The sequence below is a fragment of the Juglans microcarpa x Juglans regia genome, chromosome 1D, assembly GCF_004785595.1.
Source record: "Juglans microcarpa x Juglans regia isolate MS1-56 chromosome 1D, Jm3101_v1.0, whole genome shotgun sequence".
NCBI classification, from domain to species: domain Eukaryota; kingdom Viridiplantae; phylum Streptophyta; class Magnoliopsida; order Fagales; family Juglandaceae; genus Juglans; species Juglans microcarpa x Juglans regia.
Window position 1 is genome coordinate 49595343 of NC_054594.1, and position 113323 is coordinate 49708665.

The window sequence follows — 113323 nt, forward strand, 5'->3', positions numbered from 1 at the left end:
ATTGAGCTGGAGCATATACATAAGTGGCTAACCAAGGGTGATTAGGAGGATCAGAATAAACCAAAATAGATATTGTATTCATATTCACATGCACCGATTCGATGTCAACCCCCGGTCGCCATAATAACAAAAGACCTCTATTTTTTCCCGAGGCAGGGAAGTTTACAAAATGGTGGAAACATAGACTATTTACAATAGAAGCAGTGCATTCTACTTGCACCATGGTTTTTGACAAAAAAATAATATCCGGATTATGAGATCTAATATAAGCCTTTAGACTTCTAATTGCTTTGGGGCGGGCTAGTCCCCCGCAATTCCATACTAGTGTCTTCATGGAGTAGGGGGAGGCATGGTTGAGCCCGCTTCATCAGCTTTCCTTGATTTTCCTATCGGTGCCTCCTCTGTAATTGGTCGACTATATGGTTTTGGTTTTGCATGTGCTCTAGCTTTCTTTACTTTCCCAGAGGACTTTGACTGCATTGAGAGTAGCATAAGAGCTAAGTCTTGATCTTCATCAGAGATGTTGTGCAGCTTCTCAGGAGAAAGGACCATTTCATTTGATTCCTTTTGTACTTTCAGCTTCAATTGTTGACTTTCTCCAACATTACATGGTACGGTTCTTTTTGCTGGGAACTCAATTAAACTTGTTTCTTGCATTGTCATAGCATCAGCCCTTGATGAAATCTACATTCTATCCATGCATGAGACTTTCTTTTTTCCTTTTCTATCAGATATCGAAGGGTTTAAGCTAACTGGGAGGGAGGAAAAAGTGGGGTTAGGCTGATTAAAAGATGGGTTAAGTGGGGGGGTCGGACTCGGGCTTGGTGGTGGAAATGAGCTTAGTGGTGGAAATGAGCTTAGTGGAAGATATGGGGTAGATATTGGGTTTTGGTACGAAAGGGCCTGCTTTATAGGGCTTCGAGATGATGAGTTAAAATGGGTGGGTCCGGCTTTTTTCATGGGTGGGTTGTCTTTTGGAACAAATATTGGGCTGGGTTTAAAGGGGTTTTTTGTGCTTTGCTCAAAGGACTGGCCATTAGCTTGTCACTGAAAGAACCGGTCTGTTGACTTTGTTGAGCTTTAAAGCTCATCACTGCAGCTTGGATCTTCATCCATTGATTGCTCCAGGCATCTGTATTTAAAACAGAGGGGTAAGTGAAGCTTTGCAGTGCTGATTCCATCAGGTTGCTGTAGAGAAGCTGAGTTGCAATCAATTGTGGGATCTGATGGCTTTGAGTGATTGATGGGAAGAGGTTTGGCGGAAATGTGTTTACTCCATAAGTAAATGGTTTTCGGCTGGATGGTTGAGAGCCTTTAATATCCGCAGTGCTTTGATAGTAACAGTGATCTGATGGGATGTTGAACAGTAATCTGGTGAGAGAGGTACTCGCAAGCTTCGGATCCCCCTGAGTGAACGTGCCACCTGATTCAGCTGAGCATCTCGACTGATCGGTTGGGCATTTCGACAGCAAATCAGCAATTGTTTCGAACGATCTTGTGCTTTCCTCAATGGCGACTTTGGATTTTCCTTTCTGTTCTTGTTTGTTCCCCAACAAAGCTACACCTGTGAGCAGATCTTTCGGTGAGGTCACACGGATCGGTCCCAAAGATGGTCAAAAAACTATTTGGTTGGTTTGCTTTCCTTCTTTTTGAACTTGCAGGTGCTCTCCTAGTCTATACCAGCAAGGGGATTTTTGAAAAATGGGGTTTCATCAACCATTTTTCCTTTTCCTTTATCAAGCCCAATTTCAATTTGCATTCCTGCATTTCTATTTCTTGTTTCCAGATTTAACTCCACATGTTTGTTGCATTCTGCATAGCTTGTGCTGTCCAGCGCCTTTTGTGTTGGTATTTTGGGAATCAATTCTTGTCTATTGCTGCACTTGTCAACACTAGTCACTGGTTTTGCATTTCCACTAATTGTTTCATTTTCTGAAATTTTCCCCAATTGCATTTGTCTTGGAACAATGGCTTTACCTTGCTGGGGAGGTAGAATAACAGCCGAGTTATATGTTTCGGCTCTAAGCCAAGGACCAAAGGGTAGTTCTTTAGGGATAGTTTTCAGTAATGTGCAAAAAATTTGAGAGTGCCCAATTCTACCACATGCATAACAGAAATCCAAAAGACGTTCATACTTAAAAGAGACCCAAGTGTCAATATTATAGTATCTAGGTAACCAGAATCCCTACTTCTATGGGTGTGTTATATCTATATCCACTTTGATCCAGATGAACTTATTGCAAGCAATACCAAATTGTGGATCTACTTCCACTTTCAAAATATTTCCTAAAGCTTTTCCAATTTTAATGGCATTTTCCTCTGTTATGTGGTCCAAAGTTAAACCATGAATTTGTACATAAAAAACAGAGGAGTTTAGACTTATCTCACGCCAAGCAAAACCTGTTGGCCAGAGCTTCAAAATGAGGAGATGCCCTCTGAAATTCCATGGGGCTTGATGCAATATTCTGTGTTTGTTACGAGCTGTTTGAAAAGTGAAGAGGAATAAATTGACATCTAGATCTTCAATGTGAAACTTCTTGATGAAAATCCAGGCTGCCTTAATTGCTGCATGTAGAGATATCTTGTTTATAGGGCATGTAGCCACTATCCTTCCTATCAGTGCCAACTCTGTGGATTCTTTTGCAGCTTCTGTTTTTGGAGTAAGGTCAAGATCCTCCCATGAGAGGGCTTCGATTTGCTGAATCAGATTTTCCATATCCATACTGAATTGCAAATATGAGATTTTTGTAACATCTGGCGATTTACCAAGAGTGTAGAGGACTTATAGTGCAGAAAACAAGACTTGTATACAGAAATCACTAAGAGTGCAGAGGACTCTAGCGCAGAGAGGGAGAAGAGGTGTAGTTTCAAACTTGCGTCATGTGTAAGTTGCCTGGTAATGGTATCACTGATTTTTTAGAGTTAGAGAATCCTCCTTTCCAGCAGGTTAAGCATTATATAGATAAACTAAACCGTTACAAGGATACAAGATTCAGTGAGGTAGGAGTCTCCAACAATCATCCCAAACACAACAAAAGCAGCACCGAAAATAAAAATAAAAAAGCGGGTTATTAAGCTAAAAACTTGACTTCAACCCAATCCCATAGGGGATGCCGCTTTAAAACGTTTTTAATATAGTCTGATAGACAGACTATAAACCTACGACTAAAAGCCGTAGTCGAGAGGGGTGCATTGCATTTTGTTGATCCGATCCAATTGTAAGAGACTATCACGATCACATCATCTTGATCGTTGGTTAGGAAAAACATGAACATAGGAGAATAGAAGCCTAAAAATAATCTGATACACCAGTAAAGGACCACCACCAACGGTGGTGGCATGTGCAGAACACGCATCGCACTGAGAATAAAATGAGCACGCGGATCTGAAAGATCTGAAGTCACCGGCACCGGTGATGCCGCGCGTGGCGGCATGAATCTCCTTTTGATTCGTAAACCGTTCGTGAGCCACACTCGCCACTTGGCTGGACAGACTTCTTCTACCATCTGACAGATCGGCGGTTGGGGATTCCTTTGGAGGGGCACGTGGTGGTTGGATATGGCTGGCGAGCAGTAGATCAGTATCTCTTGGCACTATCATCGAAAAAAGGAAAGGAAAAGTGGAGATACTAGGATGACGGACATACTATTTCAGTTTGTTTGAAAAGCATGCCGATTTCAATAAATAAATTAAAAAAAAAAAAGAAAAAAAAAACATGCCAATGGTTATTATAAGATCGACTTGCTTATTTGGAGATTGATTGGAATCAGATGGCTCCGATCATAAATTTTTATATGTTATTTGATTTTATTTTTGAACGAAGATTTGCCCCAACCCAAAGGAAGGACTGGACTCAGTTTTAGTTGTAGAAAATCTAAAATGAAAGAAAGTTTTGTTTGGGCTTGTAGGTGTTCAGTTTGTAAGTATGCTGCGGCCCAAACAAAACCCCAACCAACTAAAAAAGAGACAATGTTGCGGCCCGAAGCATAACCCCAACCCAACTCAAAAGGGAACCTCTCGAGTTTCTCTTTATTTTCATTCTTTTATTTTATTCTTATTGCTCTTATTATTAGGAAAACTACTATCATTATAGGACGGACACGGGACCGACACGGACACGGACAGGAACACAAATACGATCTAAAAAGAAGAAAAAAATAGAGAGAGAGTGAGAGAGAGAGAGAGAGGAAAATGATTGGAATGAGTAGGGTAAGAAATTAATAGATTAAAAATTAAACATACATAGTATAATTAGATCAGATGAGTAGGTGAAGTTGAAGTTAATTTGCATTTCAACTCTTAACAAAAATCAAATATATATTGCTCTCAGATCTCGAATCGCCAATGCGCATAAAAAAAAAAAAAAAAGTCTTAGAGAGGTATCATAAAAGCAACCACCCAACACATAAACAATCTGCTGTCCACTGCATAATTCCCATCACTTTCCCTTTTGTCTCCCATCCTTGCTTTCTTTTTATTACTTTTTCTCTCTTATGATAATCTCAATGAACCCACACACCCTTCAATACCTTTTTTCTAAATTAGTTAAAATGCAAAGCACATATTTTGCTTTCAAAGCTCGAGTCTTCAACCCAATACGCCCCTTTTTTTTCTTTCTTTTTAATAACAGCATCATGGCATTTTATGCAGTAGCTGAGTAGTCCAAATTAATAATAATAAACTGGCTAAGTTTGTTGGGCTGGGTGCTACACCACGCCTCTTCTACTTCTAGGCATTGTGATCGACATAATAAGATTAGTATATTGGACGCAACAGATACCATAAAATCAAGCACTTGACAAACAATACAAAAGAGTAGGTATTTCTTTGTGTATTAATTTCCAAAGATGGAAGGACATATTCCATTCGTAAAAGAAAATTAAGAATATCAAGGAACCATGTGCTGGTTGATGATGATGCCAATTCCAATCTATTAGGTTCCAATGGGGCCAACACCATTTATGTGACTAAATAGCTAACTGCCCTACGGACAACTCATTGCTTATAATAATCTTATGCACATGCCTACCCCCCCCCCCACATCACCTTGTCATAAAAGGGTATTTTTAATGCATAGACAAGTTTTGATTTCTTTCTAGGTGCACCATAAGCAGGACAAAATGAGACTACTCCAATGTATAAAAAATAAAAATTTTATATGCAATCATTTTTACGTATTTTTTATACACTTTTATTGTGATTGACTGCATCATATTTTTTAATATAAAATAATTATTTTAGTCAATCACATCAGTTAAGTGCGCAATGAGTATACAAAAATAAAAATTTTATATGCAATCATTTTTACGTATTTTTTGTACACTCTTTTATTATGATTGACTGCATCACTTTTTTTAATATAAAATAATTATTTTAATCAATCACATTAGTTGAGTACGCAATGAGTATACAAAAATAAAAATTTTATATGTAATCATTTTTACGTATTTTTTGTATACTCTTTTATTGTGATTGAGTGCATCACTTTTTTTAATATAAAATAATTATTTTAGTCAATCGTATTAGTTGAATACGCAATGAGTATACAAAAATGACTATATATAACAGCAGAACTATAAAAAATGACAAAATGAGAGTACTCGAATACAATAAAAAAAAAAATGACAACATAAAATGAGACCATTGGTGTCAAAAACAGGACAAGGAAATAAACAAAGAACGCACTTAAAAAGAAAGTTTGAGATTTAGAACAAGTGAGGACGCGGCTCACCAAATATATAAACAAAAGGAAGACGGAGGCTGCTTCTATTCCGACAGCATCATGGCATGTCATATATTCTTTCTCCATGACTTCACCATCGCTATTTGGGGCATTGGCTCTTTATTTGCCTTTCTCTTTTCCCATCGTGCCCTTCTTCATTATTCTATTCGGTACTTTATAGATCATTTGCTTCAAAGTGGGTGCCATGAATCTTCAAGTCCTCATAAGTCACTTTTTGACTAGTTTTAAAACATCATCATTTGCTATATAACATTGGAAATACTATAACATAGGTAGTGTGTCGGACCATTCTTCATTTTGGACGTGGAAAGTCTTATTTGACCCTCTATCATGAAGCCCTTTACCAGTGAAACTGCGCTCAGCACCTTTCTCGATTTAATCCAACAAACCATAACCGCAGCACAAGGGTTGTAACTTGTATTGTTCCTGAACCAAATGTTCAATTTCCACGTAAAAAATTGTCACATCAGTCCGGGCACCACTCGCAGCCCCAACGATCGACATATCCGCCAACAATATATGGTTTGGCTACAACAATACAGTGACAGTGAGTGCAACTGACGATATCATGAATTATGAGTTCCATTCTTTCTCTGCCTAATAAACTGAATTGAAAGACTAATGCCCTGCTGCTAAAATCAGTGCTCATAACTAATCGACAGCATTCAATATGACAAAGATTAATAACGGGGCAACAACATTCATTAGGAAACCAAATCGGGGCCCGGTGAAAAGGAATCCGGTAACCTGGCTATTACATTGACGATAAACTACCAAACATTAACAGGAGACAAACATGAAATCCAAATAAAAAAAAAAAAAAAGAAGGGTGGGGGAGAAAGAAATCTACACTACTCAAATATTTCTTCTCTGTTGAATGAACAAAACCGGATTCTTCTTCGCCAGATAACCCATTTTTTAATCTCTTCTTCCAATCATCTCTCCCAAGATCAGCCAAACTCATTCCAACTCCTCTTGACCTTCTGAAGGGCATATGATCAACTCCAATATATTAACTACCTCGGCCATGTCTGGCCGGTTTGATGGCACTTGCGATGTGCATATCAATGCTAGCTTCATTACAGGAATTGCCTCCTCAGCTGGGAAGTTACCCCGGAGCCTCTCATCAACACATTCCTCCACCCTGCCTTCTTCCAATGCTCCTCTGACCATGTCACAGAGCACCACAACATCATCTTCCATGTACTCCACAGGCCTCTTGCCAGTTACCACCTCTAGAACTAAAACTCCAAACCCATACACATCGCACTTTTCAGTTATCTTTACGGTTCTACAGGCAAATTCTGGTGCCATGTACCCTAGAGCACTCTGAATCTTGCTGCTCAAAACATAACGGTCAAGCATTGGCAACAATCTTGCCAGGCCAAAATCACCGACTTTAGGTTCACCTGTGCTGTCAATAAGGACATTGCTTGATTTTATGTTGTAATGAATTATGTTCAATTGGTGCAAGTGAGCCAAGCTTTTCGCTGTCCCAAGTATAATGTTGAACCTCTCATTCCATGAGAGGAAGTTTCCACCTACTCCTTCATGGAGATGTTTATATAAATTACCACCAGAGATGAATTCATATATGAGGAGCTGTAATGATGGAGTCCAGTAATAACCTTCAAGCGCAACAAGATTAGGGTGCTGCACTTTCCCCAGTTTCTTAACCTCTCGTTCAAAGTCGTCTTGAGACTTGACAAGACTTGAGACAGTGAGCTTCTTGATTGCAACTGCATGCCCATCTCGAATAACAGTCCGGTAGACTGCTCCAAACCCGCCACGACCAAGCTCACAGTCCTTGTTGAGCAAAGCATGTGCTCCAGTGCTGAAGTCCGGGTCACCAGAAAACATGACAAGCTTGCCAGAATTGGCATCTGTAGTGGGAGAATGGCTGAAATCATCACCAGCAGATAATGTGAGGGCTGCTGCAGATCTAGGTGTGGATGACCTAACATGAAGATTAAGTACAGTGATTGAAATAACGCCAATGATGATGACTGCAGCAGCTCCAATGGCTATGAGTGCAGAAACACTGAGGATAATTCTTTTGTGACGAAGATTTGGAGGCAATGAACCAGAAGAAGAATCAGAAGAAGAGTTAGGATTGAGGACAATGGGTTTTGGAAGGACTGTAGGGCAAGAATTATTCGCCACAGATCCACAAAGAGATGGATTTCCAGTGACAGAGAAAGGGGAGATGGTGTTGAAAAAGCCACCAGCAGGTAGTTCACCTTGGAGATTATTATGAGAAATATTGAAGGATAGAAGGTGAGGAAGATTGGCCAACTGCCTGGGCAGGCCTCCAGAAAGGTTGTTAAAAGACAAGTCCACGTTTCTCAGGTTGGTAAGTTGGGCTATCGCTGCAGGTATAAGGCCGCTGAGTCTGTTATAAGATACAATGCTGCATGATTCAACCAAAATGGAAGAACATAAACAAGAAATTAGAAATAGAATGATATAAAAAATCATTACGAAATAAGCATTATCTATATCAGCCCACGGACATTCTTTTCGGATTTAAAGGCGGAGGACCCTCCAAATAGAGGATTGCCTTAAAAATTATGGCGTATGCCACTATCTGTGGAACTCTAAAAAAATAAAAAACTTTCATAATCTTCGCTCTGATGTTTCAGAAAACAGCATCAAAATCTGACTACGCCATAGGGGTTCTAAGTGTATCACAAATACTCTCAAAACATTAGAATAAACTGAACAGGAGTGGGAGGACACCATTGAAGGTTTAAAAGCAGAACAGAAAGCTAGTTCAGCTATCACTGAGGACACCATTTTCCATTGCAAAAGGGTTACTGAATCTAAAGTATGGCACTTGCAATTACAACTTCTTTCTAAGAGTAATCGGATATATATCTAAACTCTTATACAAGCAGGGTCCATGTCATAACCACACCCGCTAAAAGAACAAGGAGAAATCATAAATGAAACGCAGAAAACCGCAAAGACAACTTACAAGGTTGTAAGAGAAGAACAGTTCTCGATTGAAGCTGGAATTTTCCCCGATATAAAGTTCTTGTCCAGTCTTAGTTCATACAAAGAAACAACTCCTCCAATTTCCAGAGGAATGCTTCCATTCAGCCGATTATTGCTCAAATCGAGAACATCCAAGGTCTTCAACTCCCCAATCGTCGCTGGAATAGGACCAACAAGAAAGTTCTTAGATAGGTTCAGGAACTGCAAGCGGCTCAAAACGCCTAATGAAGATGCTATTCCCCCAGAAAAAGCATTGTGGGACAAATCCAAGATTTCAAGCCGTCCAGGTGAGCTCCCCAATGAAGAAGATAAATGACTACTCATGCTCCCACCTAATTCATTCTTTGAAATCGAAACTTGTTGTAACTCCGATTTGAAGATCCACGAGGGAAGATCACCCGTCAACGAATTACGGCTGAGATCTAATGCCACAAGGTTTGCACAATCAGCCATTGACCCTGGCAAGCTTCCGGTAAATCGATTAGCCGACAAGTTCAAGACTTTCAATGACAGGAGGTTTCCTATTGAACTTGGAAGTTGGCCAGAAAATCCATTGGCCGAAAGGTCCAAAATTTCAAGGCTTTTCATTTCACCAATACTGTCCGGAACCTCACCAGCAAATGAGTTCTTGCACAGATTAAGATAGTTACACAAAGAAAGCTTCCGCAATGTATCTGGAAGGCCCCCAGAAAGCAAATTTTCGCTAAGATCAATGGACCTCAGCAGCAAACAACTTCCTATGCCATTTGGAAGCATCCCAGAAAACCGATTCTTGCTCAAGTTAATGGCTCTCAAGTTATTCAAGCCTTGGATCACCTCTGGGATCTCACCCACAAGAGAATTATCCGACAAATCGAGGGATCGAAGCCCATTTAAAGACCAAATCCCCGGCGGTAACGACCCCGAAAACTGATTAGACGACAAATTAACCGACGCAAGAGTGGAACATGAGCTCAAACTATCCGATATCTTCCCTGAAAACTTGTTCTTGGCCAAAGAGATTACTCTCAGAGACCCACATTGCGAAATAAATCCTCTGGTATAGCTCCTGAGAGACTGTTGTCACTTAAGTCGAGCACTCGAAGGTTGTCAACCCGTGCAATACTGGAGCTTATGCTCCCGGTTAGATTGTTCCCGCCAACGATAGCTTGCGGAGAAATTGCAGCTGGAGAAGACCTCGGCCCATCCGACCCGAAAGGGAGAAGCGATCGAGGTTGAGCTCGGAGACCCTGTTGGATCTGGGGTTGCATTTGATGCCAAACCAGTTACAAGGGTTATCGTCATCTTCGTTCCAAGATACAAGCTTTCCCTTTGGATCTAGGATATCAGCCTTGAACACAATCAGCCCCAGCACATCGTCGTTCAGAGACGGATTCAGAGATCTCACGCGAACTGGTCCGATAGTCACCAGCACCAACACAAACATTACGATTAGCTGGCTTTTCATTTTCAATAAAGTTCGCATTGTGCCCGCTACTTTAGCGGAGACCCAAGAAAGCCATGTGAAACTGGTGCCGACGCCACAGAACACTGACGCGGAAGAGCCAGAAATCGTTGACAGCGAGCTTTAAACCCTCATATATACTTGGAACAAACAGAAAAAGAATAAGACAGAAAGATCAACACTTTCCAACGGCTAGATTTAGCGCTCAGCAAAAACAAGAAGGATCAAGAATAAACAAAGAGATACCAGAAACCAGCGGCATTGGCAAAATGGGAAATACCTATGACGCAAAAGTAACCGAAACAATAGGCAAGATAGCTGAGAAGGTAAAGAGTGCAAAACCCTAGAAATTTGTTCTCAAAGCAAGAATTCTTGAGCTTTGAAAAAACAGAGATTTAATCAAACAGAGACGCCGGGAGGTTTCAATATGAGAACCCACTGCAAAGTTAGGCCGGAGAATGGAGAGGTTGGGCGAAAACTCGGACAGGGACTTGACTAAAGATGGAGTGAAGAGTCTATGGTAAATCCGTCGGGAAATGGTGTACCGACGAACACTTACCTGGGGGCGAAACAAGTACCTGGGTGTCGACTGTTCAAGAAGAAGGGAGAGTTGGTCTTTCGTGCAGCGTATTGAGTGCGAGCCGGGACAGGAGAGAGAATTAATAGTTGGCCTTCGATTAAAGGCGAAAGCGCAGCGAGGGAGCCTGGAGGTCCGGAGGTAGCTGAGTGGCTCTCCCTGTGTTTTTTTTTTTTTTTTTTGAATGAAGCTGAGCCCGAGTGGCTGTAATAAGCTGTTTATGATACAGTAAGGTAATGTATTTTTCTCTCGAATCATTTATATTTGTTCGTTTAAATAAAAAAATCATTAGTATAATTAACAGTGTTAGCTCATAGAGCAACTTTAGATACAAGCTTTCATCCCATTTTTATTATTTTATATTAATTTAATAATATTCATTAGTTATTAATTTTTTTAAAAAATAAATAAATTTACAAATTAATGTAAAATATCACTTTAAAACGATACAACACAATAATGAAACTCGTGGCATGTAATGAAGTTATTAAGGATTCGTTTGGTTACTGAACTCAACAGTCGAGTTCACTCTAATTTTAAACTGAATTTAACATCTAAACATTTAACTTTTAAATTATTAAACTCATTCTAACTCAAAATCTTCTTATGCATGGAACCCATAACTTTTTTCAACTTAAAACATCTTAATACGTAGGACCTACAATCTTTTTAATTTTCTATAAAAAGTATTAAACTCATCTTAACATCTAAATACACTTTAAACTCATTTTAGATGGGTCTCACATAATTCTCTTTACTATTCAACTCACTACTATTCATAAAGAATTCAACTCAATTAAGTTTAGTTCAATATTCAAATGTAGCCTAAGTCGTGGCTTGTGGTTGTTACTGGTGAAAGCTCTTTGTAAAAATATATGGACGGTGCTACTTTGCTACCACCGCTTGTTTATACTGCTAGTTGTTTTTCATTTTTTTATTCACATGTTTTTAATATATTTAAATATTTAAAAAAAATAAAAAAATACATCAATACACTTAAAATCACTTACTTTTCATTATTAAGTATAAAACAAAAAACAAAATTACTAAGCGGTCAAACAGAACGGTATATTTTAGCCGGCATAGTAGTTTTTTTCCAAATTATATATATTTATATAAGTAATTTATGACTTTTTTATAATTAATTTATAATTTATAACTTTATTTTTAAAAAAATAGTATAATTATAAATGTATAATTACTTTTAAGAAGTAATTTCTTTAGTTTGGGTGGATGGCATGGTGTAGGCCTAGCTATTGCTGGTGCCCTGCTTTTTGGTAATCCACGTGACAGTGTAGCGAACTTTGATATAGCTGGAAATTGCGATTATGACCTTTGCTACAGTAACAAAGATATAAAAGAAGGAAAAAGGTTAATCGAGATTTGTTCCGAGGCAGGGCCAGGAAATAGGAATGTTTTGAAAAAAGTATCCCAAGCAGCGAATTAAAGCGTAAATAGCTCAATGAAGTTGTAATAAATCAAAAAGAAAACCGGTTGCTGGTTGAATAAGTGGGAATTAGGAAGGGCAAGCAGTCTGAAGGTGGTTGGGATGGATACTCTCTATATATTTAGTGTTGATAAAGGAAGAGATCTAAAAGCAAAAGTAATAAAGGATGGAAAGTAGGTGGGCAGGCTAGCTGCAGGGTAGGTAAGTGTAATAAAAATAAAGGTCAAGAGGGCACAGGGGATGGATGGATGGATGAACGCCATATATGATCGACGGTGCAGAATGCCAGAGGGTGTGGGCACTACTTGGCATAACTCGACCTTTTGCCCTTATTAATTAGCTACCTTTTCTTAAATTCCTTTGGAGGATCTGAATTCTCGCCCATTCACTCAATGCTTTCTTTCTTAAATGCATGCTGCTCATATAATTAAATCTCCCTTTCTCTCTCTCAATTTTGCCAAATATATATATATATATATATACACACACAGAGACACTCAACACAGCAGGAGCTGTGGAATGTGAATATATAGAGTCCAGCTTCCATTTCTCAAAAACACTACCTTCAAATTCTTGCCTGTTAAACAGCGTTACTGGGCAGCCGGTACACAAACATAACAACGTGTTCCTATCTTCTTGTTTCATAATGAATCAAGTTTTGTTAAAAGTTAAATTTTGCGAGTGCGAGTGCGAGTGCGAGTGCGAGTGCATGCCCCTTCCCTGACTACCCTTCCATAGTTCATATATATAGAACGAGTAAGACAACGAATATTATTTATTATAAGCCAACTGGTTTTGGTTTTCTGATCGACAGACCACAAGAATTTGGCAAATCCTGCATCTTTATAGATACCCAGTTATTAATATTATGGCTGCAGCTTATATATGCATGCGGGACTGGCCGGAGCCCCTAAATAAAATATTCTTTTTTGTCTTAATGAATGGTGCTTCATGGTTTGACATTTTATGGCAAATTTGGGACTTACTGCACAACCAGAGGAATCTTTCTTAATTACAGCATTTTGGACGTACGATCATGTTTGTATCATATGTATAGCAGCTGCCACCTGAAGGCAACTCACCTCACGCTAGCTAATTAATACAAATATTTGACTTTATATTTTATTAAACGGGTTGTAAAATCAATCAAACTCGAATTTTACAGCCAACAAACAGTGGCAAATTAAGGCTAACGGCAGAGTACCGAAACTGCCCTGCTGGAAGTCAATTTAGCACTGTACGTACCTTCTGAAGCGGAGGAGCTCAAAGTCGTCAAAATTATAGGTAGGGGCACATAGTAATGCTATATTTTATATTCTCATTTTATTTTTATTTTATTATATAAATGTGTCATATTTATTATTATTTATTATATAAATGTGTCATGACTCATAATAATAATAATAAGAGAAATGATAAACTATCAACTAATTTACTACTCTTAAACTATTATTGAATAAAATAATATTTTTTTTAAATTTGATTTTGCTTTTTGATTTTGATTTGATGTATCTAAAATTTAAAAAAATTATATTTTATAAGGAAGTAATAGATAAATTATAAATGGATTGTTAGTGTATCATTATTTAATAAATATATTACATCTTATTTAATAAGATAAAAATAAGATTATATATATAAATATTTGATACGCACAGTTGCGAATTCCAAAGAAAGAAAGGGAAAGGGAATCCCTGACAGACAGACAGGTGCGACTATTGGCTCCCAAATTCTAATATTCACTCATTTAAAAATAAAAGATAAAAAATAAAAAATAAAAAACAATTGTTTGGTTTACTTTTGTTCTCTACTCCGAAGGTAGAATAAATACAGACAATAAAACGACGCGGCCTTCCATGCGTGCTTTGTTTTTAGCTGTGTTGCGCCCGAGATCGAGCATTTGCACAGTTTCGCCCAAATTCTCTTCTTTACACTACCGGATGAGAGGGGACTGACTGGGACGGATAGATCATGGTTCTTTAATAAATAATAATACTTTTCGAAATAACTGCATATATTTCTGTAAGAATTTTATTATTCATCATTTCTACATATTATATCTCATATTTTTTTTATTTTTTATTTCTAGATTTTTTAAGATTTTTTTATTATTCAATAATTCTTAAACTTATTAAATTATTCTACTCATCATATAATATATATACTATTATTTAGTAAGAGAAATAAATTAAAAAAATTAAAAAAATACGTGGTATATGGAAATGATTAATAGAATTTTTATTTCCATAATCACATCTCTAGTTCATGTTTTGGACCATTTCATTGATGTTGGACTTGCCTTGCTCAGCGAAGCCCCAACGCCCAATGGTGCAAATTTCTGATGGATATCCTTCGTTCGGGACTCCTTTTAAGGCCTGCTACACACGGGTAATGACCAATGGCCTATACGCAAAACTTATGATGTTTTTGTTTTGGGCTTGAATTGGTCGTCTTATTTCAAACACACGGCGTTCGAATATGAGTTCTGAAGTTTCTATCTTAAATTAAATTTCATGAATTGGATCATTTGGGTTTGAGTGGACCATTTAGGAATTACCTGACAAGTTTGAGGAGTGATATGAGATATAAATTTTATGAATAATAATAAGATAATTTGTGAATAATAATTAGATAGTTTGAACTTATCCCGTTTGGATATAGAAACGATTTCATCTCATCTCATCTCATCTTATCTCATCATTATAATTTTCACAAATTCTACAGAAAATAAAATAAACAATTTAACTTTTTCAAATTTTAAAACAATAATAATATTAAAAAATAATATTCTATAAATATTTTATTCAACTTTTAACTTTTATCTAAAATCATCATATCTTATCTCATTATCCAAACATATATTTTATAGAATTTTGAAAAATAAGAGAGAAAAATTCGAATAAAAAATATTATTATAAAATATTTTTTTAATATTATTTTTGTTTGGTAATTTGAAAAAGTTTATGTTTATTTTTTTGAAAGTTCGGAAAAGTTGTAATAGTTGGTTTGAAAAAGTTGTAATGATTAGTTTGGGAACGAAATAGGATGAGATAAGAATTTTGGGATGAAAACGTATTCCAAACAAGCCTAATTCTTAAGTGCTTTTGTTGGTCTGGTCACTGGTGGTCTTATTCAAATGAAGAAACTGCGGGGGATAAAATATACAGCCCATGACTAGACCCAGCCCACCAGGTCAAACTAGAGGACAAAATAGGGAAAATGAGAGTGAGAGACAAGAGAGGACCATGGGTCAGGAGTGTAAAATAAGGGTGTAAGAAAAAAAATGGGAAAAATGAGGCTTGCTCAGACACGCAAAGGGACCAATTACCTGTTGGTAGGCAGGCACACACAATGGAGGGTCAAAAAAAAGTAATGGACCAGAGGACCAACGAACTCTCTCTTCTTCTTCTTATTCAACCACTGGAGGAAGAGCTCCAGCTTTCTTTGTCCAGTGAGAAATGAGAGGCAATGAGAGACTGTAAGCAAGTATATTATAGTAGATTTTCTCTCCCTAAACACCCGTGGATGTAGACAATATGCCGAACCACGTAAATCTGTGTGTTTATTTCTCTTATTTTCTCTGCACTTGTTTTCCATTCACCGTAATGGGTGTGCGCATTGACACTGTATAAATACTGTCAGGGGTTCCAAACAACATCAATCAAGGCCCAAGTTGACCAGTGGGCTGGGAATGACTCTCTATTTCCTTTCGGTCTGTTGTGCATTTTTTCTCGCATTAACAGTGGCGCCGTCTGTGGGATTCGCTTCAGTTTTTAAATCGGAAGTGGGAGAAGGAAGATTTCCCGGTATGCTAAGTAATTACCAAGTGAACATATGGAATTCTCCCAGATAAGTGTTCTTGAACTTTCATCTTTTATTTTTATTAAAAATATTACCATCAGTGTGAAGGCCTGGAAATCCAAACTCCTGAGACACTCGAGCTATACGTGCACACTGGCACATGCATTTCAAGTACACGGGCCCAAATAAGAAGGCGAGTACTATGCACTACTTAAGTGCACAATGCCCATGCACAACAAAATACACAGTGCGCAGGCACAAATAAGAAGGCGAACATTGTGTACTTAAGTACACAGTATCCATACACTTACAAGCATAGTACAAGACACGTGCACAGTGCCATCTGCCCATGCACGTCTTGACTGTGCATGGAGTACATAGTGCCATGAACAGAACTTGACGTCCTGTGGTGAAGACGGAAGGCTTGTGGCACGTCACCTAGAGCCCGAGAACCTACCGCGGCCACCATTTGGGTCGTTGGGTCATTCTACCTCCGATTGGGTCACCCTGAAAATCAAGCGCAATGCGCCTAAACGGGTGCACGCCATATGCACTTGAGAGGCTCATGGCAGCCTGCTGTGAGCCCGTCTGACCTTTCGGCAGCCACCACTTGTGCCGCCAAAGGTTTCTGTTCCCAACGAGGCATCCTCCATGAAGGAGGAGCACTCCAAGCACGATATTACGTCATACTCAACTTAGCTGGAAACGAGAAGGTCTCTACTAGCTACCATTAACCCGGAGTCCCTGCCAGAGGCCACCACTTGGGCCACCGGCATTCTCTGCCACAACCGCAGTGGTCATCGACAATGAAGTCCGTGCACATCATGCACGATGGGTAGTGGCTGGACGTTGCCCAACCGACCACAATGGAAGGCACTCGACTGACCATCCAACAATGGGCATAGACCCTTCTCTGCTTTGGCTCTCCTCCTGCACAAGACTCAACCGCTCGAGGCACATTTGCATTGGCTCTCCTCCTGCACGGGACTCAATCGACCATCATGGAAGGCACTCAACTCACCTCCTTTGCTCGGGACTAAACTGCATGGGCTCTCCTCTGCTCGAGGCTCATCTACACGAGATCCCCTCTTCTTGGGACCCATCTGATCAGGTGCAGTACCTTGGTTGCACGGGACTCATTGGGCCGCACATTACGTAGTCACCCACGCGGCCAAAGTTATACCGTGTTGCACGGTTTAAAGAAAAATAAAGAAAGAGAGAAGAAGAAGAAGAAGAAGAAGAAGAAGAAGAAGAAGAAGAAGAAGAAGAAGAAGAAGAAGAAGGCGAAGAAATTGCAACTAGCTGCGAGCAATTTTCGGTCAAGCAAAAATTGACTACAGCGAAGAAAAACTCTCTGGTTTGTCTCTCTCAAAATTTGTATGAATTTATTTTTACTGACAAAACTGCTTCCTATGATGTGAAACACCAACCACGTAGCTCGGCACAAGCGCATCCTAGACGTCCCGTTATAACTCCATTGGGACAAATTATTTGGCACTAACGCACATGCGGGCATACTCACCTCACTCGACAGGCAACTTCTCGACAATTAACAACCAGTGTTTTAAGCGTGCGCCATGCATGAGCCATGCACGGTACATGTAGTGGAGAATAGGGAACAACCATGCCCCTAGTGCACGTTGCATGGCTCATGCAACGTGCTCCACAGTCCACCAACTTGCTCGCCCAAGTCTGCTCCACCAATTTTAGTCAAGTAATAATTGACTATAGCAACCTTACTCTCCGAACAAGTTGCCTAGCATCACAATCACCCGCATATTCTTTATCATCGAAACATGCAACTCGTAGGCCTCAACAGTGGCACATCTCCAACCTTCGCCTCGCTCCGGTAGAACAATTCAGCACGAACAAGTGCCACACGCTAGCAAGGCCAAGTCCCTAGACTCTATGTGATACAAAGGTTGAACAAAAATCCTTAGATCTGTCAACCCTCATGCCAATAAAGCCGAGTCCCTAGACTCACTGCAAACACAACGGTCGAGCACAAGTCCCTCGACTTGTCAACCCTCGCGTTACAAGGCGAGGCTCTGGATTCGCCACAATGCACTGGCTAGAGCTAGGGTCTTTCGAGCTCTGCCCATCGATAGCCAGTCGGACACAAGTCCTTTGATTTACCGACTTTCGTGCTACAAGCCGAGTCTCTGAATTCACCACGATGCATTGGTTAGAGCCAGGGCCTTCCAAGCTCTGCCCAATTGATAGCCAGTCGGACATAAGTCCCTTAACTTGCCAACCTTCGTGTTACAAGCCGAGTCTCTAGACTCGCCACGATGCATTGGCTAGGGCCAAGGCCTTCCGAGCTCTACCCCATCAACAGTCAATCAGACATAAGTCCCTTAACTTGCCGACCTTCGTGCTACAAGTTGAGTCTCTAGATTCGTCATGATGCATTGGCTAGGGCTAGGGTCTTCGGAGCTCTGCCCCATCGACAGCCAGTCGGACACAAGTCCCTTGATTTGTCGACTTTCGTGCTACATGCCGAGTCTCTAGACTCTCCACAATGCATAATTTGCTACCAGCAAGTTACCTCCGGGAACAAGCCTTTGGAGTTAATCGGCTTCTCAGCTCCAAAACTGCCTTGCGCTGGTTATCTTTGGGAACGAGTTGACTGGCTTGACAACCACGGAAGGTGGACCCAGGGGTTGACGGGCCTTCTGATCGCTTTGTGTAGGTTACTCCACACAAACTCCAACACTATAGTAAATCGAAAGCAAAAATATCGAACGAATATACAGTTTTAATGACGAGCCTTGCTCGGTAAGAGGGGACTGATTGAGACAGATAGATCATGGTTATGGGTGTAAATTGGTCGGTCCGATTCAGAGGGGTGATGGACCATAATCGCCTAATTATTTTTTATCTTTTATCTCTCTCTCTCTGTCTCTCCTTTTTTTTTTAGATAAATTAATAAAAAAAAATTTATTTAATTTAGTAAATTAAAATTAAGTGAATTATTAATGTGAATTAGTTAATTACATTAATATTAATTTGTAATTAAAATTTACATATTTAAAATTTTATATTGTAAATAGTGATAGGTTAGATAAAAATTACATAATTAATTATACAATTATTTTATAAATAATATATATAAAATATATATTTTTTATTTTACTATTCGATCGGTTTGGGATGAAAAGCCCCACCCCGAGACCGGACCGAAAGCATTCGGTCTTCTATTTCATAGACTGAGACCAACCGGTCTCAATCTCGATTCGGTCCAGTGGATTTTTCCGGTACGGATCTACTAACTTTCAGCCCTAATCATGATTACTTAATAAATAATAAATATTTTTCGAAACAACTGGTATTTCCGTAATCGCATCTCTAGTTCATGTTTTGGACCCTTTCATTGATATTGGACTTGCCTTGCTCAGTAAAGCCCCAACGCCCAATGGTGCAAATTTCTGATGGATATCCTTCGTTCGGGACCCCTTTTAAGGCCTGCTACACACGGGTAGTGACCAATGGCCTATACGCAAAATTTATGATGATTTTGTTTTGGGCTTGAATTGGTCGTCTTATTTCAAACACATGGCGTTCGAATATGAGTTTTGAAGCTTCTATCTTAAATTAAATTTCATGAATTGGATCATTTGGGTTTGAGTGGACCATTTAGGAATTACCCAACAAGCCTGAAGAGTGATATGAGATAAGAATTTTGTGAGATGAATGTGAGGAAGTGAGTTAAGTGACTGAGAGTGCGGCAGGAGTGTTTAGTGTTAAGTTTTTTTTTGTAGTTTTTAGGTATAAGCGTATTAATGTAATTTTAGATTTCTTAACGGGTCGACCCATTATTGACCCATTATGCAATCGTGTTTCAACGGGTCAACCCATTTGACCCGAACTCGTTAAGGCTATACCCAAATCCGCTATTATTGTGTCGTGTTCGTATTGAATTAACGGGTCGTATCACATATTGTCACTCCTATAGTTCCTATTGGCCTAAGCATGAGCTCCATAGCCCAAACCTCCTTGAAAATCTGTCAAAAAATCATAACAATCCTTGTTGGGTCAGGTCATCAAATCAGGTCGACACACCAATAAACCAACTGGCTCTACAAATCCAACACGATAAGCCATTGATTGTATGGAAAAACTAAGATTGTAATAAAGAAAAATTAAGGAAAACATGCAGTGTTATTAATTTTCTACAACAAAAAAATTCATGACCAAGCTGTTTGATATCTTCAAAGAGTAATGCTATTCATCATCTCAACTTTCATCATTATCCCATTATCCTGTGATGTGACATTAGGTGATTGGAAATTATTTATTACATTTCACTTGTAAACCTATCATCTAGTGCCACATCATGGGATGATGGGAGTTGGGATAATGAATAGATTTTTTCATCTTCAAATATAATTAACTTCATAAAAATGCATGGTTAATTACATTGATCTGTTTATATTTTTTATATATAAAGATCACGCGCGCTCTGTAGAAATTCTTGGTAAGACATGCAAGACAAAGTTGGCAAAATTGGTATCTCTAGTAAAATTAAACCGATCATAGCGATCATACAACTAGTCCTACAAATTAAGTGCAAGACGTACTGTTTACGTGCCCCGGGCGTGGGATCCTTTGAACCATGACCATAGCCGGTATAATCTTTCTTGTGTCCAAATGCCTGGTCATGACCCATGACGTAGGGTAAAGGGTTGATTAACATGTTTGCTGTGGTAATATACATGGAAATAATCTGACTTATAATCCTTCAATGGAACGTACGTGCGCGCGTACAAGTTGTCATCAATGATCATCTAGTAATTAATTTAATTATTCAACCTCGGAAAATTCTTCAAGGATTGAGCTGCTAGGAAAGTAATTTGGATTCAATGGGGGCGGGGTCTTCCTTTGGACTAGAGGGGAATAGTTTGAAATTCTGTGCATGCTGACCATGACTAGGTCATCGATCTTTACCAAACCTTCCTTTCTACCGTGTAGAAGAACCCGCTTATAACTAGCTAGCATAGAAGCCGGCCCACCAAAAGGCTACATCAAGTACTCCATGCATGCTTTTAATTAATTAAATTTCCAAAGACCATATATATATATATATATGTATGTATGTGCGTCTGTGTGTCCAAACATCCTATTTAGAGGCAATATTTAGCTAAATAAAATTAGCTGCAAATCGAGAAACGTCCATCATGGAAGAGATAGTATCTCTAATCCTTATTGGGTGTAAGCTGGCTAGAGAAATTGAATCAAACCTACCAAACTTGGTCGACCAGCCCAACCTGCTCTCAAAGTCCTGTGATGAGGTCATAAAGGTTTTCCGAACCGCAAAGGAGCGCCTATACAAGACACAAGGCAGTACTAGTACTTCTGCACATCCCGGGCACATGACGTTATTCCATGAGCCACAGGATTCACTAGTACAGCAGCCGAGGATCGAATTTGCAAGTTTGCAGCAATTGCTAAGGTCTAGTTGCACCCAAGCAATGGACAATATTATTCAGATGCAACTACTTCAAGCTGATCATCAAAGGATAAGCCCCAGCGTCGATATGCAGGACTCCGGTTCCAAAGTCATTAATGTTGCTGGTTTGGGTACTGGAGGCCGATCAGATCGGGTCGAAGGCTCTGCACCATCTAGGAGCATAGGAGGGGAGCTTCACCCCCTTCACGCTTCAGAGTCTGGCATCGCTTCATCCTCGCAAAGACAGCGGAGGAGGTACTGAGAAATTTAAATTCGGTAGAGTTTACCGCGTATTTGACGAATTATTTTATTTCACTCATATACAATATTGAAACGTAGCTAGCTAGATCAGTAATGTTACATTTCCTTTTGAACTTAATTTGTGGGTGACTTGTGTTTAATTCACTCGGAATCATCATTCTCCTAGCCCGGCCTGAACCGCCGGATCATGTCCAGTACCAGTGCGTACTGTTAATTATGTTTTGTTGATCTCGTCCATTGAAGCTATATATATTTGTTTGTTAATAACCAGGAAGGATGATGGGGAGAGACGGACGGTGATCAAGGTGGCTGCACCTCGGGTTGGAAATACCGAGATTCCACCTGAGGATGACTTCACTTGGAGAAAATACGGTCAGAAAGAGATACTTGGGTCAAGATTCCCAAGGTATGTCTGAAATCATGACTTCTCCCACTCTAAGCAAGTGACAGGAAAATCAGGTTAATTAACTAGCCAGATTCAAGAATATATAATACATATCTATATATATTATATAGTCTTATTTGACAGTTTTTCATCAGTACGTACGTAGTTAATTATACACCCTTAATTGGTTCGTTGCCTAGCTAATCAGTCGATTTGATCAAGATTACTACGTGTCAATTCTTTTCTTGGTAGCTTTTAATTATTTCTCTCTCTTTGATTATAAGACTTCTCGGTCTTCATACTAGCTTTTATAAATCTCTCTCTCTCTCTCTCTCTCTGTCTGGGACTTTGACCAGATCAACGCATAGTACTCTAGAATGCGTATGATCAGTAATATAAGTTATTTGAGACTTTCAATTCAAAGCAAGCACACGATCGGTCTGCAATTTCATAGAAATCAAAGGTCTTCTGAAAATCGGTAACCGTCCCTAAAATTATTCAAACTTTTACTTGTATTACTAGTCTTTTAGACTTTAATCGAACGTATGATTAATACGATTGCAAAAAAACATTGACAAGGTCTGTGTAGTGAAAACGATATATTTTGATTCAATAGTGGCAAACGTACCGTACGATCTATGAAATGATCCGCAAATTAATATCAAAGTCGCGTCATTAATTTCCTTGAAAAATACCTACTATATTATATATTTTGTTAGTTATATAATTAAGGTACTACTCTTGCATATTGTTAAATATACGATTTAATTCCTATATAAATTTTTGTTAAATAAAGAGTTTTTCTTTTTCTTTTTTCCTCTGATCACATGATCATGCATGCCACCTTTTAATTATAATTAGCGACATACTTATAATATGTTGATATTATGTCGACACCTCAAGTTTTTTTTTTTTTTTTAACAGGAAATTTTAAAGTTAAAAAACCTAGTTTTTTGTTTAAGGATTTGATCGACTACTTGATATTTGAGTAAAATCTTATATATTTTCCATATATATATATATATATTAATGGTATAACCGATGCGATCGTTAATTATATATATCTTATCTCTAACAAAGACAATCTTCATCAGGAGTTACTATAGGTGCACCCACCAAAAGCTATACCAGTGTCCAGCAAAGAAGCAAGTCCAGAGGTTCGATGATGATCCCTACACGTACGAAGTTATATACCGAGGTGATCACACTTGCCACATGTCGTCCACCGCGCCATCACTTCCACCACCACCACCGGTTGACATTACTGATCATAATGATCATGAGATGGCCCAAATTATAAATATCCAACCTCCTCAAGATTCCAGTTCAGTTCCTTCAAGCAGATCATGGCTCTCAACGGAGTACTTCAGCCTAAGAGCCGGAGGAGGGACGGTTGTCGGTGGTGGTGCGGGTCCATCTACCACGCGAAGTCGTAAAGAATTAGTTGCCGTTGAATACCCGGTTACAGATCTGGCCGATGCAATGTTTAATTCTGGCAGTAGTAGCAGCAACAGCATCGATTTTCTCTTCCATTCCAACGAATTAAACAAAGGGCAGCAAGGGGACAAAGGAAATAACACAGTCGACTGACGGGACGTTTTTTTTTTTTTTCCTGAAATTAACTGCACCTCAACTAAAAAAAAGAAGAGAGAGACAGATATAATAATTTTGAAACTTCATCGGCCATTATTTGTCAATTTCATTAATTTATGCATGTGCCGATCAAATTTTGTAAGTTGTAAGTGTATTTGTTAAATATCGTACGTAGTGAGGTGATTCGCACCTAATTAATAGCTATTGATAGGTATGCAACACCTGCCAGACGGGTCGCGGCAACTTCTTCTTGATAATGTAATTATCATGTACTGCTAAGTTTAAGGGTGTGTTTAGTTAATAAGGTTATCTCATCGTAAAGAAGAACTTTGAGTCTATCCGTTTTGTTTCTGCTGCGGTTGTGAAAATGTATGGCTGTTGTGGAGAAATTGATAGTGCAAAGTTGGCTTTCAATACAATCCCCGTTAAGGGTTCGATGATATGGACTGCAATTATAGAGGCACATGCACATAATGATCGGTTTCAAGATGCAATGGATCTTTTTTATGAGATGAGATCGGGCGATTCTACTACAAACGATTTCACTTTCAGAGTGGTTCTGTCTATTTGTGATCAAGCTGGACTCGTTGACGAGGCTTTCCAGTTATTTAATTTAATGCATCATAGGTATAAAATTAAGGCATTGGAAGAACATTATTCTATTCTGTAATCGGAAGACGAAGTAAAACAACTCCAAACGATATGGATGATAAGCTGTTCAGAACGGGGAGACGAAGGAGAGTGTTTATTCTTCTCTTCCTATTTTTCTTTCTTCTTCTTTTTTTGTTAAAAAGAAAAAAAAAAACATGTCCAAACTAACACGGCAGCACGCCATGTCATAAAAAACGCTTGTACGTGAAAGCACTGTTCTTTCATTCTTTCACCAATCTACAACTTTCCACCCTGTATCCAATTCCCCCTAATTTAATACGCATCGTCCTCGAACTGCACTTCGACATCACGGTCCCACTCGCTTGGTCACCTTTCGTCTTATTTTTTAGAATTTAATTTAGAGATCAAACGTGTGAATGCAGCGTATGTTTCAGGCCATTTCTAGAGAATATATCAGGATCAAACATACCAAGCTTTTCCACTCGATCGATTCAGCCCTTAGCTACCTGTAATGTGACCCCACAATTTTAACCGTTTCTGCAGATTTTCCATGCATCTTTGGAAATTCGATCATCTTCCGGGGCCCGGCCTCTGCCGCGTCAAAAGCATCCACGTACACACACACACATGCATGATATAAAACATCGCATTATTAATTTCTTTGCGCAAGTGGGAATCTCTTACGTCACGTGGTACACGGAAAAATGGTCTTCAAACTTTTGCAATTGACGCGTTTTAGCTATAGCTATAGGAACTCACTACCATCAAAATCGAAACCACCCTCAAAATCCATGTCCAAACTAAGAGAACAGGTCTCCGTACAGGAGTACATGGTAGATCCCACATCTCCGTTATCGGACCCCATCTTCGGAGACATGATCGCAGGCTCCAAAAATTCGAAAGCCTTCAATTCCGACCACAAATTAGTACCGAACGAGGAAATGCTATCAGTCAGGTCACTCGGTGACTCTAAAGATTCCTGTTTTATAGTTGTGGTCGAGGAGCTGAGGGCACGATCTTGTTTACCTGCAGGGATATTCATCATCATCGTGTCGGAATTGACCAAGAAAGTTTCCCAAGGGTCAGAGTCTGTGATGATTTGCGGTGCCTTTAGTATATCTCTGCATGTGTGATGGCCAATGTATGTTGTCTGGAACATTTGTGGATCGTCCTCCATTCTCTGGACTTGCTTGGTTGCTCCGCAACCCTGGTCGTACTTGCGTGTACATCTGAAGTAGCTCCTGTTCATCACAATTCACCATTAATCCAATCAGCTCTCTTCAAACTAATACGATGATCACTTAATTGATCGTTCTGTTACAATTAATATATATATATATATATATATACTATTCTAAACAAAATTAAAATAATTAACTACGAGCTAACTAGCAAAAGATCATAACTAAAGACCTTGGGTATTTAGCGTTGAGGATCTCCTTTTGGCCATACTTCCTCCATGCGTGATCATCATCTGTTGTGTGAGAGACTATTGCCCATGTGTGAGAAGTCTTCCTGCTGACAAGAAAATGCCACTTTCAGAGTGAAGTTTCTCAATCTTATCAACTATTTATAATTTTATATGCCTCGCAATACATGAAGGACATATCAATTGAACTATTTATATATTTATATGCGACTGAATCCAAATCCTTGAAATTGATCAATATAAGGCACCATATTCAGCTAAAGTGAGGGACATACAAGTCAATTAAAGGATGAATATGCTCTATTACCTTAAACTTTATATATGTGACCTACAGACCAATAATTGACAGGATAAGCATTTATATTCTCACTCAAAGTACTTGAAAGAGTTATGTCATCGTAGAAGACAATTTTTTTTTCCCCCTAAATTTCTAGCAGATCGTAGATGATTTTACCTTCTCTTGTAACAACCTCTCCGATCTTTGGCAGCGAGCCTCTTTCTACTCTCGCCAGAATCTTCAGACCTTCGGACATCGCAATGTGAATCAGCATGGGAAACCGCCTGACTCTGACTAACCTCGCCCTGTTCACAAGAACTCAGTACCGAAAGAGTCTCGGAGAAAGATCTTAAAATTTTCGAGACAAGCTCCTCAGCCGAGAGAGACTCATGATCTTCAGTGGGTCTGTGGAGGAGGCTCTTAAGCTGGGTTGCATAATCCTGCCCATCAACCAGCTCTTTGATCACCTTTTTCCGGGTGGTTGACAGTTTCTCCGGCCAATTAGGAGTTCCCATTATGTTTATCTACTGGGTTTTGTTTTTGCAAATAATTTTTGTTTTATTTTTCGAGAGCTACCTATCAGATTGGCTAGGGAGATGAAAGAAGGGTTCAGACTTTATGCTAACTTTAAGAAGGAGACGAGGAAAGGGTGGAGTAATTTAATGGAAGATGAGAGGAAAGACGCTTGATGTGAATGCAGGGAAGAAAATTCCACCCAAAATGCTTACAAAGCTATGCTGACGTTTCTCTTATGACATAGGTCTGACGGCACCTTTCCCTTTCCACTTATCTGCCATAGTAACCTCTTTTGTACCGAATTTCAAACGAGAAATTATTTTTAGAAGATCTAATTACAAGAGTTATATATAAATCCTCGTAAAAAAGTATATTTCATTTTTTAAAAAAATATAAAAATAATTAATTTTTTATTAGTGAGACCTACTTCTTTACAAGTGATTTGTATAAAAATTATCTATTTAAGACTTGTACTTAATATTACTTATTTCAAATTACAACAAAATAAATACCACATCAAGATATAATATCAACTACTTAGTTCCATGAGTTTGTCCCTCAAACCGTAAACTTATCATTAGTGTAATTATATTTACTTTTTCTTTTTCTTTCAATCATTTTTTAAAAATAAAAATAAATCACTTTATTAATAATCACTTATTTAACCATTAAATAAAATAAAATATCTGAGTGGCAACTTTGAGGGGACAAATTCATAGAGGCAAGTATCAATTTTCATAATATTATTGAGTAGTGGTGCATGCATTGGCCAGTTCAACAACAAAATTATTTTCAGATAATATTTTCTTTTCAAATATTACTCAACTACATGACACTTTTAAATTTTAAATTTTGAACTCTTTCATCTCATCATTAACTAACTCAATCTCATTGGATATATCTGATAAAAAGTAATAATATTGGCACAACTTTTATACAACTATTGCACAATCCGGTTGGGTTAAGTTATCCTACCACTTGTTAGTTAAGATAATAATTTAATATTACTTTTTATCTTAAATGTGTTAATTTCTAATCATATTTATTGATATGAGAAAATTTAATAATTTCATATGTCTACATTTAAGATAAAAATTGTGACTTTTTAGTAACATTGTGTCACCCAGAAAACAAATGTTAATTATGAAAAATAGCTATCTATTATGGTTGTTCTTAATTTCAGACGTAACACGGGTTGGAAAAGAACAATATCATCGGTCTATTTTCTATTATTGTGATGACAATGTATGCAAGCAAACCCATCTATATGAAGCATTTGGATTGAAAAATACATTCTTAATTTTATCATTTGAACTTAAGGACTTCAAAGCGGAGAGAGATCATAATAAAGTGAATTTTATAATATTTATTATTGTTCGTATAAATATTTCAAACAATAAATAAGCAAAAATTTATTTAGGAACTCGTTTGGATAGTGAGATGAGATGAGATAGTTTTAAATGAGTTTAATAAAATATTATTATAATATTATTATTTAATATTATTATTATTTGAGATTTGAAAAAGTTAAATTATTTATTATATTTTGTGTGAAAATTTAAGAAAATTGTAATGATGAGATAGGATAAGATGACATGACATGAGATAGATCATTTCTCTATCCAAACAAGCCCTTAATATGTCTATTTTTTTTTTTTCCACTTAAAAAACCTCAAATTCTGACTAAGATTTAACTTAACCTTAATCTTTTGTAGTTGGCAAGGGATTTGAATTCTAGACCTCAAATAAGGGCCAACTAGGTATAATATAAAGAAAAATTCTATTTATCATCTTCACATACTATACGTCATATTTTTTATTTTATTTTTTCTCTTATTAAATATGTGGTATATAAATGATGAGTTGAATAATTTAATAAATTTAAAAAGAATAAAAAAATTAAAAATTAAAAAAAAATATGATATGTGATGTACATGGTTGATAATAACAAAACTCTTATATAAATACGTGAGAGTTGGATGCTTATTAGTTATTGCTTTCACCTTAACCAATGACGTATTTTTTATACTGATATTTGAGTCCGAAGCGGCGTGCCCGGGTCGTTACATTGAAAAAGTGTTCTATCACCACTCGACCAATCTTTTATTTATAGATTATAAGGTATGTTTGTATTCGAAAATGAGTTGAGATGAGTTGAAATAGATTATGAATAATAGTGAGATGAGTTATGAATAGTAGTGAGATTTGTGAGTTAAAATTGATGAATAATAATGAATAGTAGTGAAATAAGTTGAGATGAGTTAAAATAAATTGAGATGATTTACGAATACAAACCAGACCTATATTATTGTAATACTCCTTTTGGATTGTTGTTTTACTGTAAACTAAGGGCATCCAATTGATTATCGGTGTTATACATTAACAATCATTATTATTTTTATTACTGTTATTTTAAATGTTATCTTTCAACAACCGAAGATTGAGACGCGAGTTTGTCTCTACTTGCAATATTATTTTTATTTTTATTTTCTTTTAGCCTTGCGCTCTTATTTAGAAGATGCACTTAATTCCTTTTTTTAAAAAAATAAAATAAAAAGTATTTGCTCCTTCGTTAATTATTATCTTCAAAATCAATAATAGGAAACACATGATAGTCAGTTATACTTACGCGTTGAATATTATTTTCTCTATTTTTAAAGTGTTCAAATTAAAATGATTGATATCAAATAAATTTACTGAGGGCTCGTTTGAACATTCGGAATATCTTAAAATTTTGTAAATAATAATAAAATAATTTAAGTTAAAATATTTTATTAAATTTTAAAAAATAAAAGAGAAAATATTAACTAAATATATTATAAAGTTATCTGTTCATGGATTGGCATTTGCGTTTAGGGAAAGCAATGAATGGAGAAACTAAAATATTAAAGATATAACCTCACATTGAATTAGTCAAAATAATAATATAAGATTATTTTTTTAATAATAATTTTTTTTTTTCATATTTTGCAAGTACACTAACTACATGTTAATTAATAATTTAATTTTTACTTAAATTATTTTTTTATCAATTATTATTTTTCCTCAACCTATTATTTTTCATCTACAAAAAATGTACAAGAACCTTAACTCCTACTTGTGCAAACTAATATACAAAAATGTATATGTACATGAAAAATGTGCATTGCACAAAAATATACATGTTCCTCTTGCTGCTAGGGGTGTTCATCCGGGTTCCGACCCAAGAATCCGGGTATACCCGGACCGGAACCAGGATTTCGAATCCGGGTCAAAACCTGGACCGGGTTATTCCGGGTCATAATCGGGCTGAAACCTGGATGGATCCGGATTTTTAAAATCCGGAAATCCAAGTTCTGGGTTTCTGGGTCATAATCGGGCTGAAACCTGGATGGATCCGGATTTTTAAAATCCGGAAATCCAGGTTCTGGGTTGTACCTGAGAAAATTTTTTTTTCATGCCCTAATTATTCATGCAAACAAGGCCTTTTAAACTCAAAAACCATCGACTTGACCATCAAGAATTCTAGATGCATTGGACTCAAACTGTAGTGTTTGGAAATTTCTCTTAGACTCAATCAGAGCATGGATGAGTACATACATAGAGTGAAAATGACGAAGTTAAAAATTTGGGATTTTTTCCTTCAACTTTCCCAACAACCAAACAGTACATACAAAGAGCTTCAACTTTCTCAACAACCAAACAATACATACAGAGAGTGAAAAGGACGAAGTAAACAAATTTGGGCATTTTTCCTTCAACTTTCCTGACAACTAAACAGATTCATTAAAATAGAGAATCAACGAATTCATAAACAAGTCGATACCCAATACAGATTTAAAAAAAAAAAACAAGTTTCCAAACATTCCAAAAACCACACGACCACCAGCAAACAGATGGTCAAAGCATCCATCCACCACTGCACGACCCATCTCAACGGCAAACAGATGCGGCGACGGCGAAGGAGATGCGGCAACGGGGTCACGATGGCGGCAGCTAGGGACGTAGGGTTTCTGCTTTTGCCGCAATGCAACGAGAGAGAGAGCGAGAGACTAGAGACACAAAAAGAGAGGTGAGTCGAAGTAGTCGCGCCGGGGGGGGGGGGGTTGGGTTTACCTGAATAATGACCTAGAGCAAAGGTCGACGGCGATAGAGATGCGGCGACGGTGAAGGAGATGCGGCGATTCGATGGCGGTGGCTAGGGTTTCTGCATCTACCACAGCGAAACAAGAGAGCGAGAGAGTAGAGAGAGAGAGAGGGATAAGTGGGTCGAAATAATCGGGAGGGGCCGCGAGGGGTTTATCAAAAGACCCAGGTACCGGGTACAATCCGAGTTTCGGATCCATTTTGATCCGGGCTGGAACCCGGAACCGGAATCCGATTTTCCGGGTTCCGGACCAGGCCGGGAAAAAACCCAGCCCGTATGAACAGTACAACCTGCTGCACATGTGCAGGAACCTTACCTATGCATGTATATTAATTTTAATAGTTTCCCGCTTGTGCAATATATTAGTTTTTCATATACAAAAAATGTACATGTTCCTCAACCTAACCTCCTGCTTGTATATTAGTTTTGTGCAATTTCTGTCCTTAGTTTTCAGGATCCCAAACATGTGCAGGAACCTTAAAAGACACCACAACGTAACATTCTATTTATGAGAACAGGAACCACACACAAAAACAAAACTTATTATAGCTATGCATAAAATCTAAACTTAATAAATCTGAACTTAATATTTCCTGGTACATGCAAGTTGAGCATACACACAATTAGGGCAGAGCACCAACAATGTCGGAGTGCCCTACCTTCGATCTCCAACTCCAACTCCGATTCACATAGCCTCCGATCCGACTCCGACTCCTCGGAGTGGAGTTAGATTTGGGCTTTATTAATGGGTTTTTTTTTTTAACGCATTTGAAATTTCAATTCGACAATTTTGAGCTCTCATAAATCGAATTTGGGCTTCCAGATTTTAGTTTTTTAAAAAAAAAAATAAATATTTGTTCAATTTCAATTTTATTAAAATGTAACCAAAATTAAAAAATAAATCGTTGTACAAATTATTGTTATTATACATTAGTATTATATGTTATTATATGTTAATGTTTATACATTAGTATTACATGTTATTATACATTGCTCGTACATGTTATTATACTTTAGTTATTATATATTAGGATTACAAGTTATTATAAATTTATATATTTGTGTTTATATATAATACATTAGTATTAAATGTTATTATACATTTGTTATTATTATTACATATTATTATACATTAGTGTTTATACATTAGTTGTTATTATACATTAATGTTATATGGTAATAATAGTGAATCGTATGGTTTTTACATATACTAAACTATTATTAGTGAATTTAGTCTATTTATATTATAGTATAAGCATATTATTTTATAATAGTTTGCTCATACTAGTATATTATTGAATTTAATTAACTATATAAATATATATGCTTAATATATAAAAAAAATACATATATTTTTATAAAATATGTACACTATCAGAGTTGGAGTCAGACAATCGGAGTCGGAGCGGAGTCGGTACATCGCCACCTTCGACTCCGACTCTGACTTTTTTGGTTAAAAAAAAAAATCAACCGAAACAGAATCAGAGGCGGAATGGGATTTTTGCTCAGCCCCACACAAAATCAAACACAAGTTCTAGTTTGGAAAATAAATCCAAACCATACACCAACAGCCCCATAATCCAAATACAAAACATCTTGGAAATTAAATCCAACCCACCAATCCACAAAAGAATTTCCAAACTTAACAAACAGCTTGCAATGATTCTACTAGCAATGTTACCCACAATTCCAAAAGTTTATAACCAACCCACAAAAAAATATCTGTCCATTTCCAGCATGCTATTGTTGAAATTAGATCACAATTCTAAAGGAATATCATCCATTTAAAAAAAAGAAAAATCAAATCTACTGGTTGCTGCCCAACCACGTGTTTCTCCATAACATGTGGCTAGGCAGCCACTAAAATCAGAATAACTTCAAATCTACCCAATAGTTACACACTTTCATCAGGTGTGGATGGAGATTTCTCGGATATACCTTCGAAATTATTCTTCGATGCCTCTTAAATTTCCCTCTGAATATTAAGGAAGTAGTCTTGCTAATTTGCTAAATGACATTCATGCTATCAAAATCCAATCTCATCATCTCCGCCTTGAACTTTTTTTTTCTCAAGTTCCTGTTGTGCATCTCTATCGCAATCTGCCTTCATCATCGTTGCTCTCCTCTCTACCATGCACAACTATCTATCCTTCCTCATTCGAGCTAACGCCATGTTGAACTCAGCATCAGTAGATTTCTGAGACTCACTTCCTCAAGTTCTCTTTCTCAGTTTTTTTGCCTAGAGGCCTCTCACCAAGAACCTCTATGTTCTCCTCCACATCGTCGTTGGCAACTTGACTTGACTGCTCATTGGTTGGACATTTATCGTGTGGCCTTCTTCTCGTATTCATTGTCACCATGTGTTGCTGCCATTTGGGTTGATATTAGACACCAACAGTGCTCCATTGTGTAGTTTGCCTTTTCCATCTCTTTGTACATATGTTTTGGTGAAGGAATATTGTTAGTAGGGGTGATTAACGGTCTGGTCGGACTGAACGGACCGACTGTTTCGGTTCGGACCGAGACTTGTCGACCAAGTCTCGGTCCACATTTTAGAGGACCGAAAAGTCTCGGTCCGGTCCACGGTCCAGGGTTTTTCCGGACTGGACCGGACCGAATGAAAAATTAAAAAAAATTATATATTTTTTTTATATAATAATTGTACAATTAACAATATAAAATTTTAAATATGTTATTAATACTTGTTAATATTCTATAAATTAACAATATTTTATATATATCTTCATCTAACATATCACTATTAACAATATAAAATTTTAAATATGTTATTAACATTTGTTAATATTCTATGAATTAACTAATATATAATATCAATTAGTTAATTACATAGTAATTATATAAATTAATAATATAATTTTCATCTAATTTATTATCATTGACTATATAAAATATTTTTTATTGAGTTTGTTACTTAATTCACATTAATAAGTCACTTAATTTAATTTAATATTTTAAATGAAATTTTTTTATTAATTATTTAAGAAAATAAAAAAATTAGGCTGGACCGACTAGATCGGACCGGATAGGTCTGGTCCGGTCCCTTTGGGTGTTCGGTCCAGTCCGGACCATTTGCACCCCTAATTGTTAGGTCATAAACCTGAGCTACATAATTGAATAATTAAATGAAAATGGTACAAACATTGTCTTGCTCTGCCGCACGACTCAGGTGCAATGATTCTACCTGTCCTGAAAATGTACAAAACTTATTTGTGCATTTCTAAATCATGGGCCAACGATTGATCAATGACCCAACAGAATGGTTCACATGGTTTGGTTTTTTATACTTGTGACAAAAATCGAAAATTTTGTCCCACATTTGAGTAGATTTTTTATCAGTACCGTATGACATCAATGTTAATGTTGAGCCGAGCGGAGACAATGAGGTTATCCCCCTCTACAATGAAAGATGCAACTCTTTGAATATTTTTTAGGGTGGCCTCTTTTCACGTTCAAGGGGGTTGCTTGGACTACGACATTAGAATGTTGGTTGTACGTTGGGGTGTTATTACAACCTTCTCATCCACTTTGTAAAAGAGTGGTGAAGTTGAATGGTGTGTCCATCATTTAAGAAATTGTAATTTTTAAGGAGTCAAACAACTTGAATATCAACTGGACAGCTATGTATAAAACTGTCCAACCTCCTGCCATGAGCATATAATAATCATAATAAAACTGTCCAGCTAGAGAGTCAGCAATGAGGAGTAGATTATGCAAACACACAGATTATAGCAATTGGAGCAGCTATTTCCAATATAAGCACTAATATATAATATGTATATAGGTACAGGAATGAGGAAAGGTTCAACCAAGAGAAGTTGGAAGAGATTGCAGTAATTTCCAGAGGACTGTGGCATAGAAGAAATAAGTACATTTCTGAAAACAGGTTTGAGAGTCCAAGTTATGTAGTAGAAGTTGCATTGCCTAATCTTGAAGATTTTCGAGATGCTCAACAAATTATTAAATGGGGGCATAAATAGAGAAATAAAGAGATGGAAGCCTCCTGCAGATGGGTACACAAAAGTCAACTTTGATGCAGGTGTGGATTGAGCAAATAGAAAATTGGAGATTGGTGTAATTGCTAGGAATAGTGTGGGTCAGATTCTGTTTTCTTCATGCACATGTCTTTCCTTTATTGGCCAGCCTTTCCTAGCTGAAAGCTATGCTTAGTGGAAAGCAATGGAAATATGTACTGATCTAGAGGTTAAAGATGTAGTGTTTGAAAGAGATGCAAAGAGTGTGATACAAGCAATTAAAAAATGCAAGACTGATTGGACATGGACATGGCAACTATTGGCAGATTAGTAATTGTTACTCATAAGTAGAGTTTCTTAATGGTGAACTCAGAAAAATAATAAAAGATTTGGGTTGTAAAATTAAAAGTAAAAATGTGTGCCCATTTGATGAAACTCTTTTTCCCTTCACTCACTTTCTTAATCAAATCGATTATACCATAAATTCATAGAGTTTTTTTTTTTTTTTTTTTTTTTTTTTTTTTTTTTTTTTTTTGCGTCCATTTTTCTTGTATAGTTTTCTAACAGAGTTCTTGTACACTACTATGAAAATTCTAAAGTGAAAAAGGAGTCAACACAACTTGAGCAGAACACAAACAGAGGTTCGCTCGACATGGCTCGACCCATTGCTCCAGCGACATCAAGTCAGAGACTTCGCTCGACATGGCTCAACAATTCGCTCGAGCTACATTCAAGTTAGAGACTTCGCTCGATATGGTTCGACATTTCGCTCGAGCGAACTTCAAGTTAGAGAGTTTGCTTACTTGGCTCGACACTTTGCTCGAGCGAAATTCAAGTCAGAGAGTTCACTCTACTATGCTCGACATTTCATTCGAGCCAATTTTCTGGAAACCTAATTTTTCCTTAGGTTTGAGTGCCTCTTTTTTTGTAAGTATAAAAGGGAACTTAATCAGAGCAAAAACACAGCCCCTTTCCAAGAGCATTTGAGAGAAACTTTTCTCACATTCAAAGTTGAATCTCTTGAAAAATATACCTTCACCAAATCACACTCAAGATAAAAATACTATTGAGTCCATTGGAGTGGACGTGTTCATTGGTCGAAAGGTTTCCGGAACTGCTGTTGCTGCAGAGATCAAAAGGTTCTCGTAGGATGCTATAGAAAAGTCGGAGTTCCGGCACTACATGCATGTAGAGATCGAGTGGATCACTCGTGGAGTTGCAAGCCAAGTTTTAACTACTACAAAGGTTTTGTGAGTATTTCTAAATTAGTTGTAACAAACTCAAATTTCTATAGTGGATTTATGGTGGTGACATATACCCGGAGTGGTTTTATATTTTGAAGAAGTTCTTCAAATGAGTTTCACTTCGTGAACAATCTTTGCTTTGATTATTTGTGTGATGTGTATATTTGATTAAATGTATGGTTATCAAGATTTTTATTAGACCAGAGAAGAATTGAACTACACGTATTCACCCCCTTCTAGGTGTTGTGTTGGGTAGAACCACTACTTTTTAATGTGTACTTTTTTAATAACGAACAAATAGTCAAATTATAATTTGAATTAAAATAAATGAAAATGTCAAAATCAATATTTTAATAGAATAGTGATAGATTTTGAGAGTGTTATTTGGTGTTGTTAACAAATGGCTAGCTAAATTTATAAAAGTGAATTCTCTAACCAAATTTTATTGAGTCCACTAACCCTCTCACCAACGTCTTACACATAGGTGTGATCATATCTTAGTTCTCGATAGATGTATCATTACAATTGGACTTCCAACCTGGAAGAAAACTCAAGGCTGTCAAATATAAATGTTAAGAGAATTGCTATAATCATAAAGTCATATCACACAATTAAATTCATAAATAGAAATGATTTGCATACGATACATTAGGTCTATATTATAATAATAATAATAGTTTTATAATTTAACATTTTACATCAATTCATATTAATTTATAAATTTATTTTTGTGTAATTTATTTGTAACTAAATTATTTTTCAAATATTATATACGAAGTACTCATTGCAATGAGGTGCTTTCGGGTTGCTTCAATTGATCATGGGCACTCAAAATCGTAATTGTTATGTCTAGAACAGATACAAAATAGTAAGGGTGAAAGATTAAACCGAAAAATCAACCAAATCAATTGAATCGAATTGAACCGGCCAGTTTGGTCCAATTCCATGATCAATTTGGTCGGTTTTAGTTCACTAGATTGAAATTTCATATAAACTAGTTTGGTCCCATTTTCATGTTTTGTGAATTGGATCGGACTGAACTGAACTGAATTATATATAGATACTTTTTTTTTTAATTATTTCCTATTTTATATATTGTATGTTATGTATATTAAGCTTATTATAAAATTAATAATTATAGCATGAGATTTTAGTTTATTTTATTTATGCTTCTTTAATACAAATTGACTCTTATATATGAATATTAATATTAAATTATTAAAATTTTATTATTTATCATTACATATTAAGTTACATATTTACATACATAATTTAATATCTAATGATTTATTACATACTACATAATATTTATCAAACTTATAATATGTAGTAACTAGCACATATTAAAATATTATATTACACTTATTAATTAGAAGATATATTCTTGCAAATTAGTATTTTGGCTACTTGCTTTTAGTATTTATATGGGGTTATAGACATTATATTTTGAGCTTTAAAATTCATATCTAGGCTAAAAAAATTATTTATTTGAGTAAAAAAAGCAAGAAGAGCAACAAAAAACTTAAAACTGAATCATTATTGTAAAATCAAACCAAAAAAATCAAAGTACCGGTTCCCTTGTTAAACTGGTCGATTTTGGTTCTGACAATTTCAAGACCGAAATGAATCGGATTGTTTCACCAATAAGTTCAAATTTTGACCTAATCAAATCGATTACACCCTTAAAAAATAAGATATAAGAGAAAGATGATGATTGACAGGAATAGAAAGTTACCAAACATGTATTGTATGTGCCTCAAATCTAGAGGTTATGTGGCTATATAAACCTCTGAAAATAAGTTGAGAGGGTCAATGATTCTCATTCAAATTCCATTGAGGAAATAAAAAAAAAAACTCATATATTAACACCACAAACACAGAAAGCACAATCACCTCCCATGATTCAAGCATTGCTAATGAAGACTCCAACCAACAGTCAAACCTATTCTAAGAAGGTCCAGTTGTGCATGCATGATTTTCTCCTTACCTTCCTCTGTATTCCTTCTATGTTTTATATTGTTTCCATAACAGTAGTACTTACATACAAACCCATTCTAATGGGCAATATATATTTCTCAAAAACTCTTTATGGTATCACAAGCCAACGGTGAGATAGAAAGAACTTTTTTTCCAAACATGTCTACTTCGTCTCTTTCATCCGCCCCTCTTAAGGATTATCCCTATCCAATGCAACAAAATGTAGCAAAATTTGTATCTCTACGCCTTACCTCCACCAACTTCTTACTTTGGAAAATCCAAATGCTCAACATTCTTGAAAGCTATGATTTACAGAGCTTTATCACTGGTGAAACGCCAACTCCACCTCAATTTCTTCCAACTAAAACCTCGGAGCTTCAAATAAATCATGCCTTCCTCAAATGGCGTCGCTCTAATCGCCTAGTAAAAGGGTGGCTTACAGCCACTCTTTTCGAGGAAGTTTTGGGGATTGTTGTTGACCTTAACTCTGCTTTTGAGGTTTGGAATGCCCTAGTGCGTGCATTTGCTCATGTCTTCAGATCGTAGCCTTGCACTAAAAAAAAAACTCACCTCAATTACACAAGGGAGTGATCCACTGAGTACATACCTAAATTCAAGTCCATTTGTGATGAGCTTGCCACTATTGGTAAGCCTATCTCGAATCAAAAGAAATCTTGATGCCTCCTTAATGGACTTGGCAAGGAGTATGAAGTGTTTATAGCCACTATACTTAGGCCTCCAATTCCACAATACTCAAAGATAGTCACATTGTTAGAAGGCTATGTTGAAAGGTATAAGATTGACTATGTTTCTGCTCCTCAAGTGGCCTTTTATGGTCAAAAGATAAGTAAGACAAAGAAGAATAGTCAAGCGTCATTTAACTCTAAAGGTCATGGCTTCACTCAAAGTACCCAATCCAATTCCAAATCATCCAACTCAACCCGTGCTCCTTCTTTACCACAGCCAACAAATTCCTCTAAGCCTAAAGAGATCATCTGCCAAATCTGCAATAAGAAGAATCATACTGCTCTCAAGTGCTTCAACAGATTCAACCACTCCTATATAGTAGAAAATCCACCAAAGGCCTTAATGACCATGACCATTTATGATCCACAAGATTAAGCTTGGCATTCTGACATAGGAGCCATAGACCACATGACAGGTAACCCTAATAATCTTCATTCCATTGTACCTTGTCATGGATCCAATGGTGCCAAGGTTGGAAATGGAGAAGTCTTGTCAATTACACACACTAATGAAGCAATAGTTAGCATTGGTGACAATTCCCTTCAACTCAATGATGTGCTATTAGTTCCAATAATAAAGAAGGATCTCGTTTCTATCAGCAAGCTTACTTCTGATTATCCACTTACCTTTGAATTTGATGGCCCTGGTTTCGTGATAAAGGACAGGGTCACGAAACAAATAGTGGCAAAGGGAACCAGGAAGAAGGGCCTGTATACACTTGATGAAGAACCCACTAGCATTGACTTTGCTGGAACTCCAATTGTTGCTCTTTTCTCTCAACGTTTTTGACAAGTTCACAAAGAATGTTGGCACCAATGTCTTGGGCATCCACACCAACGCATCTTGGATCATTTACACTCTCAAAAGTTTATTTCTTTTGCTTCCAATAAACAAACTGTAAGTATTTGTACCAACTGTCAAATGGCCAAATCATGTAGATTGTTCTTTAATATTAGTGACAATAAAATCAACTCTCATTTCTTCAAAATCCATTGTAATTTATGGGGTCCAACCTCCATCCTCTCAAGAGAGAAGTTTCGGTTTTATGCTGGGTTTGTTGATGATTTTACCAACTTCACCTGGTTCTACCCTATGAAGCATAAATCTGACTTGTTTACTTGCTTTGATCACTTCGACAAATTGTGACTACTTAGTTTGATGCAAAAATTTGAATTTTCCTGAGTGACGAAGGTGGTGAATTTGTAGCTTGAGAGTTTGTAGCATTCTTTGCAGAAAAGGGAATACAACATCAGTCAGCATGTCCAAAAACCCCTGAACAGAATGGCAAGATTGAAAGACAGCACCATACCACCACTGAATTAGGACTTACACTTTTGTTCCATGCCCATTTACTTGCTTGATTATGGGTTGATAGTTTTTCTACAACAGTGTTTCTGCACAATAGATGCCTTCATAGACTTTTGCCATGGACTCTCCATATCTACGTCTCTAAGGGAAATATCCTGATTATGCTGCCTTTCGGGTCTTTGGCTCATAATGCTTCCCATACCTTGGTGACTATCGGAAGCACAAGCTAGAACTCAAATCTCTTCCTTGTATTTTCATTGGCTATAGCACCAAACACAAAAGTTACAAGTGCCTTTACCCACCTTCTGGTAAGATTTGTATTTCAAGACATGTTGTTTTTTTTAATCTGTCTTGCCTTATTGTCAGCCTACTTGTCTTTATGATCAACTAATAGTGGAGGGAGAGTTGAGTACTTTCCATGAACACATCTAACTCTACTTTAGCTCTCTTACTTGCACCCAGACTGCAAGCATTCTCAGAAAGTGCAACTTACAGTCCCTCCTCACTAGTTGAACCAACACCTACCCCATCTCTTCTTGTCCCCACCAACTTGTTGTTGACAAACCCCTTTTCTTATCCACACAACATGATCACTCGTGCCAAAGCTAGAATCCACAAACCTAACCCAAAATATGCTTATCTACATACCTCTTACATCTCACAGGACATTCCACTAGAACCAAAGACTGTCATTGCTGCCAAACATCACCCTGGTTGGTTGGCAGCCATGGATGAAGAATTGGCTACACTCAAAACAAATCAAACATGGACATTGGTTCCCTACAATCCCCATATGAATGTAGTAGGATGTAAATGAGTTTACAAAACCAAGCTTAAACCTGATTGATCTCTAGAAAGACTTAAAGCAAGGCTTGGTTCCAAGGAGTTTACCCAAGTTGATGGAATCGACTTCACCGAGACATTCTCTCTTGTGATCAAACTAGCAACCATTCATCTTGTGCTTACACTTGACAAACAATGGGAGCTTCAACAACTAGATGTTAAAAATGCATTTTTATATGGGTATCTTTCAAACCCTGTTTACATGCACCAACCCACCTGATATTATTAATCAAGACCATCCCGCGCATGTGTGCCAATTGAGTAGAGCATTATATGGCCTCAAACAAGCTCATTGAGCTTGGTTTGTTAGGTTAAGTGACTTCCTTCTCCAAATTGGTTTTTTCTGCAGTACCACCAACTCTAACTTATTCATATGTCATTGTAATAACAAGGTCCTTATCTTACTACTTTAACAAGGTCCTTATCTTACTACTTTATGCTGATAACATGGTGGTAATTGGTGATGATTCTCAGCTAATTCATTAGCTTATTGCACAACGTGCCAGTCAGTTTCAATCAAAGATCTAGGTTTTTTACATCACTTTCTTGGAGTTGAAGTTCAAAAGCTTGGCCAAGATCTTTTTCTCACTCAAGCCCACTATGCGTTAGAGCTTCTATCACGGGCTGAGATGCAACATTTCAAACCAATATCTACTACCATGCCATCAAAAGGACGGCACTTGCCTTATTCCAAAGAGTTATTCCATGACCCAACTCACCACCGGAGTATTGTTGGAGGATTGCAATACTTAACATCATTAGACCTGATTTGTCTTATAGTGTTAACTATGTGTGCCAATACATGCATTCTCCTAAGGTGATTCACTATCAGCTTGTTATAAGAATACTGCGTTATGGTCAAGCTACTTCCAACTTTGGTATTCGTCTCATTTCTTCCAGCACCCTTAATCTGTATGCATTTTTAGAGGTTGATTGGGCTGGCTGCCCCACCACTAGACGATCAACAACAAGCTTCTGTACATTTCTTGGTAGCAATTGCATCTCATGGAATGCAAAGAAACAATCCACAGTGGCTTGATCAAGTGCTGAGGTAGAGTATAAATCGATGACATTTACTGTTGCTGAGTTAACATGGCTCTCGTTCCTTTTATGTGATATGTGTATTCCTCTTATAAAGACCCATTTGACAACTTGAGTGCCTTGTACAAGACAATTAACCTAGTTCTTCATGGTCAAACTAAACACATTGAGCTAGATTACCACTATGTGTGAGAAAGTGTAGCCCTAGGCGCATTAGAAACTTGTTTTGTCTCCTCTCAACATCAACTAGCTAACATCCTTACCAAGCCACTGACCAAACTTCACTTTTAGAAATTGTGTGACAAACTTGACCTTTGCTGCAATCCACGACCATGTTTGAGGGGGAGTATTAACACCACAAACACAAAAAGCACAATCACCTCCCAGGATTCAAGCATTGCTAATAAAGACTCCATCCAACAGTCAAACCGATTCTCGAAAGGTTCAACTGTGCATGCATGATTCTCTCCTTACCTTCCTTTGTATTCCTTCTTTGTTTTATATTGTTTCCATGACAGTAGCACCTATGTACAAACCCATTACTAATGGGCAATATACACCGTGTAATTCATGTATATATATATATATATATATAAGGAATACAATATCTTTTCTCTATCTCAAATTGAGATAGCATTTCTCAAAAACTCTTTAATATATTCATCCAAGGCATTCAAACTATCCCCCGTTAGAGAACCTTCACAAGCCTTCACATCAATCTTTGCAGGCAACCCAAAATATGAAGAGAGATCAATTGACTCGTGGCGTTTGGAAATTGTAACACAATATCTGTTTGTATCATATGAAGAGAAATATTTTAATTATAAAATAATTATATAAAGAATATTTTGATATTATATATCAAATTATAATTTTTTTAATGGATTACATAAAATTATATTAATTTATAAATTTATTTTTACATGATTATTTTGTGTATAAGAATCTGTGGGATTAATTTTTAAGAAATTTTATTTGTAGTCTTGAGTGAGAGATTGTGTGTGTAATCCTATTAACAAATGATGGTAAAAGAGGAAAAAATATAATTTTAAAAATGACATTATTTTAATTTTAATTTTAATTTTAAATATAACTATTAATTTTTTTTTACCTTGATCTGTGATTACCGAATGTTTGTGGTAAATGCTTCTCTGCCCTCCGCATTTTCATAGTCAAGGACCAAGGTTGCTGATAGGGTTAGAGAGCGGTGAGGTCCGCCTCTATCATTCTATGCAAAGGCGTAGATCAAACCCATTGTTTACCCCGAGGATGCTCTCATTGTCACCATCATCATCCTATTCAAGTCCTAAGCCTGGATTACGTTTACTTCCCACCTCCCCAATTCCCAAACCTTCCCTCTTCCCCCAGGATCGTCATCGTCATCACCCTCCTATCTTCTCCAACTCCTGCGACCTTCCTAGAACTCAAAGCATGAACATTTATAGATGCTTCTTCTCTGGGCCCACCGAACCAGTTTCCGTTTCCAATAACCCTGAACTACGGTCGGATGACCCCGATTCTGAATCTCTCGTGGTCGTCTCTTTCTACAAGTTCGCCGAATTTACCGACTATGCCCATATGCGAACCCCCTTGAAGAAGCTGTGTCAGGAACTGGTAGTCGTTTTAATATTTTTACTTCGTTTAAGTTTAGTTCATGATGTTATTGGCATGGTTCCTCTGCAATGTATGGTGTTTACCTCTTTGCAATTTATTCGCTTTCTTTGATTTGAATGCTGTAAATGCCATCCGATTTTGGGCGTTTTTGGGAAATCTGAATTTTCCTAGCCTCCAAATGCGTAAAAAAATTATTGGTTTTGGTTAGCATATTGATGGCCTTTTAATTTTGGAAGGGATTCATGTGGTGTCGAATGTATAAAGAAAAAATCAAGGAATTAATAATTTCTCGTCTCAGATTTTAAGTAGTTGAGTAGAGGTCAGCTGCTTAAAAAATTATTACGAAGCTCCGTCTTGGTGGCCGACCAGTTGGTATCAATGAATGGTGGATCTCCATTTTAGTCCTTCGGTGCTTTGAAATTCTCTCTCTTGTTATATAAATGACTTGCCGTCTCTACTTATTTTGGTCTTTCGAGGTTCTCTTCTGACCTTCTTGTTCGTGCCTCGCGAACCTGATGCTGTTCAGCGTGTTTCAGGTGGCATTATACTTGCCCCTGAAGGAATTAATGGCAGCATTTGTGGGACCCGGGAATCAGTGGAAAGAGTTCTTGGATTCATTCAAAATGATGACCGTCTAAAGGTACTAAGACAAGTGGAGTCACCTGTGAGTCCTGAGGAAGAAGCTATCCACCATGGACACACTAGCAATTCTCCTCTTGCTGCAGGGGAAGATGCACCCTTCCGATGGGATCATGTGAGGGTTAAGTTGAAGAAAGAGGTATTCTTTTGTTTTTACCAAGTCCCTGTGGAGTCCTTTCTTTACCCTTTTTTTCATATAAGTTTTAGCCCTGTTTGGATGTTTTTCTCTCATCTCAATATTCAAACACCACTCAAATATAAATATTTTTCAATTTCAAATATTAACTTTTTCATCTAATCATTACCTAATTATTTTAACTTTTTTAAACTTCCAAACATAACACAAAAAACAATTCAATTTTTTCAAATTTCAAAACAAATATAATAAAAAAAAGTTATATTTTAACAATATTTTAACATAATATTTTTATTCAATTTTTTCTCTCATTTCCTAAAGTCCCATAAAACATATTAATTCAAATCATTTCACTACTATTCACAAATTATTTTACTACTATTCATATGTTTCTCATCTCATCTCAACATCCAAATGAGGTCAAATGCACTCTCTTCTTCATGAACAGTATAAAATACTTAAGTGAATTTGTTTATTAGCTCATTATGCACTTCTTATCACGGTCTATATCTATGCATGAAGCAGATTGTTACTCTTGGAATGCCTGGTGTATCACCTACTGAAAGGGTTGGAACATACGTGAGTCCGAGGGATTGGAATGCATTGATCAGTGACCCAGATACCGTGAGTGATAGAAATCTTGTTGCAGTAGTATTCCCTGTTCATCATCTTTGGTCTGAGGAAGTAGTGGAATTACAAATAAACGTTTTTTTTTGTTTTTTTTTTTTTTTGAAATTGTCTACAACTCTAATGAATACTTGTGCTATTTAGTCTGTTTTTTGCTTGAACATTTTATCCCATGGCTTAATAGACTAAAAAACCGATAACTGAAAACTCTATGCTTTATGTGTCCTGGGTTGAATAGATAAAATTTCTGATGAACATGTTAGATATATCTGGTTGGGTCTTTTTTTTTTTTTACTTGAAAAAATGTTTCTTTTTAGTCAGAAAAAAGATGCTGGATCTGTGGGTCCCCTGTTCAGAAACAAACAAATGAAAGGTTTGGAGTTGTCTGAGAAAGCTCAACAGTACTTGATATGTCTTTTGGTCTAAAATCTGTTATGCCTATCCAACAACTTCCATGCAAGTAAGGTTTCTCAGATAGGGCCATGCATCATTATTCAATTTCCAGTATTTTCTTTGAAGTGTCAAGTCCCTTGAAACCTAAGTATGTTAGAATTAGAATGTACATGGTTTGTTTTTCTCACATATTCAAAAGTTATTTATAGGATTGAACTGATGGGTGGGGGGATTGGGTCTGACTATAAAATTTATAGTAGGGAGGCATGGTGGAAAGCATTTCCATTTGCTTACACATTTTGCTTCGGATCTTGACATTGACATACAAATTTTAGGTGGTGATTGATGTGCGAAATAACTATGAAACTAGAATTGGGAAATTCAAAGGAGCAGTTGATCCATGCACAATGGCATTCCGAGAATTTCCATCTTGGGTGGAGGATGAGTTCCGAGTTTCTCATGCAAATGATAAGCATTCAAAGGTGAAAGTGAATGGTTCAAATGGAAGCACCACAGAACGAGTGAATGTTCTAGATAAAAAAATGCCTCAGCGGGTGGCAATGTACTGCACAGGGGGAATAAGATGTGAGAAAGCTTCGAGTTATCTCCTCAGTAAAGGATTCAAAGAGGTGAATTCTCCTTGGAACTTCCATTTACTACCAGCTTTATGTTTATTTGCTTTGTGAATTGTTGTACGGGTGTATATATTTTGTGGTCATGGTGATAGTAGGAAAGGGTCACCCCTTGACAAATCTTTCCTAGGTGTTTTGGGTTCTACAATGAAATGATAATTTACCAACAGCCTATATTGTGTAGACTTTTTGTGTCCCTTGTTTTGGATGTGAAATTCCATGGTCCATGTACGATTACTCCTGCATTTGGGAAATGTGATAATACAAGCCTTAAACTGCTAGTCATCGATCAGTTCTAGTATAACATGGGTTCTTTCAACACTCGTTACCAAGCAAATCATAATGTACTTTTATTTTGACCCATTTTTTTCAGTTTCACTTGTTCAGAAAATTCTACAAAGGATAACAATATAACATGTTGGCAGTTGCCATGGAGTGATTTCTTACGGCAGCACGCTTATTAAATCTTCTGTTTATTCGTTTTTTGCTTGAGAATTTCCTAAATCCTTCAACCTTTAAATTTTTCCCAGGTTTATCATTTGGAAGGTGGGATTCTGAAATATCTCGAGGAAGTACCAAAATCAGAAAGCCTCTGGGAGGGTGAATGCTTCGTGTTTGACAAGCGGGTGTCGGTTGAGCATGGTTTGGTGCAGGGAACTTTCAAGCTTTGCTTTGGTTGCAAGCAACCAGTGAGTGATGCGGACATGGAAGCCCCCGAGTGGGAATATGGAGTTTGTTGTCCACACTGTTACAATTTGAAATCTGATGAAGAGAAAGAGAGAGCCAGAGCTCGTCAAAGGCAATTTAAGACTTGGGGCGTCATTGGTGGTCCCAGACAAGGGCCGTCGGCCAGCGTCAAATTCAGATATTAATTAGGAATTCTATCAGGCTTTCTAGTTCAACTTAGCTACTAGCTAGTGCAGAAAACAAGGACCAAGAGGTGGATAATTGCACTAGAAAAATAGTTTTAGAACAATGAATTCATGTTAAAAAAATTGTTTTTGTTCTTTAGAATCGTTAGGATAAGAAAAAAGAATTGTTGGATCCTATGCCCCCGCAACTTCCTTTTATCTCCCTTTACTGTGCTTTTTGCAAAGGAATGGAATCAGAATGAGGCTCGGAAGGGGGAAAAGAAAAGGAAGAGAGAGAGAAAAAGAAAAGAAAACCAAGAGAGAGAATTGATGGGGTCGAAGGATCAGGATCCATTGATCCAATGATTACTTAAAAGGCTGACGTGGCGGCATCTTTGTGGAAGTTGGAGGAACCTGGATTCGACGGGACTGGAGCTGATACCCACCACGCTGCGGGAAGAATAGAATTGTCCAGAACAAAACTAGACGACCAGATGAGGGGCTTCAGGTTGGGCCTAGGATTTGGGCTTTGCATCAGATTTAGTATCGGCCGTTTTCACGTGTGACTCACTGACTTACCATTCGTCGTTTTGTTTCTGTTTAAAAGAACAAAAGACACACTTTCTCCTTCCATATATATAATATATATATATATGTATGTATATATATACTAAGTCGGAACAACGTGTGAAGCACGTTTGCCTAGTTTGGAACAACTTTCGATGTGAGATCCCTAATTAGTGTGTTTTTAATTAGTTAATTACGTATAATTATAGGCTTTTATTTTGATTTGATTATTATTATTGTTGGCATTTATTTTTAAATGGATGGTTGTTTTATCTTATTTTAAGTAATGATGTTCTAATCTTTTTCATCTCTATTCTTTTTCTTTGAGTTTGGGCTTGTTATAGTGGTTTTGTGTGTGTGTGACTTCGGGCCCAACCTGTATGAGAGAAAAGGGGAGCTCAGCCTTGCGGAAACATTGCCTTTTGGCATTGCTGAAGTGAAACCCTAAGGGTTTTTTATTTTTCTCTTCCCCTCTCTGATGTGCCGCAAGAACCCTCCCCTCCCTTCTCCCATTTCTTCTTCTTTCTTCTTCTTCTTGTGAAACCCTAAGGGTTTTATGTTTTTCTCTTCCCCTATTTGATGCGCTGCACGAACCCTCCCCTCCCTTCTCCCATTTCTTCTTTTTCTTCTTTCTTCTTTCTTCTTCTTGCTGAAATCCTAAGGGTTTTATGTTTTTCTCTTCCCTTCTTTGATGCGTCGCACGAACCCTCCCCTCACTTCTCCCATTTCTTCTTCTGCTTCTTTCTTCTTCTTCTTCTTGTTGAACCTTACACCGCCATACCCATCTCCCTGAACTCACACACCCTCGCTTTCGTGTCTCTCTGTTTCTTCCACCACCACGTCCTCTCTCCGCTTTTCTTCAACTCTCCCACCTCACTCTCTTGTCTCTGCCTCACTCTGCAATATGCTGCCTCACTCTCTCGTCTCTCGTCTCTCTTCCTCAACCTCACTCTCTCGTCCCTCAGCCCCACTCTCCCTCGCACACAACCTAGCCGTAGCCTACCAATGATACCACGCATAGACCCTTGGCCTCTTCTCACCCTCTCTGTCTTTGATTCCTCATGGTAAGTTTTTTTTGTGTTTTTAAAATTATTTTGAAATCTCAAATTTGGTAAATGATATTATGTAATTATTTTATTAGGGTTTTTGAATCCGAAATTTAGGATTTTTGTAATTGTGTTGTAATTGTGTTTGTGTTATTAGGGTTTTGTGATTAAGTTTGTGCTGTTAAAATTATTTTGAAATCTCAAATCTCAGATATGTGGAGATTTATAAACGGAAAAAAAAACCAATAGATCCGAACAATGTCCATTAATTTATCTACAGATTCACAATAGAAAAAACAAAGTAAAGATCAAACAGAAAAAAAAAAATAAAAAAAAAACAATAAATCTGGAGACAATATCTTCAAAGATATAAACTTCTGTTTATTTATTATTGTCTTTTATCTGTTGAGGTTTATTCTTCTTAAATATGTGAACAGATTTTTTGTGTTGCCTTTTTTTTTTCTGTTATTCGTTGTCTCAATATAAATAATATTATATTTATCTATTGTTGCCTTATCTGTTGAGGTTTATTCTTCTCAAATATGTGAAGAGATTTTTTATGTTGCCTTTTTTTTTTATTCGTTGTATCTTCGAAGATATAATATTATTTTATTGCAATCAATCTAATTTTTGAAACATGTTTTATATATTTTGGGTGCTCATGTCTGCGGGCATTCTATATATAAAATTGTTTGCATGGGCCAACACTTGCACATGCACTATTTTATGAAAAGTTGGTGTAACTATTATATATCCAACCTTACATAGAAAGTTAATATTTTTAGATCACCATCAAACCACACAATACACATGCACTATTAATGAATAAATAAAATAACATATGCACCATTTTCATTAATGAAAGTGTTGCTGAACAACTACATAAAAAGTTAAGATTTTTAGGTCACCATTAAACCATACAATACACATGCACTATTAATGAATAAATAAAATAACATATGCATCATTTTCATTAATGAAAGTGTTGCCTCCTAAACAGTATAAAATAGAACAACAATAAATAACATCAAAACACACAATACACATGCATTATTAATTAATAAATAGAATAACATATGCACCATTTTCATTAATGAAAGTGTTGCCTCATAAACAGTATAAAATAGAACAACAATAAATAAATAAAATTGAAAAAAAAATTATATAACAAACGACGTGACAAAATAAATAATACCATACACTTACAAAGATAAGAGCCAGAAATGTCTAGCTGATCCTCAGGCAAGAACACCTTACAGAACTGGGAAAGCAGCTGAAAACAAATCACCAGTAAAAACTAGCAGTAAACATAAAAAACCAGTAAAAGAAAAAAATGAAAGAGAAGAGAAGAGTTTTTCCAAAGATGAACACCGAACACTTTAATCAATTATTCACCTATGACAATTTGTTTGATCCTCAATAAAGACCAAAATTTGTTTAGTTGGAAGCGAGTTTGCATAGATGTCAGGTGGTTTGGTTTGGTTTGGCCTCTCAAAACACATTATCTTTTTAAAGTGCAATATCCCCTCTCCTCCCAGGCAACCACTGCAAAACCATGTAAAAATTGCAAAACCAACCAAGCTAGACATGAGAAAAGAAAAACTCACAAATCAGATATGGAAAAAATACTCGTCAAATATGTATGCATATGTTTTTTTGTGTTCAGCAAGGGGTACAGTTTTTTTTTTTGTACAGTTTTTTTATCCACTTAGATGTATTATTCTTAAAAATCTTTCTGACATATATTTTATTTTATTTTATTTTGTAGAAAGTGCAATAATAAGACCATGTAAGCTAATATTGGAGCGCTTCCCTAATAACGGCACAAAATCAGCTTCGGGGCAACATGCAATTTTTCTTTTTCAGTAATGATGAAGTTTTTTTATACCCAGATTAATTTTTTTTTTCAATGGTTTTTGTGATTTTTTTTTATCTTTTTTTAGATTTTGATTATTTTTTTTTTACATTTTTTTTAATGTTTTACGTCTTTTTTTTTCCTTTGATTTTTTTCCTTCTTCTTTAGTGAGCACGCTATTTTGTTTTTAAACAAGAACAATTGCCTATATCCATGCACTGATTCAACCTGCAAAAGCTTTTTTTTTTTTTTTTTTGCAGTTTTGTTTTTAGACAAGCACAATTGCCTATATGCATGCACTGATTCAACATGTAGAGGATAAAAAGAATACAAAGACTAGCATAAAGAGAAAAAGCATGTACTGACACAAAAGCATCAACTACAGTCAGGGCATCAGAAACCCCAATAACCCCCAATAACATCACAATCAACGAAATTAATTAAAAGCTTCTGAATCATACAACCTGCAGAAGAGAAAAAGCAGATAGAGAAAAAGTATAAAAATGGTGGATTGACACAACCGGCAAAATATAAAGGATAAAAATAATAAACCCAACCTGCATAAGAGAAAAAGCATACAACGAAAAAGCATGAAAGTGGTGGACTGACACAACCGGCAAAACATAAAATACAAAAATAATAAACTCAACTTAATACTCAATGGATAAAGATTGTGAAAAATTGAAAACTAACTAAAGGATAAGAAAATAACTGTTCCCAAAGCTGCAATAGTGACTTAACGTTGATTTAACAGAAAGCAAACGAAAAATAAGAATTTCCGTTTAATGGTGTAAATAGCCACTTGTATAATAGTAAAGATAACGTATGATAGGGAAAAAAAAAAGAAGGGAAGATCATTCGAGATAGAGATTTGAATTGAGATCAGAAAATGGCAGGTGAAGCGGAAGCGGTGGGAGCAAGATTCCTGAAGAATTCAGGACTTCACCCCCAATCAACCGATATTCAAGCAGCTGTCGCGTGGAGCGTCGCTGCCACCACCACCGCTTTTTGGCTTATACAAGTTTCGCTCTCAACTCAACTTCTTTAACTCTTTTAAGTAGTTGTATTTATAGATAGGATAGGCCCATATCTTCAATCTATCTCATCATTTTCAAGTTTTAGGGATCGAATCGTCAGAGTTTAGGTCATGTGGAGTTTGAGACCTGCGGGAGTTTCCCTTCAAAATATACATTTTTGTATATTCACTTGCTTTTCTAACATGCTTGAAATTCCATGGTTAGTTGCTTAATACATATAGCGGATTTAGAACAAAGTCGAATTTTGCAGGAGTTGCCCACTTACGGTTGATTCTATATATGTTTTCCTTACTTTCATTTTACTTACTCAAAATACTATTATTCTTTGTCTAGAATCAAGATCTTTACATTAATTTTATTTCACTCTCTCATTTTTGGTTGCCAATTGAGTGGTTCAAGAAGACCTATTTGAGGAAACCAGAGCCTGAGGAGAAGCGAACGCAGTTTGAAATTTGAAATCCATCTCTCTCTCTCTCTCTCCCTCTCTAAAATTTAGCCCTCCATGCACTTGTATTATATTGACACCGGATGCATACTTGCTTTTTTGTTCTCTACTTTATAATCCAAAACTCGAATCTTAAAAGTGTTTTAATGTGTGAAACATGAAAGTGCTACTTGATATGTTGGAAGCTGAACATAAGTGTATTACGGTCGCATTCTGAGTCTCTGACTCTGATTGCATCCGATATTTCGCGAGCTTTCTGTTTCTTCCCTACCTTGTCTATGTCCATGGGATAGCAAGACTCATGATACACAGATCTGTCCTCGAGCGGCTAGGGGAGCTTCTTTTACTTATTGAAAACATTTTTAAAAAGCACGGTTTCAGAGAGAGCTGCTACAGGGAAGCCCCTATATAGCACGAAATGCACAAATGTGCCAAGGTGGATAAGTACTGAACGAAAGCAAATGAAAAAAATAAGATAAAACAATTAAAAAGTAAAAAAGGCACGCTTATATACTTTTTAATTTTCTCCCTGCGTTTGTTTCTCCCTCACTATATCGCTCGTTCATCTCCCGCACATTAAACTTCTCCTCTCCTGCACTAATGTCGATTCGTCAATCCACAGTATTGCAACATTTTTCTTCTCTTGAGAAAAATACGTATTTAAGTGAGCTGTAAACATTATTTTTTTGAAAAATCCGAGATTATCCTCTTTATATTTCATCTTCATTTGTATATATACTTAGTGATTGTTAACTAAATTGATAGCATACATTTTATATTCATTTATTTGTATTAAGGAAAAGGAAAATTCTAAACGTAATCAAGTTGGTGCACCCCTTGTGTACTCCTGATGACATGTAAGGATATTAAATGAAACGGTGCAAATTGGTGAAAGTTGAAAGACAAAATTAAAAACTTCTTAAAACGGTGTGTTGAAGCCTCCTTCCTGAAATTCCCCCCTAGTCTAAGTTGAAGCCCGTAGTTCCCTCCTCACCCTCAATTCATTCATGAATGGAGACGCTAGAAAGTAGTTCTCACTGAATCCACTCCATCACGCAACGTAAGGCGAACCCACTCCATCTGCCCTCCTCCGTCCGGCGACAAAAACTGAAGCTTCCAGAGTTTTTTCCCTGCAATATATATATATATATATATATATATATTTCAATCTCTCTCATTTGTGTGTGATTTTATAATTTAATTTAGGTTGATTAGGATGTTTGGGTATGGGGATAGTTACAGATCTACTCTCCTCTCTCCTATGTTGTAACAAAGAAATGATATGGAAATGGATGGTTGTTTATGCAATGGGTAAATAGAATGCACATAAGATGTATGATGAAATGAGAAAGAGAGTCACAGAATTCTCAAATGACATTTTCTCTACCCATAAGAATGTAGGGTAGGGATAAGTCATGAATTCAACATCCACCAAATACTAGTATACATTACATTATCTTTTTTCATATTTTAAAATCAGTATCTTAAAAAATAAAATTATTTCATCTTTTGAGGGATTATAATCTGTTTGCCTCGTTTTGATGATTGCGAAACCTGAATTCGAGGTACCCAGACGTGCCGGTGGCACGAGAGTCATGCCCATACGTAATAGTGGCAGAGATGTGCTGGTGCGGAGCCGTGCCAATGGAGAAGATGAGAGGGGGCTGGGTATCGTATGTCTGCCTTCTTGGTTCGTGTTGAGCGGGAAAGACGAAGGCCTCTAGAGTCTGGAATCCTTTAAGCAACTCAAATTGACAAAATTACCCTTCAATTAGCAGGGGGTGCACGAAGGGTGCGCAAGAATGACTATCCGTAACAGAATTGTAGTGAAAAACTATAAAAAGTCTTTTTCTAAGGGACTGTTGGTCGACCACAACGACAGGTAGTGAGATTGCTGACATAGGTAAAATGGTAAAATAAAATACTGTTATTTTATACAAGGGTAAAAGAGATTGTTTAGACTGCTGATAGGTTTCGTGCCTCTCCGGTTTCGTGCTTTTTAGACTTTTCCCTATTCAAAACATTCATCGCCCTTTGCCCAAAAGTGCAATCTTTGTATGATCATATTGCACTCGTCTTCCATTCGAAAACCCCTAGCTCGACTCTGAGAATCTTAGCATATTCCTTTTGCACAGACCATTGAAATAATAGAGGGGCCCGTTTCTATTGCCCAGATCGCGGTGATCTCTGTTGTATTTGTCTAGATCGAAGGGTTTTTTTTTTGTCTGTCTGTCTAACCGCCAATCGGTCGGCACATGAAAAAATAACAAATTTGATGTTTCATTGGAAATGTTTTTTTTAATTTTTGGAGAAGATGTCGGTAGGTCCGACACTTTAATTTTATTAATTAACGGTCACTTTTGGCAAAATACTTTCTACAGTATTATGCTTAGCGTTATAGAAATTCCAAAGCTCAGCTCATAAAAACTATAATAAGCTATACCTTGAACTAATTACATGCCAATGTCAAAAACTAGGTATTCTTGATTTATCAAGTGTTGGAATTCCAATCAGACTTTGAGAGAGCTGAGTTGTATGAGAAAAGGAAACATCATGGCCAGCTATGCCGTGATTTGTCAATGTGTCTGCATGGCAATTGGCATCTATATATGTACCTTAAATCCATATGCAAGTAATAATGCAAACTTTATGGTATTGCCAAGGAGGTTCACAGCGTATATGATATTAGTCCACTATAAGTAAAGAATTTATATATACAATAAGATAAAAAATATGCAGTTGATGAAATAACAAAAATACCAATATTTAGTGAAGACAGTTCAACAAATGGAAAATAATAAATAAGCACTTTGATAAAGTGTACTTATCATTTGTCCAGAATCATATATTTTTTTCAATATTTGTGTTTGTTTATTTTTTAGTATTGTGTTTGTTTATTTTTTATTATTTTACACAAAAAATGATTTTAAAAAAATAAAAAATAAACACAACACACTTGTCGTACTCGACTCTCGATGGGAGTAGCACTCACCTATTACGAAAAGGAAAATGATAGTTACACGGACATCTCATTTGTACCTATCATTTGTACATCTCACTTTTTTCTTTAGCATTTATATTTGTTTATTTTTTAGTATTATGTTTTTTATTTGTTTGTATTTAAAAACAATTAAAAATTAAAAAAAAAAAAAAAGAATTCAACACTATTGGTGCTCTATCGGTGGCTTTGCTCTTTCACCACCCTCAACAAATACATTAGTTCCATTTTCCAAGAAGTTGGAAAAATCATAAAGGAAATGCCTATATGAATATCTAGTAGCCTCTTCACGTCCAACTGCTCCTGGATTCCCTTTTGATGCCCCATCAATGTGTAGTTTGAATTTGCCCACTGGAAGAGGAAAGCAAAGAATCAAGAGGGGTTTTTTTTGTAGCAGCCAACAATAAAGGAAGATGAAGCAATTCTCCAATAGTGTATAATCTCTTTGGAAGAGTTTTGACTTTTTAGTGGCTTTAGAAATTGATCAAATCTCTCAACCATCTTTAAACTTAAACTGAAATGGTTCTTTGGTTTTTTACTGACAAAATGTGTGATAAACTTAAATTGAAAGTGAACATTTTTTAGAAGAATTTTCAAACTTTTGGGAGAATTATTTGAAAAATAATAGATATACAACACTTGTTACAATTTTTTGTACAACTATTATGTTTTAAATGAAAGATATTTTTATAAAATAACTTTTAAAAATAACATTACTTTACATAAATGCTCTCGTTTTAAAACATGGTTATATTAAAAAGGTTATAAAAAAGATTGTACTTCTATCATTTTTATTTTCTTCCTAAATGGGGTAATCCTCAATCATGTATGGTGATGTGATACATCTTAAATGACTGTCACTTGGATGGTTGGTAGAAGAAATTACATGAAATGTATCACATAATGTGATTAGGAATAACAAATTTTAAGATGAAAAGTAATATGACTCATAAAATTTTAGTGGTTAATTTAACATTTTTGGGAGACTACATATGAGTAGTACTTCTTCCCTAACTATAAGAAATTGAGTGGTGCTATTGTTACCGTTAGTTGTTTTTGTAATTTTTTTATTTTATTTATTTTTTAAATATTTTTAAATATTTTTAAAAATAAAAAATATATCAATACACTTAAAATTAATTTTTTAATTATTAAGTAAAAATAAAAAAAATAAAAAAAAAAATTTCCTAAACAATCAAGTAGAACGGTAAAAATTGGTGGGCGGCTTTTTCCTAAGAAATTACATTATCACATCGTCAATATTACAGAGGTGCATGTAACTTACCGATGATCACTAATCTCAGAGACGCGCGACGTACATCAGCCAAAATCCTACGCTCGGCCGCTTCAAAAGTTGAATCTAGAAGAAGACCAATCTGTCAGTCTCCCTGCTTACACGTGCATCGACAACAGCCGTCCATCTCTCTGAAGTCTGAATGCTCTCCCCCTTCAATCTTCGCACAAGGCCACTTCCCTCTTAGGTCACAGTGCCTTGAAAAGCCACACTCGCGCGCCCGACGGGGAGGATTCGTCTAGGGAACTGGTTTTGGAAAACAAGCAAGAAAGCATTTTGGCTAAATTCCTAGCTTTCCCGGCGGCTGATCTTAGGTGTGTTTTCACTCCGCAACTCTCAAACTTTTTTAGGGTTTTTTTTTTTTTTCCTTCTTCTTCTTCTTTATAACCTCGTCGTTTGCTATAAAAAAGCATCAAAATCCTTCTTATCATGTTATTGAATTTCTCTTAGATCTATTTATTAATTAATTTGTCTTGTTCCTTCTTAATTCAAAGCGAAAAACCGTGAGGAGTATGGAGAGAGAGCTGGTTGAATTGTTCGAAGCTGCGAAGAAAGCTGCAGACGCTGCGGCCTCCGCTGACGGAGGAGCCGAGGAAATCCGATGCCTTGATGCCTTACACCAGCTCAAGAATTTTCCTGTCACTTATCATCTTCTTGTCTCCACTCAGGTGCTGTTTTTTTTCTCAAAATTGTTACAAATAAGTTTCACTGTGTATTTGTTGGACCAAAAGGCTCTTTTCAGAGGACTTCATTGAAATAATCTGTTTGATTATGCCTTGTTTTTACCCATTTTATCGATTGCATTATTTATTTAATCGGTATAAATAGTGATCGTTCAATGAGCATGATGGTGGTGGGAAAACGTTGCATTCCAATTTAGATACAAAATAATTTGCTTGTGCTCGTCACACTGCCCCTCAATCAGTTAGTGTCTTAATTATTTTAGATGGTACTCCTGCATAAATGTTAAAAATATGTGAATTAGGATCACGATGATTATTAAGAATCGACCATTTTGGTGGCACTCGATGTACATCACTGTGCATCTATGCCTTTTTTCCCCTTTCCATTTGTTTTATTTGTATGGGAAGCAATTGGGATATGGTATGAAAGGTCCTCGCTAATAGGAAAGTTTCTTGTGGGCCTAAAAGCTGTGATTGCAATCTGTTATAAGTAGGATGTTGGAAGAGCTGAAGATTTCAATCTGTTATGAAGGGGATGTGCAATGAAGGAAGAGCAATCTGGTATGCTCAACTAAAAATTTCACTTAAAAGTGAATATGAATTCAACAAAAGAAGTTGCTCGGTACTTTCTGTATTCAGTAATTTTGTTGTTTCCCAATCACTCACAACTGGTTATTTCATCTTGTTTCACGGTGGACAAAAAGGTATGGAAAAGTAGTTCACAATCTTATATTCCTTTCGTTTTGTGGTACTCTTATTATTAATAATGTTCGGTATCATTAATAGAATGCTTTCTTGTTTCTACTTTTGCTCCTTTCTCTCTTCCAAGAACTCTTTTTATTTGTCCTGGTGAAGCCATTGGGTCCATATTTGCTATTGAATCCCACTATGGATGATGGTTGAAGTAGTCCCGTCTTTTTTTTTTTTCTTTTTTTTTTTCTATGTCGGCCCTTCGGACCCACGCAGTGTAAATCTCGATCCCGTACACCGCATCCTTGGAAGTTTCCCCTACACAGAACTGGTTAAATCGCTGGCTTTTCACTAAGGGATGTAGTCCCAAAAGATTGTTTGCACCCATGAGATGTTGAACATTGGACATTGAATGGAGTGATACCCCAAGACCAAGGCCTTCACCTCTTGGGCCAACTACTTGGGGTCGAAGTAGTCCCGTCTATATTCTATAAATCTCGTTTTGATTGGTGTATCTATAACTTGAAAGATTGTTGGTGAATTTTATTTGTGATCTATTATGTTAACACTGCTGCGCTATAAGAACTTTGGTTTTATTGCTTGAAAAAAGCTTGGATTTGAGGATTCTTGTGTTATTTAATATGAAATTCAGGTTGGGAAGCATCTTCGACATCTCACAAGGCATCCAATGAAGAAAATCCAATCATTTGCTTCTGACCTGATTGAGATATGGAAAGACATAGTTATAAAGGAGACAAACAAAAATAGAAGAAATGAAAGCTCTGATGACAAGGATTCTGTAAAAGTTGAGATAGTAAATCCGGAGACTGCCAAGGCTGAGAAGGATATGAAGACATCTGTGAGGTTTTCAAAGGCTGAAAGTATCAAGGTTGTGAAAACTGAACGCAATGGTATGCCGAGCTTGGAGAAAGTTTCAAGGACAGATGCTGTCAAGACAGGGAGAAAGGTTCGAAGTGTTGATGTTGGCAAGATTGAGAAAACCGATTTAGCTGAAAACGATAAGCTTGAAAAGATAATCAAAGAAGAGAAGCAAGCTTCTGGACTGAAGAAACCATTAGTATGTCCCGGTCCACCGAAGCTTATGTCAATGATCAAATCTAATGATGCCATGCGGGACAAAGTACGAGAGCTTCTTCACGAAGCTTTGTCTAGAGTTTCTGACGAGGCTAATGAGGACATTCAGGATGAAGTGAATGCATGCGACCCAATTCGAGTAGCTGTTTCAGTAGAGTCCATTCTGTTTGATAATTGGGGCAGTTCTCAAGGGGCTCAAAAGGCCAAGTATAGATCATTAATGTTTAACCTTAAGGACGCCAAAAACCCAGATTTTCGGAGAAGGGTACTTCTTGGACATGTCAAACCAGAGTGGCTCGTCAACATGAGCACTGCAGAAATGGCGAGTGACAAGAGGCAAAATGAGAATCGATTGATTGAAGAGAGAGCTTTATTTGACTGTGAGCGTGGAGCACCACCCAAAGAGACAACTGATCAATTCAGGTGCGGTCGATGTGGGCAACGCAAATGCACCTACTACCAAATGCAGACGCGTAGTGCGGATGAGCCTATGACAACGTACGTAACATGTGTAAATTGCAATAACCATTGGAAATTCTGTTAGTGTTATTGTCTCTTACCAGATACTAGCCATTTTTTTTTATTGATTATCATCATGATGAGATAATCCATGAAGCCGCTTGGGTGATTGCTACTCGAAGCTTTATTACCACTTTGGGGTAAATTGTCTGTTTTATTTTTTAGCCAAACTACCAAAACTCTCACTTAATTCAATTTAAAATTTAAAAACAAGATACCTATACTTATATATATATATATATATATATATATATATGTATATGTATATATAAAACAAACTCAAGGCTTTTCGATTTGAAATGTAAGTTGCTTTGAGTGGAAATCTTGCTTTACACCCCAATGGAAACCCATTGTTCAACAAATGAGAGGTCGGGAATCATCTCCCAAATTTAAATTAAACCCAACCTTAGAAACACTACTACATTTTTCATTTGAATAATGCCACTAAAAACATGATATCTGATTCTTGAGCACCTAGATCGTATAGACCACATTTGAAGCCAAACTAATATCACAATGTTGCACGTTCAGGCTTCGTTTGGAAGTCAAACTCATTTCAACTTATCATTATAACTTTTTCAAATTTTAATACAAAATATAATAAACAATTCAATTTTTTTAAATTCTAAAATAATAATAATATTAAAAAATAATATTCTAATAATATTTTATCATTTCAACTCAATTCAATTCAACTCAGTTCAACATCCAAACACAATCTTAATTTCTTATCCAGAACAATGTTTTGAATACCGTACCAGACGCCGTACCGGTCCAGGCATTGGAACGAAATATTTCGGAACCGGTACCGTTTCGGTATAGCGTTTCGGGATAACGTTTCGGGATAGTCGATATATGAATAAATTATATATATAAATATATATAAAAATTATATTCCAAAATAATAGTCTATATATAAATAAATTATATATAAATATATATATATAAATTATAAATAGTCTAGTCTGAATTGGGGGTTAAAAAATAAGCTTGTAGTTTGAAAAAACGAAAAAAAAAAAAAAATACAGGCCGAAATATCGGCCGGTACGACCGGTATTTTAGTCGGTACGGAACAGGTATAGTACCTGTACCGGCCGGACGGCCGAAACGAAAAATTTTAGCCGTACCAGCCGATACGGTACGAAATTTAAAATACTGATTCAGAATCCCTCCGTGCCATAATTTTCAGAGAAAAACAGAGATCTTAAATGGCAAAGCAGAGCTCTAAATGAATTTGGATAACATTTTCCTTTGAGAAAAGGGAAAACAGGTAAAAAAAAAGAAAAAAAAAAAGCACAACATCACTTGACAGGAAAAAAGTTCCGCGTTCAAACTTCAATTTATTTTATTCGCAACGGAGGTTCCTATCAAATAAGAATTTGATATTTTTTCCAAGAGTGATCCAAAAGTATCATTATTATCTACATGTACCATTTCCAACGAGTGTTGAAGATGTTGATGCCAAAAAATCGTATAACAAGTTAGAATGGGAGAAAGTTATTTTCAGTTCGCTCTGACAATTTGGGCCTCGATCGTTATGGTCTAGAGTCTCCAGTGATCTGGTACAATTGTACAGTATCAATACGTACATCTATAGAAGTGAAAGGAAAATAAGTGTAAAGAAAATAAAGAAAGACACAAATTTATGTAATTCGCATATTGCCTACGTCCACGAGGCGTTGCGGGAGGAAAATTTTACTATAATATGCTTGGTTTACAATATCTTGTAATCTCTCATCATCACTGTATAATGAAGATATGAAATCTATTTGTTGGAGGAAGTCTTTTCTCTAGAGCCCCGGTTGCGAGGCTAAAGAAACTGCTGAAGAAGAAGTCCAGTCAAGGCCGTCCCATTTTATCTGATCTCTCTTTCTGCGTGCCTCTCTCAGTGATGAGGAATGGCCACAATTTCTTTTGCGTGTCTGACATCCTCTCTTCTTTTCTGCTTTCTCTCATTCCCTTTCCATCGTTTCTTTACTTTTTCCGGACACATTCTCTTCCCTTGTCTCATCTCTTTCTTTGTCTTCTAGTGAAGACCCTTTGGTGGGCTGGGCTTGTTCATCTGGGCTTGGGATATTTTATTCCATTCAAAGGGTCTACTCTGATTTCCCTGTAATTTGACGGGTTTGAATTTGATATAAATGAGTTTGGGTTATGATTTGATTTTTGGGGTGACAATATGTGACAATATGTGAAACCAATACTAACATGACACGAAATTAATGGGTTTTAGTTTGATATAAATGGGTTTGGGTCAAAACAGGTTGACCCGTTAAGACACGATTAATAAATGGGTCAACCCGTTTAATCTGAAATCAACCTGTAATAACCCGTTTGGATTTCATTTCAAAATTACAAATTTATTATTATTGGGTTGTAATATTGGTATTTTTCAATATGCTTATGTTTTTAGTGTTGTGATTGTAATTCTGGACCTATGCTCATATTTGTTATTATAGGGTTTGTAATATTAGTTTTATTATAGATTAAAATTTGAAAAATATTGATTTTTTTGTTAGTATATAGTCTAATTATTTTTTTAGATATTGTGACTACTAATAAATATAGATTTTAACTTTTATGTGAAATTATGTTAATTATATCAAATAAGTTATGCGTGTTAGTTCAACACATTTACATGAAACGAGTTAAAATGAGTCATGTTGTATTGATTTATTTCAAATTAAATATTAAATGAGTCAAAACGGGTGACACAACATGACCCATTATTTAAATCGATGGGATTGAGATTTGAGAATTTGATACGTTTAACTTAACGGGTCGGGATCGGATTGACCTATATAGTCAAATATCCATGACTTAATACGCACAAACACGAATTGTCACCCCTAATTTCTATCTCCTGCCCTTTTGCTAAGATTTGGTCACATTTTGCTAATCTTTTTGGAGTATCTCATGGCTCAGATAAAGTTAAATAAAATATTATAAAGTTAAAATATTGTTAAAATATTATTTTTTAATATTATTTTTGTTTTGAGATTTGAAAATCTTGAATTTATTTTTTTTTGTTTTGTTTTGAAGTTTAGGAAAGTTGTAATGAGTAAATAATAATTAGGCAAAAAAGTTGAATATTTGAAATTAGAAAGTGTTTATTTTTGTGGTGTTTGGATATTGAGATTAAATAATATGAATGATTTTACTATCCAAATGAGGACTTAGAATGTTGGGTTTAACATTTTCAAACTTTTAAGACACCTTTGACTTGCGCATTGCTGTAGTGTGTACATTGGTCTATGTTTGGTTAGTGAGGTGATTTGAGATCACTTTAGACTACATCACTATTATTCATTACTTTTTTACTACTATTTATTACTTTTTTTACTAATTTTTCATTACTACTCACAGGTCATATGAGATTAACTCAACATCCAAACGTAGCTTAGAGTTTGTTTTGGACACTTGAAGTATCTTATAATTATGTTAATAGCAGTTAAATGATTTGTAAATAATAATAAAATTATTTGAATTAAGATGTTTTATTAGAATTTAGGAAATGAGAAAGAAAAGGTTGAATAAACATATTACAAAGTTAAGATAATTGTTTAAATATAATCTTTTAATATTATTTTTATTTTGAAATTTGAAAAAGTTGTATTGATTTTTATATTTTATTTTGAAATTTGTAGCCAAAGGCATATGACCTGATGGCATAACACCTAAACCTCCAAAATGAAGGTCTTGGGTTCGACCCCCCTCCCCGAATAAAAAAAATTGAAATTTGTAAAAGTTATAAGGATTAAGGCCTCATTTGGTTACACAGAGAAAATGCTATGAGATGAAAGTTGAATATTGATTGTCAAGCCTCCTGTACCAGTGTCAGGTGGCAGGAGCGGACTCGGCGTGCTCTATCATCAACCACCTACCCACAGGCTACGGTTGTACAAATCAACAAAAAATACACAATAAAAAATCCACAACAAATCTACAACACCCTAGAATTTATTATCTTATCTTATTAGCCAAACATGACTAGTTATTTGAAACTGGATAAAATGGCATTTTAATTTTTTATAATTTATCATATAATTAAAGATTTTATATTAACATTACTTTTAGCTGACATGCTTACAATAATCTAAAAATATCATATATTAATACTATATAAGTTTTTCAATCCTTTCATCTTTTTTTTTTTCTAATAATAAAATACTAATGTACAAAAACAATTATTTGTAGAATGAGCGAGAATTAGTAATAGTAAGAAAATCTAAAATTCAAATCCAAAGATTATTATAAACTAATTGTATATATATTGTTATTCATAATAAAATATAAAAATAACTATCTTTAGAAAAATATGAAAAAAGTTCAAACAGTAAAAAGTAATAAACAATTAAAAGGAAAAAAATAAAATGCTAAGAATTTAGGATAAAACAACTAGGACTGTTCATTCAGTTTTTTTTTTGGGCCCGGTCTGGAATCTAGGTTGCAAAACCCCTAGTACACCTGGTCCGGATACCGAATTTTAAATTCGAAACCCTTTTTTTTTTTTATTAAAGAGAAAACACGTCTAAAGTTTTAAAAACCACTGAGACCTAGACAAGACGGACAAGAGATTTTCTAAATGGTCCAAATCAGAAGGACAGATTGAGACGTAGCTACACACTTTAGCAACGCTTGCCATTAAAGTCTTTAGCAACGCTATACTTGCTCATATATGCTTTATGAGCATAAATTTATACAAGAGACGGTGGGAATGAAGTTTGTCACACCTCTGATCCCTACTCCTCTCACCCCTCTGACTCCTGTCCTGTTTGTCCCTCTCCTTAGTGAATGCAAAAGAAAAATGTTAAATGTAATCGGTTGAGGGAAGCGCGGGGGAATCGTGTCCCGTGTGGCATAAATGAAATAGTACTGTTTTATTTAATTTGTCAAAATGCCTTGTCTTGTCTTCATCTACCCATTACTTCATTTCTCCTTCATCCTATTAATCTTCTTTGCAGTAAAATCACCCGAGTTTCCCTCAATAAAAGGAAATGTGGAAAAGTATGGAAAGCCCACCATAGCAAGTTATTATTTAGGAAAGATAAAAACCACGAAGAGCATGAGCCTGTTTTCTTTGTCAGACAACCATTAAAAAAAGCCATCAACTTACAAATTTATATTCTGAAAACCTACAAAAATAACTGATCCTAGGAAATGGTTCAGTGAACCTTGGATTTGCATAAAATTATTGGAAAGATTAGTCGGACCCATCAATGACTTCCTCCTTAAAAATACCAAAGACATCACCAACCCCTCCAAAATAAAAATGATGCATTTATTTCATAGATCTAGATGGGATGCATCCTGGAAAGTAAATCTACATCTGTCCAAATTTCTCCTACCCACGACGACTCACACAGACCTCTCTCTCTGCTTATTTTCTCCTACCCACACTGAAGACCACCCTCTCTACTTTTTCTCTTACACATGAAGACAATCAAACCAGTCCATCATTCAAAATCAAACCAATTTTGAAACAAATCCACAACCGACCCATCATTCGGAAGCTCATTTATTTACTTGAGGCATAGGTGTGGGCACAGGTGGAGACACAAGCAAAGACCAAAATGCAAGGAAACAAACTTCAGCAACGAGGTACTCGAGCACTATCGTGAGGTAGACAGGACAGAATCTCTTTATTTCGTTAGTCCATTTTGATCTGGAAGCATCACTCTTTATTTTTTGATCTGGCAGATCTGAGACCGAAGGTGAACAAGCAATCTCTGCTTTTTCTTTTACCCACGAAGACAATCACGGATTTGAGTTATAGAAGATGACCCCTCTGCTCTGCTTTTTCTCCTAACAAAGTTTGGGCATTCGTTGGTTTCTCTCCTTTCGTCTATATTCTTCTTTTTCATTTTTTTTAATATATTCTCTGACATGACATTAGCAGATTACATCGTTGTTCCTCACCGTGGTTGTATGTAGAAGAACTAAATGCAAAAACCCAGCTCAAATCTACAAGAAAGTTACCTCGGTAAGCTAAGCAACTATTGGCCTATCATGATACCATCTATTGGGTGTTTTACCATGAAACAGAAACCTATAAGCTAACTTCCAGTATGTATATTGATGCATTTTTGTTGTAGGGCATTAAACCTATTGCACTCAGTAAGGTGAGTGATCCCAAAATTAAGGAATTTATAGAGAAATGTCTGGTTTCAGTATCCGAGAAATGTCTTTATTATACGGAAAAAAAATCAGGTACCAGGTTTAAAATTCGGATTCATCCGAGTTCTGACTCGGGTCTGAACCGGGCTAACTTGGTCCGGGTTTCGGCCCGGGTTTGAAATTTGCGTTCTAGTCCGGGAATACTTGAGTTTCCGGGCCAAAATCCAGATGAACAGTCCTAAAAACAACCCTAAAATAGAAGTATAGAAATGAGTTTAAACCTAGCCCGACCAAGGTAGTGCCTTTTTTAATCCAAAAATTCATAAATATTCTTCTTTTTTAAGGATTGTGTGTTTTATTTTTGTTAACTTTATTTTAGTCTTATATTTAGTTTTTTGATAACTTTACTTACAAGAAATATCTTTATATATATAATTGATTTGAATGGGATGATGTTATGTATCAAGTTTTAATTGATTAGCACGTCTCAATTATTCCCCAAGACGACTAACTGAGATGACCATAGAAATAAAATACGAGGGTTTTAAAATTTATGACTGCGACATGTAAACTTTGGAAATCCAAAAATTACGTGGCAAAAAATTAAACCGATGCTTTACAATTTATCTAATTTATAGAACATTTTTATTTTACAATTTTAATTAATTGTAGATGTTATAATTTAAGAGAAGTGTTAGGTCCACATATAAATACTATATCAAAATTTGAGAAATACTTTAGTCACAAATGAATTACACAAAACTAATCCCACAAACTGATGTATTTTCATGTGATTTGTTAGATTGTAAAGTTAGTTTTATTATAAAGCAGATATAACGGATCCCATGAAACTACGTTAGTTTATGAGATTGTTTTTGTGTAACCTCTTGTGTCTATAACAATTCTCAATTTGTATGCTTAATTGAGACTGTATGTGCAAACCTTTATTTAAATATAAAAAAAGTATCAGTTTGAGAAGGATATTATTGTAGTTTTTAAAAATTTTAAAGGCAAAATTAACTAGGCTTACACAGTAGTCCCCAAATAGAGACTGTATGTAGCATTGCTCTTTTTCAGTGTACTAATTAAGGAATGCTTGAAGAATAAAATGAGATAAAACTTTGTGAATAATAGTAAGATGGTTTGTAAATAGTAGTGACATATTTTGAGTTAAGTATTTATTGTGTTTTGAAAAATAAGAGAGAAAAAATTGAATAAAAAATATTATAAAATTAAAATATTGTTAGCATATAATTTGTTAATATTATTTTTATTTTGAGATTTGAAAATTTTAAATTATTTTTTATTTGAAAGTTTGAGAAAATTGTATTGATTAGTTTGAAAAAGTTGTAATGATTAGTTTAAGCCTTTGTTTGGATTCAAAAACTATCTCAACTCATCTCATTTAAATTATACAATATCTTTAGGCTCATTTGGATAGTGAAAGTGTTTCATCTCATTTCATCTTATCTTATATCATCATTATAACTTTTTCAAATTTCTATACAAAATATAATAAACAATTCATCCTTTTAAATTCTCAAAACAATAATAATATTAAAAAATAATATTCTAACAATATTTTATTCAACTTTCATCTCAACTCATCTCATCTCAACTTAACTCACTATTCAAACGGCACCTTAGACCATGCAATAGGAAACAAATTTCTATCTCATCTCATCTCATTTTATTCCTAATATTATTTAATCATAAACATTTTTAGGAGAAATTTGGATAGTGAGTTGAGTTTAATTAAGATGAGATGATATGAGAGTTGAAAGTTGAATAAAATATTGTTAAAATATTATTTTTTAATATTAGTTTTGTTTTGAGATTTAAAAAAGTTAAATTATTTGTTATATTTTATTTGAAGATTTAGAAAATTTATAATGATTAGGGTTAGTTTGGATTCAAAAATGAGATTATATTGTTTTAGATAAAAGATGAAAGTTGAAAAAAATATTGTTGGAATATTATTTTTTAATATTATTATTATTTTGAGATTTGAAAAAGTTGAATTGTGATTTGAAAAAGTTAAATTGTTTATTATATTTTAAGTGAAAATTTGAGAAAGTTGTAATGATAAGATTAGATTAGGGGGTGTTCATTCGGGTTCCGACCTGGGAACTCGGGTATACTCGGACCGGAACTTGAGTTTTAAACCCGGACCGAAACTCAGACTGAGTTGGTTTGGGTCAGACTCGAGCCGGAACCCCGAGTGGATCTGAGTTTTTAAAATCAGAAAATTCGGGTTCCGGGTTGTAATTAGATTTTTTTTAAGTAAAAGCCTTTACTTTATTAAAGTTTTTTTATTTGCTCATCCTCTAGTTATTCATACAAATAAATTATTTATCCTTTTATTGGGGGCGTAAGAATAAGAAAACTTAGAAGAGATCAACACAAGGATGAAAGATGGCTTTTTAAGCTAAAAAAGCCATCGACTTGACCATCAAACATTCCATATACATTGGACTCAAACTGTGGTGTTTATAGAAATTTCTCTTAGACTCAAATAGGGCATGGATGAGTACATATGGAGAGTGAAAAGGATAAAGTAAACAAATTTGAGTTTTTTTCCTTCAACTTTCCCAACAACCAAACAGATTCATTAAAATAGAAAATCGACGAATCCATAAACAAGTTGATACACAATACAAATTAAAAAAAAAAAACAAGTTTCCAAACATTCCAAAAACCATATGGCCACCAGAAAACAGATGGTCAAAACATCCATCCACTACTGTACGACCCATCTCAACGGTAAATAGTTCACACACCCAATGACCTTGTACTCACGCACAGAAACATAGTTACAAGGGGGGAGAGAGAGAGATAGAGTACCGAAACAATGACCTAGAGGCAAAGGTCGACGGCGACATAGATGCGGCGACGAAGAAGGAGATGCAGCGACGGGGTCACGATGGCGACGACTAGGGACCTAGGGTTTCTGCTTTTGCCGCAGTGCAACGAGAGAGAGAGCGAGCTGTTCATCTTTTTGGGTCGAGATGTAGTACTCAAACAAGTGAACAAAATGACGATGGAGATGCAGCGACGGCTATGGGGTCATGACTCACGGGGTCACGATGATGGAGGTAGGGACTTAGGGTTTCTTAGTTTTCTTTAGCCGCAGCGTAACGAGACAAAAAAAGAAAGAGAGAGAGAGCGAGAGAGACTCGAGGGAGGGGAAGTGTATAACCGTTTTTTTTTAAGACCCGGGTATCAGGTTTCAAACCCATACCTGGATCGGGTTGGTTCAGGAACCGGAACCCGATTTCTATGCTTCAAACGGGGCAGGAAAAAAATCCGGTCTGGATGAACAATATTAGATGAGATGAGATGAGATGAAACACTTTCTGAATCCAAATTGGGCTATTATTACACTTTTTTCAAATTTTTACACAAAATATAATAAACAATTCAATTTTTTCAAATTTCAAAATAATAATAATATTGAAAAATAATATTCTAATAATATTTTATTCAACTCATGTAAAACTATCTCATCTCACTACCTAAACTAGCCATTAATGAACAATTGTCAAGGGTGTATTAGGAGAAAAATTATTTTCATCAGTCATTATTTACTATAAAAAATATATTTATATCCTATGAAAAACACTTATATATTTTATAAAAAAATTATAGATATGAGGTGTATGATGTGAATAGTTTCTGATTTGTAGCAAAACTCGAAACTTTGGAGCCCTACTCGTAGACGAAACGTCGTACGTGTAGTCACTACTCGCACCTTTCCTCTGCGTTCTAGTTCTCAAGCCTTCCAAACTTGCAATTTTCAAGTAGCGCCTGGACCTGGGGTTCAATCTCTTCGGTTCTTCATTCCAACTCTTACCAAACACATATCGATTGAGGTTTGAAATCCCCCACGTTTCCTATTGTTCTTAACTACGATTCTTTCTTAACCTCATCTTTCTCGGTATTATGTTTCTTAATTCATGTTCTTGTTCCCAAATACTTATGTTAACCCGTTAGAAATGTTCACATGCGTTTACAACTCCAGAAATTGCGCCTATTACTTATTCTTCTATGTTTATTTTCATTATTAGTTTCTTTAATTCTAGCTGAGTACCTGGCTGCCTCTTGCCACTGCTTACCATTCAATTCAACTTATGCTTGCCAAGGAAAAAAATAAAATAAAATAACACGCGTTCGTTACTTTCTTTTCTTCCCATTGTTGCACTTTAATAACTAGTGGGATTGTGGAATTTCATATGGGCTTGCGTCGATGCCATCTGAGAAGTGAAGCTACTTGTTAATGTTTATATTTGACACTTTAATGTTGCGTTCTTAACATTGGTTATGTCAACAATAGGTGATAATTTTTTGCTTACGGTGTGATGGGTAGAAAGAAGCAAAGCCATCCTCATCATTCCGTTAAGGCAGTAGTAGAAAGCCATCATATTGCTGAAGCAGGGCCGCGGAATCAGCAAGCTATAAATACCGAGCATGTGCAGAACAATGAATTTAACATAATTGATGAGCCATATTTCGTGGAACTTGATCGGGCTTCTTGGGCTTCAGATGAGCACCTTGATATTTCGGAAGTTGTTCTAATAGATTTGAATTTGAGAGAAGGTTTTTCTGGTTGTGAAGTGAATGATGATTTTTTACTGGATTCCAAGTATTCCTTAAGGTTTAGATTGTGCAACATTAATGAATTTGTAGGTCGTATTAAACTAGGTCATTGGCCTGTGTTATCCTCTAGTGATGTATCTTTAGAATTCATAGAAATATGCACAAGAAAGGATAAAATGACACACTCAGTGATTTTGTCGGGTAGTTTTGATGGACCAGAAGAGGGTATTTCTGCTCTTGTTCACTTGGCAAGTTTGAAGTTTATGACACTGCGGCCAGTTATGGGGGTTACATCTCTAGGGAACACATCATCTCTCAGGGTGAGGGTGGAGATTCTTAAAAGTGCCTTTGAAGCTTGTGAGTCACTTTTGGAGAATACAAGGCAACTATGGAAAAGAAGCATGATGAATGTCATGGCTTGGCTGCGTCCGGAAGTAATGACTTCAGAGGGTAGGTATGGAGTTAATACATCAGCAGAAATGGAAATTGATTTGCACATGGAGATGAGAAATGGCAATCTCGATACAAAGAAACGTGCAAGGCTTGATGCTGCTGGGTTTTATGAAGCCATCAAGCCATCCAAGTTAGTAACAGTGTCTTTCTGTTTCCATTATTCTCTATTTAGTATTTAATTGTTTTAATAATTTTCATTTTACTTGCCAAAAAAAAAAAAAAAATAGTATTTATGCTGTATAAATTTATGCAGTTCCTTCATATGTTCTTTTCAAAATCTGAAATTTTCTGGTTTAATTTTTTTTTAGTTAATTGTTTATCTCCTGTACAGAGCGGATCCAATGCTTGAACATGACATACTCGACTTGCTTCCTGATCTGAGACCATATCAACGCCGTGCAGCTTACTGGATGATCCAACGAGAGAATGGAGATTCAAGAAGTTTTTCATTTTTCTCTCCTTTATGTTTGCGTGTGGATTTTATAGGCACATGTACAAAAATGTTCTACAATCCATTCAGGTATCGATTTTTCAGTTGGTCCTTAGCATTGAGGAAAATAGTTGCAGTGTTCATCGTGCTTTTACTTTAATTCCCCCCCCCCCCCCCCCCCCCCCCCCTCTTCCATATGCTTACTTTGCAATTTTTTTTTTTCAGCGGAAACATTTCTTTGCACCCAGAGCAATCTCCACCATATGTCTTTGGTGGAATTCTTGCTGGTAGGCACCAGTTCTGTATTGTGTCCTGCCCATGTCAAACCTTTCAATCATAGTCTTCTGCTTTTTTCTTTTTACAACTTCATACCAAAATTGATTAAGATTAAGGCTGCGTTTGGATGTTGAGCTGAGTTGAGTTCTCTATGAATAGTAGTGAGTTGAGATGATGGAGTGAGTTTTGTGGAGCCCATCTAAGATGAGTTTAGATGTGTTTGGATGTTAAGATGAGTTTAAATGTATTTATGGGAAGTTGAAAAAGGTTGTGGGTCCCATGTGTAAGGAGGTGTTGAGTTGAAAAAGGTTGTAGGTCCCACGCGTAAAGAGGTTTTGAGTTGAAATGAGTTTAATTATTAGAGAGTTGAGTGTTTGGATGTTAAAAGAGGTTTAAATCTGAACCAAATTCAGTTGAACTGAGTTTGGTCAAAGAACCAAATGCAACCTAATGTGGTTCATTACTTATATATAAAAAAAAGATTAATGTGGTTCATTTTAGATGCTATATATGATATTGCCTTATGTACTTGAAAAATTTAATGTTTAGACAAACAGTTTCTAACATTTATGTTCCAAAATTTTTATGATTTTCTTGGCACTAGGAGGAAATGAGGTTAAGAATAGGAACACGCATAAGATTCTAAGAATGCTTTCTTTTCATAAGCCTATGGAAGATCGTCCTGGGAATGGTGGACATGGTTCTTGGTTTTAAACTATTTAAGGATGCCAAGTGTACATGAGTGTGATTTGCCACTGATTGATTTCACCATGGTGATTATGTCTCTTATTGCTTTCACAGATGAGATGGGTTTGGGAAAAACAGTTGAACTGCTTGCTTGCATCTTTTCTCATCAGAAGTCCGCATCTGAAGATGACATATTTATTGACTCTCAATCAGAATTGCAGAAATCTAATATTAAGAGATTGAAAAGGGAGCGTGTTGAGTGTATATGTGGGGCTGTCAGTGAAAGTCGAAAGTATGAAGGATTATGGGTACAGTGTGATATATGTGACGCTTGGCAACATGCAGATTGTGTTGGGTATTCACCCAAAAGAAAACTAAAGTCTGGTGAAGTTTCTGGTGTACAACGATGTGAAAAGAAGTCAATGATCAAGTCAAAAGGGTACACAAGAAGGAAAAAGACAGCTAACATTGCTGTGAGAGATGGGGAACACATTTGCCCATTATGCTTGGAACTGATGCACGCGACTGAATCTCCCCTTGCTACTGGTGCCACTCTTATAGTCTGCCCGGCTCCAATATTACCCCAATGGCATGCCGAAATTATACGGTATAGTTTCTTTTTAAATTGTACTCCCACTCTTGTAAAACTTGATATCTCTTGTAAAAATTGACTTGTTATTGATCTATATACAATCAATCATTAATCTTCATGGAGGAGATCTATGGGATTGTTGGTTCTTCATAGAATTTGACGCGATGAGATCTTAGCATTTGACCTGATGAGATCTCCTGTTCTTATAACTTTAGAAAGTTTGCAGTTGTCCAAGAACCTGATTCATGCTATGTACCATGATGAAGACATTATAGGAAACTATTTTCTTTTTTTTTTTTTACATGGGGGTCAACCATTGTTTTTATAGGAGCACATTTGCTCATAAGTGTGATGATGAACAATATTTTTTTGTGTTTTATACTGTATGTTCTTTAGATAACTAATTTCTTGTCCCTTTTTGGGATAAAATTTCATAAACAATCCATATTGATTAAAGAAAAAAGGCAACTCAATTTGGATCCTTGACTGGATGGTTTACGAAGTTTGTTGCCATATTTTTTTATGCATTGAACTGCTGTTCCAACTGACTTATTTTTGTTATTTCTTATCCTAGTCATACACGTCCAGGTTCTTTAAGAACTTGTGTCTATGAAGGTGTGAAAATCACTTCTCTTTCAAATACATCTGGTGTGGATATCAGTAAGCTTGTCAGTGCTGATATCGTATTAACCACATATGATGTGCTCAAAGAAGATCTGTCACATGACTCTGATAGGCATGAAGGTGATCGACGCTTCATGAGATTCCAGAAGAGGTTTGTGTTTTTTTTTCTCATTTGTAATGACCTTTTCATGTTCTCTTCATGCTTTGTTCTTGAAAAACTTTACAGCAGTTTGTACAAGTTTCTGAGCATAAGTTATATATTTTTTTAAAATTGTTGGTGTGAGATTGCTGGCTTGTGCAGTTGGTGAGAGGGTGCGTGGTGTATTGGTGGCTATTTTAACATCACCTGGTATCCAAGTGAAAGGTCGGGGGATTCTCGTATTGGTTTGGCCATGGTTGATTTTTTTGATTTAATCTTTGATCTGGGTTTGGTTTATTTACCTTTGGTAGGGGGCGATTTCACTTGGTCGAACGGGAGGGCATAGTTTAGGTTGGACAGATTCTTATTTCCCCTTCTTGGGAGGCACATTTCTCTGACTAAAAGCATTGTAAATTTATTTGAGGAAATGGAATGTGAAAGTCATCGGGAACATCGTGGATTAGAAAAAGTCTCTTTTTGAGGAGCTAATTTGCTTTAAATGAAAATGAGGCTGTTGGGGTTCTATTGGCTGATGAGAAGGAAAGCAAACTTGGTGTTGCTACTGAACTAGAAAAAATTACTCTCATGGAGGAGATTTCTTGGCGACAAAAAGTCTTGGGCCCTTTGGTTGAAGGAAGGGGACAAGTGCACCAAATTCTTTCATAGAGTTGCCAATTCTCATTGAAGGAATAACGCCATTGAGAGGTTCCCCGACATAAAAAAAAAGGAATAACGCCATTGAGGTGCTCCACTCGGAAGGTAATTGTCATTACGGATCAATCTGAAATTCAGGACCACATTTTTCATTTTTATGAAAAGCTCCTAATAGAGCCTTATTCTTGGCGTCCTAAGGTTGATGGGCTGGTGTTTGATTTGATTGACCGGCCTAGTGCGCTTTGGTTGGAGAGAATGTTTGGAGAGGAGAAGGTGCTCAATGTGATAAGAGGAATAGACAAAGATAAAGCTTTGGGTCCAGATGGATTTTCCTGACTTTTTTTCAGGTTTGTTGGGACATTGTTAAGGACAACATCATGAAGGTTTTTCTTGAATTTCATCTATTTATGAAATTTGAGAAAAGTCTTAATGCTTAATTCATTGCGCTTAGTCCTAACAAAGTTGGGTCCGTGGAGGTGAATGATTTTCGTCCCATCAGTCTTATTAGTAGTGTATACGAAATCATTTTGAAGATGCAGCTAACCGTTTGAGTGTGGTTATGGGGAAGATCATCACACAATTTTAAAATGCTTTTATAAAGGGAAGACAAATTCTTAACTACGTTCTTATTGCTAATGAGTGCTTGGAGAGTAGAATCAGAGGTGGCGTTCCTGACATTCTTTGTAAATTGGATATGGAGAAGGCTTTCGACCACGCCAACTGGGCTTTTTTGGTTTATACCCTTAGTAGGTATGATTTTGGGGAGAGGTGGTGTAATTGGATGAAGCATTGCATATCTATAGTTAGATTTTCGGTTTTGGTTAACGGCACACTAGCTGGTTTCTTTAACAGCTCCCGGGAATTGAGACAAGGGGATCCACTGTCCCATTTTCAGGGATTGAGACAAGGGGATCCATTGTCCCCTTTCCTTTTTGTTTTAGTTATGAATGTGTTGAGCAGAATGTTGAAGGCGACGGTGGATAGGGGATTCATATTGGACTTTTCGGTGGGCAATCCTTCTTATGGCAGCGTTAATGTTTCTCATTTAGCCTTTGTGGATTATACTTTGATCCTTTGTGAACCAAATTTTGATTAGATCTATTCTTTATGGGCTCTCTTGCTATGTTTTGAAGCCGTATCCAGCCTAAAGGTGAACCTATCAAAGTCTGAAATGATCCCTTTTGGTATGGTCAATAATCGAGGGGATTTGGCTGATATATTGGGCTGCAAAGTCTCTAGCTTGCCTTTGAAGTATCTTGGCCTCCCTTTGGGGCACCTCATAAATCCAAGGCTATTTGGGATGGGATTATAGAAAAAATTGAATGTCGATTGGCTGGTTGGAAAATGATTTATTTGTCCAAAGGAGGTAGAATCACTTTAATTAAGAGCACTTTATCTAATATTGCAACCTATTTCCTATATCTTTTTCCTTTGCTTGTAGGAGTGGCTAATAGAATGGAAATGATATTTGTACTTTCTTGTGGGACGGTATGGAGAATGAGAAGAAATTCCATTTGCTTAAGTGGGATAAGATTTGCACTCCTCTTTCACTGGGAGGTTTGGGGATTAGAAAGCTGAAAACTTTCAATAAGGTACTTTTAGGGAAATGGCTATGGAAGTATCATCAAGAAGGGGACTCTTTTTGGAAGATTGTTATTGATGCCAAGTATGGGAGTACTTGGGGTGGTTGGTGCTTCAACGAAGTAAGAGGGGGATATGGTGTGGGAGTGTGGAAATTCATTCATAATGAATGGGGGGAGTTCTTTAGAAATTTTAGATTTGAGGTGGGTAGGGGAAATCGGATCAGTTTTTGGCAGGACTTGTGGTGTGGGGATGAGGCCTTGAAGAATGTTCTCCTCTCTCTCTTCATAATTGCTTTGAATAAAGGTGCTTCCATGTTGATTACATGAATAACACTACTGGATTTATTCAGTGGTTAGTAAGCTTTATTAGAGATGTCCATGATTGGGAAGTGGGGGGACATTACTGAATTTTACAGCTTGCTTTATGCTTTAAGCATAAACTCTGGAGGGGAGGATAGATTACTTTGGAATAAGTTTGATAATAACATCATGGGCCGTAAGGATGGGCCTGGTTCTACGGGTCTCGTGTTGGGCCATGATACAGGTCAGGCCTCAGGCCCAAAGAAAGTTTGGAGGGCAGTGGCAACCGACGTGTCGGGGCAAGCTTCTGGGTCCAAGATTTCGGACCAGGAATTGCGTCAAACTCCTGTGGCGCCGATACGCATCTTACTGGCAACCCTACCGGCACAGAAACTGCCGACGACCTCTGTCGACCACCCTGGTGAGCCGGTAAAAGTGTTCCGACGAGAGGATTTAGAGGAGGGGGAGATTTCGGTGGAGCCGTTAGTGCAGGAGAGTTTGAGAAATGATTCTGCGTCCTCGTCACTAGGGATGATGGTGGAGAATGGGCTTTCTGAGCCGTGTGTGGTGGTCGAAGGTGTTGTGAAATACTATGCAAAGTACACACACCAACGATGACAAATAAAGTAAAAGCAACACAATCAAGAACACGACACAGTATTTACGTGGTTCAGCAAATTGCCTACGTCCACCGGAGCTACAGAAATCTTATTAACCAGAGGAGATTACAATCACTCAATCTCAACTCACACTCTCTAGGGCTTTTGCTCTCTCACACAATATGCACTCACAAGACAATTGTTCTCTCTCAAAATATGCTTCTGACCGTACAACACAAGTCTAATATGACATATATATAGTGAGTGGCGCTGGAAACTCTAATCTGGCAAAATCTACGTACTTCGCTCGAGCGGAGTGTCGAGCGCGACTCGAGCGAACAGCCAAATGAACATTGGCTCGAGCGGAGTGTCAAGCGAACACTAGGGTTTGTGTCTCGCTCGAGTAGAGTGTCAAGCGAGACTCGAGCGAACCTCTCTGACTTGCCTTCGCTCGAGCGGTCTGTCGAGCGATGTCGAGCGAAGTCGAGCGAACTTGGCTCGAGCCAACTGTCGAGTCAACTTTCAGCAAACACTTTTTCAGCTCCAAACCAGTCTTCACATATACCCTAACAATCTCCCACTTGGAGACTGGGTCTCCACATGCCAGCCATTGTTTCCAGCCAAGCCCTATCATCTCTGCAGCTCACAGCTCCCGTCTTCAAGCTAGAAAACGCCCTGAAGTCAAGCCCGACTTCAGTCTTCCACATACATCACCCTTAGGGCGACTCACAACTCCCACTGCACCAGGAGTATCCGGTCTCGAACCGATCTTGGCAACCTTAGCCAACTTTCTCAGACTTTCATGAGGAACGACAAAGCTGACTCCCTTTGGCTTCCTCACATGTTTCGCGGCCTTTTTGCACTCTTGTATTTCCCTGCACATCATTGGATCCTGATGTCAAATACAAAGAATTAGATCTCTTACCATGCGCTAAGACCAGTGCACCCTTAGTGATCTTCCAAACCCCTCCAGAGAATGCTACCGCAAAACCCCTGTCATCAAGCTGTCCCACAGAGATCAGGTTTTTCTTCAGATTTGGAACATGTCTGACTTGCTGTAAAGTCCACACGCTCCTGTTTGGAAGTGTGATATGCACATCACCCACTCCTACTACATCCAGTGTCTTTCCATCAGCCGTATACATCTTTCCAAAATTACTAGCAACATAATTCTGCATGATTTCTCGATGTGAAGTACTATGGAACGAAGACCCTGAATCTAACACCCAATTATCAATCGGACTGTGCACTGTAAGAAGTAAGGCATCATGAATTTCTTCTGCCACTACATTCACAGCATCATCATCAAAACTTTCTTGATTCCTGCAGTTTCTCTTGATGTGGCTCGGCTTGCCACAACTCCAGCACGTGATCTGCTGCCCAGATCTCATCTTGCTATTTCCCCTGCTCTTGGAACTTGATCTGCCATGTCCTCTACCTCTATTGTCAACAATCAGGGCAGATCTTGAACCCGAGGACTCACCAAGTCTCTCCTACGTACTTCTTCAGCAAGTACCATGTCACGTATGTCATCATAGTTCAGTTTTGACTTGCCGGCTGAACTACTCACAGCCATCCTCATGGCCTCCCAACTATTTGGCAGCGATGCCAACAGAATCAATGCTCTAATCTCATCATCAAACTCAATCTCTACAGAAGACAGTTGATTTGTGATCGTATTGAATTCATTCAAGTGTTAGGCTACAGACATACCTTCAGACATCTTCAGATTGAACAATTTCTTCATCAAGTGCACCTTATTGTTCGCAGATGGCTTTTCATACATTCCTGACAAAGTCGCCATGAGATCCACCGTGGTTATCTCCTTACTGACATTGTGTGCCACTGTTCTAGACAAAGTCAGCCGAACAAGACCTAGAACCTGTCGATCTAACAAGGTCCACTCAGCATCAGTCATGCTCTCTGGCTTCTTTCCCAACAGTGGAAGGTGGAGCCTCTTCCCATAGAGATAATCCTCAATCTGCATCTTCCAGTATCCAAAATCAGTGCCGTCAAACTTCTCGATCCAGGGTGCGTTCACTTTATCTCCAGCCATCATTCTCCTTCAGATCCGACCTTGGCTCTTGATACCAGTTGTTGTGAAATACTATGCAAAGTACACACACCAACGATGACAAATAAAGTAAAAGCAACACAATCAAGAACACGACACAGTATTTACGTGGTTCAGCAAATTGCCTACGTCCACCAGAGCTGCAGAAATCTTATTAACCAGAGGAGATTACAATCACTCAATCTCAACTCACACTCTCTAGGGCTTTTGCTCTCTCACACAATATGCACTCACAAGACAATTGTTCTCTCTCAAAATATGCTTCTGACCGTACAACACAAGTCTAATATGACATATATATAGTGAGTGGCGCTGGAAACCCTAATCTGGCAAAATTTACGTACTTCGCTCGAGCGGAGTGTCGTGCGCGACTCGAGCGAACAGCCAAATGAACATTGGCTTGAGCGGAGTGTCAAGCGAACACTAGGGTTTGTGTCTCGCTCGAGCGGAGTGTCGAGCGAGACTCGAGCGAACCTCTCTGACTTGCCTTCGCTCGAGCGGTCTGTCGAGCGAACCTCTCTGACTTGCCTTCGCTCGAGCAGTCTGTCGAGCGAACTTGGCTCGAGCCAATTGTCGAGCCAACTTTCAGCAAACACTTTTTCAGCTCCAAACCAATCTCCACATATACCCCAATAGAAGGTTCTGAGGCTGTGCAGGTGCAGTCAGTAGCGCTGGAAAATTGGATTTCATCTTCGGGTGAGGCTGTGCAGGTGCAGTCTGAATATCCGTTTGGATCCACACCAATGGAGTTGAGTGTTTTTGGTGGGATAATTTCTGGGGATGGCATTCCTATTAAAAATATGGCCTCAAGTGGTGAACCAATTAGCTTGGGTGGCTTGGAACTGATTTTGATTCCCAATAACAGTGTTGGTGAGGAGGGGGCTCTTACTCCTCTATGTACACTCCCTCCCAGTTCTGAATATGGGAGTTGCTCATCGAATTGGATTTTTAAAAAGGTAGAGGAGTTACAAAATATCTTTGGGGTCTCTTTTGGAGGTTATGAGGAGCAATTTATGGCCCTTCTTGTGGCTATTGAAGCTAGTCGATCGAAATCAGCTACAAAACAAGACAGGGAACTTAAACGTTTAACATGCTCCATCAATTATGATGTTAAGGTTGGGAGTAGCGGAAGGGTTAGACCGAAAGGGACGGGAAATTTAAGTTTTAATGAAGCCTAAGATTGTATCATGGAATGTACGGGGTCTCAATGATAGCAATAAATGTCTTCGTATCAAAGCTTTATTGAGATTGTGGAAGGGTGATGTGATTTGTTTGCAAGAAACAAAGTTGGGTTTTATTGATAGAAGATTGGTGCGTAGTTTATGGGGATGCTCGTATGTGGGTTGGTCCTATTTGGCCTCTCAGGAAGCATCAGGTGGTGTGTTATTGATGTGGGATAAAAGAGTGGTTGAGGCGATTGAGTGTGTTGGTGAGTTTCCGGTTTCAGTGTTATTCAAAAATGTGAGCGATGGGTGGGATTGGGCTTTTGCAGGGTCCTATGGTCCCAATATGGATAGAGATAGGCGAAGGTTGTGGGAGGAGTTGGCGGGAATATACTCTTTATGGGATGTGCCGTGGTGTATGGGAGGTGATTTTAACATTACTCGTTTTTCTAGTGAACCATCGGGGCATCATCGGCACACTCTAGCCATGACGGAATTCTCTGAGTTCATCTTTGATATGGACCTCATGGACATTCCCTTGGTGGGTGGTGAGTACACATGGTCTAACGGCCATGCTTGGTCGAAATTGGATAGATTCCTTGTTTCGCCGTTATGAGAAGCCCACTATCCAGAAGTAAGTCAGAAAAGGTTAGCTCTAGTCAGTTCAGACCATTTTCCCATTCTCTTAGATTGTGGGGGCATTCACGGGAGTCGCCGGTATTTCAAGTTCGAGAATATGTAGCTTAAAGTGAACGGGTTTGTAGAGTTGGTGAGTACTTGGTGGGCATTGTACCAGTTTAGTGGCACTCCAAGTTTCATTCTTGCAAGTAAGCTGAAGGTTCTAAGACAAGATCTGAAGAAGTGGAACTTGGAAGTATTTGGTCACACTGACAATCAAAAGTCCACTTTGTTGGAGGAATTGCAGGAGCTAGAGGGTAAGGAATTATTGGGAGGGGCCTCTGAGGAGGAGTTATTGAGGAAAGCCACGGTTGTGACAGAGTTGGAAATGGTTTTGTTGGCAGAGGAGACATCATGGCGTCAAAAATCCAGAGCCCTTTGGTTGAAAGAGGGTGATAGGTGTACGGAGTTTTTTCACAAAGTGGCTAATTCTCATCGATGTAACAATGCGATTGAGTCGCTTCATTCAGGTACTCAGGTGCTATCCTCTCCCATTGAACTAGAAAGTCGTATTGCACATTATTATGAGACTCTACTTACCGAATCGGTATCTTGGAGGCCGAAACTTGATGACTTATCGTTTGAGGCAATTGATCCGCAACTTGTGAAGATGAGATTTTCAAGGTCATCTCTAGTATGGCTAAGGACAAAGCGCCAGGTCCGGATGGTTTCTCAATGGGTTTCTTCCAAACTTGTTGGGATGTGGTGAAAGGTGATGTCATGCGGGTGTTCAGTGAATTTCACGCTTTTAAAAAGTTTGAGAAATCACTTAACTTGACTTTTATTGTGCTCATTCCCAAGAAACATGGGGCTTCGAGTATTGAGGATTTTCGTCCAATAAGTTTGGCTAGTAGTGTCTATAAGATTATTTCAAAGGTTCTTGCTAACCGGCTTAGTCCAGTGTTGGAAAATATTATTTCCAAGCCTCAGAATGCTTTTATTCGAGGGAGACATATACTTGATTCGGTGCTCATTGCAAATGAGAGCCTAGATGCTAGATTGCGGGAGGGAAGTCTAGGTATTCTTTGCAAGTTAGACATGGAAAAGGCCTATGATCATGTGAACTGGGAATTCCTTTTGTATTTGCTCAAGAGGTGTGGTTTTGGAGATAGGTGGATTTCTTGGATACGTCATTGTATTTCAACGGCTCCGTTTTCAGAGCTAGTTAATGGCACTCCTGCTGGTTTTTTTGATAGTTCGAGGGGTTTGCGGCAAGGTGATCCGTTATCTCCTCTTCTTTTTGTTATAGTATGGAGGCATTAAGTAGGATGGTGCAGGCTACTGTTGATGGGGGTTTTTTATCTGGTTTTCAGGTGGGAAATGGCTCTGGTAGCCCTTGTATCATTTCACATCTCCTATTCGCAGATGACACTCTGATTTTCTGTGAAGCGGATAGGAGTCAGGTCCAAACTTTACGTGCATTATTACTTTGCTTTGAAGCAGTGTCAGGGCTTAAGGTCAACCTTGGCAAGTCTGAGATGGTTCTTGTGGGTGTGGTTCCTAATATACGCAGTCTAGCAAGTCTTCTGGATTGTAGTGTATCCTCTTTCCCAATGAAATATTTGGGCCTTCCATTAGGTGCAACTTTCAAGAGTAGAGCAATATGGAATGAGGTGGTAGAGAAGATAGAGAAAATGTTGGCTAGATGGAAAAAGGGTGTATTTATCGAAAGGGGGTTGTCTCACTCTTATTAAGAGCACCCTCACTAACCTTCCCACTTATTTTTTATCTCTTTTTCCTACGCGTGCAGGGGTGGCGAATAGGATTGAGAAACTTTTCAAGGCTTTTTTATGAGGAGGCATAGGGGAGGAGAAGAAATTTCATTTGGTTAATTGGAAGACAGTATGTGCCCCAGTTGTGAATGGGGGGTTGGATGTTTGTAATTTGAGAACTTTTAATAAAGCGTTATTGGGGAAATGGCTTTGGAGATATCATTTGGAAGGGGGATCTCTGTGGAAAGAAACTATAGATGCTAGATATGGTGTTGCTTGAGGTGGTTGGTGTTCTAAAGAAGTGAGAGGGGGGCATGGAGTGGGTCTATGGAAGTTTATAAGGAAGGGGTGGACAAGCTTCATAAATCATATTCGCTTTGTCGCAGGGGAGGGCAACCGTATCGGTTTTTGGCGAGACGTGTGGTGTGGAGATCAGGCATTGGAAAGGGTGTTTCCGGCTTTATATCGTATTGCAGTTAATAAGGAGGTTTTAGTGGCGGATGTGCGGTTATCTGCTCATGGTTCGCATCAGTGGAATATTCTGTTTAATAGGGATATTCATGATTGGGAATTATCTATGGTTTCAGACTTTTTCAGCTTGCTACACTCCTTGGGGACTACTATGGCACAGCATGACAGTTTGAAATGGAGGTTTCAGGATCACAAGAAATGCACAGTAAAGGCGTATTATAAACTCTTGATTGCACAGGATCACACCCCTTTTCCTTGGAAGAACATTTGGAGGTCTCGTGTACCCTCTAGAGTTGCTTTCTCTGTTTGGAATGCCGCCCTTGGGAAGATCTTGACCACAGACAACTTGAGGAAGAGAGGATGTGTAATGTTGGATTTGTGTTACATGTGTAAAAAGAATGGAGAATCGATAGATCATCTTTTACTACATTGTGACGTAGCGAGGGGGTTGTGGGATGAGATTTTTAGAAAGGTTGGTGTGGCTTGGGTAATGCCTATGAGGGTGGTGGATTTGATGGCTTGTTGGAGAAAATTGCAGGGCAGTCCTCAAGTGGCAGCAGTTTGGAGAATGATTCCGTTGTGTATCATGTGGTGTATTTGGACGGAAAGGAATGCGCGCTATTTTGAAGACAAGGAACGAACAATGATGGAGCTAAAGAATTTTTTTCTACATACTTTATTGCTTTGGTTTTTCAGCTATTGTACTAAATGGGGATGATATTCATGAATTTTTATCCTTAGTTCATCGCTCTTAGAATGTATTTAGGAGTTCTATCGTATACTTCCTGTGTACATGGTACATGCCTATTTCATTCACATCAATAAAGTTTATCTCTTACTTATCAAAAAAAAAAAGTTTGATAATAAGAAATTCTCGGTTAGATCTTTATACAAGGTCTTGGCATCACATTTTTCTACTGACTTTTTTCCTTGGAAAAATATTTGGAGATGCAAGGTGCCTCATTGATAAGTTGAGAAAGCTTGGTATCGTTGCAATGGATTGGTGCTTTATGTGCAAAAGATGTGGTGAATCGGCGGATCATCTTCTTCTTCATTGTGATGTGTCGAAGGCTTTGTGGGACGAGGTCTTTGCTAAGGCGGGAATTGCTTGGGTGATGCCCAAGAAGGTGGTGAACCTTTTGGCGTGTTGGAGAGGGATTCTAGGAAATCGTCAAACAACTGTTTGGAAGATGATACCTCTTGTCTTATGTGGTGTATTTGGAATGAGAGGAATGGACACTGTTTTCAGAATAGAAAATGATCGGTGGAAGGGATTAGGGCTTTCTTTTTTCATACCTTGATGCTTTGGGCTTCGGTTATTGTATTGGATGGGAATAGTCTTAATGACTTTTGTATTGTTTTTCAAGGTTAGCTTGTAATTAGGTGTCTCTCTCTTGTACACTTCCTGTGTATTTGGGCTATGCCTAATTACCTTTTTTTAATAAATTTCTTATAAAAAAAAGTTTGTATTAGATTGCTTGTAAGGCTCTCAAGTAGTGTAGATCAAGTGTGTAGAGAATTTCTGGCAATTGCCTCCACAAAAATTTCTTCATAGTTGGGGAACTAATTCTAAATGTCATGCAGGTTTGCATGATTGCTTCACTAAATGTGCTAAGAATCTACGAGGCAGTTTTGGAATTTAGAATGATGAGTTAAAACTATAAAAATTATATTGTAGTTTAATTTTTCATTTGCTATTATTTGGTACTATTGTAATAAAAAGGCTTCCAAAACTAATGAATTTAAATTGAGAGAGGGGCTCTCTTTTTCTCTCCATACACCTTTTTCACTGATGATGGTTCCTAGTGCTTAATGATGAGAGTTTGAGTTTAATTTAGGCACCGTTTGGATTCGGAAAGTATTTCATCTCATCTCACCTCATCTCATCATTACAACTTTCTCAGATTTCCATACAAAATATAATAAACAATTCAACTTTTTCAAATCCCAAAATAATAATAATATTAAAAAATAATATTTTAATGATATTTTTTTCTACTTTCATCTAAATTCATTTCATCTCATCTCTGAATCCAAACCAACCCTTAGATATTAATCATGGGACTCCAGAAACAGCTTCTCATTGAGTCTAAAGTATTTGCATTATCGGAGGAAGGTAGTCGATGGATTTGTATAACAGAGAGAAGTTAGAAGGTTACAAAAGAGATGATACTGGGTATGTTCACGGTGAACTGGTTCATTAGAACACTTGAGGAATGTTTAACTAGTGAGAAAAAAGAGTTCTTTGCAACCTTACGAGATGATAATAGAAGCTATATTGCTCAGAGATGTTCCAATGCTCAAGGTCGATATCTAACATTAGGGGAATATGGAGGTGATGGCAGACAAAACTTTATCTTCATACCTGAAGAAATGGAGGGGAGAAAGGGTAGAAGAAAATGGTGGTTGCATTGCGAGAAGCCTACGACAATTTGGAAAAGGGAAGAAAAGTTGGTCTATCAAGGACTCAAAACATAACCCAAAAAGTGCCGACCTTGATGGAAGGTGTGCCTAAGTCTTACGCAGATGTGGTTCGGGCACTTGGTCTTGTCGCCAACAATGACAAACTAGCAAAAAGTGGCCTGGAATTTGCAGCAGCACTGTTGCTAAGGGCAAGGGGAAATTTTGGGATTTCTAAAGAGAGAGGTAGCCACTGTGAAGATTGCACAGACGTTTGCAGCTTGTAGAAGTAACGTATAAATGGAAAGGGGCTCCCTGATCAAGAGAGGAGATGTAGAGAAGACTGAAGCTCTTTGCTTATTAAACAAGACTTGTTAAAAGTCAGACAGTCAGTTAACTCATTATTCAGAGGGTAGATAAGAAAATGGTCTTAGGCTTGTGCTTGGGATCGAAATCTTCAGGCTTGGGCAATTAGGGGCTTAATAAGGTAGCTAATATAAGACTGAGCCAGGAAAGGAGGTACACTCGGGCTGAGAAAGGCAAATTAAAAGCCCAATCCACCAACCCCTGTTCGACCCAAAGTTGGCGGGTCAAACAATCCAAGCTACTAGAAATGGGTTCTGTGTCTGCTATCGGCAAAGAAATGCCGACGTCATCTAACCATCGGTCGGTGACCACATACAATCCATTGCTGGGAATAGGCGACCTGGAGGGTGGGATCTTGGTCAATGGCTTGCCCAAGTTGAGGCCGTTGATGAAGTTAGAAGCCGAGAATGGTATTTTGGGACGTGTAATGGGTTCTTAGGTAGTGGAAGAGGGCCAAAATGAGTTGGTGAGCTCCTCTGAGACATTTGGAAGTCCAACAACTACAGAGTTTGAACAGGATGTATAAGAAATGGGCATTGAGATGCTGATGGTGGAAAATACTGAAATGGTAGGTGCAAGAGACGTCCAAATAGATGCTGGTACCTTGATAATCTTTACGCCCAAAACCTCCAAATGCAATAATAAGGAGGGGGAGCTTCAAACAACAATAGGCTAGGTTTTGGAGGTAGCAGATGGTATGGACAATGGTGTTGACGATTCGTGGGATGAGCCTACCCCTTTGAACTTAATGTATCCGTTGAATGCTCAGATGCAAGCATAAGATTGGGTACTATTTAAAGCCAAGTTGAATTGGGTACTATTTAAAGCCAAGGAGATTCAACTGTGTGTAGGACTCCCCTACATTGGTTTTGAAGATCAATATTGGCCTTATTCGCAGCTATTGAAGCTGAACACTCCAATTCAGTCATGGAGTGTCATTCAGCCAAGAAAAGCAAAAGGGATTAAAGAGACTTACTTGGTCGGTGAACTATGAAGGTAGTGCGAATCATGGTAGGACCAAGGGTAGGGCAACATCGGTGGTTTTATGTAGCTCAAAATCATCTCGTGGAATGTAAGGGGTCTGAATGAGTTAGTGAAGTGCATCAAAGTAAGAAATCATGTCCATGGTTGGAAAGTAGACGACGTATGTTTACAAGAGACGAAATTGGAGTTCATCTCCGTTAGCATCATATAGAGTTTGTGGAGTTGTTGTCAAGTGGGGTGGTCATATTCTCTTCTAAAGGGGCATCAAGAGTTATCTTGGTAATGTGGGATAAAAGGGTGGTGGAAAAGATGGATGTGTGGGGGAATTTACAGTGGCCATATCTTTCAAGAATATAGAAGATAGTCATCAATGGGCCTTTGCCGGTGTTTATGGCCCTAATTCAAATATTGCGAGAAGAGTCTTGTGGGATGAATTGATTGGTCTTTGTAGCCTATGGAGCCTTCCTTGGTGCATTGGGGGTGATTTTAATGTTAGTCACTTCTTAAGCGAATGATCAAGAGGTTGTAGCTCTAGTTCTACCATTGCGTTTTTTTTTTTTTTTTGCTTCATTTATGAGCAAGATCTTTTGGACATCCCTCTAGTTGGTGGCACCTGCTCGTGGTCTATTTATATAGAGCACCCCATCTTGGTCAAGAGTTGATAATTTCCTTATCTGACTAGATTGGGAAGCACATTTTCCGGATCTAATCTAGAAACGACTTCCAAGGTTGTTCTTGGATATCTTCCCAATTATCATTGATTGTGTAGGTATCTATGTAGGTAAAAGATATTGCAAGTTTGAGAGCATGTGGCTGAAATCGGAAGGCTTTGGTCACCCTATCCCATATAAGACAATTCTAGTTCCGTGCTGGCTTATAAGCCAAAGGCTTTAAAAAAAGGATTTGAAGAAGTGGAATGAGCAAATATTTGGAAATGGAGAACACTGAAAAAACTCCCTCTTCAACGAATTATAGGGTTTGGAGGGTGTGGAGGAGGAGAGTGGTCTTTCAGAAGAAGAAAAGGCTCACAAAAAGCTTGTGACCTCAGATGTTGAAAGGATGGTTTTAATAGAAGAGATTTCTTGGAGACTAAAATCAATGGCTTTATGGTCAAAAGAAGGGGACAAGTGCACCAAGTTCTTCCATCACTTGGCTAATTAACATAGAAGACACAATGGGAGGATCACGTCGAACCCTCCTGAGATCGCGCATCACATCACCAACTATTATGATTGACTACTCTCAAAACAACTTTCTTGGAGACCGAGACTAGGGGCTTTTGGTTCCTTGACTGCACTCAGCTTAGCTGAGTTCGGTTCGGATTTAGATCTCTTCTAATATCCAAATGCCTAACTTTCAAGTCACTAAATTTATCTCAACTTAAGACCTTTTTACACGTGGGATCTACAACCTTTTTCAACTTTTCATAAATACATCTAAACTCATCTTAACATCCAAATACATCTAAACTCATCGTAGGTGGGTCCCACAGAACCCACTCCACCATCTTAACCCACAACTATTCATAGAGAGCTCAGCTCAACATCCAAACATAGCCTAGATGTCTTGTTTTTGAGTCGCTTGACCATCAAGGAGCAAGCTGGTTAGAGAGGCCATTCAAGGAGGTGGAGATTTGCAAGGTGTTGAAAGGTATGGCAGGTGACAAAGTTATGGGTTCGGGTGGGTTCACTATGGCTTTCTTTTAGGCATGCTGGGAAGTAGTTAAAGATGACATCATGAGCTTCTTCCATGAGTTTCATGAAAGTGGTAGTTTTGAAAAAAGCCTTAATGCTACTTTCGTTGCTCTCATTCTAAAAAAGAGGGAACGGTGGAGATCAAAGATTTTCGTCCCATTAGCTTGGTGAGTGGGATGCAAAAATTCCTTTCGAAGGTATTGGTTAATAGATTGAGCACGACGGTGGAGAACGTTATTTTAAGCTCCAAAATGCCTTTGTATGAGGTAGAAAAATTCTTGACTCGGTTCTTATTTCCAATGAATGCTTGAATAGTAGACTCAAGTTGGGTGAACCAGGGTTATTATGCAAACTTGATATGGATAAGGCATATGATTATGTTAATTGGATTTTTTTGTTACACATGCTTGAGAGGTGTGGCCTTGGTGAGAAATAGTGCTCTTGGATTAAATTTTGTATATCCACCATACATTTCTCCATTTTGGTGAACAATACTCCAATGGGTTTCTTCAGAAGCTCAAGCCTTGAGGGGTTTGAGACGAGGTGATCCCCTATCTCCATTAACTTTTGTTTTCATAATGGAAGCTTTTAGTAAAATGGTCACAGGTCTTGTGGAAGCCGGATTTCTATCTAGATTTGTAGTTGGGGGAAGCAAGAACCGGCACTCTTGAGATGACTTACCTCTTATTTGCAAATGATAATCTTATCTTCTGTTGAGCTGATCAAAATCACATTCAAGATTTGAGGACTCTCTTACTTTGCTTTGAAGCAGCATCAGGCTTGAAAGTAAATTTAGCCAAGTCAGAACTAGTTCCAGTTGGAAATGTTTCAAATGTATTGAACTTGGCCATGATTCTGGGGTGCAAAGTTTCAACCTTTTTAATGAAGTATCTCGGTCTTCCCTTGGGTACTTCATTTAAGTCGAAGTCTATATGGGATGAGGTGTTGGAAAAAATGGAGCGTAATATGGCTAGCTAGAAGAGGATATACTTGTCCAAAGGTGGTAGAGTTATGTTGATAAAAAGTACTCCCACATACTTTTTATCTCTATTTCCACTACCTTGCAAGGTGGCTTACCGGTTCAAGTTTCATTTGGTGAATTGGACTATGGTATGTACTCCAATACGCGAAGAAGGGTTGGAATTCGGAACTTGGTTTTCAATATGGCCTTATTGGGTAAGTGGTTGTGGAGATACCAAAATGGGAAAGGAGCTTTGTGCAGGGTTATAATAGATCTAAAATATGGTTGATATTGGGGAGAATGGTGCTTGAATGAGGTGAGCGGATCACATGAGATGGGCTTTGGAAACACATAAGAAGAGGATGGACAATCTTCTCTTGATACATATGATTTGTAGTTGGGTTGGTGTCAGAATTAGACTCTGGCATGATTTATGGTGTGGTGGTCGAACCCTAAAAGAAGCTTAACCAGCGATGTATGCTATTGCATGGAGACAAAAGGCTTCAATTGCAGACCTTATGGATCTCTCTAGTGGTTCTCCTCAATGGAATGCCATTGTCCTTGAGCTACACAAGATTGAGAAATTGACACATTTACAAATTTCTTCAATCTTGTGTATTACTTGTAAAGTCAATGGAGGAGCTGACAAGATCTTTTGGTCTCCGTCCAAGAAGGGGAGATTCACTGTACATTTGTTCTACAAGTCCCTTATGACACAAAATACAAATCCATTCCCATGGAAGACTAAGGCCCCTCTAAAAGCTTCTTTCTTTATATGGTCAACTTCATTGGGGAAGATCCTCACCTTAGATAATCTAAGGAAATGCTGAATCATTGTGTTAAATTGGTGCTATATGTGCAAGAAAAGTGGGGAGTCCGTGGACCACCTATAGTTGCATTGTGTTGTAGCCATGAGCTTATGGAATGATATCTTTGCTAGAGTGGGGCTCCATTTGGGTGATGCAACGAAGGGTGGTTGATTTACTGGCCAGATGGAGAGGCATCCAAGATAACTCTCAAATAGCAGGTATGTGGAAGATGGTCCCGATCTGATTATGGTGGTGCATATGGTTGGACAGGAATGGTCGGAGTTTTGAGGATCGTGAGCAGACAATGGACGAGCTTAGAATGTTCTTTATTAATACCTTATTCCATTGGTCAATTGTAATAGATTTTAATGTTATGAACGTTCATGATTTCCTTGTATCTGAGACATTCATCCATCCTACCCGATTGTCTTACTGCTGTAAAATCTCAATGGAAACTGCTTAGTTGGAATGTGGTTTTAGATGAATTTGCAAGATTATGACCATTGTGCAAAACCTTTATATTGTGAGGATTTACCAGCACCATATCTAAAGGCTGTTGATTTTCATGAATTATTTTTTTGTTAAGTAAGAGTAAAACTTCATTGATAGAAAAAGGCATAGCCGGAGTACATAGGATGTATACACAGAATAAATGATAATCATGAATTGATTTTCATGAATTATAATCATTATCCTTCTCCATTTCTTTTGCTTTGGGTGGGAAGGTGTTGCTGTTGATCTGGATCTATTTATTTTTGCTTCAGAATAGATATTTTGACCTGATTACTTTCAACCATCACTGGATAGTGATATGTTTTTCAGGTTTGTTTTATTTTTGTTTGTTCATTACCTTGTGCCTTATTAAAGGAAGCCACAATTTTATGTTGGAAACTCTGCCAGTGTCACAGTTACTGCTATCAATTTTTTCATGATGAGTTAATATACTTCTTGTGTACTTGAGCAACACCTATTTACTTGACACAATAAAATTTTATTTTACCTATCAAAAAATCATTTTTGCATGATGAGCCCCAAGACAAGGAGGAACCTTAGATAGGTTGATGGCCAGCTTAAAACATAGTCATATATGAGTAATTATCTATTGTAAAAGAGTTACGCGGTCCACTTGTGAAGAAGACTTTTGGTTTCCTTCGATACCATTCTCTTGAAGCATTAATGAGTTGATTTTGGATTCAGAGCTCTCTGGTCAAATGTTTCAAGATGGGTGGTCATTTGGTTGCAGGTATCCTGTTAATCCAACTCCGCTCACCAGAATATTCTGGTGGAGGATTTGTTTGGATGAGGCTCAAATGGTGGAAACTAATGCTGGTGCTGCCACAGAAATGGCTCTTCGGTTATATGCTAAGCATCGCTGGTGCATAACAGGGACTCCAATACAACGCAAACTGGACGACTTGTATGGGCTTCTACGATTTCTTAAAGCAAGTCCTTTTGATGTTTCGAGGTGGTGGAGTGAAGTTGTACGAGATCCGTATGAGGTATGCGGTTCTCTATAGTTTTCATGAGGTGTGCAACGGTGGTTACTCAAAATTCAGCCATTTAGATTCTTTGACCAATATTGCCATCATATCATAAATATATGTTGAATTCAGCCATTGTATTATTTATCACAAGGTGCACATTATTTTACATGTGTGAGTATGAGAGAGATTGACTTTGATCTTTCTCTTGGATGAAGGAGAGAGAGAGAGAGAGGCGTTCTTTTAGACAAAACCATGAAAAAGGGATGACTGAAAGTGAAATATATTCATGTCTCTCTGACATATCAGAAACTATGACGAGTTTCCTAAATTTTTTTTATAATGGAATTTGTTTCAGACGTTGTAAGAACTTATACTGTTATAGGTTTGAAGGATGATGCAATTTAGATATGTAGAAAGCATTGGGTAGCCTGTGAGAACACCTCTAAGACGTGGTGAAAAATTCTGAGAGTAGGGTATGCTCTATTTGAATGTTACCTATAAAAAAATGTTCTAATTGAATGTTGATTCGGACCTCTTCCTAAGTTATTACTGATTAATAAAGTTTTGACAATGTCATTACTGATAATTTTTTTTTTTTTTTTGACGATGTAATTGACAGAATCACCAGCCAGTAGTTGCATTAGTGGAACATCCCCCCAATCTCCATCATCTGGTGAATGATAAAATGCAGCCTGGTTTTGAATTCATTACCTTTATCAATCGATTGAGGAATTTAGCAGCTAAAGAAAAATGGAACATAAAAGAGGAATATTCGTTGCAAATGATGATTGATAACTAGCATTGGCCCATCAAGGAAGCGATGGTGTTAAGAGATTTCTGAGCATTCCCTCAGCTGTTTGAACGAGCTGCCCACATGCAATGGAGCATAAAAGACGGCGTCTATTATTTTCCTTAGGAACAATTCAAATGGGGGAGAAGGCAAGCTGAAGAAAACTAGGGTTCCAAAAAGCTTGCCTTATATTAAATATAATCCTAGAAAGGGACACCTGTACTATACCCCTCAACTACAAGCTAGCGTGCAATGGCTTTTCAGCCGTTGTTGCTTGCTGATTGGAGGCTTGAAAATCTCCCTTTCGCCTCTCCTTCCTGTTTCCATTCTGATTGATTCGATTCTTGCTTCATGCAAGTTCTTGATTCCCCCTTGTTTTGTTGCTCAAAATCCATTGGCCATAGTATAAAATATCTTGCCACATGTTTTTATACCAGAGTTGGCATGATTGATGAAAAAAATTGGCATGGTGACTTGAATAAAAATTTGAGGGATTACAAGGAGTCAGGAAAAAGTGGCTATGTTTGGATATTGAATTGAGTTGAGTTGAGATGATAAAATATTGTTAGAATATTATTTTTTAATATTATTATTATTTTGGGATTTGAAAAAGTTGAATTGTTTATTATATTTTGTGTTGGAATTTGAAAAAGTTGTAATGATGAGTTGAGATGAGTTGAGATGGGTTTGGGATCCAAACGTACCCAGAAATGGAACATAACTTATACCTAAACACCCCCCTCCCCAGATAATGAAGTAAAATGGACAATGGATCTTTGGTGTACATTTACAAATGTCCTTTAGTCTCTTTTCTTGAGTGGCTTTACCATGTCTTTGTGGAGTTCCAAATATTTGTATATTTCTCCAGCTTCTTAAATTTTCTCTCTACCTTTTCAGAGGAGAGATGCAGGAGCTGTGGAATTTACACATAAGTTCTTTAAACAAATCATGTGGCGTTCATCAAAAAAAGATGTAGCAGATGAGTTGCAGCTTCCCCCTCAGGATGAGTGTGTTTCTTGGCTCATTTTCTCACCAATTGAAGAGCACTTTTACCAAAGGCAACATGAAACTTGTATGAGTTATGCCCGTGAAGTAATTGATAGTTTGAAAGATGTTTTTCTCAAGAGAAAAGTCCAAGGTGGTTAATTTTTTTTTCCTGACTTTTATAAGAGTCACAAGAAAGTATACCAATTTTCAAGTAGGGCAAGCAATTTTTTAACTTTATCCTATGTTCATGCTTACTTTTTGCAGGTTGTGTATCTTCTGATGCTTTTGCTGATCCTTTTGTGACCCATGCGGAGGCTGGAAAGCTACTGAACACACTCTTGAAGCTTCGCCAGGCCTGCTGCCATCCTCAAGTAGGAAGCTCTGGCCTGCGTTCTTTGCAACAATCCCCCATGACTATGGAGGAAATTCTACAGGTGCTCATTGGTAAGACCAGGATAGAAGGGGAAGAAGCTCTGAGGAGAATAGTTGTTGCTTTAAATGGGCTTGCTGGGATAGCTATAATTGAGAACAAATTTTGTCAAGCAGTGTCATTGTACAAGGAAGCATTGGCTTTAGTTGAAGAGCACTCTGAAGATTTTCGTCTAGACCCTCTATTGAATATTCACATTCATCATAATCTTGCTGAGATCTGCTCAGAACAACTCCACCTAGAGGGACAACAGTTCCCTGGAAGCTGTGAAAAGAAGGCCTTGAAAATGCATGGGATTGAAGAGTGTAATCAACAAGAAGTGAAGAGGCGAAAAGTGAGTGGGGAAGACGATGTGGATTTTACATTTGAGGCTGATCCAGCATATTGTACATCGAGCATATCAGAAAATAGCTCAAATGGTGACCAAGAATGTGATATTGAGCCCCATTTATCATCCAGTTATATTACTGAAAGATCTTTAAGACCAGTGTGTGAGGATATAAAGCAGAAGTATTTATCTGCGTTTAGTTCAAAGCTATCCGTAGCTCAACTAGAGTTCAGAAAATCTTACATGCAGGTATGTTTCCTCCTAATCTCCTTGGCATGGGGAATTTATTACACAATATATATCTTATATTTTTTATCTATCAAATTCAAAATAATACACGCTGATGGTATGAATCTACTATCAATTTGTGCTGCAATTTGATTATACATTACAATTAATGACAGCTCTATATGCAATCAGTTCATATGTTTCTGGTGAAACTTGAAAAATTGTTAAGGATCATAAAAAATTGTAGATCCATTTGCATCTTTCTCATACAACACCAAAGTTCCATGTGGAAGTGATCCAAGCATACATGTCTAACTAACCAAAATTGAACATAAGCTAGCTATACAATTGGCAACTGCATTTGTTTCCTAGACATGTTGAGGCCTCCAAGAAAACAAATTCAGCCAATTTAGAGATCTTCCCAACCACTGTTCTCACCTACCCTCCAAGGGAGTTCTTAGGATCATTATCAATCCTCCGCAATTGTCATGCAAATGGTAATGGTAATAGATCTCAAAATCCTCTGACCTCCCAAATCCATGTCAATTCAGATAAGGCCCTGGTCATGTTTTTAATAATTAATGCATTTTATTTATCGGTAATAATGCATTTTATTAAAAGCACAAAGGGGTTAAACCCAAGTACATAGGGAATATGCAAAGGAAACACCCAACTTATGAGAAGGGCACAAGTCTTTAAAGTCTAGAAAACTAAGAGATACAATGTTGTGGTGGACAACCTTCCAAAGATAGAAGGTATTGATGAGAGTAGCTTTTAACTCCAACACCGTCCTTTTTCAGCCTTCAAAAGCTCGATTGTTGTTATTGCTAAATACACCACGTTAAGCATAGGTGGCCGCCATCTTCCAAACATTTGAATTTCTTTGGCCTCGACCAGGATTCCACCAGCATGCAAACAACTCCACTTGTTGGGGGCATTACTCACTCAATCCCGAAAGTGCTAAATATTGCCATCCATAACTCACTAGCCAATTCTTTTTTTTTTTTTTTTTTTGTGATTGGTAATCAAGGTATTTTATTCATAAGAGTATGCAAAGCCCAAGTATACATGGAGTATACATGAGAAATACCTAACAAGAGTTTACAACTGATAGTAAAAAGTCTTTGGAGGGAGAGAAATGCTAGAAGTTTCGAAGATCAAGAGAGAACAATGGATGAGCTAAGATTTTTCTTTTTTTAAGTCATTGTTCTTATGGGCAGGGGCCATAGTTTGTAACGGACTTAGTGTCCATGATCTTCTTTCTATTGTAACCTCTAGTTAGACGTTCTTTATGTATACTTCATGTGTATCTGGGGTTTGCCTATTTCTATGAATATAATATCTTTGATTACCTATCAAAAAAGTAAAAAGTCATTAACATTTAGTCCATTACATACAATGGCCCCCACACATGAGAACAATGTTTTAAAGAAAAAAACTTTCAGCTCCTCCATTGTCATTCTCACAGTTTTCAAAGCTTCTATCATTTCGTTCCTGCCATATACACCGACACATGCAGATAGGGACCATTTTCTGAGGTATGCCACCTAACAAAAATGCACCCGTTGAAGGGCATTATTTCTTGAAATATACTTTCTTGAAATATACTTCCAAATAAATGAAGAGCCAGTTAAAGGGAGCTCTTTGAAATAGGATTTAACCTAAAAAAAAATACTGTCTTTTGGATGGGATCCAACATATTAGATTATCACCTCTTTCTCTCCACCACAAAGAATACAACTTGTTGAAGAGAGCATCTCCACTTCCTAATCCCAAGTGCTCTAATAAAATTTACATGCCACTGGGGCATGCCATTTGGAAGTTGCAATGTTCTACAACCAAAGCCTCCCTTGCATTGGGATAAATGGTACGACTTGGGAAGACAGTTTTTCAAGTGCTCCCTCTTTTCCCTTCTTGCATTTGAATGATTTAGGAGAAGAGGGTAATGCGAGGGCATGCAACGGCCTTATCTTGTGATCCCTTATTGCCCACCACTTGGTAGCCGCTCCTCACACTTGTGTAATAACCTTCTTTGTCTATCAAACACCCTCAAAAGGACTCCGCCTTTATCAGTAGTTACTTGTCACAGGATTTTGCACAGACTGGACAACAATCCTAGGTGGGAAAAAGTTGGCATTTAGTCGTAATTGGGAGGGAGAAGTTCAAGCTCTTTATAATGATTCCAAGTGGCTCCAATTGTAATGTCGACTGGTCCTTTGGGAGCATGGGTCCGGGGGTAGCTTGGACCTTCTTTGGGTTGTTACAAATGATATTAGAGCCAAACCTAACCAGAAGTGTGAGACTTCAGCTGTGCCACCTATGCTGAACTTGGCCTAACAAGGATGTTGGGATTTAAGGGGACGATTGGAAGATTGTAATACCTGGATTGTGTATAGGAAGGTGGTAAATGGGACCTCGCATTGCTTGGGGGAGAAGTTCAAGCCCTTTAAATTGATTCCAAGGGGCTCTAATTGTAACATTGACAAGTCTTTTTGGAGCATAGACTCAGATGTTGCTTAGGCCTTCTTTGGGTCATTACATTAGCTGAATCAACTATATTCCTCAGGGAAAGTTCAGGTGTCACTCTCCCCAACCTTAAACAAGACCACCTTAATGTTGCCTGAATGTGTTACTTATCAATAAAATAAAATAAAATAAAATAAAATGTTGCCTGAATGTGTGCGTGCGTGATCTTTATTCTTTCTAGCCAATTATGGCGTAGGCACTATGAAAACAGCCCTCTCGATGACACAAAACGAAATTATTGCCCCTATGAGTTCTTTTCATTCACTTCACCTTCTGCAGGCAACACGTGTCCACTCTCAATACCTTGCACTTCCTTGGCAATCATTCCCCTTAGCATCAACTATTATTCTGGGTGATCCCATTTTTATTTTTTTTGCTTTCCACATAACTGAAAAAGAAAAGAGGGGGTGGGTACAGAAGAGCATGTAATCTGGAATCTACACCTCTGATGTTTTTTCTTTTTCTTTATTCCAGTGACTCTTTTATAACAGTTTCCCAAACATGCTTTTGGTTCTGCTTTGCAGCAGAAAAGAGAAGTAAAATCCTCTTATGCTTTCTCTTTTTCTTTTTTTCCCAATGAATCTTTTATGACAGTTCACCACAATGCTTTTGTTTCTGCTTTGAAGGAGAAAAGTGAAGAAAATTTTGTTTCTTCTCTTGCTTTTGAGAATTCTTTTATGTTTTATTATTGATTTGGATGCTTAACTATTGTTAAGTAATCTCTTCCATATGACAGAAATGTCATAGTGCACGGCATTTTTAGAATTCATTGTGTATCACCATGCCTCAGGTTATGACTTTTTAAGGAGCTCCCTTCTTAAGTTTCAAACGGATTGGATAGCTATATAGATTGTAAATTTTACGTGCTAGTAGTTATATCTTAGATTTTTCTTAAGTTATGTTTGAGGTTTTTTATTTTTTGAAGGTTAGTAATGCATTTAGAGACAGAAAAAATCAACACAGAGTTTGGTGGTTGGAAGCCCTTCATCATGCTGAGCAGAACAGGGACTTCTCGAGCGAGTTGATCAGAAAGATTGAAGAAGCTATCTCACGAGCTCCAAACAATTCGAGGTCATCAAGAATTTCATCCCGGTTAGTTATGGTTTTAGTCATCTATATCATCACTGGCATTAAAGTATTGTGACTGCTACTACTTTTGATTTCATGAACTGTTAATTGTAATAGTTCCTGTTTGCATCAGAAGCTTTTAGTTTTAACCCCATCTGTCTAACTAAGAGTGTTGAATATCCCTATGAGGCCATGTGGCTACTTTGAGCTAAAAGACTTGTAAGCCACGAGGATATGGTAAGTTGGCAGAGATGTGGAATTTATTAAAATCAGTGACACATTGTAGTCATTATGTAGACAGTACTAAACATAGGCGCAGTGCATCAAAATCGAAAGCTTGACAAAACGGTTTGATTAAGGCCAATTCAACTTGATTCGGTCAAAAATTGAAGCAGTTTTAGTGAACTGTTTCAATCAGCCGATTCAAGTTAATTTCAGACTGATTTGTGCCAGTTCCAACCAGTTTATTTATTTTATTTGTTAAATGAGTTTTTGTATTTCTTATATGGATATATGATAGAACTAAACATATATTAAAATTCTCATCCTTGTATACAATAAGAATGGTAGAAAAACGGAAGGATAAAACATGGTGTTCTTTACATTAGTTGAACAGATTTTTTTTATCGATAAACAAAACTTTATTGATCATAAAAAAGGCAAGAGCCCAAGTACACGTGACATATACAAGAGCATTGCCAAGGTGTGCTAGTTTAGTGATACAAGAAATTCATAAAAATTTATGCCATTAAAATCAACCACAATCGACCAATGGAGTAAAGTATTGGAAATGAAATTTCTAAGCTCATCTATTGGCCGCTCAATCTTTGAAGCTTCTTTCTTTTCTTTCCTCCCAAACACACTGCTATAGACATATTGGGACCATCTTCCATATTGGTGCAATCTAAGAGTTGCCTAGAAGGCCTCTCCAAGAAGCTAAGTGATCGATTATCCTTCTCGGCATCACCCAAGCTAGTCCCATCCGAACAAATAACTCATTCCACAAGATCATAGCAATCTCACAACGAAGTACGAGATGATCAATGGACTCTCCACTCTTTTTGCACATACAACACCAACCCATGACAATGATTCGACATTTTCTTAAGTTGCTAGTGTGAGGATCTTCCCCAAGGAAGCCGTCCATACAAAGAAGATTGCCTTGATGGGTGCCTTTGTCTTCCAAATACTCTTCCATGAGAATGGATTTGCATTATGCACAAAAGTAGCGGTGAAAGATGGTCACCTTGTCGCAAGCCTTTGGAGCTTTTAAAGAAGCCCTTGGTGTGCCATTCACTGATATAGAAAAGCAAGCAGTAGAGATACAATGTTTGATCCATGAATATTATTTTGTACCAAAGCCACATCTCTCAAGCATGTAAACCCGGAATTTCCAATCAGTTATAAGCTTTTTCCATATCGAGCTTGCACATGAGCCCCGGATCTCTCGACTTGAGTCTACTATCCAAGCATTCATTGACAATAAGCATTGAATTTGCCTTCCTCTGACAAAGGCATTTTGGGGCTTTGATATTAATTTCTCCACCACCGTGCTCAATCTATTCACCAAAACTTTGAGAGGATCTTGCACATCCGCTCACCAAACTAATGGGGGATGATCTTTTACCTCTTCAACACCTGGAGGATAAGAGTAATGAAGGTTGCATTAAGGCTTTTTTCAGACCATCCATTTTCATGGAATTCATGAAAGACCCCCATTATATCATCCTTGGCCACTTCCCAACAAGTTTGGAAAAAAGCCATGTAGAGATTGTGACTTTGCATTAGGAGAGAAATGAGTATTTTGTATTAAACTTGTGACTTCACACAAAATACTACCATTTTTATGTGCTACTTAACAATATCTATCCTTTGTAGATGATAATATTTGAGGCAAAAAAAATGTGGACAATTGAGGTCAAATACATGAATTACATGCTTGTTGAAACCATTTAAATTTATTTAATATTCTTATTTAAACTAGTCAATGAATTCATATAAACTCTTTTATATATGATAGTAAGGCTTGAATTTCATTATATACAGATTCAAAATTTTCATGAATCGCCCGATTCGGTTTGTTGAATCATCTGATTCATTGAATCAGTCCTTTGATTCCAAACCAATTCCAATTTTACTAGCCTTGTTAAAATCAGTGACTATACAACCCTCAGTGTAGACTTGGTTGTCTATCCTCGAGAGTCAGTGTAGACATCAGTGTCTATCATCAAGTGTCCAGGTTTTCAAAGAGGAGAAGAGTGCTAGAAATCATAGGATTCCATGGTAATTAGGAATGTGCTACTTCAGAAAGCAAAGGTGAAACCCTTTGCTTAGAGTTTCTATAGAAGATAAGCAGTAAATATAAGCTATGTCAAACGTTATTGCTATTAGGTAATAACTTTTGTTTCTCCTAGTCCAGATTTCGAAGCTTAAGTTCTCTAAAGTATCATATCCAGACTGGTTTGGATCAATTGGAAGCCTCTAGGATAGTGTTACTTGATCAACTTCTGGGAATTGATCGTACAATGGAGAAACCAAAAGAGGAGGATATTGAACGTGTGAGATACTGTCGAAATTGCAAGGTCAATGGGGATGGTCCTGCATGTGTTGCCTGTGAACTAGATGGATTGTTTCAGGTTTGCTCGCAAACTTGTCTGTTAACCATGATGCTCTCTTGTACAACTAAAATTTGTTTTCTGCGGACATCTGACTTATTTCTCCAGGATTATGAAGCAAGGCTTTTTCGTCTTAATAAAGAAGATGGGGGGATGATTACATCTGCTGAAGAGGCCTTACATTTGCAGAAGAAAAATTCTGCACGCAACCGGTACTTTTGGAATGTACCACCGCCAGATTTATCATCCAGCGTTAGAAAGAAGAGAGATGTTGGAGAAAGAGTTGTGGTTAGTTGTTAAATCTCTTCTTCGTTTATGTATCCCAAGTTATGGTTAAAGTGGACCAATATTTTGTTTACACACTGATGTTAAATCTCTCTCTCTCACATACACACACACACGCACACACGGTGGCCTGGAGCAGATTGCTTCTTTATCAAATTCAGACATGTAGTTCTCTGTGTGTGTGTGTGTGTGGCCTTCTTCTCCTTGTTCTTTCTGAGTACATATCCTTTAAAAAAAGTCTCTTGTTATTTGGTTCATAGAGACGAGGTTCGAGAACCCATATTTACTTAGATTGGTAGGGAATCCACACGAAGAACGATGTTTGAAGCAGATTGCTATGTTGTAATATATGGTACTGGTGTGATTTTATAGAGGTTTGTATGTTACTCCATTGATGAATGTAGATTGACCCTTTTTTTGTTATATACTTTTTTGTGGTGTTCACATGATAAAGTTTAATTACGGTGCAGCAAGCCATAGTCAAAATCATTTGTGAAAAATTATATTTGTCCATCAAGAGTTGGAAGGTCTCCTTGTTTATGACTCATATATCAAATACTGAAAGGATTTAAATCTTATTTGACCTTTTTTAAGTTGAAACTTCATTATATTCTGTTCATTACTCTAAGTGGACCAACTATACCTTGTTTTGGGTTTGATACAGATACTCTAGGAATATATTGCTGTCATCTTCACTTCAGGCAATTAATTGTTGTTTGAGAGGAAAAAAAAGTGCAAGCACTTATTTTCATTACTCTTATGCTTATCGTATCTGTTTATAGGTTTCAAAATCTCCATCCGAGTTGGAGATTGTTCTTGGGGTTATAAAGGGCTATTGCAAAGCTCAGTTAGGAAGCGAGGGTATGTCAGCAGCCAACATGCAGCTTCAGATTCTAGAGGTATAGCCTTATTGATCCTTTTTTATTGGCCCCAATTGCTTACCTGCCACCAGATGTTTATCAATTTTGCATGGAATGATTTGACCTAATGCTTTTTTATTATATTGACTGCTAATTTCTGCTCAAAAGTTTCCAGGAGTTCTTAGTTAATTTACTGCATGCAACTAGGCATGGTCAAAGATCTTTAAAATTTAACACTTTTTCCTTTCACTTGGTTAAGGGCATGCGGAGGGAGTATGGCCATGCAAGATCCTTGGCTACAGCCCAAGCTCAAGTTCTGTGTGCGCATGATGAACTTAAAATGGCTACAACACGATTACACATAAGTGAAAATGAGAATGAAAAAGCTGTTGATGCTTTGAGTCGAGATGAATTACCTTCAGCTAGTGTACAATACTCTGACGACAAATTCAGCTCCTTAACCTTGTTGTCACGTGTAAAAGGGAAGCTTCGTTATTTGAAGGTACAACAAACACAGCAATCTTGAAAGTTCAAGTTTATGACTGGCTTTCATCAGTATATTTCCTTTTTTGCAGTTGGTACTTAGTGTATGTATCATTTCCAGGGTCTGGTACTATCGAAACAAAAGTCCCCACTGGAAAGCCCTACTAATTCCTCATTAACTCAAGAGATTGGTAGGCTGTCGACTTCTACAGAGCATAAAAGTGGATGTGTACCTAAAGCTGATGATGAAACATGCCCAGTTTGTCAAGAAAAGTTGAGCAATCAAAAGATGGTTTTTCAGTGCGGGCATGTTACTTGTTGTAAATGTAAGTCTTTATCTATTGTATCCATTGTATTACTCTTTATTTGCCCTAACAAAGTAGGGAAAGATAACTGAGGTCCCTTTAACTAAATTCCTAAAACAAAGATTTTGTTTTCTCAAAATGTTAACCACTTGAAGAAAATCCTCAAGTCCCCTTAGTTGGAGGAAAACACCATTTGTGACATTATGGTAACTTGTACTTCCTTTAGAGAACAGAAAAGAAGACTCACTAACGAGATACCTATAAAAAAGGGGAAGAAGCCTTACGTTCATTAATCTAAATCATGATTTTCCTGGAAATATGTTCCCATCCTTCATCTTTCAGGGCTTTCTCTTTCTTGATTCCTATCGTATTGATGGATTTTGTCTATTATACACCATTTAATTGTGACTTCACGCTTGCCTCTTGCAGGTTTATTTTCAATGACAGAGCAGAGAGTACATGATAATAAGTTTCGACCTAAATGGGTAATGTGCCCAACATGCCGACAGCATACAGATTTTGGAAATATAGCTTATGCTGATGATAGAAAAAATGAATTTTTCAATTCACCTGTGTGGCATACATATCAAGGTCGTGAGAAGTGTGAAGAATCTATGATTGTTCAGGGTTCGTATGGAACAAAGGTATGATTCCTATGTAATGCTTTGCCCCGTGACATATTAGACATGGCATGGCTTACAATGATATGCTACTTCTTTGTCCCTGCACGTGTTGCTATGTGCAGTTTATTTGTTCTTTTCCCTCAAGACTAGTTGCCACTTTTTCTACGTTTGAATAACTGTAAAATAGATCATCGACCTGAACTTGTCAGTGACTCAATGCTTGGCTTAATTGGTGGATAGACTTATAGAGTCAACCTATGCCAGTTGGGGTACCTAAGTATGCTTGTGTTTGTGCAGTACAATACTTTCATGGCAAGATTCATCCTGCTTTGTCTAAAAAGTTGGTCCCATTACTCTTCATACTTGGTAGATCTCAAGTGAAGGGTTCCACCAAATATAATTCCTTTTGAGTTCTTGGCAACGCGATGTCTAATTTTCCTAGTTTAGTTCTCTCTCTCAATTTTCCTGCCATTTTAATTAGGTCGTCTATGCTAGTTTTTATTCCTATCCTATTAATTTTATCTTGGTTATCCTGAAGATTGAAGCAGTCACAAGAAGGATCTTGTGGATCAAGCATACAGATCCAAAAGCAAAAATTCTTGTTTTCTCGAGTTGGAATGATGTCCTTGATGTTTTGGAGCATGCCTTCACTGCTAATGAGATCACCTTTATCCGGATGAAAGGAGGCAGGTAAGAGATCCTCAAACAACTTATTATGAATGGAACTTGCTGCTTTCTTGGCTATAATAAGCTAAAGCACTTTTTTTTTATCAGTAAATAAGTATTTTATTGATAATAGGCAAAACCAAGTACACGGGACATGCACAAGAGCCACACCTAGGCATGATTGTTTAAAGATACAAGAAAATTATGTATGTTCATGCCATTAAAGTCTATTACAATCAACCAATGGAATAAAATATGCAGAAAAAAAGTTTTAAGCTCATCCATTGTCCATTCACGATCCTCAAAGCTCTGATTGTTCCTCTCCATTCATATGCGCCACCATAGATAGGTCGGTATCATCGTCCACATAGTTGTAATTTGAGAATTACCCCGGACTCCTTTCCAACTGGCCAAAAAATTCAACAACTCTCTTCTTGGCATTACCCAAATGAGTCCCACTCTCGTGAATTTATCGTTCCATAAACTCATGGCTACATCACAATGCAATAATAGATGATCCACAGACTCACCATTTTTCTTACACATGTAGCACCAATCCAATACAATGAAGCGGTGTTTCCTTAGATTATCTAAGGTGAGAATCTTCCCTAACGAAGCTGTCCATACAAAAAAAGAGGCTTTTAGGAGGACCTTAGTCTTCCATATGTTATTCCATGGGAATGTTGTTGTAGAGTGTGTCATTAGAGATTTATAGTATGATTGTACAGTGTATCTCCCCCCTTCTTGGATGGTGACCATATCATCTTATCCGCTCCTCCAGACCTACAAGTGTGTACAAGATTGAAGAAATCTATAAATGTGTCAATTTCCCAATCTTGAGCGGCTCTAAAGAAAATGATGTTCCATTGGGGTGAACCACTAGAGAGATCCATAAGCTCTGCTACTGAGGCCGCCTTTCTTTGTGCAATGTTGTATAGTATTGAGTAGGCTTCTTTGAGGATTCGATCTCCACATCATAAGTCATTCCAGAATTTAATTCTAGATCCATCCCCAACTACAAAACATGTTGATCAGTGGAGATTGGTCCAGCCTCTTCTTATGTGTTTCCAAAGTCCCATCCCATGTGGTCCATTCACCTCATTTGAGCACCATCCTCCCCACAATCCCCCATATTTTAAATCTATGATCACCCTCCATAAAGGTCCCCGCTCTTCATGATGTCTCTATAACCATTTACCCAATAAAGCCTTGTTGAAAACCAACAAATTCCGAATTCTCAACCCGCCTTCATGTATAGGGGTACAAACTGTAGCCCAATCCACCAAATGAAACTTGAACTCTTCGTCTATTCCCCTCCATAGAGCACTTAGAGAATATATTTTCCATTCAGTTTGGGATAATTATAATGAGTTCAAAGAAGGTTGGTAAAATCAAGTATACATAAAAGATTTTCACCGATAGAGATCTGACTAAGGCCTGGTTTGGTTTCACTAACTTTTAAAACCATCTCATCTCATCTCTACATCCAAGCACTATTCAAACACAAACATTTTTAATTTTTAATTTTCAACTTTTTAACTTTTTCACCTAATCATTACCTAATCATTACAACTTTCTCAAGCTTCCACCCAAAACACAAAAAACAATTCAACTTTCAAATCTCAAAACAAAAAATTATATTAAAAAATTATATTCTAACCCTCTTTTAACTGTAATTTTTTTATTCAATTTTTTCTCTCATTTTCCAAAACCCCATAAAAATCTTAACCCAAACCATTTCACTACTATTTATAGATTTCTCATCTCATCTGTGTAACCAAACGAGGCCTAACATATGATCTGCTCAATTGAACCAATCCCTTAACAAGAAAGCGATGGATTTGAAGTGGTTGAGAGAAATTTCTGAGAAGTCTATGAATCAGTTATTTCTTTTGGATCCTTTTGCTAGAAGGAAATCTATGAGAATCTAATTTTTGAATGCTTATAAAAAAAAGGTCATTCAAAGTAAATTATCATCGAGTCCTAGGTGTTTTAGTTTTTGATAGGGGGAGGAAGTTCAGTGATGTGCATAAATGATAGAAGCAAGCGTGGCCTTCACTTGGTGGTTTTGGGAAATGGTAGCTTAACATGCTTTGGCTGCTATCCTTTATGGGAACTCTTACGAAGACAAAAGAAAGAATGAATCTTGCTGAGGCTTTGTGTAAGAAATTAACCTCTACTGCTAGATATTGCTCAAAAAATAGGGGCGATACTTGGCTCCAAAAGAATATGATAAGGTGGGAGAAAGGCTTTATTTCCGTACAGGAATGAAGAATTGGAATTGGATTGAGAGCTTTTGGTGGTGAGTTGACTAAGGTGGCAGATTTCTTTGAATCCTTTATAGGCTCTGTATGTAGAACAGTGAGAGCACTTAAGGCTTGAGATGGGTCAAAGATATCGGAATGAAGGAATTCGATGGGGGCTGGGAGCAGCTCAGCCCATTCTAGATGTGAAAAAACCGTATGCCAATGCTCTGTTAGGGCATAGGCAGTCACCAAATCTCGAAACAATCAACAAGGCAACCCAGAGACACCAAAGACAAGCTCAGAAATCCTCAAAAGATAAGCTGGCCAATTCGAGGTAGCAGAACTTGCTTTCAGCAAGGTTCAAACTTTCTAAGAGTTTAGAAGTGGGCCTGAGCTTGGTAGGTGTGAGAGGATGGCTATAAAGGGCCTTGTGCTGCAGGCTAGAAACGGACGGTCCATTTTTATATTCATTGAGCCTGAAAGTAGTTAATGCTTGGGTCAACCCAATTCGAAAGGGCAAGGGGGCTTGCTAAAGCCCAACTCTGTCAATGAAGGACTAGGGCCAATGCAGACCTGGCCCAACCCTTTAGTTATAATCCGATTGAAAGTTAAAACACAACGCAGGTCCTCTCTTGAACCTGAAACGACCAAGCTGAATGTCCTCAGCGAGGGAGGGATCAGAGAAAGCCAACAAAGGGTGGTGAAGCTTTGGCACCTCTCCGCAGTGGCAATCATAATCAGAAAACTCTAAGTAACAAGAGCTTTTGAAAGAACCTAGCTCCGAGCCAAGGGAAACAACGAAACAACGAAACAACGGCCACCATAGAGTGAGGAAGCTCTCTCAAAGTACAGACAATCCAGATGGAATCAAGGCCAAGAAATACTCATTCCATTGGCCTTGGGAAAATTTTTTTGGCCCCTTTCATCAACGCTAAGACACTATTCTCCCCCCTAGATTTGCTTGGAATGGTACAGAAACTAAGGAGCATGCTTTCAGATTACAGTGCTTGGAGACATCTTTAGGGATGGAAATGAGGCTTTGGAGGCTAAGAAGATGGAGGAGTAGGCTTGGAGAACTTGATTTTGGAGCTGAAAGGAGGAAAATGAGCTTCCTTGGGTATAGAGATGATATGGGGGCACAGTTCTGATTTAAGGAAGGGTTTAGAATTATCTCTGGTGCTAGGCAGCAAAGAAGGAAGCCCTGTTTATTCATTGCAAAATCCCCCAATTCCAGCCTAGTTTCCTTGGGTAGTTCTTTGTCTTCAAAATAGACTATAATGGAAAAGGGTAAGGAGGTGATAACATTAGAAGTGGCTGAGATTGGCCACATTGGCATGAATAGGTGTGATGATGCATTGCCCAATTTGGAGTTGGAAATATATTCAGGGATGGATCCTCTATCCCCTTGTGTTCTTGCGCTCTGAATTAGGGAGGAAGAAGGATCTCCTCTGAATTGAATTTCTAGGTTTAGGGTTTGCGTCTGTTGATTTCTGGTTTTGGGGTTGGAATGGTGGAGACTAGACTGTGGGCCTGGAAAATCTGCCCATTCTATGGGGTCGGGTAGTCAAGGGGTTAGGGAGGGGAACCTCTCCAAGGCAGAGCCCTTCGGACCCACCCCTGCAGAGTAAACTCCGATTCCGTGCACCGCACCCTCGGAAGTTTCCCTAAATGGAACTAGTTAAATCACTGGCTTTTCACTAGGGGGTGTGGCCCCAAATGATTGTTTGCACCTATGATGTGTTGAACCTTGGACCTTGAAGGGAGTGATACCCCAAGACCAAGGCCTTTACCACTTGGGCCAACCCCTTGGGGTTTCATCAAAAAGGAAATAATTGAGACAATCCTTGGTCTAAAATTGATAGATTCCTTGTATCCCTAGCTTTGGAGGTGCACTTTCCTGATTTGTATCAAAAGAGACTACCCAAACTTTGCTTGGGCCATTAGCTTCGATTGTGGAGATCTTCAAAGGAGTAGAAAGTATCTCTTTAAGTTTGGGAATATATGGTTAAAAGCAAAAGGTTTTGTTGATAGGGTTAGGTAGTGTCGTCATCCTACCATTTCCAAGGTACTTTGAGCTTTATCTTTGCTCACAAACTAAAGTAATTGATGAATGACTTAAAGACTTGTGGGATTTACAAGACTTTCAAGGTGTGGAATAGGAGGGAATGCTATCTGAAGAAGAGTGTATAGAAAAACCTACTGATTATTGGTCTTGATAGGACTTTAATGAAGGAGATGCCTTGGAGGCAAAAATCAAGGGCTTTATGGTTAAGAGAGGGTGACCAGTGTAGTAAATTCTTGAATTGAATTTACTTATCAAAAAAAGTTCTTCAATTGAATGGCTCATTCGCATGGGAGAAACGATGCCATTTGAGATGTTGGTTGATGGCTCAGTTTCTTCATATCAAACTGAAATTATAAATCCTAGGGTGCAATACTATCAACATTTGTTGTTGTATGGAGGCTTCAGCGTAACGGACTAGCATTTGAGACCATTTGAGGAAGAGATGGACATGTGGCTTGAGAGGCCATAGATGGTTTTATCATGGCTTTCTTTCAAGCTTGCTAGAATATGATTAAAGATGACGATATGCAGGTATTCTAGGATTTTCATACCAATAGTAAGTTGAGAAAAAGACTTAATGCTACTTTCATAGCCCTAGTTCCTAAAAAAGTTGGGGCAATAGATGTTAAAGACTCCCGACCCATCAGTGTTGTGAATGGAGTGTACGAGATAATAGCTAGAGTCTTGGCTAATTCGTTTAGTTTGGCCATTGAGAAGATCATTTCACTTGGTGCTTATTGCCAATGAATGACTAGAGAATAGGCTTAACTCGGGTGGGCCAAGGGTATTTCGCAAGTTAGATATTGAAAAAAACCTATGATCATGTTATTGGGAATTTCTTCATTATTGATCTTGGGAGATGTGGTTTTGGAAAAATGACAATCTTGGACAATGCATTTTATCTCTTCGATATGCTTTTCTATTTTGGTGAATGGCACAATGGCCGGTTTCTCTGATATCTTTTGTGGCCTAAGACATAGTAATCTGTTATCTCCAGAACTTTTCGTTATTGTCGTGGAGGTTTCTAGTAAAAATTTTTTAGCAAGTGAAGGAGGTTTCCACTCAGGCTTTTCTGTGGGGGCTAGTAATCATGGTGTTCTTAACATTTCCCACTTACTCTTTGTAGATGATACCCTTGTATTTTTGTGGGGCAAACCCAGACTGCCTTTGATCTTGGAAGGAACTCTTTTTTTGCTCTAAAGTTGTCTCTAGGTGGAAAGTGAATTTGGAAAAGTTAGAGCTCGCTCCTGTGGTAATGTTACTAATGTAGATAGTTTGGCTAGCATTGGGTACAAAGTATCCTCTTTTATCTTTGAAATATCTTGTTTCCCCAGCGGGAGCCTCTTTCAAGGCCAAGTCTATTTGGGATGGGGTGATAAAGAAGATTGAGTGCCGCTTGGTTACTTGGAAGAGGATGCACTTATCCAAAAGTGGTGGAATTACATTGATCAGAAGTACACTATCCGATTTGCCACATATTTCCTGTCACTGTTTTTGCTTCACACTAGTGGCCAAAAGAATATAGAAGCTACAACAATACTTTCTATGGAGTAGGTTAGGTCAAGAGGTCAAATCTCATTGGGCCAAGGAGTGCTCTCCCATTTTTTAAGGAGTTTTGAGTGATTCAAAATTTGCTCTTGTTCAATCGGGCTCTCCTAGGGAAGTGGCTTTGGTGTTGCCATTACCAGCATGAAGGGAAGACTTTAAGGAAAGTAGTAGTGGATTTGAAATTTGATTGTGCTTGGACCAGAGGTTTTCAAATGAAGCTCATGGGCTCCATGGGTTGGATTTGTGGAAAATTCATAGAAGTGGTGGGGAGATTCTCTAATCCTAGTAGACTTGTGGTGGGTGATAGTTATAAGATTAAATTATTGCATGATTTATGGTGTAAAGACAGCCTTCAAGGAAGGATGGTATAGTGTGAAGACATAGCCACAGAGGCATCTTTCTTGGTAGAGTTGCGTTGGTTTGGGTTATGACTGGAAGGATGGTAGACCTTTTTGCCAATTGGAGAGAGTTATGAGTGTTCACAAATTACTGCAGTTGGGAAGATGGTCCTTATCTAGTTAATTAGATGTATTTGGGAGGGAACGACAGGAATTTTTAGGATTGCAAGTGGAAGATGGATGAGCTCAAAATTTTCTTTTTCAATACATGGTTCCTTTGGCATTAGCTCTTTTCTTGTTCTTGAATCGGTTGGGATGGAATGATGAATCTATTTCTTGGAATGACAAATCAGACAAAATATGGCCCAATCATATTGAATCTAACAGGTGCTCAACCCAATTAGTTAGTAAGGGGAAGCTGAAAGCATGAACGACGCAAGACACATGAGCCATTGTTGCAGCCCACTCCAGAAAAATTATCCAAATTATTATTACTGCAGACGTGGTAAAAGTAAAGCGCAAGAAAAATATGACATTGAAGGAACATCACATAAACTCAATAAGATGATAAAGTGAAGGCTCCTCCTAGACTAGGCCAAATGGCTTGGTAACTTTCCTAACGGGCCCCTGTTAAATAACTGGTCACAAAAGTTTAGGGACAATGTGAACTTAATTATTAAATTAATATTCTAACTTCCAATCACTTGTTGGCCAAATTTCCTATAATAAGGCTTTTCCAGGTTAAAGACGTTGCTTTTGCGCGGTCTTCAGAATTTTTTGTCATAAATTTTTTTTAATCAATAAACAATAATTTTATTGATGAGATTGATTGGCATAGCCAAGTATATGGGTTCAAATGTTTTTTAATAAATAGGTCTAACATATGCAATATTTAATGAGAAATGCTACTATGAACCATGTTCATAATTTATACCACTTACTTTGCCTCCTTGATGTAACACTACAATGTGGTGCCACATGGCTTATTTAAAAATTTAAGAACACAAACATAAAAGAGTAGAGAAAATTTAGAATTTTAGTTTTCATCTTTTTGTGTTTTAGGGCGCCATTTTATTTTGAATATATATATTTTTACTAAGTCACGCGGTGCCATGTCAAGGGGACAAAGTGAGTGGTGTAAATTAGGGTGTATAGTAGCATTACTTTTATGTATAATTGAAATGAGAATTGAATAGGGTAATCAATATTCGAATTCAAGATCATGACTTTGCTCCCATATTTAGTCACTAATTATTCTAAAATTTATAATAGATGGGAGATGCTTATATAACCGATAAAAAGAAGTTAATATAATTATTTAATTAATATTCTAATAGTCAAGATCTTCATGTTGCCACATAAGATAGAATTAGAATCAAGGCATTCAGGACTTCCAACGAAAAAAAAAAGAGCCTTCCTACGTACCTTTTTGTTACTTTTAACGACCTCCATAGATTGGTGTTCACCGCATTCAAAAGTCAGCTCCTAAAATTAAAGTTGTATGGGAAAATACTTTCTAGTCCTGATATTGCATGAACTCCAGGCAGTATGTATCTTTCATTCCTTATAAAAAAAAATGTATCTTCCATTACTCCTGAGTTGAATGCTGTAGAACTTGCAGCAGCCGTTGATCGTTGGACTAATTTTTCACATCCCTATCGAACGTTAGGGGTGAAAACCGACACTATCGGTGTGGTTTTTTGCCAAAACAATGCCAACCGATCGATGGGATTTGCATGGAACAACCGAACGTACCGTTCGATGGGGAGGAGAAATACCGGCCGTATCGACTCTAGCAGTTCTCGGTCCCGCTAGTGGCAAGGTTCGTCTGAGAGAGTGTGTGTTGCAGAGGGGAGAGAGAGAATGAGAGAAACTGAAAATCGGAGAAGGAGGGGGGGGGGGGGGGGGAAGAAGACGATCTCAAATCGAAATGATGCTGTTTGGTTTAAAATCAAACAGTGTCGTTTCACTCATATTTTTTTCAATATGTTATGTATAAAATTTGTGTTTTTTTTTGTACACTTTAGGTATAAAACGACGCCGTTTCACTTAAATTTAAGTGAAACGGCATCATTTTAACTACGGTATATATAAAAAATCGAACGTAGTAGATTAAAATATCCTGAGTAGAAAATAAAAGCATGGTAAACTGGTAAATAAGGTGTATCAATTATTAATGCTCATATAAACCTATAAAAAATATTTGTATTCATATAAGAAAAATTCAATTAATTATGTTCATATTGGAGTAGATGGCTGTTTCTAATGGTTGCTTGTGATTCTTCAATTAATTATCAATATTAATACATGCTTATTATGATTGCACTTGCTGCAAGTGATTCTTTTGGGGGATGAAAAACAGAGTAAGAAATTTGGTTACAAGAATATAGAGCGCCAGGTTTTTTTACCCCAACCTAGTATAACATGTTGGAGGGAGGGTGGCATCTATTCTTCATATATCAATAAAGTGCATTATTGAATATTTAAGCACACATACGGCATCAATGAGGAAATTGAAGCATCCAAGGCTTTTCACACAAGCGTTTTCTTTGTTTTCGATTTTCCCCTTTTTTTTTCTTATGGTTTTCTAGACAGCATTTCAGTTCTCAGATTGCTAATAGTGCTTGTGTATGTACTTACCGGCTTTGATGGCCATGCGTGTGTTTGTTTTTGTGTTTGTATGTGTACACGCATGTGTGCATGCGTGTGTTCATATTGCTTATGGTTGCAGCTTTGTAAGTATAGGAAATCACATACTGCCATAAGCAAGTTTAGAGGACAGAATAACAGTGCAGAGGGAACTTGGAAAAGTCGTACCCAGCAACCAGCATCGGATTTTTTTCAGGTGTTATTGATCCTAATCCAACATGGAGCCAACGGCCTCAATCTTTTAGAAGCAGAGCATGTTATTCTAGTAGAGCCGCTACTTAACCCAGCAGCAGAAGCACAAGCTATCAGCAGGGTACACCGAATTGGGCAGAAAAATAGGACACTTGTTCATCGTTTCATAGTATGTCCATCTTTCTATTTATGCAAGGCAATTGAGTATTTACGTAAACACACACATACATATTAACAACACACTCATTCTCCCACTTACAAGTCTTCGCAAGAGTTGGATGCGCAGAGAAGTGGTAATTAAATCTATCTTGTTCTTTTGTGAAGGTTAAAGGCACTGTTGAAGAGAGCCTATACCAATTGAACAGAAGCAGGGATACCAGTTCATTCATCAGTGGGAACACAAAAAATCAAGATCAACCTGTCTTGACGCTTAAAGATGTTGAATCTCTATTTGCCACGGTGAAATCAACAGTACCAGAAAATAATGAAAAATTAACTGGAAGTCTCAGACATTTGCCACCTTCCGTCGCTGCAGGTATGGCAGCTGAGAGGAGAGTCAAGGGGCATACATCATGTTCTTCATGAAGATCTAATCAGTTTGTGGTATAGCAAAAGCTACTTGATAGAAGTTAAGAGGCAAGTTTTCTGGCTAAATCAAGTCCAGTCAGATGTTCCCATCATAATCATGGAAATCCACAAGGTTATCGCGGTGGGTTCTCTAATCAAAGAATTGCTTTGGATAATAATTTGTTTCTATATTTCAAATTATTACCATTTTTTGTATAAATTGGGACTCTTCCTTTTTGGGAATTTTTTTGAGATATCTATGATGACAACTGCAGAACCTCCTCGTGTAAAGTAGAAATTCAATGTAATAAAATAAATCCTTCTATAGTGATGTTGCATGGAAATTCAGATTACTTCCGCTCATGGAAATAAAAAAGCTTGTTATGAGCCAATGAAGTTGATTTGATTTGGCTTTCCCCGCTCTATTTTTCCAAATGTAAATGGCCCTTGTTTTGCTTAATTACAAAATGTATTTGAAGACCGTTATAAGTTATAAATCCATCATTGGTTTATCCTAATCGGATGAAGATGCTCTAGATTTCTTAACACGGACAATGCTCTTAACTATTGAAGTCGGAACAGTGTCGGAACTTTTTCAATTTTCAAGTTAGGTTAATTGTAAAATCAGTTCTCAAATCTTTAGCCCGTTTGCACATCAATCACTCAATTTCTAATTTTTGTGCACACCCTAACTATGCAAATTTTAGCAATTAAGTTCTTGCATCCAACTACCGTCCCATCTCTCTTT

General features: G+C 37.4%; 6 protein-coding genes across 9 annotated transcripts; 4 read left to right on the plus strand and 2 right to left on the minus strand.

The window, feature by feature from the left end:
• Nucleotides 1-6421: 6421 nt before the first annotated feature.
• LOC121256660 (probable LRR receptor-like serine/threonine-protein kinase IRK) lies at nt 6422-10969 on the minus strand. Its single transcript, XM_041157512.1, is given in 4 exon segments — nt 6422-8153; nt 8721-9762; nt 9765-9875; nt 9878-10969. Coding segments are annotated over 4 exon segments (2931 nt in total). The 5' UTR covers nt 10206-10969; the 3' UTR covers nt 6422-6703.
• Nucleotides 10970-21138: 10169 nt separating this feature from the next.
• LOC121234871 (WRKY transcription factor 55) lies at nt 21139-23706 on the plus strand. Its single transcript, XM_041131005.1, has 3 exons — nt 21139-21713; nt 21991-22125; nt 23199-23706. Exons 1-3 carry the CDS (start codon nt 21187-21189, stop codon nt 23692-23694), a joined length of 1158 nt encoding a protein of 385 aa, XP_040986939.1. The 5' UTR covers nt 21139-21186; the 3' UTR covers nt 23695-23706.
• A 785-nt stretch (nt 23707-24491) lies between these two features.
• Nucleotides 24492-26645, minus strand: LOC121241414 (probable WRKY transcription factor 70). 2 transcript variants are annotated; one of them, XM_041139172.1, is made up of 3 exons: nt 26193-26645; nt 25723-25827; nt 24492-25550 (listed from the first exon to the last, which is right to left on the minus strand). In XM_041139172.1, the coding sequence occupies exons 1-3, from the start codon at nt 26528-26530 to the stop codon at nt 25055-25057; spliced, it is 939 nt and encodes a 312-aa protein (XP_040995106.1). In that variant the 5' UTR covers nt 26531-26645; the 3' UTR covers nt 24492-25054. The 2 variants fall into 2 exon arrangements, with proteins under 2 accessions (XP_040995106.1, XP_040995113.1); XM_041139179.1 differs by having other exon boundaries at nt 25723-25824; nt 26193-26642.
• A 16272-nt stretch (nt 26646-42917) lies between these two features.
• Nucleotides 42918-47005, plus strand: LOC121267771 (rhodanese-like domain-containing protein 7). Its single transcript, XM_041171830.1, is given in 6 exon segments — nt 42918-43423; nt 43950-44201; nt 44724-44822; nt 45554-45847; nt 46381-46680; nt 46682-47005. Coding segments are annotated over 6 exon segments (1461 nt in total). The 5' UTR covers nt 42918-42952; the 3' UTR covers nt 46727-47005.
• Nucleotides 47006-56054: 9049 nt separating this feature from the next.
• Nucleotides 56055-59063, plus strand: LOC121267006 (transcription elongation factor TFIIS-like). Its single transcript, XM_041170893.1, has 3 exons — nt 56055-56257; nt 56438-56611; nt 57969-59063. The coding sequence occupies exons 2-3, from the start codon at nt 56456-56458 to the stop codon at nt 58953-58955; spliced, it is 1143 nt and encodes a 380-aa protein (XP_041026827.1). The 5' UTR covers nt 56055-56257; nt 56438-56455; the 3' UTR covers nt 58956-59063.
• A 9681-nt stretch (nt 59064-68744) lies between these two features.
• Nucleotides 68745-112899, plus strand: LOC121241260 (E3 ubiquitin-protein ligase SHPRH). 3 transcript variants are annotated; one of them, XM_041138966.1, is made up of 19 exons: nt 68747-69023; nt 69342-70226; nt 70428-70616; nt 70752-70813; nt 71604-72096; nt 72656-72856; nt 90536-90791; nt 92464-92704; nt 92818-93560; nt 96991-97157; nt 99553-99769; nt 99857-100036; nt 100816-100932; nt 101153-101395; nt 101498-101702; nt 102111-102325; nt 102843-102994; nt 111913-112177; nt 112333-112899. In XM_041138966.1, exons 2-19 carry the CDS (start codon nt 69406-69408, stop codon nt 112591-112593), a joined length of 5028 nt encoding a protein of 1675 aa, XP_040994900.1. In that variant the 5' UTR covers nt 68747-69023; nt 69342-69405; the 3' UTR covers nt 112594-112899. The 3 variants fall into 3 exon arrangements, with proteins under 3 accessions (XP_040994908.1, XP_040994900.1, XP_040994892.1); XM_041138958.1 differs by having other exon boundaries at nt 68748-68919; nt 69381-70226; XM_041138974.1 differs by lacking the exon at nt 112333-112899 and having other exon boundaries at nt 68745-68919; nt 69381-70226; nt 111899-112082.
• The last annotated feature ends 424 nt before the right edge of the window (nt 112900-113323 follow it).

What these genes read in the sequence shown, in the direction of transcription:
- LOC121241260 (XM_041138966.1), top strand. Translation starts at nt 69,406, where the DNA reads ATGGGTAGAAAGAAGCAAAGCCATCCTCATCATTCCGTTAAGGCAGTA. An exon ending in CTTTGGTGGAATTCTTGCTG is followed by an intron (nt 70,814 to 71,603) that starts GTAGGCACCAGT and finishes TTGCTTTCACAG; the next exon opens with ATGAGATGGGTTTGGGAAAA. An exon ending in TTGTACGAGATCCGTATGAG is followed by an intron (nt 90,792 to 92,463) that starts GTATGCGGTTCT and finishes CTACCTTTTCAG; the next exon opens with AGGAGAGATGCAGGAGCTGT.
- LOC121267006 (XM_041170893.1), top strand. Translation starts at nt 56,456, where the DNA reads ATGGAGAGAGAGCTGGTTGAATTGTTCGAAGCTGCGAAGAAAGCTGCA. An exon ending in ATCTTCTTGTCTCCACTCAG is followed by an intron (nt 56,612 to 57,968) that starts GTGCTGTTTTTT and finishes TATGAAATTCAG; the next exon opens with GTTGGGAAGCATCTTCGACA.
- LOC121234871 (XM_041131005.1), top strand. Translation starts at nt 21,187, where the DNA reads ATGGAAGAGATAGTATCTCTAATCCTTATTGGGTGTAAGCTGGCTAGA. An exon ending in TCGCAAAGACAGCGGAGGAG is followed by an intron (nt 21,714 to 21,990) that starts GTACTGAGAAAT and finishes GTTAATAACCAG; the next exon opens with GAAGGATGATGGGGAGAGAC. An exon ending in CTTGGGTCAAGATTCCCAAG is followed by an intron (nt 22,126 to 23,198) that starts GTATGTCTGAAA and finishes AATCTTCATCAG; the next exon opens with GAGTTACTATAGGTGCACCC.
- LOC121241414 (XM_041139172.1), bottom strand. Translation starts at nt 26,530, where the DNA reads ATGGGAACTCCTAATTGGCCGGAGAAACTGTCAACCACCCGGAAAAAG. An exon ending in AGAGGTTGTTACAAGAGAAG is followed by an intron (nt 25,828 to 26,192) that starts GTAAAATCATCT and finishes TTTTCTTGTCAG; the next exon opens with CAGGAAGACTTCTCACACAT. An exon ending in CTCAACGCTAAATACCCAAG is followed by an intron (nt 25,551 to 25,722) that starts GTCTTTAGTTAT and finishes TGTGATGAACAG; the next exon opens with GAGCTACTTCAGATGTACAC.